This window comes from Lepidochelys kempii, chromosome 5, assembly GCF_965140285.1.
Source record: "Lepidochelys kempii isolate rLepKem1 chromosome 5, rLepKem1.hap1, whole genome shotgun sequence".
NCBI classification, from domain to species: domain Eukaryota; kingdom Metazoa; phylum Chordata; order Testudines; family Cheloniidae; genus Lepidochelys; species Lepidochelys kempii.
The window spans coordinates 33,758,574-33,902,752 of NC_136384.1; the positions used below are offsets into that span (position 1 = coordinate 33,758,574).

A 144,179-nucleotide genomic window follows, 5' to 3' on the forward strand; every position below is an offset into this window, starting at 1 on the left:
TTAAGTGAAATTATGAGTTCACATCTCTCCGAACTATTGTTTCAGGCTGTCTACAGACTGAAGAAGAGACTATTGTTTATAAGGGATAGAAATGTGTGTTTGTGTTTGTGGATAGATGTAAACCACATACAGAGACGTACGTGAAAGCTTAGCTTTTAGAGCACAACTCTGTTACAAGGGATGTTTTTGGTAGCAAATCCCATGGTGGAAGAATCACAGTCCACAGAACACATGCAGCCCTGATGTAGGGTTGACAGTGCACAAAGTCAAATACTCAGCAGCAGTCCTAGGGTAGCCTTTCTCAGGGGAAGACCCCTTGGCCATACAACTTCCAATGATGTTGGGAGGCTGAGCCCAGCTCCTGCTACATTCAGAACACGCAGCTGAACTCAGATCTTTATGCAGGCTCCGATATATGGCGTCAGCTTAGTGAAAGGAGCTGTGTATGCTGGTGGAGGTGAATAGATCTTAGGTCAGGTTAATGAAGGGCAGTGTGTGGTGAGGGGCTATGTCCGGAGAGCTGGTGTGTGTTGGATTGTTTGTTTGCAGATGCACATTAAATGGGGTGGGGTGTGTTTGGAGCGACAAGCTAATGTGTGATTTTGGGGCAGGTTAGTGGTGTGGGGTGTTTGGAGGGGCAGGTTACTGTGTGGTTGGGGACAGGTTGGTGGGGTTGGTTGGGGTGTGTTTGGAGGGGCAGGTCAGTGTGTGGTGAGGGGGCAGGTTAGTGGGGTGGGGTGTGTTTGGAGGGACAGGGTAGTGTGTGGTTTGGAGGCAAGTTGGAGGAGTGGGGTGTGTTTGGAGGGACAGGTTAGTGTGAGATTGTGGGGCAGGTTAGTGGGGTGAGGAGTTTGGAGGGACACAGTGTGTGGTGGGGAGACAGGTCAGTGGGGTGGCATGCATTTGGAGGGGCAGGTTAGTGTGGTGGGGGACAGGTAGGTGAGTTGGGCTGAGTTTAGAGGGGCAGGTTAATTTGTGGTTGGGGCAAGTTAGTGGGGTGGGTTGTTTGGAGGGGCATATGAGTGTGTAGTTGGGGACAGGTTGGTGGGGTTTGGAGGGGCTGGTTATTGTGTGGTTGAGGGGCAAGTTAGTGGGGTGGTTTGTTTGGAGGGACAGGTTAGTGTGAGGTGGGGGGAGAGGTTGGTGGGGCAGGTTGGAGTGTGTTTGGAGGGGCAGGTTAGTGGGGTGGAATGTTTGGAAGGAAAGGTTAGTGTGTGGGAGACATGTTAGTGGGGTGGGGAGTGTTTGGAGGGGCAGGTTAGTGGGGTAGGGTATTTGGAAGGGCAGGTTAGTGTGTGGTGGGGGGCAGGTTAGTGGGTTTGGGTGTGTTTAGAGGGGCAGGTTAGTGGTGAGGGAGACAGATTAGTGGGACTTGGAGGGACAGATTAGAGGGGTGGGGTATTTGGTGAGGGGGACAGATTAGTGAGACTTGGATGGACAGATTAGAGGGGTGGGGTGGGTGTGTTTAGAGGGGCAGATTAGTGTGTGATGAGGGGGATAGGTTAGTGGTGAGGGGGACAGGTTAGTGGGACTTGCAGGGACAGATTAGAGGGGTGGGGTAGGTGTGTTTAGAGGGGCAGATTAGTGTGTGATGAGGGGGACAGGTTAGTGGTGAGGGGGACAGGTTAGTGGATTTGCAGGGACAGATTAGAGGGGTGGGGTAGGTGTGTTTAGAGGGGCAGATTAGTGTGTGATGAGGGGGACAGGTTAGTGGTGAGGGGGACAGGTTAGTGGATTTGCAGGGACAGATTAGAGGGGTGGGGTAGGTGTGTTTAGAGGGGCAGATTAGTGTGTGATGAGGGGGACAGGTTAGTGGTGAGGGGGACAGGTTAGTGGATTTGCAGGGACAGATTAGAGGGGTGGGGTATTTGGAAGGGCGAGTTTGAGGGGCAGGTTGGTGTGTGGTTGGGGACAGGTTAGTGGGGTGGGGTGTGCTTGGAACGACAGGTTAGAGAGGTGGAGTATCTGGAAGGGCAGGTTAGTGTGTGAGAGTGTTTGGAGAGGTAGGTAAGTGTGTGGTTGGGGGACAGGTTAGTGGGGTGGGGTGTTTGGAGGGCTGGTTAGTGTGTGGCTGGGGGACAGGCTAGTGGGGTGGGGTGTGCTTGGAAGGACAGGTTAGAGAGGTGGGGAATCTGGAAGGGCAGTTAGTGTGTGAGGGTGTTTGGAGGGTGGGGGCAGGTTAGTGGGGTGGGGTGTTTGGAGGGCCAGGTTTGTGTGTGGGGTGGGACAGGTTAGTGGGGTGGGGTGTTTGGAGGGCTGGTTAGTGTGCAGTGGTGGGCAGGTTAGTGGGTCGAGGTGTCTGGTGAGGGGACAGGTTACAGGGGGTGTGTTTTGGGGGGACAGGTTAGTGGGTCGGGGCGTTGAAAGGGCAGGTTGGTGAGGGGCGGACTGTACTGGGCAGGGGATGGTGCCCACTTCCCGATGGCGGGTGTTTGCCCCGGGCCTGGCTACTGACGGGCCGCAGGTGCTGCCTCTCAGGCCGAGCATTACTAGACTCCCGGTTCGCAGCCCCGGAGCTAGGAGAACAGGCGGGGTTGGGCGGGGGCGGAGCAGCTGCGCAATGTGACCCAGATCCGCTCCCAGCAGCCGCTCAACCTTTCTCTCTTCCTCCAGCCGCTGTGGAGCAGCGGTCACGGTGCAGCGCTTGGAGCCGGCACTGCCCCGGGTCTGAGTCCTTGGCCCTTCCCTGAGCGCAGCTCCCCGGCAGGACCTCGCTGTGCAGGAATCATGGAGCCCGGCGGCGTGTGGCTCTCTCTGCTCCTCCTCAGCCAAGGTAGGTTTCCCTGCGGGTTTGCTGGAGAACTTGGGGGGGGTCTCTGTTAACCTCATAAAGATCATTGCCTGCTGTTGAGAATGGACATTGCACCTTGCGGCGCCTGGAGCCCCGCGACCACCTCCAAAGGGGGTAGCCTGGCATGGGACATAATTGCTTCCTCTAGATGAACTTCCCAGAAACCCCAAGTGGCCATGCAGCCTGCTGCTGTGCCAGACTCTACTCAGTCCAGGCACAGAAGCTGCAGAGAAGGGTGAGGGGTGGGAAGGGATTTTAGACTAACTTCCACCTGCTGCACAAAACTAGCCACTGGGTGAGTAGAACCAGGAAAGGTGCTGAAATACTGACCCTCTGCAGCAGCAGCAGCTTTATTCCACCACTGAAATTATGGAATCTTCCCACTTCAAGGCTCCCTGCCCCCCCAAAGAAGCTCTAATGTACTCCGAGTTCCCTCTTAATCTCTTTCATTTGGCTGCCCTCTGAGAATAAAATGTTGTGGTGACTCTTTTTAGAGAAGGGACAACACAAGGAGACTCCTAATCAAGGCTGGAATGGTAAATATTTAAGAAGCAGGAACTGTCCATTCCTTCAGCATTTTCTTTATATACTATCCCAAGTGACTGAAAACTCATTTATAAACTACTGGTAAAATATATCCATGTTATTCTTGCCTTTCGCTAGTGACACGAATCTATATTTTTCAAGCTATCAGATGAAATCCTGGACAAGCTGACTAGCATCCAATTTAATTTGCACTACAGGAGGTCATGACTAATTTTCTGCATAAATTTACACATTTTAAATGGGAGCATGATGTTCTTTATTATGGATTCTGTTCTTAAAATCTTTAAATCCCTCTAACTTTGCCTCCACCCTCTGGGGTCTGTCCATAGGAAATTTTAACACCCTTCTTCTATTCTTGGATGACTGAGTGACCATTATGTATATTTTCATGGGAACTGTAAGCCATGACATTCACGTCTCATAAAATTCCTCCCAAACACTTTAAGTTTAAATATTACTGTATGCTTTCATGTATCTTAAATTGGCAAGTCTATTAAAGAAGAGCCACAGAAACTGAGTTTTTACCTGTGAGGTGTTCCAGCTTGTTCTTTCAGTAACTATGGGAAACATGGTGGAATGTGTGGCTGGAGGGTATGAAATCAGAAACAAAAATGTTAACCTGTGGTGAGATTTACGGTATACAACCAACCCTGTAATATTATAATGAGAGAACTTCTTAAAGCATCAAAGTGTGAAACGCCCACTCTGCATTTTTGTCTAATCCATCCTTTATCCTCCTGGTCACAGTGACTGCATACCAGGGGGATAAATATGTCCACTAATTCACAGTGTAAAAGATCTGGGACTAGGGATATTCTGAAGAATGGTGTTTAAGGGGGTGGATAGCAACTAATTATGCGAGCAGGTTTCCCCTGTATGTAAGAGGGTGCATCTATATGTATATTAACTAATTCATATTGCCTAAGCAAAGTATTAATTCTTATGGTTCATATCTGCTGTAATTTCAGTTTGAAATTTATTCTGAGAACTAAAAACTCATGTAACTGCTGAACTAATGCTTTCTAAGGGTCTCTTCCTGGTGCTATTGAACTCAGTAGCAGAACTCCCACTGACTGAGACAGCATTCTCCCTTGGCTTAAGTGATGTAAGACCAAAGACGCATATTCTTCTCTCAGTAAAACTGATGTGAATCCAGAATAATTTCATTGTCTTTAAGGGAGTTACTCTCAGTTTACACTGGTATAGTTGAGAGACAAGGTGGATGAGGTAATATTTTTTAGTAGACCAACTTTTGTTGGTTAAAGAGATTACACAGCTCTTCCTCCCCTACACAGCTGACAGAAGAGAAGGGCAGTTAAGCCCCTGTTTCTGCAAATATTAACTTCTCATATTTGAATAGTCCCATTGAAATCAATAACTTTACTTTTATGAGCAGTCCTAAGCCTTTATATAAATGCTTCTGGAATTGGGTCTAGCGGATTGGGGGGCAGGTTACTGAAGGGCTGTATGTTTGGGAGTAAATGGGAGGGGGGAAGACCCTGCAGTAGGGTGGGCTTATTTATTTGGAGGGAAGAATGGAGGAATCATTACAATCCCTGTTGTGTTCAATCAGATGTCTCCACTGGATCATACCATAAATAGGCTGGAAAACACTCCCAGTGAATGTGCAGTGTGTTTGGTTTGGGCTTGATTATGTATATATTTTTAATATCCACATTATCAGTGCCATCTCTTCTAGAACACAGGGGCTCTTGCTTGCTTTGTTGCAAGCTAAGCAGTAATATAAAGGTTGTGCTTATTGTGGGTTGTAGATTGTGCCTTCTTTTATGTTTGGAAACTGCTTAGCACATTTGGGTGCTGCAGACATAAATAATACTTATGTAAAGCCATCCCTTTTGATATTATATTCTTATATGCCAACCTACCACCTTCATTATATTTTACCAAAATAATCATATTTGGTTGACAGTAGCAGATTGTTTTTTAGCTTATTAGAAATGAATAATTTTTTATAGGCAGAACTGGTAGTATTGCATATTATTAAGGTTGCCTGACACTTTCGATTATAAGAGTCTGTTTTTGGTTACCTATAACTTTGCCAAACTTTAACTGTTTGGGCTGAAATTTTCCATGCTGGGTCTGCCTTAGGCTAAAGTTCTTGGAAAAGTTCAGGCTAAATAGTTCAGCTGTTTCTGAGAATAAGGCTAGTAAAATATGTTCTTTTGCCAATGTTAAAAATATTCTGGAGACCTTTTCTTTGGAAAAAGTATAGTGTGCCCAATACTTGGAAGCAGGGACTTGAAATTTGGCAAGGAGTGGCCTTTGTGTGAGTGCTTGGCTTTTTGCTGTACCTGTCAATATCTGCCCAAATGTGGCCAGGTTAGAAACCTCTGAAAAGTCATCATTCACTCATACTCAGGAGAGAGACTTAGATTTTAGCAGCCAAATTTCCTGAAGATTGTGTCATCACTGACCATATGCCAGCCCAGGGCCCAGCAGGATATACAGCTGCTGCAACTGCAGGGAGCTTTCCCTGGGTCACAGTAGCTGTGCTTGTGGCAAGTTAGTTCCCCTGCTCTCAGTTCAGGTGCCCAATCTCCCCCTCCTCAATGATTCTCTCCACCCTGCCGCCGCCAGCTGTGCCCAGGCAGCATGGAGGAGGAAGCTGCCTCATTTGAATGGATATGAGATGGACCAGAAGGGGGTTAAGAGGAGTAGATGACTTGAGGCCAGTGAGGGGGAGAGAGATCAGATGAGGATCTATCCAACAGGTGGAAACTGGGATTGACTGGGCAAGGAGACTGGTTACAAGGAATTGCAGGATTGGGAGGGAATTGGGAATGGCTAAGGAAGGAACTTGGGACTGGAAGTGGTGGTGGGGGAGAGTGGGACAGGAATGAGAGTAGGACTGGCTGGCCAGTGAGACTGGGACTAGGATGAGATGCCTGAAAAGTAGGTGAGAAAAATGGCACCAGGATGAGGGGCCAAAGGTGGTGAAGAGACCAGACTGGGAGAAGGCCTGGTTGGAAGAGAGAAGTCAGAAGAGTCTGCTCACTAGAGCACATGACTCTCCAGAGCCTGGAATGGAATCCAAGCTTTCTGGGTCTCACCGTTCTTCTGGTGTCAGCAAATATCTGTGAAACCCACTGGCAAAGTGTCCCATCCCCTTGTAGGGGGATTTTGTAGCAAAATAAACTGTTGTCAGGACCCCTGCCTCATTTGTTGCAAAAGTTGGAAGGTGTGTACCTATTTTGGTTGCCTAAGCCTGCCCATAGCTAAAAGGCCCTTCCCCTTATCTGAGTGCCTATATGATACAGGGCAAGTCAATTAAACAAAACTTTTCATGGTTGGCCAGTGTTCTTCATTTTATGGGTGCCTAACTTGAAACTATGTAGTCTAATTTGCAGAAGTGCTGAGCAATCACAGCAGCATCTGACCTCAATGGGAGCTATACTGTGAATATATAAAGTGCTATATAATACTACATTCTCTGAAAAATCAGGTTCCATACATCTCAAATTGGGCAACGAAAATTGGTGGATACTTTTGACCTTTATTTTGACCTTTAGTTCCCCATCTGTAGAATGGGGATAATAAAAGCCCCTCACCTCATAAGGATGTTGTGAAAATAAATTTTAGTATTTGTGAATCACCCAGTACTATTGTGCTGAGCGTCATAGTTTAACTCATGAAGAAATTAATGTATTTTTTGTTTTCAGAGTCTGGTTTGAATATTGTGCAGTAAACAAGGCACAGGGCTACACACTGAATAATGGAGAGAAACAAAAATATTTAGTGAACACTTTCCAGAGGCAGATTACACTTTTGTGAGGCCCTGGGCCAGAGGAAGTGAGGGCCTCTTTCCACCCTCCCTTTGGTCTGCAGTCCCCCGCTACCCTTCCTTCCCCCACTGCTCCTACTGGGGAAATGGGGTTAGGGTGCCGGGGCTTCCCCTGCCCCACCCCCCCACCTGGCACTCCTACCAGGGAGCAGGGTCGGGGAGCAGGAGCAGGGCAAACCCCCGCGCTCAGATCCCACTCCCCAGGAGGAACGTGAAGGAGGTTGGAGCTTGGGGGCACCCATTTTTTCTGGGTCCTGCCAGTTGGCTGCGACTCCTGGGCACAGGCCCTGTTGGCCCAGTGGCTAATCCGCCACTGACACTGACTGTTCTGTGCATGGAATGAGGCATGGAATGGGGTCCTGTGGGAAAATGTGATTGTGTAATTAAAGGCTGTATCATAATGCATATGCACAAAGTGGCTGAACTAAGGTTGCACAGACAACTTTAATTCAGGCATTTCTTAATTTTGGAATATGTGACTTTGCAAACCTAATAGGATTTTTTTTAGAATAGTTTTGTGTGTGTAATGTTAATTAGAATGGGCCAAAGGTAGAACTGTTCGTGTAAATGCCTCCCATTCCAAATGTTGAGTGTTGGATTATTAAAATGGGAGTCTGATCTGAACCTTTGAAACCAAAGTTGCTACTGATTTTACCTGTCTCTGATTCTTAAAATATTTTGTCTGTTTGTAAAAGCAATATTACAAATAGTTTCTTATGAGCTTTTATTTTTACAATATTCTACAATTAAGTAGGGTTTATTTCATAATGAGCTACAGAAAAACATTTTTATAAAGTACACAATGAATTATTCATAGTTCTAAACCAATTAACAATATTTATTTCTACATAACTTGGACACTAAATATAGGATGCATTGACTTACTCTTGAAGTATCTGGTTGTGGTACAGTTTTCAAACAATAATTTGCTTTTTAAGTATTGAGAAGTTTTGGTATTTAATAAAAGCAGTACACTAAATAGTCAGATATTCCTTATAGTCTTCCTGTGTTTGTTGGCTGCTACTCAATATCCATTATATTTTTTTCATTGTCAGTTGTTTTAAATGAAAGAAAATATTTTTTTCACATGAATAGGTGTTTGTGAGAGCTACGATGTAAACCTGCTCATGCATGTGATGAATGTGCAAACAAATGGGTATTAAATACTGAACTTTTTGGAATAGTGAAGATAGAAGGGGGCTTATATATTTTTAAAAGAGTAAACCAAGCTATGAGAGCTGGTAGAAGTTTTGAACATTCATAATCCAGTGTTGTCATTTTCATTTAAAGGTTTCCTTTGTTAGGCTTTGAACAGGTCCGTTCCCATTTCCATGGTTACCAACTCAAAATGCAGGCAGGACACAAGCTGGATTCTGATCAGAATGGTTCATGCAGTTGCATACCAACACATGCCGTCCAGTTGTTTTAGGACATTTTCACCAGCAGTTTTAAAGTTTCTTCACAAAGTGATCACTAGCCCCATGTTGCCTACTTGTTTTAGGATTTCAGGCCTGGTAAAGTGAGAGAAATAATGAGCAAGATAAACTTGTTTTAGTGTTAAATAAAAATAGCTGTGGGATTCCCATTCAAATGAGTCAAGGACACTGGAGAAGCTACTCAATCTTAAGTTTTCATTTCTACAAAAAGCATAACAGAGAAGGATCTTTGTTTACAAGCCTTAAAGGTAAGGAGTGGCACTTGGCTGTATTATATAATTGTTTGAACATGCCTCTTTGTGTAGCACACTTATTCATGACACTGGAGAAAAGGAATGAAGTGAAAATTAATGTGAACAAATAACATCATGCTACACTGGATGAATGTCAGTCTGTCTATATTTTCTGTATATGCACATCACTTTAAAGCTATTTGATGTAGCATTCTACCCACTCTTATTTTATGAGGTGATGATGAATTTTCACAACACCCAGTTAAGCCAGTGGAAGCTGTGTATGCTCAGTCTCTCTGAAAGATCAGGCCAGGAGTTCTGTCGATAAGTTTTAAAATTATTTAAGTATTATTAGAGTGAGCAATTGTTATCCTGGATAGAGGACTTAGTCTTCCCAGCAATCGAAAATATTATTCAGAAACTGGGTTTGTTTTCATTTTCCCCTGAAGAGCTATACTCTTTTAATAAGAATGCAGATTCTGGGTAAAAAGTAACCCTTAAAAGGGGAACTACTTAGGCAAAGAAATAAGATAATATTTAAACAGATGAACTTTGAGTGCTATAATGGAACACTCGGGGCATAACACAATGGCACCCGCATAGCTATATAGATTAATGTCCTATATTATTTTGTCCTATTCAAATCAATGGGCAACCACCGTAGTGGGATTCTCTTGCCACTTCTCTGCCTCATTTTGTCTTTTTACTCATCTTTCCCAGTTCAGCACTCTTTATTCCTTAAGAAAGAAATGTCCTGTATTAAATAAACCACCCCTCCTCCCTGGTTATGTGACTGATGTTTTCCAACTGACCATAGACAATAAAGAATTGTCCTTGATAACCACCAATTGCCCATGGAGGTTGTATTTCCTGATGGTGTGAGAAGGGCTGCACAGCCACTCCTGGAAGTTGGGACTCGGAAGGTGGTTAAATGCACTTGCTCATTTTCCCCAAGGGATTTCATCTTTGGGGATGGGGCTATGACAGGGTTCCACTGAACCCTCCTACTATCCACTATGTATGTGACACCAGCAAGAGATGTAATACAGCCATTTATGTTGGGATGTTCACTATCTTGATGACACAAAACTCTGGAAATGGAGACTGGACAGTTTTCACTAGTGGAGCATCTGGCCCCATGACTCTCTTTTTTGGCTAACCCATTATGGACTGTCTGGTTAGTCCAGTGTTTTAATTTGAATGAGAGAGAGTAAACAAAAACTCAACCCAAACAAGACTGAGGTAGTGCTCATGGATACATACAGGCAATCACAAACAAGGAACTTTTGGGTGACTTATGTGTGCTTCTGATTCAAGAAGTATGCTGGGACAGATGTCAGACTTTAATTGCAGAATCTATTAAGACTGTTATTCAGTAACGTACATGCCCAACTTTAAGCTCCTGAGTGGTCCTGTTGTAGGGTGACCAGATGTCCCGATTTTATAGGGACAGTCCCTATTTTTGGGTCTTTTCCTTTTATATACGCTCCTATTTACCCCACCCCCCCACCCCCATCTCAATTTTTCACACTTGCTGTCTGGTCACCCTATCATAGAATCATAGAATATCAGGGTTGGAAGGGACCCCAGAAGGTCATCTAGTCCAACCCCCTGCTCAAAGCAGGACCAATTCCCAGTTAAATCATCCCAGCCAGGGCTTTGTCAAGCCTGACTTTAAAAACCTCTAAGGAAGGAGATTCTACCACCTCCCTAGGTAACGCATTCCAGTGTTTCACCACCCTCTTAGTGAAAAAGTTTTTCCTAATATCCAATCTAAACCTCCCCCACTGCAACTTGAGACCATTACTCCTCGTTCTGTCATCTGCTACCATTGAGAACAGTCTAGAGCCATCCTCTTTGGAACCCCCTTTCAGGTAGTTGAAAGCAGCTATCAAATCCCCCCTCATTCTTTTCTTCTGCAGGCTAAACAATCCCAGCTCCCTCAGCCTCTCCTCATAACTCATGTGTTCCAGTCCCCTAATCATTTTTGTTGCCCTTCGCTGGACTCTCTCCAATTTATCCACATCCTTCTTGAAGTGTGGGGCCCAAAACTGGACACAGTACTCCAGATGAGGCCTCACCAATGTCGAATAGAGGGGAACGATCACGTCCCTCGATCTGCTCGCTATGCCCCTACTTATACATCCCAAAATGCCATTGGCCTTCTTGGCAACAAGGGCACACTGCTGACTCATATCCAGCTTCTCGTCCACTGTCGCCCCTAGGTCCTTGTCCGCAGAACTGCTGCCTAGCCATTCGGTCCCTAGTCTGTAGCTGTGCATTGGGTTCTTCCGTCCTAAGTGCAGGACCCTGCACTTATCCTTATTGAACCTCATCAGATTCCTTTTGGCCCAATCTTCCAATTGGTCTAGGTCCTTCTGTATCCTATCCCTCCCCTCCAGCGTATCTACCACTCCTCCCAGTTTAGTATCATCCGCAAATTTGCTGAGAGTGCAATCCACACCATCCTCCAGATCATTTATGAAGATATTGAATAAAACCGGCCCCAGGACCGACCCTTGGGGCACTCCACTTGATACCGGCTGCCAACTAGACATGGAGCCATTGATCACTACCCGTTGAGCCCGACAATCTAGCCAGCTTTCTACCCACCTTATAGTGCATTCATCCAGCCCATACTTCTTTAACTTGCTGACAAGAATTCTATGGGAGACCGTGTCAAAAGCTTTGCTAAAGTCAAGAAACAATACATCCACTGCTTTCCCTTCATCCACAGAACCAGTAATCTCATCATAAAAGGCAATTAGATTAGTCAGGCATGACCTTCCCTTGGTGAATCCATGCTGGCTGTTCCTGATCACTTTCCTCTCATGCAAGTGCTTCAGGATTGATTCTTTGAGGACCTGCTCCATGATTTTTCCAGGGACTGAGGTGAGGCTGACTGGCCTGTAGTTCCCAGGATCTTCCTTCTTCCCTTTTTTAAAGATTGGCACTACATTAGCCTTTTTCCAGTCATCCGGGACTTCCCCGGTTCGCCACGAGTTTTCAAAGATAATGGCCAGTGGCTCTGCAATCACAGCTGCCAATTCCTTCAGCACTCTCGGATGCAACTCGTCCGGCCCCATGGACTTGTGCACGTCCAGCTTTTCTAAATAGTCCCTAACCGCCTCTATCTCCACAGAGGGCTGGCCATCTCTTCCGCATTTTGTGATGCCCAGTGCAGCAGTCTGGGAGCTGACCTTGTTCGTGAAGACAGAGGCAAAAAAAGCATTGAGTACATTAGCTTTTTCCACATCCTCTGTCACTAGGTTGCCTCCCTCATTCAGTAAGGGGCCCACACATTCCTTGGCTTTCTTCTTGTTGCCAACATACCTGAAGAAACCCTTCTTGTTACTCTTGACATCTCTGGCTAGCTGCAGCTCCAGGTGCGATTTGGCCCTCCTGATAACATTCCTACATGCCCGAGCAATATTTTTATACTCTTCCCTGGTCATATGTCCAACCTTCCACTTCCTGTAAGCTTCTTTTTTATGTTCCGCTAGGATTTCACCATTAAGCCAAGCTGGTCGCCTGCCATATTTACTATTCTTTCGACTCATCAGGATTGTTTGTCCCTGTAACCTCAACAGGGATTCCTTGAAATACAGCCAGCTCTCCTGGACTCCTTTCCCCTTCAAGTTAGTCCCCCAGGGGATCCTGGCCATCCGTTCCCTGAGGGAGTCGAAGTCTGCTTTCCTGAAGTCCAGGGTCCGTATCCTGCTGCTTACCTTTCTTCCCTGCGTCAGGATCCTGAACTCAACCAACTCATGGTCACTGCCTCCCAGATTCCCATCCACTTTTGCTTCCCCCACTAATTCTACCCGGTTTGTGAGCAGCAGGTCAAGAAAAGCGCCCCCCCTAGTTGGCTCCTCTAGCACTTGCGCCAGGAAATTGTCCCCTACGCTTTCCAAAAACTTCCTGGATTGTCTATGCACCGCTGTATTGCTCTCCCAGCAGATATCAGGAAAATTAAAGTCACCCATGAGAATCAGGGCATGCGATCTAGTAGCTTCCGTGAGCTGCCGGAAGAAAGCCTCATCCACCTCATCCCCCTGGTCCGGTGGTCTATAGCAGACTCCCACCACTACATCACTCTTGTTGCACACACTTCTAAACTTAATCCAGAGACACTCAGGTTTTTCTGCAGTTTCGTACCGGAGCTCTGAGCAGTCATACTGCTCCCTTACATACAGTGCTACTCCCCCACCTTTTCTGCCCTGCCTGTCCTTCCTGAACAGTTTATAACCATCCATGACAGTACTCCAGTCATGTGAGTTATCCCACCAAGTCTCTGTTACTCCGATCACGTCATAGTTCCTTGACATCACCAGGACCTCCAGTTCTCCCTGCTTGTTTCCAAGGCTTTGTGCATTTGTATATAAGCACTTGAGATAACCTGTTGATCGCCCCTCATTCCCAGTATGAGGCAGGAGCCCTCCCCTCACAGACATTCCTGCCTGTGCTTCCTCCCGGTATCCCGCTTTCCCACTTACCTCAGGGCTTTGGTCTCCTTCCCCCGGTGAACCTAGTTTAAAGCCCTCCTCACTAGGTTAGCCAGCCTGCTGGCAAAGATGCTCTTCCCTCTCTTCGTAAGATGGAGCCCGTCTCTGCCCAGCACTCCTCCTTCATGGAACACCATCCCATGGTCAAAGAAACCAAAGCCTTCTCTCCGACACCACCTGTGTAGCCATTCGTTGACTTCCACGATTCGACGCTCCCTACCTAGGCCTTTTCCTTCCATGGGGAGGATGGACGAGAACACCACTTGCGCCTCCAACTCCTTTATCCTTCTTCCTAGAGCCACATAGTCTGCAGTGATCCGCTCAAGGTCATTCTTGGCAGTATCATTGGTGCCCACGTGGAGAAGGGCACCAATCATGTTGACTTCAGTGAGACTACTTGCATGATTAAAATTAGGCAAATACTTGAGTACCAGGCTGAATCAGGACCTAGTAGTATAGTGAACTGCTGTATCTTGTAACAGCCAAACCATCTTTTACAGTGATGTGCTACCATAAATGAAGAAAGATGGGGGGGGGGGAGGGAAGTTCCTTCGTAAAATTTTGTTGGAGCAGGCTTAAGCATAATATGTTATCATTCAGTGTGTAGTATTGTAATAAGAAGTTACAAAATAACATTGTAGTAGAAGATTTATATAAGTTACAGAGAAACTGGAAAATGTTCCCTTGCATGTATCAAGGTGTCTGCAGTTTCAATTTCAAGATCAGCAAAATAGTAAATATTTAACAAAGGAAGTTGCACAATATCCTCAACATTTTAGTGTTGGGTGTTTTTTGTAAAGCTAGCTGACATGCTCTTATCTGTAAATGGTTTTAAGGTACTATGAGCAATGTTTCAATTTAGTCAACAAAGGAGTGGCATAGTAAGGTACTCTGAACCGTTGTTGTTAAATTGCCACTTTGCGCAATGTTCCCAAGTACATATTAGAGGTGCTATGTAGAGCTGAGGTGAATTTTGGATAGTATATTCAAATTTGGTTGAAATTTGGAACACTAAAATTCAGATAACCATTCAAAATTTAAAATAAAATTGCTCAGTTAGTTAGGTTAGTTGTCTAAGTGTGCCCACTAAAAAGGGGTACAGTGTAGATATGTTTGATATTTAGATGAAATTGGTTTTTGCTAATCTGAATCAAAATATTGTAAAGTCTGTGACATTTTATCTAAACAAAATTCTGCCTCCTTGCCTAGCTTTATCGTTAAGAAATGTGATGGGGGAAAGGCCAGGTGGCTATAGAAAAGTAGTAAGAAACGGGTATGTTAGCCCCAGGCTAAACAAATCGCTGTTACCATGGTAACCAAATGGCAGTTGTTCCAGGTTAATCAAGACACCTGGAGCCAATTAAGATCCTTCCAGAAAGCAGTGGAGACAGCTAGGTTGATTGGGACACCTGAAGCCAATCAGGGGCTGGTTGAAACTAGTTAAAGACCTCCCTGTTAGTCAGGTGGGTGTGCATGTCAGGAGCTGTGGGAGGAAGTTATGCTGGTGGAGAGACTGAGCAGTGCACACCATATCAGGCACAAGGAAGGAGGCCCTGAGATAAGGGTGAAGTGGAGCTTGGGGAAGTGGGGGCTGCTGTGGGGAGGTAGCCAAGGGAATTGTACGCGTCCTGTTTCTAAAAGGTCAGCTACCATAGCTGATACTATTAGGGTCCCTGGGCTTGAGCCCGGAGTAGAGCCCCTTTGCCCCCCTGATTAATCACTGAGACTGGGAGACAACAGAGACTGTGGAAGGGAGGATAGCTTCTCCTCCCCTCCCTCACTGGCTTATGATGAAAATGGCTCAGTAGGCTGTCACCCTTTGCTCTAGAGAGAGAAGGGCTGTGTGGAGGGTCACAGGGAGCCTCTGAGGCTAGCAAAATCTGCCAGGAAGTGCAGGACCCACGGAGACAAGGACAGAGCTTTGTCACAGAAAGAATAAACAACAAATAGAGAGCAAAAACGGTAACATTGCTAATGATAGTGTCCTTTTGTATTCTTGCTAGTGATAGATACTCTTTCGAGGCTGTGTCTGACATTCCTTCTGTTTCACTCTCTCTACTGCTATCCATCTGTCACTGTGAGATGTGACAGTCTGCCAGATGGCAGCTCAAACCATACTGAAGTTGCCCACTAAAGCTTATATCCTGATAGTCATTGTGAAACTGTTTCTATCGGAAGTTGATTGTAGAAATGATTGCAATGGAGTTTGCGCTTCTAAAGACAAACAGAGGTTGATCTGGTATCTTGGCAGAAAATATGTACCCAGAAAACAGTTAAATGTCAGTGACCCAAAAAAAAGGTACAATGGCACTATTTTACAAACAGAACTTACAAAGATGTCACTGGAATTAGGGTGCCACCAGGTCACAGACATCTGGACATACCAGAATCGTATGTATACGTTTAACCGTACATTAAGTCTCTTTCAAATCTGATGCATATGAAATTTTCTAGAAACTGCCCTTTTCCAAATACAGTGTTACTCTGTGTTTTGTACAGCATTCTAGATTAAATGAACAGAGATGTTGTATTGACTTGAATTGGTGAGGAGGAAGGTAGAGAATTTGTTTTACTGATTTTTGTTATTACTTATAGAGTTGCCAACTTCCTACTTGCACAAAACCGAACACCCTTGCTCTGCCCCTTCTCCGAGGCCCCGCCCCTGCTCGCTCCATGCCCCCTCCCTCCATTGCTCAGTCTCCCCACCGTCACTCGCTCATTTTCACCAGGCTGGCTCACGGGGCTGGGATGTGGGAGGGGGTGAGGGCTCCAGCTGGGAGTGCGGGCTCTGGGGTGGGGCCAGGGATGAGGGGTTTAGGGTGCAGGCAGGGGCTCTGGGCTGGAACTGAGGGGTTCAGAGGGCCGGAAGGGGATCAGGGCTGGGGTAGGGGGTTGGGGTGCAGTGGGGGTGAGGGGTTTGAGGTGCAGGAGGGTGCTCCGGGCTGGGATTGAGAGGTTCAGAGGATGGGAGGAGGATCAGGGCTGGGGGTTGGGGCCTGGGCAGAGGTGCAGGCTCTGGGCAGCGCTTACTTCAAACAGCTCCTGGGAAACAGCAGCATGTCCCTTCTCCAGCTCCTATGCGGAGGTGCAGTCAGGTGGCTTTACACACTGCCCCGTCCGTAGGCGCCACCCCTGTAGCTCCCATTGACCACAGTTCCTGGCCAATGGGGTGGGGGGACAGCATGTGGAGACACCTGGCTGCCCCTATGCCTAGGAGCCGGAGAGGGGACATGCTGCTGCTTCCTGGGAGCCGCATGGCGTGGATGCTAGCAGGGACTCCATGCCGCCAACTGGACAGTCAACAGCCCAGTCAGCGCTGGGCTCCCTTTTCGACCGGCTGTTCCAGTCAAAAACCGGACCCCTGGTCACCGTAATTGCACACTGCCTTGTGTTGGAAACATTGTCAGTACTTATCCACTACTGTGCTCACTGGTTGAACTTTACAGTGCACTTCTTCACTGAAGTGTACTGGCACTTGCAGAATATATAGGAATAAAAGAGTCGTCTTAAAGGACACTTTTTATGAAGGATGTTTTAATTTTTAAGATCATTAGACAGGGACTGCTTCTTCTTAATATCTGGACAGTGCCTAGCAAATAGTTGTTACTACTGGAAACAAAAGGTTAAATAATAGCTCTGCCGACTATTGTGCTACACATGCTCATGGCTACTTGTCACGGAGTGTGTGGGAGTCAGGGCCCTGCAGCCCCCACTTCCTGCTATTCACTGTGACTCTCAGCCAGGCAGTAAAACAGAAGGTTTATTAGATGACAGGAACACAGTCCAAAACCAAGCTTGTAGGTACAGAAAACAGGACCCCTCAGTCAGGTCCATCTTGTGGGGTAGGGAGCCCAGACCCCAGTTCTGGGCCTCCCACCATTTCCCTGTCCAACTCCAAACTGAAGCCCCCTCCAGCCCCTCCTCTGGCCTTTGTCTGTTTCCCGGGCCAGCAGGTCACCTGATCTTTGTTCTCCAACACCTTCAGTTGGCACTTTGCAAGGGAGGAGCCCAGGCCATCCGTTGCCAGGAGACAGGGTGTCAGCCATTCTCTGTGCAACCAGCATCACACCTGCCTAGGGCTCTGCAACAATCACACAGCCTTATCCCACCACCTAGATGCTTAAGAAATGCAAAGGGGAAACTGAGGTGCACACACACCATATTCAGAGAAAACATTAAGAACATTCCCACTTGGTCACACTACTTAAGAGGTTTTCTCCTAACACTAAGTCTCAGGCTGCTGGTGACAAATCAGCCAATAATGCTGTTCTTGTCTCTCTGAGGACATAATCTTTCTATTTGTGTGCAGCCCAAATAGCCAAACTTCATGCTGGCTAGTTCTGTGGAAGCTGAAACAAGGGGTGGGGCAGGGAAAGGAATCCTTTCCAAACTCTGACTTTTGAGTGATAATGGAGCTGCTTTCCAGCCACTTTCTCACTGCACACCACTCTGCACAGTGTGAGGAATTGCTGGATTCATGTATACATCAGCTCTTTTTCTAATCCTAGGCCTGATCTACACTGCGAAGTTTTGCTGGCAGGTGTCGACTAGGAGTGTGAAAAAATTGCACCCCCTAAATGGCATAGCTATCCTGGCAGAACTGCTGGTGTAAATGCAACTAGGCTGGTAGCAGTGTGTTTCTGTTGGCATAGCTAATGTCGGTCAGGGAGGTGGTGTAGCTATGCCAGCAGAACTTCTGTCAGTGTATGCTGAGTCTCCACTAGGAAGGTCAGTTGGTATAACTATACCAGCCAAATCTCTGTAGTGTAGACAAGTTTCTAGACCTTTACTGTGCTTTTTGTCAAAGTAGATGAGCACCCTTAAACCCCAGTATAGCAGTATAGACAGAATCCCTTCAGAGGTACGTTCATGGATGTCAGACAGTTCCCACCTGCTGGGTGGGCTGCTGGTATCTTGCCAACTTGTGGTGCAGCAATACCCACAAAGGGACATCCTTGGCAGCAGAGGAGGGCACAGAACTTAATGAATGAAAAATCTGGAAAACATTCTACTTAAATTAGAAACAATTTTGTTGCTATACTACATTTTCTCTTTGTCTCTGCTCTTCTTGTTTGCTGAGGTTATTTTAAAAATATCATCACTTTTCCCCCTCAAGTTCTAATCTAGCCAAGTACAGAAATAAGTTGAAGGGAAGTAAGTCATGTTGGTTTTGGTATGATGATATGTTTCCCTTGTGTTGCCTTCATAAAAATCGTGCTGCTCTTCCTATAGGAGGAGATATTACTAGTTAAAGGAAGGTTAGTAGACAGTATTAATTATAGAGAATGTGTGCAGAATCCGCTGGAGTGAATGCCTCATGAGAAGTCAATTTTTTATCACAGGGAAACAGATGAAGTTGGGTTTTTTATTATTGTTTTTGGAGCTGGCAATTTAAATAATTGCATATTTTGAGGTTGTGGGGCTTGTTAATGCTGCAGTTCTCTTAATCTCTCTGTAGTTCCATTTGGGGGAAACTAGGGTCACCTAGACTGGACATTCCAGGCATTCTGTAGTTGTTCCGGGCTAAACGGAGAGGAGAGAGTTTCCAAGGCAGTTTAGTAAAATGCAATTTGTGTGGCATTCCAGAAGAGTAATTTATTCTTACTTGAATTAATAATAGACAGGATAGTGAAATCAAATGGATTTGAATGCTTGCACTTTTTGTTATCAAAAACATGCAGGAAGCTGTCAATCTTTCAGGAGCTACTGAAACATTGCAAGGGAATCTAGGGTGGCCAGGTGCCCGGACAAAGAGGGGACCTGACAGTGTTCAGTCACTGTGGGCAAGGGAGGTTGGGATAGGGTGGTCAGGTGCCCAGTTTTCGACTGGAAAGTCTGGTCAAAAAGGGGACCTGACAATGTCCGGTCAGATCTACTGATCAGACACTCAAAGTCCAGTTACTGTGGGAGGGGGAGACGTGGAGGCACTCGCACCAGCCCCTACTCAGCCAGGGCTGCCTTCTACCTGCGGCGGGGGGGAGGGGCGGATGGGGCTAACAGCTTGAGGCCTTGGTGGGGAAGGGGGCAAAAAGAGGTTGGGGAGGTTCCAGCACTTCTGCTGGAGTGTCCAGTTTTTAACTATTACAGAATTGGCAACCCTAAAATCAGCCCTTGTATGTTCAGTAAATTGTTGAGATTTCTTAATTTCATATCTGTTTCTGGGATTAGAGTAGGAAGCTTATTAAAATGTCAAAAGAAGGGCAAGTGATCTCTAGTAACTTAGAAAGTTGTGAATGAATTGAAATAAATCTTCTAACTCAGTCAGCAATAGTGAGCTGGAACAGTAAACTAGAAAGCATCTAGTAGGACTTTCCCAAGCCTTGCCAAAATTTGACTCACAATTTGTGCAGACTTGAGTATATTATATACTTGTATAAAGTAAACTGGTCACTGCCAAAACATTGGATACTGCTCTTTACTATGATAAACTGCTCTAACTCAGTTGTAGTTCCTCTGACTTGCTGAAACTGTGACTGCTTCTGAACGAGTATTTGGCCCTCTTCCAGCAGGAAGTCATAAAGTTACTCAGCTAAACCAAAAATACCTTATTTTGTAGAACCACTGCTAGATGAGTTGCAATTATTTTTGTTTTCACCTGTAGTATCAGCACTGAAGAAAATAACGTCTGTTAATTATTAAATGGCTCCAGACGTTTTAGCCTATGTGAAGGAAACCTGGGCCCCAGACAGAAGAAAGTAAATAGTCTTTATTAAATTATGTTAACCCCAGGGAATAAGAGCTACATATTTTCGGACTAGTATAGATGAAATATGAATAAAACTGAAATTGAAGATTACAAAATACTCTCTAATTTAGTGCCCTTTCTAAATATCTCTCCAAAATGTCTCTTGTCCAGTTAGTCTTCTCTCTTTCAGAATTGCTGTTGGAAGTATACATTGATTTAATTTAAAGGGATATTCTCAATTTAAAATCTAGTATATTCAAAATATGAGTTAAAAGTAGTGGTAAAAAGTAGAGGTTCTATACCTGCCTTGGAGTTCCCTGACAATACTGATAGGTATTCAGCCACATTTTTTTATTTTAAATTTTTTAAAATTCTTCTCTATCAAGTGCTGTTAAATATGCAAAGTAAACATACAGGGGAAAAAACAGAAATATTTTCTCTAATCTCTTTCAGTTATAGTAACCTTAAGTTATAGCAATGATAGGAAAAACATTTTCAATCAGAATGGTAATTATAAGCAAAGTCCTATTATCTCTCTGCAATAATACAGTCAACACAGTATTCTCTATATTCGTTAATTTGACATTAAATTAACTTTATGCTGCTATGTTTTTATTTTTCAATGTGCTAAAAATGTAATATGGAAAATGCAGAACTGTGTTGTACAAGTTGTGGAGAAACTGGAGGTTTTGGAAGATGGAGAGAGAACAATTCAGGTGTCTGATGTTTAAGAAGGGGAAGTGATTTGGAATTGTGTGGAAAAACACATTATCCAGATGTCACAGCTGATCAATTTAGTAAAAACATAGTTAAGAATGTTGACTTTTAAACTGCCATCATTAGTTTCAAACTTAACACCCTTTGTGTTTGGGGAAGTTCATACTTCTTTTAGAGCTACTGTTGCAGGCCGTTTAAGAATCATGCAGACATCGCTGCATTGATCTGTGCTTTTGTAAGGTCGTCTTCACAATCACAAGGGGTAAAAACATTTTTTTTTTTTTTTTTTAATGGAAGCTTAGATTCCGGAGCAGAGTTTTGAGGCTAGAGGTGGATTCTGTAGTTCCTTCTAGCCTGAGAATGAAGCCTAGTAGGCAGGGTGAAATACCTCTGCTGCCATGCACTTGATAAAATTTAAAGGTATGAAACACTTTTTGTATCCTGTCCTGTATTTAATCATAATATTATCAATAAACTTTCCATTAATTTAAAAAAAAAAGTATTACTAAGCTTGGTCAAAAACCAAAAATAAATAAATCAATGACTATATTTGACTAGTTCCACTGGAATTATTATTCTAGTAATAAATTTGCTGAATAGCATGTGACTAGCTATGGTCAGATATCATAAAAATATTAATCAGATAATTTAATTTTACGGGAATTAAATAATGTATGCACCAAGTATTAATTGACCAGCATCTCGCTTGCATTTATCTTCTTTCCCTTCCTGTTTTCTCTCCATCTTTTTCTTTACTGTTGTCACTGTGCCAAACAGTGGCAGATCTCAGGGCTTTGCAGTTCAGTTTCACATTGGAGGAGAAACAGTGCTGTGTAGTGTGGGTATTTTCTTAGAGTAACTTGTTTATTTACACTAATATATATTAGAGTCTTTGGACAGAAGTGGACACAAATGGCACATAAATAATACCCTCTTCCAGAAATATCAGCAGCCATTTTGAAAAACTCTAGTGAGAGTAATTTAAGGCAGACTAAACAGTACTGCTGCTTGCAACAGCTCCCCAAAATAAACATAATTATAAAATTAACAATAATATAGTATTTATTCAAAATTGTTTGCATGTTGAGGTCTGATATACACCTAAAATTAGGTTGACCGAGCTATGTCACTCACAGCTTTGAAAAATTTCACAAACCTGTGCAATATAATTATGTCAACCTAACCCCCACTGTACATGCAGCTAAGTCAATGGAAGAATACTTCTATTGTCCTAGCTATCCGCTCTTGAGGTAGTGGATTAACGACAGTGATAGAAACGTTGGATACTGCTCTTTACTATGCAGTCAGTTTTTGCACTGTAGTGTGTAGTGTCTCTATACCATTGGTGTAGCCGCTATGGCACTGTAGCGCTTCTAGTGTAGACATACCCTCAGGCTATGTCTACATTGTAATCATGTGGTGTGATTGTAATGTAGACAAACCCTTAAAAGAACTTGTAAAACTTCATGTAACAGCACCATCTGGTGACTCCTACTACAACTCTTGATGACTCCTTCCTATGACACTATAATGGGTCATACTGTATTGCTTCCTGAGTTGATTTCTTGTCTTTCCCTCTCATCTTTATCAGCCTTTCTCTACATTTGACCAGACTTCCAACTGAGATTTGGACCCTTTGTCCTGCTTGTATAGTGTAAAGGGGCTCCGATTTTTGGCCTGTGCAGTGGTAAAGTGCTCCTCCCTTGCCATGGGGAAAGGGGTGCCAGCTGCCCTGATCATAGGGGAGGCAGGAGGTAACAGGCTGGGGCACCCACATACCTGCCCAATGGAGAAGCCCCTGCCAGAGTCCTGGTGCTGCAGGCTGGGTTGCAGGGGACTAGAGGCCCTGGCACTTGCCTGAGCAGGGCAGCTGTGAAAACAGGGGCTGCAGCCCAGAGGTCGTGACTTTCGATGGGGAATGGGACATAGAGTGGGGGCTACACAACCACCCATCCCTCCCACCCCCGCACTCTCCAGGTTGGCCTAGTGCACATGTCCCAGTGCAGCTGAAAAATCTTTCAGGTGCTGGACAATACCAGATCATGTTCAGGCTTTAGACTTATACCCAGAGCGGATGCCGCTAAGCAGGATTGGGTGAGATGAGGCTGGTGCATTGACATTGATACGTATTTTCAAGGTCACTTCTTACCAGCTCTGATTTGCTGGCTTGGTGAAAGTAGGCAGGAGCAAAAGGCAGCCATGTGTAAGGGGTAATGGATAGTAGAAGGAGTGCTGTGGTGATTGCAGAAGGGGAATTATGAGTGGGGGTAGTGGGTAGGAGAAGAGGGGGCAGTTAGGGGTAGAGGAGGAGGCAAGTCAGAAGGCAGTGGAGCAGGCGGTGTGTAAGGTCAGAGTGGAGAAAGGCAGTTTTCTGCAGCTGGGCTTGGCTCAGCCCAGCAACTCAGAGGATGCCAGCTGGCTAAGGGATATCCCTGGCACATAGCTCCGTGCTACCTCCAGGACTGTCTGCATTGCCTCTGAGCTCACAGAGACAAGCTCCACTCCCCCTGGTCCCCCATCTTCACATTATGGATGAGCCACTCAGCATTACAGTGACCCTGAGCAGAGTTGACTGCAAATGCAGCACTTTCCAGGCTGGAGCTAACTTCATAGTAGCCCAAGTGAGCGCTGGTGCTGATGGCGTGGGATCCCCTGCCTTGCCGGAGTGTGCTGATCCTGCTCGCCATACCTAAGTAGGCCTGGACTCTGCTGTTGAGTGGAGTGAGGAGCAGGGGGGCTGCCTGCGCAACAGACTGAGCAGAGTGACCATGATTCTTTACTAAAATGATCTCAGCACTATGGGCATTGCCTGTCTGCCATAAGTTGAGGGCCCGTCCAGATTTCCACTCCTAGCTACACCACTGCTCTATCTTTTAGTTACATGGGGCAAAATAGAATACACAATAACGTTACAGGAGACTCTAGACAATTTCTTAGGATGGCCGTTCCAGATGTCGGCACCAAGAGTCTTAAGTGCGATGCTCCTACTGATGCACTGTTCAATTATGTATGATTTTTGACTGATGATAACATGAGAATAAATTAAGGTGCAATTTAAAGATGGTGTTGAAATAAAGTGCCAGGAATTTGGAACGCAACAGATATATTGGCAATAGCTGTACACTAACCAAATTTTTACTTATGAAATGCCTTTAAAAGATCCATTTAGCTGCCAGGTGTAGGTGGTTGTGATTACTGTAAGAAGTATTGTGAAATATACACAGTATTATGTCCACTCATATCCTCCCTTCTCCACCATACCAATCAGATGTTTAATGGCAAAGGAAGTTCTTTCATTTTTAACCATATTTCTTAAATGATTTAACTCTTAGCAAAAGATAAATACTTGAGAGTGGGTAATCAGTAGATAATGGTTGTTTGGTATGACTGATATATGATTTCCTGTCTTAAGTTCGTCACCAAATGTTAGTAAATATGCAAGCTATGTGTATTCTTCTATGAGGAACATTTTGCTTTCTCTTTATATATTTTGGGTTAACATATGGTTTTAGGAGAGTTTATTGAAATTTTGCTTATTTAAGTGGATTGTGCACCCTCAGGTTTCACTTTAGAACAGTGTTTCCCAAACTGGGGTCCACAGACACCTGTGGGTCCCTGAGGGTACTGCAGGGGGTCCGCGGGCCCAGCTGATCAACTCTGTCCTCTCCCTCCCAGTGCTTCCTGCACGCCGGGGAACAGTTGTTCCCTGGTGTGCATGAGGCGCTGGGAGGGAGGGGAAGGAGCGGGGACGGGGCACTTGCAGGAGGGGGCGGAATCCTGTCCTGGGCCAACAGCCCTGCTGATCAACTGGGGTTGCAAACCCTCCCAGTTTCACTAGAAGTCTCCTGGAATCGGGCTCTATGTCCCAGAGGCTACTGAAGCCAAACTGGGAGACTTTAGGTGTTAAAAGTCCAGTGGCACAGCGGGGCTAAGGCAGGCTCCATGACTGCATGCCACTACTGGAAGCAGCTGGCATGTCCATGCTGCCCTGTGCGCCGACTCTGCAGCTCCCATTGGCCAGGAACTGTGCCCAATGGGAGCTGCACGGGAAGCGCCACTGGGTGGGGCAGCATGCGGAGACCCCTTAGCCCTCCCAGCTAGGAGCCGCTGCCAGAGAGATGTGCTGGTCGCTTTTGGGAGCCTCCCGAAGTAAGTGCTGCCCAGCTGGAGCTTTCACCTCTTCTTGCACTCCACTCCCTTGCCCCAGCCCAGAGCCCCACACCTGGTACCCAAACTCCTTCCCAGAGCCCTCACCCTGCACCACCTCCTGCACCCCAACCCCCTGCCCCAGTCTGGTGAAAATGAGTGAGGATGGGGGAGAGTGAGAGACGGAGGAAGGGTGGATGGAGTGAGTGGGTGGTGGGAAAGGGGTGGGGTCTTGGGGGAAGGGGTGGAGTGGGGCAGGGCCTGGGGCTGAGCGAGAGTTATTGGGGGTTTCCCCTGAAAAATTTTAAATCAAAATGGGGGGTCCTCAGGTTGCTAAAGTTTGAGAACTGCTGATTTAGAACATCACATGCTCAATATAGTGTATAATATGATGGGCTGTATTCAGGTTGTCTGTGTCCATGACTGGTATCCCTCTTAAAATCTCTTCCAAATCTGGTCTTGGGACTGCCAAAAATGTCAGGTACAGTAACTACTGACATACCCATCAAGGCAGAAGGAATGCATTGATCTGTGACCCTAATTCTTAAACAGGGGCAGCATTTGTTAATGGTTGGAGGGGCAGTTCCTTCCCCTTGCGCCCCCCCCCCCCAGACTTTTCATAGGTCTGTATTCTCCATTATGTCTTCCACTTCCCCCCCACCCCCCTCCCCACCGCTGCCTCAACTTTGCAGGATACAATATAATCACATATAATGTTTTATATGCTGACCCAACTGTGTCCTCCCCCACTCCACCCCTGAATTTTTCTGAAATGATGCCCCTGTTCTTAAGCTAAGACTTTAAAATGTGTGTTAGATGGGAAGAAATCCTTAAAGATCTCTATTCTAAAGAACCTTAAACTCCTATCATTAGTATAAGAAATTCTAAAGTTCCTTAATATCTCATGTAAGATCACTGTTAGTACATAAATGTTATGTGTAAACAGAAATATAATTATCCTTTCTGGAATGTAGGGCTCGCTATGATTTTTCAGCTGTACTATTTTCTGATGAGCATACAAGTATAGTTTTTATGCATTGCACACTCAGTCAGAATTGATCTTTGAACTAACTTTTAGATGATTCCATATTAACCAGTTATAGAAGTACTATATGGATGGGGGCGGGGTGGGGAAGCATGGTCAGCTAAGCACAAGAGAGAAGCCAGGAGCTCTAAATGCTGATCCTGGCACTGTCACCAACTTGTATGGCCATGGACATGTCACTCCCTATGTGTGAGGGAAAAAATATACAAAACAGGAATGATACTTACCTGCCTCACAAGAGTTTTAGAGAGACAGGGTGGCTGAGGTTATATATATTTTAAAGTTCCAATTTCACAATAGTATTGTGAGGCTTAATGAGTTAATATCTGGTCAGTGCTTTGAAGATGCAAAGTGCTGTTTAAATGTTAAGTATAGTTTATTTATTAACTTAGCCCTATATTTCCCAGGCTTCCATTTATAAGCTTATCTTCTCAGTGGTTTGTTCAGAAGAAAACAAACAATATGTGAAAATAAAATGGCCTGAAACTGTAGACCTTCTGTGATAAAAGAGTAGGTCAATTTGATTGTGTTCTATTTCAAATGTAGCATTAGAATACACACAGAATAAAAGTACTTATTGTCATCCATTGTTCTTCACTATAGTGTACATTAATAGGTCTTTTGGAAATCCTATGCTAGAAGGCTACCATATGTCCAAAGATAATGGAGTTTTAAAGACTACAGTAAAATATATTAAAACATATTCATTGTGTCTCTTGGATTCACACACATTGGTAGCGCTACAAGATTTATTAAGCAATGTAGTTAATAGGTTATTAAACTCTGTCTACTGTACTGTCATGCCCATATAGTGCACTGACAAGCATTCAGATAATCATAGATGGCTATTGCTGTGTAGGGGTGGGAGAAACGTTGATTTTTATTGGGTGTGTCAAAGGCCACATTTTTAACTGCTATATTAAGGGGAATTGGCATAGACAGATGGGCTGTTTCAGTGGAATCAAGATTTTTTAATTGCTATTTACAGTAATATTAATCTTCCTGTTAACAGGCATTCTTCATAATTGCTGTGACGCATACAACGTTGGGCTCCCAGAAGCAAAATCGTTTTCTGGTCCTTCAAGTGAGCTGTTTGGATATGCAGTTCAACAGTTTATAAATCATCAAGGCAAATGGTAAGGGTTTTGAGTTCTTTGTCCTGTGAAAAGATTAAGAGCAATATGATGTAACTTTTTTCCTAAGTGCAAACAGTTACAAGGATCATTTGAAAATATTTCCATTATTTCATTTTCCTTTTAAAAAAAACAAAACAAACTTCTTGCTGGTAAAATACTAACTGACTTTATTTGACTAAAACTAAAAGGGGAAAACTTTCAAAGGACACATTTAAATGTTGAGTGTTTTTGAAAGAATGTAATCTGATATCATTTTATACCCAGTAATGTGACCAATAGGGAAAACTTTTACATTTATTCCTGTTGATATTCCTTTTGAGTAAGAGTTGTAATTTAGTAGAGGTCATGCCTGACAGTGCCATGACTGGAACAGGAGTTATTTAGAAACGATTGGTCAATACCAATTGAAACAATGTTTCTTCTTTGAGGGCTGGTCCCTATCTGCGTTGCACACATGAGTACGCATGAGCACCAGGCTCCTGAGACTGAAAAATCTTTCAAGAAGCATCTGTTGGTCTGCACCTATACCCTGGATCTCCTCATGCTCAGCCCTGAGGATATAAGGGGGGGTGTGGACCAACTGCCTCTTCAGGTCCTTCTTGCTGTTGCATGATCTCATTTGGACTCCTCTGTGTCTGGAATTATCCTCTCGTTGTCTTTATCTCTGTAAATATAATTATAGATAGTTTGTTAGTGTTTTACAATATTTTACATAGTGTAGTTTAGTTTTTTTCCCAGCCCTGGGGACCTTCTCTGTCCCCTCCTTTTCAGAAGTAGGACTGTACCCAGTATTCCAGGGTTCAAGAACTGTCTCCTGTCCTTGCTTCTTCTCAGTTATCAGTGACCACCAGCCTGCCTAAAGAGGCTCATATCTCCTCCCAGTGCAGTATGTGTTGCTCTTTCCAACTCCAGACCCAAGAGGGGCAAAAGCTCTGGCTGAGGAGGCACCTGGTAGATGAGCCTGGAACACATGTGCATTGGAGTTCTCTTCTTACCTCCCACCTGACCTGTCACCTGGCATGACAATAATCACTGAGGCATCCCTCATAGGCTGGGAAGCCCACATGTTTGGTCATCCAACACAAGATATATGGACACCTGGGGAGAAAGCAAGATGCATATCAATCTCCTAGAACTAAGAGCAGTCAGACAGACCCGCAGTGCATTCCTCCCATTCATATGATCTGCCATTGTCCAGATAATGTCAGACAACGTGACGACCGTATTCTATATAAACAAACAGGGAGGGGCAAAAATCCCTCTCACTGTGTGGGGAGGTGGTCAGCTTATGGAACTGGTGTATATAGAACTACATTACAATTTCACCACTAATGAGTGGCTGTTACACAATTCAGTGCTGAACATCTTCAGTCAGTGGGGAATACCATCTTGGGACCTGTTCACCTCCCAGGTGAACAAAAAGTGCCCTCCTACTGTCCTGGACAAGCTTCTTGAGATACTCTTTCCCTCGCATCCAACTACTACCCCAGGTTCTAAGAGAATGCATCATGACAAAGCATGAGTCATTCTCATCGCAACAAGTTGTCCCAGACAATTCTGGTTTCTGGTCCTCCTACGAATGGACCTGCTAACTCCAGAGAATAGCAGGATCAAGCACCCCAGCCCAGACCCTCTTCAACTCATGGCTTGGTATTTAGATGGCCATCAGACCTAGAGTGTTCATGTTTGGAGACTGTTCAAACTATTTCACTACCCACATGCCTTCCCCTCTGCTACGGATTGTGACTGGATTCATGGTACAGAAGGAATTGAAGAGGTGGTTGGTTTACATCTCCCCTTATACTGCAATGCCGAGCACAAGGAGATCCAGGGCGCAGCTGCGGACCAATCTACGCTACTTGCAGGATTTTTCCAGCCTCAGGCGCATGGTGTGCGTACGTACCCACGTATGGAATACAGATAGGGGACCACACATGTTAAAGAACTTCCGATTATAGGTAAGTGATCTCCTTTTACGGAAAATTTTACAGATGCATAGTATTGTATCCTGTGTGTGTACCTTTGTGGAAAGGAAAGTAAGATCCTTCATTCAGAAGGTGAATATTATATGAATTGCACAAAATTTGTTTGGCGACAGTAAAGGTTGCATCAGGACACACCCACCAACTCAAAATCTGAAAAAGTTGGAAATAACAAATTAAGGAAAAAGCCTCCTTGCCACTTTTATATTGCCTACATCATAGTAATAACACACTCCAACATACCATAATGCTTTCACACCTCCAACAGATACCAAAAGCAATACATACCACAACTTCATCACCCTGGCACTCAAGTGCAAAATCTTCACAGCAATCTCAGACACTTTGCATACATTTGGGAAATTTTTCTGTCTTAATGTTGCTGATATTAATGTTACCATTTCTGGGAGATGTTTTGGTTTTCCAGATGGAAAATCAAAAAAATTAATCAAAGTTGAAATTTTCCTATGATTTTGCAGATTCTGCATTTTGCCATCAAAAAGATATTTTTGACGACAAATTCCTGGCCAGTTTGAACAAGTCTTAGTTCCTTAATTTAATGCCCTTCTATCTGGTGGTACAACAAGCACTTCCATATTTGGAGGTATTTAAACATTGTCTAGAGGTGTAATGTCTAAATGATGCATATTTTCACGTAAACCATTTTTTTCTGATATATTCTCAGCTGTTCATTTGAAGCATGTAGTATGTCTAACTGTATTTCCTTATATCAAATCAGCCCTACTCAGGCCCCTGTGCATTCTGTGATTCTATAGCTATAAAAGTTCTGTGGAATCTACCCCAGCCACAGAATTGTGCTCCAGAAGCTTCCATTTTAAAAATTGTTTGTTTTTTAGTCTTCATGGTTGTGAAAAAACTTTAAAAACATGAACTGAGTGTGAACTAATTTATTGAATAATAAATTTTAAAACTGCTTAATCACAAACATTAAGGCATCTGCAGTAGCAGAGGGATCTACTATATATACATATAGTTAAGTCTAACTTATATACTATATATCAGGCTGCTATTAATAATATACCAGGGCTTTTTATCTAGTAAGTAAGAAACTATTAATGTATTTTAAGCGGAGCTCTAGTGGTTTTGGTAAATACTTCTCCATAAATTAGAATTAAGTTAACACTGAAGCAGTAATTAATATGTTTGCTTAACATTATCTGAAAGATACTAAGGTCTGTATTTCTTTGGTAAAAAGAAAATGTATAAAATCTGAAATCTTCGTAAAATTTAGAAATATCAATACTGAAACATGCCATATTTAGAATTAACATATATCATCTCCATAATTACATGCTAAATTGTTATATGAAAAGTGTTCAAAAGTCATTTATCTCTTGTAAAAATTAATTTAAAAACTCCTGCTTGGTCACCTGGTTCTTATAAAATGTATTGGAGCATGATAAATCTAATAAAACACTGGCTAAAATATGAATATTTTAGCGATAAAATAAGTAATAAAATATGTAATGATCTTTCTCATCCATAAACGTATCTGCCTTTTTATTTCTCTGACTTCAGCTTTACATGATCTTGAATGTAAAGATGATCTAGATCCTACCATTTCTCTGTTTTTATCCAATGTGTAGAGATGGTAGCTAGGAGTTTGAGAGAACTCCTCTGCTTTTAACAGAGAAAGTGGAGCTGTGAACTGAGCTCTTCTCCCTAGACTGGGTAAGCACTGCTCTCCGCATGGTTTGCCTTTCTCATTGGCTGGTGCAGAAAGTTCCCTATCCTGTTTTCTATTTATTTTATCCACTTACTGTAGCTAAGCAACATAGCTCCTTTAGTCCTCTATTTAAGCCTTTGTTCAAAACTACTGAAGGAAGCTAAGCACATTCACCTGAAATGAATTGATTCCTGTGCATGCTGCACTACACAGTATTTCCCAAGTGTATTAGGAGTTCAATCCTTTTGTAAATTTTCTTTAATCTTATTACTGAAGAACTAGATCAAAGCCTCAACCAATTTAATTTTATATTCTGCTTCCCTGTTGCACCATTGTTAATGCAGTGAAAACTGTTTTCCACCTGTACTCTGGTCAGTAACCACCAAGTACAGGTGGAAAATAGTTCAGGGACACAAATAATGCAGGGTCCTTGGCATATAACTTCCCCCATCTTTTCCATAAGTTCATAGAAACTTAACGTTATGAATCTGCAAATGCTTTTTGCAGGTATGCAGTTATTCGTCACTTATCTCATTACAGCATGACTGGCCATTGTCCCATATGGGTCAAGGGAAGTTTTAATAGCCCTCTCTCTGTTTATCAGGATCATCACAACCTATTCAAAGTGAAAAAGTTCCTTCTTTCAGTCTCTCTCAAGAAGTCATTAGAAATTGTAACTAGGGCACTCTCTCACTGTTTGCTTTGTTGTTTTTCACCTTTTCATTTCTAGATTATTTTCTTCCTCAGATGCAGGGAAAAGATTTATTGTTCCTTTGTTATAAAACAAAGGCTCTTTTTAGGAGATCTAGTCCTTTATTTTAAGCTATTTTAACAGGGCAGAACCCATCTCTCGTGAGTGCCCCCTGGTCAAGTGTGTGTGCCTGCAGTCTCTCAGTTTGTCGTGACCCCTGTTTGTGGTTTCTTAGGTGGCTTTTCAGTGACTCAGCCCTCTGTCTGACTCTCTCACACTGTCTGTATTTGAAACAGAACAAAATCCCTTCTGGGGTATACAGTCTTTAACTTGTTCTGGCCCTGGTCTGAGGCTGTACACCCAGGACTTCCTCCCTGGAGACAGTCTTCCTGTAGCCCTCCCTGAATTCAGTCCTTATTTAGTCCCAGCAGCCAGCTAGGAGCTCTCTCTTGCTCCCCCCGGTCCCTGTCAGCACTGAGCTGTCCGTGGTCCCAACTGAGCAGATACAGAATGCTGAAAATGTCACCCTAGAAAATTTTACTTGCCAAGCTGATACAAGGTTGGTGCAAGACTGATGTACAGTGCATTGCATAAGAACAGAAAGTATTTACTACTCTTGGAAAATCAGATACAGTCTCAAAACATTCATATTGCAGGAGCGCTGTTAAAATTTGGCTTGAAATAAACTAAAGAGAAACCTTCTATACATCCAAAATGTTATCAAATACTAATGTGAATTGCACTTGGAAATGTTAAGAAAGGCACTCTAATTCTCCTCACCATGAAAGATATTTTAAAGCAAGAAATCATATGAAGATATACCAATCCCACAACTCAGAGTAGACAAAATAATGGTGTGGTAGTCAAGAAGGGTTTATTGGAAACTGTTTACCTTTCTAAACTTCATATGGCAAGAGGAGTGGACCAGTAAAACAAGCATATAGAAAGCTTCTGGCAAAAATCCAAGTAGGCTGCCAGAGTTCGGTATTGAAGAATGAGAAATTAAAGAACTGAGTTTTGACTCTCTATGCCTCCTATTCTTTACTTACTTCCACTAGAGATTGGATTTGGATTTAGTGCCTTTCCCTTCCCTGTGTTCAAGGTGATTGGATATAACAGGGCTATACATGTCCTGACCCAAGTAAAAACACTCTGTTACCAAGAGAGATCTGTCCCTGTGATTAGATCATCTTTGTTAGAATTCTAACAGTGAAGTATGTTGTTCTGTTTTAGTTTTTCTTTTTCAAATTGTTGTATAGTTGTTAGGTAGGTATGAGGACAGAGCTTGGAAGGGATGACAATCTAGCTTTAAAATATAAGCCCCCTTCTTCCCTCCCCCCTCCCCCCCCCCAAAGCTACTAACAGTATATTTTGTGGGACAAAGAATTTACTGCATCATACTGTTGGGTTTTTTTTTCTGTCCCAAAATCAAGAAGTCCACTGTATGCATGAATATCAGTTATTAAAATGTCTTTTCTTTAATAAGTAGTTACGTCTGTATGCTTCTTCAAAACAATTCAGGAATATTACTAACACTAGAGCAAACATCTTACTCTGGCAATTGCTCTCTTTATTTCTTATGGCATTCCAAATAATTGCACATAGTGTCTGTGTGAGATTCCTGCTTTAGGAATAATGTATGGCATGTATTAGCTGTATTACTTTAATATTTTATTTTATCTCTTAAAGCCACCAAAGTATTTTAGACGCAGTAAATTGTCAGTAATGCCTTTAATATAAGTTCTGCAAGAGACAGTGCTCACTCAGCATATTACTTGATTAGGAAAGCAGCCGATAGATAGATAGATACACAGATAATAGTCTTTATGATACATGTCTGAGGTCAGCTACTGCAGAGGAGACACCTTTGCAGATGCTTTTATTGCTAGGTGAAATAAAAAACCCCTTTTTTATTAAATTATAACTCACTCCAGGGTAGTCAAATAGGGAAAACTGTAAACATTTGTCGCTGCTTTGAAATTTATGCTTAACACCACACATCTGTGCTCATTCGAGATTAAATAAAATCTCTTTGTTACAGTACGTCCAATGTGAGTTTAAACAATTGTGGACATCCGATGAAATGGGTTTTAGCCCGCGAAAGCTTATGCTCAAATACATTTGTTAGTCTCTAAGGTGCCAAAAGTACTAATTCTTTTAACTTTATTTTCTTCACCTGCAATCTTGATACTCCCCTTGCCAGCACTAATGGAGATTCATTATTATTTTCCAGGTTTTCATCTGTAATATGTTGTTACACTGGTAAATGCACTGTGATCCTAGAATAGGAACATATTTTTAAATGAAAATGAAGCCATCAAAACAAATTAATATGCTTGATCTTTGGACGTTTTTAAATTCTAGTTTATATTAGAGCATATAGTTGATTTAGTTGGTGCTGGTTCTGCTTTGAGCAGGGGTTTGGACTAGATGACCTCCTGAGGTCTCCCAACCTTAATCTTCTATGATTCTATGATATTGCTTGCACATCTAATAAAGGAAAATATCTCTCCTGATAAGTGTGCCAATGTGCTGTTTTGATGAATGTCCCCCTGAAGTGCATTGGGAAAATGCTGCAGCCTAGAATAAAGCTAGAAATTTTTTTTTCCCTTTGTCTCCACTAGAATGCTGATTTTTAAGACTCTTCAAAGTTATGGGAGCGTTGATGAGGATACATGAGTTTATCTTCTTTCGGTTGTCAGTACCTGTGATGTGAGTGCCGTTATTGGGGCTGGCCGTGAAAAATTTTGAGGTTTCAACATTTGTGTGATTTTTTTTTCCTAATATGGAATAAAAATGAGATCTTTAAAAAATTTTCATGAAAAACAAGAAAGCGAAACCTAGCCCAGAATGGCCCATAACTCTGTAATTAGGGCACTCACCTTGGATGTAAGAGACCCAGGTTGAAGTCCATAACCATTGGGTTATAAAATCAGTCTTTCTGTCTTAATGAATATTGAATTATTTATACAAAATGGAACAGCTCCACAGGAGAGCTTGAGACAGACTGTCGATGTGTGGTTAGGGCACTCACCTGGGTTGTGGAAGAACAAGGTTCAAATCCCTGGTCTGAATCAGGCAGAGTAGGGAACTGTGAACCTGGGTCTGCCATGTGACAGTCCTAATTATTGGCTATTCTGGAGTGGGTCTGTCTCTACCCCGAGAAATTCCCTTCCAGACTGTGAGTAAATTTCCCAACAAAAGTTTCAGGTCTGATTAAGGACGGGGGGAAGTTGACAAGAAGCTCTAGCCACAGACAGTTGTGGTGCTTCTTGCCTGTTGGCATCCTTTTTCCCCCTTTTTGCCAAGTATCATGGTTATGGGGCTAGATGGTTCTCTGTCCCTTTTCTGGTCTTTCAGATTGCCCCCACCTCAGGTCTTGAGTCTTGTTCAGTGTCGGCAGATTGACTGACTGTTGGGGCCGTTGTCATGCAGGAGTGTGATGATATACATACAATACTGTTGTACTGGGTTATAAAGCTTGGTGATGCTCAGGAGATTGACCACTTTATGTGCCCCAAACTGTAATGGGGCAGTTAATGGGATCCCTATCCTTATTTGCTCCCACACTCCACCAGGACTAAGAATTTCTAAACAGAAAGGGGTAGTTAGTTCTCCATGGTGCTAAAAGGGCTGGTTGACGACTGTGGTAGGTTTATGGGCATAAATAAAGAGTGGTCTGGAAGGGTCCATGGTGCTAGGGTCTTTTGGAACTCATTTCTGTTTACCTTAATGGGAAAAGGACAGTTTGTCTCCAGGGTCACTGTAGATATTAATGGTGTGGAGATTGTTCTGGGTATCCTGGGAGACCTCGCTTATCCCCTGCTTCCCTGATTAATGAAGCCATTCACAGGCCACTTGAACAGAAGGAAGAAACTCTTTAACTATCACTTCTGTAGTTGCAGAATGACTGGGGAGTGTGCATTTGGCTTTTTGAAAGGAAGAGGGCTCTGTTTGTAGAATAGGTTGGAAAATGCAGGGGGAAAAGTGCATAAAATTAAAGTTACATGTTGTATTTTGCACAATATTTGTGAAAGTAAGTGGGAAAGTCTTAGTTGATGGGTGGGAGGCTGAGTGCAGAGACTTGCTCAGGAATCTGGGAAGCCACCGAGTCATCCAATAGACCATGGAAACAGCCAGGGCAATACTACCAGGGGTGCCTATTGCTCTTACTTTGAATCTCAGACCGGAAAATGTGCAGCTGTACATGCAGCCATTAGCTCGTAAAGGGGGGCAGTGAGATGGATTGTGGGCATTGCAGTCTCCTTTATGTATGGTGGAGTTGGAACATTGTGGCAGTGCTTGTTTTACCTTGTGTCTGTGTCTAGATACTTTTGTAAAACCCTATGAATTATTTAAAATTAATGGATTTTCTGTGTAAACTGTATTGATGACTCTTTATGAATGAATTTGAATGGTTTTTATTCTTAAACAATCTGTAATATAGCAACTAGAAATAAACCTTTAATTAAAACAATAATGAAACCAAAATTCAAAGGACACGGTGCAGTGGAGGGCAGACAGCAACAAGGGGAGGAGGGATTCAAGTCACAGGTGAGTCTGTGCCTCACACCTGCCTTTTCTTGTTCTTGGGCCTTCAGTTTTTGGCACAGCTTGAAGTTATTAGGGACGCCAGCTGCTCAAAAGAGCTGGGCTCGCATGTGCAATTGTTCTCATTGCCCAGAGGTTCAGTCTGGGAAGGGAATGGCCTCTGGGAGTATGGCTGTGGTGGGTACAGAAGGAAGCAAATGCTTGTGTTCCCAGTACCCTATATAGTCCAAAGTCTGCAGAACATGGCTGGGTCTCTGTTTGGAGCCCAGCATGCACTGCAGCAGAGCATTCTGGCCCTGTATTGTCTCCAGGAGTTACCTCTGCATCTCCCTGTCTTTCTCAACTGTGTCTTTTGCCACAGCAGTGTAGTCTCCGGGCACTGTTACACTGTCTTTGTCCACTCCTCCTATTTCTTTGGAGAGCTCCACTTCTTTCCCCTTCTTTGACCTCTGAAACAACCTCCACCTCTCTGTTTTCAGTTATTAGGGGGGTGGGAGGAGGGTGTCGGCAATGAGGTCTCGGAACATTTCATCCCTAGTTTCTGGGTCCCCCCCCGCACTCTCCCTCAGATTAGACAGTCATTGATAAAGGCCCTGTCCTTGAGGGTTTGGCTCCTGCAGGTGACTGGCTGTGGGAGCAGGAAAAAAAACCCCAACCAGAAGTGGTTATTGTTCTGTATTCCAGAAAGGCTGTGATAGCATTATTTTTATATGCAGTTCTGACTTTCCCTCCCTCAGATTCTTCCCAGTATGGGACAGAACCTCCGAGATAGTAAGTGGTGAGGCCATGAGGAGGGCTGTATTGGGATTTTGTCTGGGTAGTACCCTGGCACTGGCCAGCTGCAGGTGTCTAACTGGAGTATAGATGTATCCCAAGGGTACATCTACACAGTCCACAACAGTGAGCCTCCAAAGCCAGGTTGGCAGGCTCAGGCTCATGGGGCTCACTCTACAGCACTAAAAATATCTGTGTAGATGATGTTGTAGCTCAAGCTTTGAAGCTTAGGGATGGGGGCGGCCTCCCTAGATTTCAGAGCCCAAGGTCCAGCCTGACTTGAAACTGAAAAGCACTGTCTACACTTCTAATTTTAGAGCGGTAGCATGAGCCTGAGTCTGTCAACCTGGGCTCAGAGGCTCACTGCCATGAGCTGATGCTGGCTGTGTAGATGTACCCTAAGGAGCAAATAATTATGCAAATTAACTTTTGTGGAAGAACAGAGACGGGGAACGGGCGCAGGATAGTAACCCTCCCACCCCAGGGAATTGCTGGCAACCCACAGATAAGGAGACACTGACTTTGTTAATCTAAATGTAGGCATTAAAATGACTGCAGTTCATCTATCTGAGTGGTGAAATCTTTACATAATTGTTTTCTTTTGCTTGTTTCGTATTTTCAGTTAGTTTCTATGTGAATAAAATATACTGCAAATATCTGACTTAAACATAACCCATCATTACAGGATGACTCCAACACAGTCCAGACATTTAATTATGATAAGTATGTGACAAACATAGAGTAATATATGGGGTATTTCCAAAATCTACTAAGGAAGGCCTTCTTGTTTTAATAAGTAGTTTCTCATGTGGATGCTTAAATGTATTTTGAGAAACTTAGAAAAAGCTTACAAATAGTTATGCATAATATACATATTTATAGAGAATGAAACATTTACAGATTATATGCAGAGTGGTGTTTTAAAATATTTAAATGAGCATCAACTTGAAACCTAATCAGTTCCAAAACATCAGTTTAGTTTCAGATACTACTCGTGCCCCTAAGTTTCGCAATCAATTTTTGTTTGGTTTGGTTTTACAATGACATTTTTCTATTTGTAAATATTTTTCTCTTATTTTGCTGTAGAGAGACACACACAAAGTGGAAACTGACCCTCAAACACACAAGAGGGACAGGGTGAAATGTAATTGATGTATATTAGAACTTCCTTGTATTTTAGGTTTTCTTTAAGTACAAAACAACAATTATTTCATAACTTCAGTCCCCCTTTTGTGAAGATACAGGTTTTTGGGTCCAGTCTTGCCTCTAGCAGGAATTTTATCATTGATTACAATGGGAACAGGATTGGATCTGAATTAAATTAAATTGCATTTTATTTTATTATCTTCTAGTTTGCCTTAAACAAAATATAGAATAATTGCACAATGTTCTGCACGCATTCAAGCACACACAAAACCCTTCCATCTCTGCATGTACTTAGTGGGTAGTAGAGAATGACAAAAGCACAGTAACTTGCTCAGAGGAAGCCAGTGAACATCCCAGTTATAGGCTTTATTGAACAGCCTGGTTATTGGTTTTGTACTGGAGTCACAAAGCTGATTTTTCTTCATGGTTCAACAGGACTTTGTCAGTAATCCAATATCCACCTATCTGGACTATACAGAGAGTCTGGCATTATCACATTTTATAAAGAGATATTTATAACACCATATGATAGGTTTGGAATTGCTGGAAGGACATAAAATCCTGTTTGTTTACAAAACAAAGTATTTCAGATTTTTTGGGTGGGTAAATTCGCTCTGTTTCTTTTGTTGCATAATCACTGTTTTCAGCAAGATAATTGAGATGCAGACATTTATTTTTAAAATACTCCTACACAGGAAAAAGGTTAGATACATTCTGAAGTTTTGTTATGTTTTTGCTGACTGGCTTGTGCTGCTAAAGTGAAATACGGTCACTCTTCATACTGTTGTGTTTAGTTGAAATTAAATACACTCTAAGGTGTGTGTGGAAATATTTTGTCTGAATAAACCTGGAACATCCCTTGTGTGTTAAGAAATGTAAAATTTTTATCAAACCCATTTTACCAAATTCCTATAGTATTGAATAGCAATTAAGTCATGTGGGTCCTATGGAAATGTAGTAAAGTTTTATATAGAAATTGCTTTGAAAATACATAATAGAAAATATCATTGCTATGATTTTTGTGTTTCCTTTGTTTTAACTATCCTATAGAATTCTATGGGAGGTGTGGGATACATTTCTCTTTGGAATTCTACTAACTCCAACCCTATTGAAAGGTTCTCATTTTCTATTAAACTCTGTAAAACTTTCTCAAAAGGGACCCTTTCCTTGTCGTATCTTTGGTTTTTTATTATCCTTTCATATAAACACTGATTTACTGACTGATAAATATTCTATAATCAGAGGGTCATAGATGGATATTAGAGTATAAAAGCAAGAGGTCTTTCCTTTTCTAATCAATTAAGCAGTTTCACCATCCAATGTTTGAGACATCACTGTTCATGCCCATGAAAATAGTTCTGCTTATCCATATTTCTCCTGCATTTTCTATGGTATATGAAATTCTCCTTCACTTCCTGTTCTAAATTACTGTTACATCGCTGCTGCCTTTCCATGGTAAGTGAAAGTTGAAATGTCTGTATTTATAGCCAGTGTCCCCAGGTATCGGTATTAATTGGCTAATGTTTAAAAACTGTTCTGCATTCCCCAGATGGAAGGTGCTCAGAATGTGTGAACACTGCAAAGGGAGTGTGTGGCAGTTGCTAGGAGTATAGAATTAGGGGAGAGTGAATCACTATAAGACTTTTGGCAACTTAACTAGAGGTTGTGCATCTTAAAATTCTTGTCCAGAGTGAAACAGACACGACACAATAGTCTGTTATCATAACCGACAGTATTTCCTTTCTGACTCAGTGTTTTCAAGGCGTAGTAGCAGAGTTCAAGTTCAGACTTGGGCAATATGCTGTCACTGTGTAGACGTCGAGTATAATATCTCCTATCAGTTAAAAGGATCAGTTAAAAGAAATCAGTGAACTTTTTACCTGACCTCTCTTTGGGGGCGGGTTTACTGTCAGGAAACTGCAGATCATAATTTCCCAATTCACTAGTTGTCTAGCTATATTTGTTAGAAATTAATTACTGTTTATATATTTGTGATTATTGATATCTTTCCTATGTTTCTTTTGATTTTGTGATATAACGATGATTTAGATAATGGCTTACAGAGTACACTCATAAAGTTTGCAGCTGATACCAAGCTGGGAGGGGTTTTGAGAGCTTTGGAGGATATGATTAAAATTCAAAATGATCTGGAGAAATGGTCTGAAGTAAATAGGATGAAATTCAGTAAGAACAAATGCAAAGTATTCCATTTAGGTAGGAACAATCAGTTGCACACTTACAAAATGGGAAATCACTGCCTAGGAAGGGGTACTGCGGAAAGGGATCTGGATGTAATAGTGGACTGCAAGCTAAATTTGAGTCAACAGTGTAACACTACTGCAAAAAAAAAAAAAAAAGTGAACATCATTCTGGGATGTGTTAGCAGGAGTGTTGTAAGTATGACATGAGAAAGTATTCTTCCGCTCTACTCCACACTGATTTGGCCTCATCCGGAGTATTGTGTCCAGTTCTGGGCACTACATTTCAGGAAGGATGTGGACAAATTGGAGAGAGTCTAGAGAAGAGTTACAAAAACGATTAAAGGTCCAGAAAACATGACCTCTGAGGGATTGAAAAAGATTGAAAAAACTGGGTTTGTTTAGTCTGGAAAAGAGAAGACTGAGAGGGGACATGATAACAGTTTTCAAGTTTGTAAAAGGTTGTTTCAAGGAGGAGGAAGAAAAATTGTTTTTCTTAACCTCTGTGGATAGGACAAGAAGCAATGGGCTTAAATTGCAGCAAGGGAGATTTAGGTTGGACATTAGGAAAAACTTCATAACTGTCAGGGTTGTTGAGCACTGGAATAAATTGCCTAGGGAGGTTGTGGAGTCTCCATCATTGAAGATTTTTAAGAGCAGGTTAGACGAACACCTGTCAGGAATGGTCTAGACAATACTTAGTCCTGCCATGAGTGCAGGAGGCTGGATTAGATGACCCCTTAGGTCCCCTTCCAGTTCTATGGTTCTATAATAATGTAATACTAATAACCACATAATGGATTAAAACATCCTCTGAATATTTGACTCTCTCTCATTCCCATACACTAACCCCATTCTCCATCAGCATTCTCTGATACAATGCTTGCATTGTCTTTTTGCGGTGCGCAATGGGAAGTCACAGCTGAGCAAAGCACAATTTTGATACCCTTGGAAAGGGAATTTTTTTCTTTTGTTTTTACGTGCTAAATCTTGTGAGCTCTTCTCTAACTTATCTAGGGGACCTCAGACTTTCACATTTGTTTTCAGTTTATCTTTAAATAAATATACTGCTCTTCATCAGAGTATAAGGAAAGAATCAGTTTCCCCTTGTTTTTTTAGGCTGCTTGTTGGCTCACCATGGAGTGGGTATCCAGCTAACAGAATGGGAGATATCTACACATGTCCTGTTGATTCACTTGAAACGACATGTCAAAAACTGAATTTACAAAGTAAGTTGTAACTAATGCTGACTTAATGCAATTGTCCATTTTGCCTCATTTCCATACCAGGCCAGATTATTTGATAAACTTGAATTAGGCAGTTCGCACAGACCTACTGACCCTGATGAAGTGAAAAAGGACACTATATTGTCCATGTTTTCTAAATAGTTTCTTTGTTGCGGAGCATTCTTTGGTGTGAGATAAGACTTGGAAAGAATTTGAAAAATATGGACAGTAGTATTAATAAGAAGATAGGGATGGCCATAATTTTTTTTTCTTCTCCTTCCAACGTAGCTTTTTATTTTTATTTTACTACTAAAATTAGCTGCATATGTCGGCATATGGTGGTTGTTGCTTCTCCCCATGTAATGTTGTATTGGTGTTTTTTTTTTTTTTTGGTTAGGCTTAGTAAAAAGAAGAGCTTTTTAGAGGGTTGCTCTGGTCTCCAGTTCATTTATTGCATATACCGCCAGGACAGCTTTAGCTTCTAGAGCCAGCTCAGTATATAATTTTCATGCTACTTGCTGCTGTTTTTTCTCTAACACTTTTTTACATCCACTCTGTATTAACTGTAGAATTAGTAGCAGTTGTAGAAGCGGTAGTATATATTATTTGGGGGTTCTGATCGGGGGTTCTCCATTTTGCTAGCACTTACCAAACACATAAAAAGACAGTTCCTACCCAGAACAGTTAACAATCTAAGTGTAAAATGAGAGCCAACAATTAGATGTCGCAAATAGGGCAACATAAGTCAATGATGAGATGTTTAAGAATATCATAGGTTCAGATCCGTGTTTTAATTTCTATTTTATGGTGCTATGGAATAAAGCATTTCTCTTCTCACACAAATATTCCCATCATTATATATTTTCTGTCTGAAATATCTAAGATTTGAGCTTGATCCAGTTGAGAGAGATCTGATATCTCAGGTAGTGCAAACAATTATTTTTTTTTTAATTATTTTTTTTAGTAGTCTCAACCTACTAAAAACATTTGTACTTTATAGAGTTAAACTGCCACTTGAGGAGTTTGGCGTCTTTGCCTATTTCCTGTAGCTCTTTAGAGCAGGCACTCTAATTATAAATGCTAATCTAGATATGTGACAAGGCCAGCTAATGTCTAGCAAATTTCTCTCACCAATTATCTTTCTTTTGTTTTGTCCCAGAAGCTTTTATGGGATTTGAAAAATTCCTCTTCCAAACTCTCTTGTTCCTTAAGCTTAAACTTTGAATTCTGTTACTGAGGAACATATGATAGGAATTTAGGGCTTTTTTGCTTTCCTTTAATCTCTTTATTTTTAGCTTTAACACACATCCCAAATGTTACTGAGATAAAGGAACAGATGAACCTTGGCTTGACACTAATAAGAAGCTCAAGAACTGGAGGATTTTTGGTAAGTGTCAAAGCTATACTCAGTAAGTAGTAAAAAATTACTTTCTACTGTTGACCATTGATGGAAAATGTAGCAGCTGGAACGTTCCACATTTGTAAATTAAATCTGAGCTGAAAATATTTCAGTATACAACATGGAATAATATGTATTTTATATTACATTTAAAACATACATTAAAATAATGCTATGTAAGTGGAAAAGTAAAGCACTCGAAAGTTAGGAATTGCTCCTTTTGTGCATTCATCTATAAATAAAATATGATCATGAAATTAAAGACTGTATCATAATGCACAGGCCCAGAGAGCAGAATTAATGTTGCACAGGAAAGAGGAGATGGCCCAGGCTATAGTCATTGAGTTTTTTTCTTCATTGTACTCTTTTGACAGAAGTCATTTCAAATATGAGTAGATTATAGTAACAGCAAACTAGATTTCTTTTGCAATAAGTCGATCTTGGTGGTGCTTGTTGCATTAATCTGAAGGGTTTTCTTTACTAATTTGCCAAGCAGTGCCTTTTACAAAAATCAGGTTTTTTTCCCCAAGGTAGAGCATCTGCTTTTGTGAATACAAGGTCTGCACCCTTTGTGTGTCCTCATGGCTTCGCTTTCACCAAGCCAGCTTGTGGAGGAAGACCAGCTGTACCCCATAAAGGGATGTAGTAGCACACATGCTGTATGCTGAGGAACTTGAGTGAGAGTGCCTCGTACAATTCCCCCTAACGTGGTGCAGCTCTGCTCCACCTTCAGCATGAGCTACTTCCTAACAGCCACAAGGGAGCCCAACAGAGGAATCAAGGCTATCCTAGTTGAGATTAAGTAGTAGAGCTAAAGCTCCAAATCTTGCCATGAGAATTAAGTATTTTTCTTTTAATTTTGGCTGCCTCTTTCTTTGTGTGGATTAGCCCATAACATCCCAGGGCCAACTTTAAAAAAAAAAAAGTTGTTGTCCTAAAGCACTCAGCAGCTTGGGAATTTTTCTCTAAAATATTCAGGCCAGTTTTGAGTTAGCAGTTTGAAATTGTTTCCATTGTCTTTTTACTTCTAATCTCCAATACGTAAGGATTCTTTAAAAAATAACACTTGAGAGAGAAAAAGCTGAATTAAATGTTCGCTTAAAATAATGTTGATAAATGCACTCTGCTGGCAGTTAAAACTGCATTGGAATGGAAAATTCATATATAAAAGTATATCCTACTCCACTTTTCTCACCTTCTGAAATATCCCCCCTGTTTTTGATAAATGAAGTATGAACTTATACCCTCAGGTACCTTTAAAAGCTTTCATTTTCCATTATCTCCAAATGCAGCTATCATATGCCAGCTTTGTATTCTGCAGATGCTGCAAAAACAATTTCTTATAGCTTACATTATGTACAACCTGTTTCTATACAGTGAACAGTTATGTTCAAAGATCCACCACAGCAATGGTAGAGCTTACGAAATGGTGAACGATCAACGTATTTATAGATCATATTGATTCACTGTTGTGATGCATGCATGCATATTCCAGTTTAAGATTTATATTATCATACACCAGTACAGTACCTAATGTAGTAAAACCATATATATAAAGCAGACACTTCACTATGCTTTCTTCCCAGTTTAAAGTAAGAATGAGTTCTTCTTCAAGTGGCTATGAATATTCCTGCTTATGGGTACTGCACCTTCATGATGCGCTGATAGGTGACTCTATAAAGGAGTGCCTCCTGATGCTGTGGGGAATGGCAGTGGGGCAGGAGTGCTCTAGCTGACATTGCTAGAAGACGTTTTACTGTAAGGCACCACAAGGCGGTGCAATACCCATAGGTGGGAATATTGAAGCCATGTTGAAGAACTCTGATTGCAGTTAAGTAACCTTCGTTATTCAGGCTGTCCCAGTTAACTTGAATCGTTTTAGAATTAATATTTTCTCTGTTGCCCCTTATGTTGTTGTATTAGTGTTCAAGAATTTATCATCACTGGCCTCTTTTAGCCAATATAAGCTCTGAATCATCAAAGTACTTAAAAACATACCAAATGTCAAACATATGAGTAACTCCACTGAAATCAATGGGACTACTTGTGCTTAAAAATTAGGCATTTCCTTAAGTACCTTAGTGAATTGGCACTGAAAGCTCTGTTCTCTGATTCTTTAGGGTGAGAAAATTGTGATCAAAACCTGAATGATTCTTTTGCCTTTTAGATGTGAGAGGCAACATTATTTATTAGCCATTACAAACTTTAATATATAAAAGTGTGTGTGTGTGTGTGTGTGTATATATATATATATAATGTAGAATAATTTAAATTATCTAAATACACAGACACACATGTACATATATGCCTGAGCCACTTTCTGTTCAAAGGCTTTCCTGATCCATGTAGAATTCACTAACACTGACGGGATATCACAAGTATGATTACAGTAGACTATTTAACAGGAAGGAAAAATAAGTTTTTAATTAGAATATATTTGTTTTGTACACTAATAAAATGTTTCTGGGGTGGCAAAAATGTGTGTTGTATCTGTAGCCCTCAATAAACATTTTGAGCTAGACCTGGCCAACACATGTCCCATTTCCACTGCTTTGTTTCAACGCCATACCCGGTGTAGAAGGTATGGAACAACTTCCGTATGAGGAGAGATTAATAAGACTGGGACTTTTCAGCTTGGAAAAGAGACGACTAATTGGGGATATGATAGAAGTCTATAAAATCATAACTCGTGTGGAGAAAGTAAATGAGGAAGTGTTACTTACTCATAACACAAGAACTCGGAATCACCAAATGAAATTAATAGACAGCAGGTTTAAAACAAACAAAAGGAAGTATTTTTTCACAAACGCACAGTCAACCTGTGGAACTCCATACCAGAGGATGTTGTGAAGGCCAAGACTATAACAGGGTTCAAAAAAGAACTAGATAAGTTCATGGAGGATAGGTCCATCAATGGCTATTAGCTGGGATGGGCTGGGATGGTGTCCCTAGCCTCTGTTTGCCAGAAGCTGGGAATGGGCAACAGGGGATGGATCACTTGATGATTACCTGTTCTGTTCATTCCCTCTGGGGCACCTGGCATTGGTCACTGTCTGAAGACAGGCACTGGGCTAGATGGAGCATTCATCTGACCCAGTATGGCCATTCTTAAGGTGTTCTGGGAGTAAGAGGAGTTTTGGCCATCCTCTGGCTGACTCCAAGATCATGGGGTGTGGGCAGAAAGGTAGCATAAAAGCCACTTTTGTCCCCCATTCTGCCGTTCTGGTGCACAGAGGGAGATCCCAGCATACTGGAGCTTCAAGGCCTATATCTTATTTTCTTTTTAGTTTACATTGGCCTTAGTAAAAAACTCTGAGCCTGCCCCTGCCTATGATTCATCTGTTAGAACAAAATGAATACTAGAGTAGCAGCAGCCAGCCTGATCTATCCTACACAAATGGTTCATTTTGTTCTCGCTGTCATATTTAAAATAGAAACAATTTTATATTTCAGTGCGTCTTGCATTGCAATCTACTGGTCCCAAATATTCCAGCAAAGCATTGTAGGTATAGATTTGTAAATCATATAGCACGTGCAATTAATCCAGCTGCCATGCACCTTAACATAATGCTGTTTTTTACTTTTAGTTTGTTAAAACACAAAATAACTGAAGTAGCCTGTCAATAACAATTGAATCCATTCACTGTGTAAGAGAGGGAGCAAGTAGGAAACTGTTGACAGGAGCTAACAAAGTACAAGGGGAAGAGAGAACCTGTTGAAGTGTAGAACATTCCTTCTCTTCCTTGATTCACATTTCTGTAAAAGTGTTTAGGTGGGGCTCTGAAAGGTGCTGTACTGTCTTACTAGAAAGTATTATATTCTGATCAACAATAGTATAGATACAATATAAGCAGTGGCATTGGAAGCTTCCTTGTGCCTCCACCAATGTGTCCTAAGCCTGTCTGGAAAAGACTAACTCTAGGAGAGTTCAGTTTTTCTTGTTAATCAACTCTTGACCCTATTGCTGAATTGGTTCTTGTATTGTGGTTGCCTGTGCAGAAGAACTTGACTGACACCAGCTCGTATCAAATAGGCCACTGAACAACGCTCATGTAAAAGCAACTTTATGGGTCTTCTCTTTCCAGTTTGGTCAAATTCAGACCAAGATAGGCTTAATACCCCATTCTTGTGCATCATACAGTCCCATTTATATATTTAATAACTTATATTCAGTTTTGTTTTTCAAATCAATTTTTTTTTAAATTGGTGCTTCAACTTTTAAACTCTTGCCATGCATGGAAGGAACAGAAAAAACTTTTAAGACCCTAAATGACAAAAAAACATAGCCTTATGCAGTGTTGTTATGGACCCAGGATATTGGAGAGACAAAGTTGGTAAGGTAATATCTTTTATTGGACCAGCTGATAATTACCTGTTCTGTTCATTCCCTTTGGGGCACCTGGCATTGGCCACTGTCAGAAGATAGGATACTGGGTTAGATGGACCTTTGGTCTGACTTAGTATGGCTGTTAACATAAGTTAAGTGATCTCTCTCTCCTGCCATCCATCTCCACCCTCTGACAAACAGAGGCTAGGGACACCATTCCTTACCCATCCTGGCTAATAGCCATTAATGGACTTAACCTCCATGAATCTATCTAGTTCTCTTTTAAACCCTGTTATAGTCCTAGCCTTCACAACCTCCTCACGCAAGGAGTTCCACAGGTTGGCTGTGCGCTGTGAAGAAGAACTTCCTTTTATTTGTTTTAAACCTGCTGCCCATTAATTTCAGTTGGTGGCCCCTAGTTCTTATATTATGGGAACAAGTAAATAACTTTTCCTTATTCACTTTCTCCACACCACTCATGATTTTATATATCTCTATCAGCTTCTGTCCTATAAAAGATATTACCTCACCTACCTTGGGTCTCTCAAAAAGTATAGTCTTCACAAGTCTTTCTTTCTCTACTTATTTTTTCAAAAATCATCTTACGATCAAGACTGAAGTTAGTACAGACAAAAGTTATAAATGTCTTATCCACAGTTTTGAAATATATTTTCTTGTGGAACAAAGAATTCTCAAATTAGTAAATCCATTATTTTTTAAACTTTATTTTTATCCATGGTGTGGAGACACACACAAAACACCTCATGAGCTAACAGAAAACGTTTTGGCCATGCAGTACCATGTGTAGTTACCAGGTAATAAGTATTCTGCAGCAAATACCAAAGGCAAACTGCTACACTGTGTGTGTGTGTGTGTGTGTGTGTGTGTGTGTGTGTGTACTCATAAGAACCAACTCATGGTAACAGTGCCACCTCGTGGTTAGTCTCAGTCAATATTGTGTCTTCCTGGGAGGGAGCTATTCCACTGATCTCCTGTGCTGTATTTGATTGTGACACTCTCATGAAGGTATGTAAAGGAGTGAAATGACAGGATACATGTTGTTTTATATTTTCCTCATTTTATTTTTTAAAGACTTGTGGTCCCTTGTGGGCCCAGCAGTGTGGAAGTCAGTACTATGCAACAGGAGTCTGTTCTGAAATCAGTCCCAGTTTCCAGATCTTAAGAAGCTTTTCACCTGCTCTTCAAAGTAAGGCAATGCATGTAAAATAGATTCAGTAATAAATAAATCCATTGAAATGAAGAGAGATGTCATGTAATGGAATCCAAAAGTAATTACCTTTTGAATTTTAAAAAATTCAGTTTAAAAAGAGCCTAATCCTGAGGTTCACACTCAGGGCTTGATTCTGATCTCACTTACTGGTGAAAATCAGTAGTAACTTCGCTGATTTTGGTGCATTTACATCTGTGTATCAGGCTGGGATTTTATTCTATTCTCATTCAGGCAAACCTCCTGTGACATCAACAGAAGTTTGCTTACATGTGGACTAGGTATGGACATCTGGATTTGGCTCATGAGTTGTAAGTAAATTTTGTGCATTCAGTGTCCTTTTATCAGTCATCTTTTCTCTTTTAGACTGTTCCTCCTTCATAGATGTTGTTGTTGTGTGTGATGAGTCAAACAGCATTTATCCCTGGAATGCAGTGAGTGCGTTTTTGACAAAATTTGTCCAAGGCTTAGATATAGGCCCCACAAAAACTCAGGTAAGTCAAAAAACATTATTTTGAAACAGAAGGAAGGTAGCAATGAATTTTATTAAAGGAAATTAAGTTTGCTAAGGTAAAGCTAACCCCTGGTTTGATCCTGAGAGATCCTGAATATCTACAGCTCCCATCAAAGTCACTGGGATTTGCAGTTGTTCAGCATCTCTCAGGATCAGGGCTTTTGTCATAAAGCTAACTCATGTTTCAAAAGGGAATATTCCATTTTGATTAATTTATTCCAGTACATAGTTTATGTCACGAGAGAGCTAGATTATTTCCAGGTTTCAGAGTAGCAGCCGTGTTAGTCTGTATTCGCAAAAAGAAAAGGAGGGCTTGGGGCACCTTAGAGACTAACGAAACTAAACTCACAAAAGCTTATGCTCAAATAAATTGGTTAGTCTCTAAGGTGCCACAAGTACTCCTTTAGATTATTTCCAGTATACTTAAAGGTCTAATCTCCATTTTAATGATAATGTGTAACAATCATCAAAATTTGAGCTCTTTGCATATATTGAGAGCAGAACACATCTTTTCCTCCCCCCCAGAGTTTTGTACCTCATTACTCTCAGTATGACTAAAGTTGTAAAACCTTTTCCATTTTAAGCCCACTTTTCATACAATCATAGCTTTCCAAAATCTACAACATTGATGCAGAATTTTCTGTGCTTGTTTCTCTCTGAAAGTGATGATTTTGAGAAAAATTATATTTTTAAATTTGAGGAGGAAGATTTTTCCCCATTTTTTTGAAAAAACTAATCACCTACTTTTAGACAGTGTTCTAGCAAACATTGCTGGTGTCTGAAACATAGCTCTCAATGTGGGCTAGCATTTTTCTTGTTTTGAGATACCTTGACTACATCAAAATCACTTTATGACCAGCAGTGGAAATTTTCCTGAAGACTAAAGTATGCACTTAAATAGAGGTGTATCTAATTTGGTCCAGCAGCTATACACCTAAGAACTTCACTTGAAGTTTGAGTTGTACAAAACACATCATTGTGTAGAATGGAACTTAAGAGTCTAATAGGAGCAAGTAACTTTTAAAATCCGTTTTCAAGGTTGCTCAAGCTAATATTCCCAGGGGTTTTTTTCTCTCAATTTTTTTCCTTAAAACCTGAAAACTAAATGCAAAATACTAGTATTGAAACAATATTAAGATTGCAGGCTCAATCACTCCAAGTTTAGAAAATTCAAAAACCTTGGCAGTAATTATTCAGCCATGTAACAGATACTTAGTGTCTTCATTTCTTCTTCACCATGTTAAATGTATGTCTTAATACACTTCTCTATTAATTTATACTATAAAATAAAAGGAATGTACAATGTTATCAAGTAATTTCCTATGGAATTTCTATAGAGCAGGTCTAGATGATAGTGATAAAAATATTGACTGCTGACAATTCTGTATCTATGCTAGAGCACCCACCAGTAGAAATGCAGTGGTAGAAGCTATGTAGGGAACTTTTAGGAGGCAAAAAAGTCTAGTGCAAACAATTAGATCATGTCTTCATTTATTGTTGAGTAGGGTAGATTAAAGAAACAAGATGTAAATTACTGTAAGAGTTTGTGACATTGTTTTACTTTGCAAACATGGGCAATAATATTAATTGGGGGTTGTATGTGATGAAGGAAAAATATACCACCTTCTATACAGAATTATAGAAATGTAGGACTGGAAGGGACTTTGATAGGTCATTGAGTCTGGTTCCCTGCACTGAGGCAGGACTAAGTATTCTCTAGACCAGTGGTTCTCAAACTATGGGGTATGCCCTTTGGAGGCATGGGAATGTGTCAAGGGAGGTTGAGCTGTATCCCCCCCCTCCGGTTTAAAAAAAAAAAGCTCCAGCTGTCAACCCCTGGTAGCTGGGGCTCAGGCAGAAGGGCCGTGCACATCCGGGAGGTCGGGGGAAGGGATAAAGGGGACAGCCAGAACCTGCCACCCAGGCTTGGACTCTCCTTCCCCTCTCCCCCTCCTCAGTAGCAGCGCAGAAGTAAGGGTGGCAATGGGGCACTAAGTCTGCTGTGAAAAGTGATATTGATAAATATCACTTTTTACATTGCCACGCTTACTTGTCCACTGCTGCTGGCACAGAGTTGCTTTAGGCGCTGGGTGGCTGGCCAGCAGCTGCTGCTCTCTGCTCTACCTTCAGAGGTGGGTGGCAGTCTCTGCACTTGTGTGGCATGGGAGGGCATAAACAATTACAGACACGAAGTGGGGGCGTGATCAAATAAGTTTGAGAACCACTGCTGTAGACCATCCCTGACCGTTTTTTGTCTAACCTGTTCTTAAATGATCTTTAAGACCTTTAATGACTGGAGATTCCATAACCTCCCTAGGCAATTTGTTCCGGTGCTTAATTACCCTCACAGTTGTGAAATTTTTCCTAACGTCTAACCTAAATCTCCCTTGCTGCAATTTAAACCCATTTCTCTTGTCCTCTCCAATGGTTAAGAACAACATTTTATCACCCTCCTCTTTATAATGACCTTTTACATATTTGAAGATTGTTATCATGTTGCGTCTCAGTTTCTCTTCTCCAGACTAAACAAGCCCAATTTTCATTCTTTCCTTGTAGGTCATGCTTCCTCGACCTTTAGTAGTTGTTGCTCTCCTGTGGGCTGCCTCCCATTTGTCCACAACTTTCCCAAAGTGTGGTGCCCAGAACTTGGACACACTACTCCAGTTGAGGCCTTATCAGTGCCAAGTAGAGTGCAAGAATTACTTCTCCTGTCTTGCTTTACAACACTCTTGCTAATACATCCCAGAATGATATTCGCTATTTTGCAACAGTATTACATTGTTGACTCACATTTAGTTTGTGATCCACTCTAACCCTCAGATCTTTTTCTTCAGAATTCCTTCATAGGCAGTCATTTCCCATTTTGTATCTGTGAAATTGATTATTCCTTCCTAAGTACAGCACTTTGTATTTGTCCCTATTGAATTTCACCATATTTTAGACCATATCTCCAGTCTGTCAAAATCATTTTGAACTTTAATCCTGTGCATCAGTTTGACAAATAATTTTGGTATTTTAATTCTGTGTAATTGATTTGAATGCACGACAATCTAATTTTTTTTGTGTGATGATGTTTAGGTGGGTTTAATTCAATATGGTAATGATCCAAGGATAGTGTTCAACCTGAATACCTACAAAACAAAAGAAGATGTTGTGAAAGCAATGTCGCAGACTTTTCAAAAAGGAGGAGACTTGACTAATACTTTCAAAGCAATTGACTATGCAAGGTAAAGTGCACCAATAATTGTTATGCTACTTTTGTAACTAGAGATCTGATCCTGGAAGGTGCTGAGCACTTCGTGAGAGGTTAGTACTGCCTCTGGGGCCCCTGGGAATCAAAGAACCTCTCTGAAGGTTCTCGCTACCTTGCACGATGAGTTTCTAAGAGAGATGCAAAATGACTTACCAGGCAAATTTTACTCATTGACTCAATGTGACTGCACGTTTAAATGTTTACAGGATAAGATCTTGGTTGATTGTGTGAAAACTATCACAGAATCAGACCCTTTCTCCAATAGGACTTTTGACTTTGTCGTGTTTAGCAGCAGTAAAAACTTACTTTGGGCAGTAAAGTAACTCTGATTACACTCACAGGCAATGATCTGTTAAGTAAGCAGGCACTATTTTTACACAATCATTTTTCAGCATAGAACTGCACTTTTAATAGGGGTCGAACACTAACTGACTCAGTGACCTTGGGCTACTTGTTTAGAGAGAGATTCTGAATACAGTGAGTTCCAAATCTATAGGGATCTTCCTTGTTTTCGTTTCCCTCTGTGTCTGCAAAATGGAGCTAATGCCTGATTTTATTTATTTATTTTGCCTCTCGAGAGTATTGAGAGTAGAGCTGGTCAAAACTCTTTTGGACTTTTTTTTTAATCGAACATAAATTTGCACAGGAAACCCAGATTAAAGATTATTCAGATAACATGTTTCCAAAATTTTGCTTTGACCAAAACATTTTCCGGTTTTGATGTTTGAACAGTGCTTTGAAGGCAAAAAGTGCAATAAGTGCTAAACTATTATTAATGAAGGACTTTGGCCAAGATTTTTAAACCTATTGAGGCCGTGTTGTGCCACACCTAACTGATATAGGAGCCTAAATATGATTTTCAAAAGTGATTTAGGCATTTAGGAACCAAAATCCCATTAACAGTCAATTTAGGGATTTAGACTCCTAAATACCTAGATCCCTTTTAAAAATGAGAGCTAAAATCAGGTAGGCGTAGCACAGCTCAGGTGTAGTACAGCAGTGCCTAAATAGGTTTAAAAATCTGGGCCTATGTGTTCCAATAAAGAAACACTCCAGATGCACTTTGTTCTAAGTCAATGATGGAAGCATTCATTAAAATATGCATGTAATGAGTCTAGTGCTTTCTTTATCACAGACGTCATGCTTTTTCCACTGAATCTGGTGGACGGCCCACAGCTACAAAAGTAATGGTCGTTGTGACAGACGGTGAATCACACGATGGCTCAAGTTTGCAAGAAGTGATAACTAAATGCAATGAGGACAAAATAACCAGATTTGGCATAGCTGTAAGTAATACTATAATTAATGCTGTAATTTTGGTGGGACTGATTTAATTAACAGTATGTATTCATGCATCATATCAGCGAGACTGGGACGGGGAGGGAGTTCATCTTTAGGAGCCACTGTAATATCAGCAGGCTTTAGTTCATTAGAATTATTATTGTCATCCATTTATGTTAGCCGAAAATAGTGGGATTAGTCTACCCTCCATAATATTCTTTTTCGTTCCTGTTGTATATGATATACAAAATATTTCAAAGTTGATGTTTTTCAATAAAAGGGATTCAGAATACAGGGCTTGATCCTCTGCTGTCCTACATCTTGGATAGTCATTTATCATGTGTGAAGGAACTGGAAAATTCTACCATTCTGCTTTTGTAGCATTACACACCCACTGTGTGCTCCTTCAGCCTGGGTGGAAATGACTGCACCAGTTGCAAAGTGGGGGAATTCAGATCCACTTTATAGACCTTAATATTTATTATAAATGGCAGAAATGTTGCATTTTTCTTATGCATTCCCATCAGTTCACCTTACCCACAGATGTCAGGAGGCTGATGTAGAATCCATGATGGGAAGGGTGTGAAGGATCAGGGGAAACTACAGGCATTGTCTGGAGTGTGCACATTAATTTCATTTTCCTGTCATGTATAAAATATCTCTGTGTGTGTGATACTGAGGGAAATGGAGCCACACTGAAGTTTCTTTTTCTCTTTTCAAGGTTTTGGGTTATTTAATCAGAAATGAACTTGATACTAAAAATTTAATTAAAGAAATCAAAGGAATTGCGAGTCTTCCAACAGAAAAGTATTTTTTTAACGTGTCATCTGAGACTGCACTATTGGAAGAAGCAGGAACACTGGGAGAACGCATATTTAGCATAGAAGGTAATATACCCATTGGGGCTGAGGAGCTGTTGACAGTTTACACCAGCTGAGGATCTACTCCCTGTTTCTATTAAGGGGTTACAGGCTGTCTTTGCATGAATGTATGATAAATGCTGATGTGACCCAGTCATTATTAAAATCTTGATAAACATTATTACCTTTTTATCAATTATATTTCCATACTCTACAACTGTTGTGTATATTTTGGGTGAACTTTTGGGAGCAAATTATTTATTTGACAAATTGTTCCAGTCATGCTTCAGCTGACTTCAATGGCAGAAAGATAGGGCCCAATATGTAGCAACAATAATGTTCAACAGACTTAATGATACATGAATAACTTTCAAAATAATGGTTATTGCACCAGGTACAGATCAAGGTGATACATTCCAAATGGAAATGTCCCAAGTGGGCTTCAGTGCTTATTACTCACAAAAAAAGGTACGTATATTTAATCATTTAGTGTATAATGCTGGTATGATATAAAAACTGTCTCAAATGAAGTATGTAGATATAATTACATATACATAAGTTCATGTATAAATTTAACAAAATAAGAATAATAAGCAACAATGCAATATACAGATCAAATTTCATTTAGATTTTCTTCTAATATAAACCAGGAAAGTGGAACAGAGGTAGTTTATCTGTAGTACCACAAAACTAATTTACATCCTGGTTGGAAGGAGAAAGAGAGAAAATATACCACGGTGAAAAGTGAAATAATACTTTTTATTATAGCGTTAATGTTGAGTAATGGCTTCTATTCTAAGCCGTCCTCCTTTTTATTTTTTATTTTTTTCAGCTGCTTATAATTTTCTCAAACAAATTATGCAAATTGGGTTGGATTTTTTTTAATAGTTATTATTTTAAGTTTGGTCAAAATCAGTTCAGCCATTTCTGAGTTCACCAAGCATGAACAATTCTCCTGTTCTAATTTGATGTCTTGTGCTTGAATAACTCAGAAAATTGAAACTAAATATTTCAAAACTGGCTTGTTTGTTAACATTCATGGAGATGTAAGTAATAAATCAAGTGTGAAGAAAGTTTTTGTGTAGTATTTTCAAAGTTAAGAATGTTTTTGGCACCTTTCACATACACACATTTTTCAACTATTTTTTCGTATTAAACATGTTTAAGGATACCTCAGCCAAATAAAGAATTCCTAGTCTAAATATGCAAAGTCCAGCTGCAGTTCAAGCAGTTTTCAAGCACTTCAAACCTAATAAATATATCTATTTTTAATTTCTTCCCTAAAAACAAAAAAATTAGGGAAGTTTACATGAATAAAAAGAACTTCAATATTAATGCAACATTAAGCTTGTGAGACAGTTAGTCAGGATATATCAAAAATTAAGCAGTCTCCCTCTGCTTAGTCAGGCAAGTTGCATATGTGCAAATATTTTCTATTCCCAATTTCCTTTTTAAGCCATCAGTTCAACAGGGTTCTTAAGCACATGAGTAACTTTAAGAATTTGAATACAGTAGGGCCTCAGAGTTACACACACCAGAGTTATGAACTAACCAGTCTACCACACAGCTCATTTGGAACTGGAAGTATGCAATCAGGCAGCAGCAGAGATTTTTTTTAAAAAGCAAATATAGTCCAGTACTGTGTTAAATGTAAACTACTAAAAAGGGGTGGGGGGCATTTTTCTTCTGCATAGTAAAGTTTCAAAGCTATATAAAGTCAGTGTTCAGTTGTAAACTTTTGAAGGAACAACCATAACATTTTGCTCAGAGTTAGAGAACATTTCAGAGTTACAAACAACGTCCATTGCCCGGGTGTTCGTAACTCTGTGGTTCTACTGTAGTCCAACTGATGAGGTTTTTTGCAAGTAATTACCATATATAAACTGTTTATATATAAGCTATCTTAATTGGGTATTACATTTTAAAAGACCTTTAGGAAGAAGAGGGGGTCCATCTGCAAGGGCAAAATTTTTGTAAATGTTTTTCTGTCTCCACTGTTGTTTCCAGTTATTTAAGCTATTGTGTATAGAGGAGTCAGGACTGGGGTTACAGGGAGATTATTACTATGTCATTTTACTCATCTCTGAGGGTTCAGAGTATCTAAACATAATTAATGTAAATGGATTACACCATACATATACTGTAACTTCTGCTTCCCTTGTACTTATGGAAGAGTAGGTAGCTCTAAAATTCTGATTGTATTGTTTAAAGGATGTTCTGATGTTGGGTGCTGTTGGGGCTTATGACTGGAGTGGGACTGTAGTCCAGGAGACCTCAAACTACGTGACTACGTTCCCTAATCAAGCATTTGAAAAAATTCTACAAGACAGAAACCATAGCTCTTATTTAGGTAAGGGGCGGTAACATTTATTATGTAGTATATCTAAAGTTAATCAAAGACAGGCAAAAATGTCAAATTACTTTCTAGCAGTCTCCTGTTTAAGTACTGATTTGAGAGGAAAGGGAAATTCTGTACATAAATGGATTTCGTTTACTGGTCAATTGATTCACTGAAACTGAATGAAACATTTATTGTTTTAATTATTTTTAAAACTCTGAATGAATGTTAACTGAAATATTAAAGACATAAGATGAAAAATTCTTGAGACACATACATTACAAGAATGTAAGAAATGACAGGGATTGAAAAAGGCTACTTAGTTTATAATCAGGGGGTCTTTTTATATCCCTGATTTTTGTTTGCCTATATATTCCCTATTTGATGTTAGGTCAGAAGCTTATTTAGTTGTCAGCGACTCATCCATGCTTATTCCTTCAGTGGCCTTTTCCAGTTTGATTTATGTCCTTAGTAACATCACTGCAGTTTAATAGACATTTTATTTATATCTGCTATTAGTTTTCTGACAAACATTTCTGTTCTCAGCCAAAACCAGCAAACTTTACAGCTTGGTGACCTGCTATATCCCCACACTGATGCAATATGTACTTCGGAACACTAAGAGCCAGGAGAGTTAGATATCTTGTAATATACAGGAAGCCACCGTTTTTGTTTAGGCTTTCACCATTCATTTTTGATAGACTTTTTTTTCCATCCTAATGAGGGATTTCTGTACGGCAATCTCTGGTTGATCCCTTGACACTTTATCAGTGCCATTAAACACCGAAATGACTCTTCATAGAATAAAAGTTTATATTTGCCTGGCAAAACTTCTCCAAGTTTTACTGTTAAATTGCTCTTCAGTGTAAGCCTAAACCTTACAGCTAAATGTTTTTGTAGTAATACAAAATATGTAGTAAAACTGGTTTACAGAGATAATACGTACTAAAAATGTTTCCCAGTATTAAGATATTTCCTGCAGAGCAGTTTAAGTTATAATAGTGGTGGAGAGGATTAGCAATTTTTAGAAAAAGTCCATCAATCTGAAATCTGATTGATGGACTGTTAACATGTCCTACCATGTACAGTCAAGCACTGTAGTGTGTTCATTAACCGGGATTAGTGGTTTTGTGTCTTGTGGGAGAATGCATTGAGCCCATCATCAACCAGTGGGTTTCTTTCACAAACATGGCCCAGTTTGAAGAATGGCTGTGATGGTGGCCCCTAGTTTCTTCTACCTCCTTCATTTCAGGGCCATTTCCACCTTTTTTCCCCCTAACTCTCATTTGCATGCAGCTGACATTTTTGTTGTCTGTTTCGTGCTCTATAAGCCAGTGTTGCCCTACAAATCGGTCACGAGGAGTTGCATTTCACTCTCCTCCACTGAAAACCATATCTCCTTAACAAATAAATGCAAGTGTAAGTGAGCTAGGTGATGAGTGACAACGTAGCTTCCAAACTTGAATGTCTGACCTGGCTGTACAATGTTCTGTAGCTAGGACACCATGTCATATCTTCTGTTTTTCTAGTGGGTAACTAAGGACTTGTGTACACAAGGAAATAGTCCAGAATAGCTATTCTGCACTAGCTCCACATATAGACACTCTTAGGGAAGGTCTACACTTAAAATGCTGCAGTGCAGCTGTGCCTCTGTAGTGCTTCAGTGAAGACGGTACTATGCCGACGACAGAGGTTCTCCCATCAGCATAGTTAATCCACCTCCACTAGACACAGTAGCTATGTCAACAGGAGAAGTCCTTCTGTCACCACAGTACTGTCTACCCCGAGGGCTAGCACAGTATAACTGTGTTGCTCAAGGCTGTGGATTTTTCACATCCCTGAGCAACATAGTGATATCGATGTAAGTCTGTAGCGTAAACCTGGCCTTATTTTACACAGAGGGCCTTTCTGCATTTTAACTTAATCCACTTTGGGAGTGAAGAATGAGAATGTTTGCACAGAAGGCTTGTTCAGGATAGCTATTGAGCTTTAAATTCATGCCCTAACTTATAACCTTAGTAGGCAACCCCTAACTCTGCCTACTTCGCTAGATAATATCTCACAATTGTCATGTTGACTTCTTTTCTAGGTTATTCTGTTGCTGTTATCTCAACCCAGAACACTGTCTATTTTGTTGCTGGTGCACCAAGATCAAACTACACTGGCAGAGTTGTGGTTTATGACATCGACAGCCATGGCAGAGTCACAGTTGTTCAGTCCCAGAGAGGGGATCAGGCAAGTACGATCATTTTGTTCATGGACAAAAAATTTGTAGATATCTATTTTTACTGATGCAGCACTGAAACTGGTTATTCATGATTGGCAGCGGTAATGTATGTAATGTCTCTTTGAAATTAATTTTGTCTTGCAAAACGTTTAGCAGCATATCTGTCCGTTCCCCTGTAGCTACACTCTAGCAGTGAATTTGAGATTTTCTGTGACTTTCACACAGTCTCTTGTAGAATCATGGCAATTAGGTATGGGAAAAACATTATCTGGCCCTCTATGTAAATACCTCTAGTTGTGGGAGACGCCATGGATATCCATCCTCTCTTCATGAGAGGTCTTCTGGAGGAGAGATGGTACCGCAAGACTGATTTGCAAGTTCACGATATTCCTTTCTCCACTGTGAAAGCCTTGTCATGATGCTGAAAGTTTGAATTTTTATGTTATGAAAGCAGGTAAATATAAAAGTAAATCACAGGTTGGGCTATTTCATGTGCATATTTTAACATAAAAAAGAAATACATTGCACAGCACTCTCTTCTCCATTTATAGTCTTATTACACTATGTTAGTGCCATAGCAGCAACAGTATGATGGTGTCCAAAAAAATAATGAAGAGAAATAAGGTGGGTAAAGTAATAATGAATACTCAGTAAGTGGCTGAATCTTCTAACATGTAGGAAAGTTACACAAGTAGCTTTTCTTGTGAGCAGTCCCATTTAATTCAGTTGAACTGTTCGCACACACACACGTGCAAGTGTTTGCAGGATGAGGTGCAAAAACAGTGTAATTTTAGAGACATAAATAAATTACTCTTGTGTTATCAATTCCAGATTGGCTCCTACTTTGGCAGTGTGGTGTGTGCAGTGGATGTTAACAGAGATTCAGTTACAGATGTGCTGCTAGTAGGTGCACCAATGTTCATGAATGAGCTAAAGAAAGAAGAGGGAAGAGTTTATATGTTTTCCATCACAAAGGTAAAAAAAAAAGGGGGGGGGCAGGAGAGGAGGAGGAGGGCTAAGGACCTAGGTTCATGTTCTGGACATGTTGCTAGCACTGAGATCTGACATCCACATTCATGACAGACCCATGATGATGATCTCAGTTCTAGCACCAAGTTCTTGCTGTGGTTTCCTGGGACAGAAGTACTGCTGAAAAGAAGCAGACTCCATTGTTGTCCGATTTGTCACCTAAGCTACATCATTTTGTTTCTGCCTCCTGATTGACTGAAGTTTTTAAAAAAGGAGATTAACAAACATCTGGTAGATATTTTCAGATGAATACGTGTTTGTCATAAAATTCCTGAAATGCTTGGTGTTTGTGGACAGTCTTATGACTGAATGGTGGATACCTGAATATTCATGGTGGACATTCAGTATGGCTCCAGGCATCACAGAAAAAAACGAGAAGGGTGGGGTGTGTTACTATTCTATCAGTTCTAGTTAGAACTACTGATATAAAACTAGGGCATTTGATACTTTTGGGCCATAGTCAGCATCCCTTACATCAAAGTCTTTGAGTAGCAATTAAGGATTGCAAAGCTCTTTCCTGTATTACTAGGTGAAGGAATCAATCTCTATCTGCTCTGAAACTTTTCTGCATTTGATTTTTTTTTTTTTAAATCAGGTGCTGGCCCGTGGTAGGGAGCCTGAGAAACAAATGCCATTTCAAGAACATGGGAGGTGCTGGGGAGTGGGAACTCGCATATACTGAGCCAATGTGAGAGTACTGGGAGCGGCAGAAAAGAACTCAACCTGTTCAGAGTTCTAATTCTGCTTTTGTCAATAGCATTTTCTCCCAGCCCGTTAAACGGGATGAAGGTGCTACTGAGGAGAGCTGATACAATAGGTCACTTTGATAATAGGCAAACAAAAAACCCCAAACATTTGGTGGATGGATTTTTCACTTTTGCAAATAGAAACCAATTGAGAAACTGATTAATATTTTTAGTCTTTGTTAAATGATTAACTTAAAATTATTTATATTATTATTTTTCAGAATGATGTGAAAGTGATTTTAAAATAGCACGGAATTATGTAATTTGCCTGTGCTACAGGAATTAAGTGCTAGCCATTTTGGATAAACTGTCTGACTAGCATTGCTAGCATATTTCTGTACAAAACAATGAGAATAAATGGCAAACATAAAGATTTTTGTTTTGAAGTTGCTTTTTAAGATAGATAATGCAATATTACCACGTAGACAGTTTTTTCAACACTTTTTTTCTTCAGTTGGCAATAGGAAGGTCAGGAATACAAGTGTTTCCACAAATGAGTTTTGCATTAGCTAGTAGGAAATTCCATTTCTGTTTCAAAGAATTATGTCCAGTTACAAGAATTTCCATTCTCTGTGCGTAAAAATTGGAATCCAAAGCTGGACAATTCATTTATGGATTCCAAGGCCAGAAGGACCGTGTTGTGATCATCTAGTCTGACATTCCAGCATAACATGGGCCATAGAATTTCCCCAAAATAATTTCTAGAGCGTATCCAAGAGAAAAATCCAATCTTGATTTAAAAATAGCCAGTGATGGAGAATCCATCATGACCCTTGGTAAATTGTTCCAATGGTTAATTACTCTCACCATTAAAAATTCATCAATGGATATTTGAAAAATTGTGGAACATTTAGAACAATCAGATGAGGAAACTGAGGATTGTAAAGTCTCAGAAATGCATTTATATGTGCAATTAATACCTCTTTTTGCATGCGTTAATTTTTCTGCTGTAACATTTGCTGTGACTGAGGATCTAACAAAGCTAAGTGAATAGGTAACATGATGGCACATACAGTTCAATGCTGGTAAGTCTAAGGAAATGCACACTGGAAAAGAATAATGCAGGTATTTTTTCCTTTAATCTACTGACACAGTAGTTTTGTTCTTTCTTGTATTCTTAAAAGGGAATTTTGGATCAACAAGAACTCTTAGAAGGTCCACAAGGGTTAGAAAATGCTCGGTTTGGATCTGCTATGGCGACCCTTTCAGATATTGATTTGGATGGTTTTAATGATGTGATAATAGGTGCACCCTTAGAAAATCAGAACTCTGGAGCAGTTTACATTTACAATGGCAATCTAAGGACTATACGTACCAAATATTCACAGGTAAATAACTTTGTTACATAATACTGCATTCAAAGGCTTGTGATGAGATACAAAAATTCAGCTAGGTTCAAAATGAAGGATTTGATATAATGAGGGTTTTTTGTTAGCTGGTATTCTATCCTCTTTAAATACTGTCCTATTCTGTAGGCTTTTATTGGCTGTTTTCAGCATCACTTCCTTTTCCTTCATCATATGCCAACCCTAAACACTCCCAGGATAACACTTGTGCAGCTGATAGCTAGGGGTGCTGAGATAGGTGACATGAACATTTGTTGGGAGGAAGCCTAGCCCGCTGTATCTATATTTACATTTTTACTCCTGTACACCAAGTTGACTCATTTCCAGAAAAAGTTTTAGGCAGCCCATTATTTTAGCCTTACCGGCTTGGTGCACACCAGAAAATACTGGGTTAATTCCAAATGTACAGGCTTTAAAAGTATAGTATTTAAGGAGGAGACATTCAAAGGGGAATTAGATCCCCAAATCCCATAGAGTGAAATAATAATATTGTAACATGTTTCTCTCATGAGAATTCTCCTGATGCAAAAAGGGTTTGTTAGAAGATTTGTTAAATTTTCCAATCCTTGAGAATTGCTTCATGTGAGATGGAAATAAAGCTTTTCAATAATGACTAGTTGGCATGCAGCAATCTGTCTGCTTGGTCAATTTACTTCCAAGATTTAAAAAAAAAAAAAAATTATTTGCTGTCTCAGAAAAAAGGAACCCTTACAAATAATAGAGACCATCTACAAAAGAGTTTTTTTGTCTAAACAAATATGTTGCATCCTAATAGAATAACTGTGAAAATCAAATGCTTATGCTGCTGTTTGTCAGTAATCAAGCTCTCTTTTTCTAGAAAATTTTAGGATCAAATTCTGCTTTTGGACAGCAACTCCAGTACTTTGGAAGATCAGTAGACGGCCATAGAGACTTAAATGGTGATGGCATTACTGATGTATCTGTTGGTGCCGATGGAAATGTGGTTCAGCTCTGGTTAGTCAATTATTTTGGCCAGACAGTGTTTTAATATTTTGGATATAAGTAGTGCATTTGTTTAATGAAATGGCAAAAAATCCTCCAACCTCCAACCCACCTCCACTCATGGCATGTGTATGGCACGAACACAGTTGTTTTCTCATGATTATGCTAACAGAGTATCTATTTGAAAAATAGTGTCGGACTACACTACTTTCAATTGCCAGTAACAAATAATGGACTGACCTGTTTGGAAGAGCTGTTCTGTAAAGTAAGCAAATAGAGCAGTGAAATAAAAGTGGCCCCTACTTCTGACAAAATTTCTTTTCTGTCCTGCCAAGACAGCTTACAAGTTTCATCACATAAAAACAAGAACAGTTTCACAAGCACTTCCCAAAGTGATGCTGGGTATGTCTACGCAGCAACTGTCAGCCAACTCGGATTTGGGCTGCGGGGCTGTTTCATTGCTGTGTACGTTTCTGGGCTCAGGCTGGACCCCAAGCTCTGGGACCTTCCCACCATGTGGTGTCCTAAAAGTTCATGCTCCAGCCCACATCCGGAAGTCTACACAGCAACAAAACAGCCCCACAGCCCAAGTCCTGTGAGCCTCAGTTGGCTCTGGGGTTTTCTTTGCTGTGTAGACATACCCATTGTGTGCAGTACATTGCATGGTGCTAAGTTGAAAACACAGCTTGATAAATAGCTTCACTCCTCGGTTTACTATGTCCTCACAAGGTTATTATAGAGATACTTTATGAAGTATGAGTTTGCACTGGTAACAGAATTAAAAATATAAATAAATTGCCACTTCTTGCATCATAAAACTCAGATTAAAAACTAATGGCGATCTAGTACCTTTTATCCACAGTGGAACTTGGGTTGATGTCAGCAGATATTCCATATGTACATTAGAAAGCTATTTGACACTTACATTTGTTTTAGTTTGATCAATAAAAGGTATTCATATCTCTGCTTTACTCTAGAATTTGATCTAACTTGACAAAAAGTGAAGCTCATTAAAGTTTTTTGTAAATTGTAAAATGCAAACAGGAAAATCAGTTGTTAACAAAACATCATCTTGGATTTGCTTGGCAATATTATTTTAGTACTTTAAAATAATTCTTTGGAATCTTGCCCACCTAATGACAATTACATTTCTTCTTAATTAGCTTTTGTGAAAAAAAATGTAACTGCTCTGCTCAACCATTAAGGTCAGTGACTTTCCTAAAAGAACACTAGCAGTTTTCCTGAAGAAAAAATACAAGGACTTGATTCTGTCTTATGAAAAATTATTTAAAATATTAAGAGTATTAATATTGACTTAGCATAAATCTCCCATTGTACTGTATCAGTTAATGTGACAACATAAGAGAGATTTGAAAAAGAATATTAGCTATTGAAAAGAACCATTTCATCAAAGAAAGATAACCATACCAGGCTGGCATGATATGAAATCTTACAATGGGGACCATTATAAAAAAACATTTATAGTCACAGATAGGCCTATCCCAGAACTAAGTTTCCGATTTACTGTGGGTTCTTGAAATCACATGTAGCCATCTTTTTGTTTCAGGTCACAAAGCATTGCAAATATGTCCATAAGAGCCTCATTTGTACCTGAGAAAATCAGTCTGCTGAATAAGAACACTGAGATAGCCGTCAAAATATGTTTCAGTGCCAAGTTTAGACCTGCTAATAGAAATAACCAAGTGGGTAAGAATACCTAGTTGATTGCTTATGTGAATTATGTTGAAAGTGTTGCAATTCTAATATACTGGGGAAAATTAAAACAAATATTGGATTACAATCCTGTAAAAGGAAATCACTATACATTTTAATAGTGGCTGAAGAATTGCTGCTTTGTTTTATTTTAAAGCACTGCTGTCATCACTTACCTACTGTCTTTGGAAAGTGAGAGACAAGTTATATTGAAAAGAGTGCAGACGTCTCACCTATCCTGTTAGCACTATGAAGTGTCATCAGGGAGAGAGGAGTAAAGGCAGGGGAATTCAGAGGCTAGTTTTATTGCATTGAGGTCTCTAGTTGTCCTTCAGCTGCACTCCAATCCTGTCATCAGCTTTGATCACTTTGGAGGAGTAAAGGAGTAACTTAAGAAGATGGCAGGGGTACAGTGCTTGTTTCCAGGCTGCTATTTGAAGCTGCAGCAGTGACCACATCTTCTCTCTCCAACAAAAAAAAAATGTCTCCCGTTGCTAAATCACTCATGCTGAACATGCTGCTACCTCTGATGTGAGCAGACAGGAGTTCTTTTGGGATAATAGAAGAGAATTAGCCCAAACTATATGATTTTTTAAAGAAAAAAATTAAAGCCCAATCTTGGATCTTTCACCATTGTCTTCACTTGTTCATCACCGTTTGTAGGAAGTCAGGGAAATAGAAAAATATTACAAGTGTCCTTTAAGGACTTATGATACAATATTGTCAGACTTCACCTGCTCAATTATCTTTACACCAAATAATTGGCAAAATAAGTTTGACCACTTCTCTATGGAATATGGTACCTTTTCAGTGCTTACAATTTGTGAGCAACAAATAACGATGAATTTCCATAGTAAGCACTCGTAGTAAAATTTGGGAAAAAAAATTAAAGCTGAAAATGCAGCTTGATGGATGACTAGATGCAGAGTGCTTTATAGACTGTTATAGAGTTCTGTGATGTGATTGCAAGGTATCTGTATTTGGCATATTCCTGGCTTTGCAGAATGACCTTTTGCCCAGGACTCTCACATCCTCAGTAAATATTGGATTGTTTATCATTTTTGAAGTTTCATGTTTAGCAAGCTACAGAAGCCATAAAATATTACTGGGTTTTATGGCAAAACCAGTCATTCTATAATATTGAAGCCTGATTCTGATGGGAGTTGCATTGAAATTCGGACTTCACAAAAATTTGTTCCATTTCTTTTGTAGATATCAGGTACAATGCAACACTGGATGCTGATCTCCAGTCATCTAGAGTGACTTCTAGAGGATTATTCAAAGAAAACAATGAGAGATGTATGCAGAAAAATATTGTTGTAAATTCTGCAGAGACCTGTGTTGAGCACATCTTTAATGTACAGGTAAACAGTCTCAAACACCCTCATGTGTCTTAAGTCATCTAAGAGAGAAATGGGTGACTTTTACATCCAAAGATCAGAATTTTATTTGATATGGTCAATAACTTACTAAATATCTAACTAAATCTGTTTCACTTCTCAGACACCTCAGACATCTTAAAAATATAGACCCTGTTCAAATCAATGGCAAAACTCACGTTCATAGATATTAAGGCAGAAAGAGACAATTCTTCTTCGAGTGATTGCTCATGTGTATTCCACAGTAGGTGTGTGTACTTGCCACGTGCACCGGTGCCAAAAGTTTTTCCCCTAGCAGTACCCATGGGGGGAGCACCCCAGCAACCCCTGGAGTGGCACCTCCATGGCGCAGTATAAGGGGAGCTGCGTGCTCTCAACCCCCCCCCACCCCCAGTTCCGTCTTGCCACCGGTGAAGGTGCATTGGAACTGTGCTGCTCTAGCTTTGCTGTAGCTCGTCCCCAGAACTTTTCGTTCGTTCAGTGCTAGTACCTGTAGTTAGTTAGCTGTTACAGTTGGTTCATTTAGTTAGAGTACCCGGGCCGGGGCATGCCCCACACCCCGGGTTTTAAGGCGTGCGACACTTGTAGGTGTCTATTTACAGGTAGTTAACTTTGGGGATTTCTTTCTTTCCTCATACACCTAGTCTCCACTAGGGCAAATGTTTTGGGCCAATGGGTCACATCCATCAACTCCTCTTGGTTCAGCCTCATTTCAGAGCTGTCGGCCATAGAGAGGGATTGGGACAAGAGTGTTTTAATCAGTTTGTCACTGATCTGGGAAGAACCCATTCACTACTAGGAAATCAGAAGGGAGTGATGATGGGGAGACATACTCCACACAGTTAGTGCTTCTCCTGATGTCATTCATAAGGGCCCATTTGCCATATATGGTAGTCAGGCAAAGTGGGGTTGAGTCAGTGAATCCATGCTTAGGAAAGGGCCAGACTTACACAGCCAGGAAAGAATAAAACCGGTTTCATGTGGCTGCTTCTAAGGAGTAACTTCGTTCTCTGAATAGCAAGCAGCCTCTGCAGCAGCAGGGACTTTCCAGATACCAAAGTCACAGAAACAATTACAGCCTCTATGAATCCTTGGGTATTATAATGGAAATGCTGACACTGGTAGGTTCTGCTGCAATACTGCTTAGCAGACAAGCACAAAAAGAAACAAAAGGTTAAAAAGAGGCAGTGCTGCAATATTAGAAGATGAGAAGAAACACTTTGTTAGTCTCCGTTTACAGCATGTTAACATATTTTCCATTAATTATATTTATACTGTTTTAAATGATCTGCTGTACAGCCAATTGCCAGTGAATATATATGTGTATTATAGGAACCTTCTGATGCTGTAAACTCCCTTAGTCTGCGCATTGATATTAGCCTCAAGAATCCTGGCTCCAGTCCTGTCCTCGATATATATTCACCTGCCACTGTGGCCTACAGCGTAAGTATAGAACGTTACTGTATGAAAGCACACAGTGCTCCCCCAACACTGCTCCTGTTGTCACCAACAGAGTATGTAGAGATGAAAGATAGTCTTATGGTTAAGGCATTGTACTGACAACAGAAGGCATGGGTTCGTTTCCCAGTTTTAAGTTGTATGACTTTACAAAAGCTGCTTAGTGTCTATAGGTCTCGCTGAGGCATCTATAAAATGGGGATAATAAAACTAAGCTATTTCTTGGGTGTTGAAGTTAAATTAGATATAGTCGGTCTGGTCCTCAAATTGTAATTTGAAACTAAAGAAATACAGGAAAATATTTGTTCCCTTTCCTGTAGATCCCTTTTATTAAAGACTGTGGTGACGATGAACTCTGCATTTCTGATCTTGTTCTTGAGGTTCAACAGAAAACAGATGATGGGTAAGTGTTAAAGTGAGTTTTTCGGGACATTTTTGCCAACTGCATTCTGAATAAAAACTTAAGTTTCTTTGCAATGCAGCAAATATTTGTAGAAAAATATACAAAGAGTCTTTCAGTTTCTACTACTAATAGAGGATGAGAAACCATCTGTTGTACACAGATGTGTGACTGTGCTGGAAGGCAACTGAATTCTTACAGTTACTTTGCTTTTAAAGAGGATTACAGCATTTCTACTGTTAAAACTTAATGTCATATTGACATAATAATGTCAATAATGTCCTAGTCAAGATTATGCAGCTTTACAGAAAGTGTTCATTCAGGTCAGTTTTAAGAGATGAATTCACATCATTTATAACCATTGTAAAAAGTTATTGTAAAGCTACAGCTGTAAGTATGTAGAACTTTGAAATTGATGGTGCTATGCATGTGAGTTGCTGCTGCTGCTGCTGCTTAATGGAAATCTAATGCCTTTTAGTGATCTGCAATTGCAGTAGTTACTATATTTATAATACCAAACAATTTTTTCAACAGCAAACGGCCCTTTATTGTCAGCAGCAAGAAAAGAAGGCTAACATTCAGTGTGAAGCTGAGAAACAAAAAGGAAAATGCCTACAACACCAGAATCCAGGCTACATTTTCAGAAAACTTGTTTTTTGCTTCATCTTCTTTACCAGTATGTAAAATATTCACCTCCTCTCAACTTTTCCTATTATTACTGCTGTTTTTCTTGTTTCCCAGAGAAATGTTTTTCTGTCTAGTATCATTTTCCCAGCAAAGGCTGATGTGCAAACTACCCCTCCGACCCAGCTTATTCCCTAGGATACCAAAATCATCTTCCAGCTTTGTCTTACCATCAGTCAGAACTAAATGTAGCATATCACTTTATCTAGATCAAGGATAGTGACAGCCAGCTCAACAAAAAAGCTGGCAATCTATCTAGTTTGATGCTGCCTCACTATTACCATCATTTTTTCCTTGCCCTGGGACTTGGCATCCCGTAGCTACTGCTTGACCCCTCCCCTCCCCCCAGCAACACGTCTGAATACTGTTGCCATGCCACATAGAGTTTATACTTGACAAATCAAGTATGCAACATGGATAGCACTTTAAAACGCAGATTTTTGGAGCTAGAAATAGCATTACTGCCAAGGTCATGTATTTCAACGAGACAGTTAGTCAGATCAAGATGATCACTCTACCAGAAACCTAATGGATTTTTTTCCTTGCAGAGAAGAAAGGAATGTTACATATTTTGGGGACTGGAATAAATCATTTATCTGAACTCTTGCTCCCAGCCACTTAATACAGGATAAAATCCAGACCCCAGTGCCTGGCCCAGGTTACAAGGCTGCTCCTGGAAAGGTGCATGGTGAGGGTTAGAATTCAGTGGTTGAAATATCTTATGCAGGATGCTTCCATGGCTGCCTGTTGTGGGAAGGGAAGGAATGGGAGCATTCATGAAGAAGCAAATGCCTAGGCCCAACCAAGACCTATGCTCTCCTGCATGCAAATAGACGGGCTCCATGTCACTCACGTGGTATGCACCTTACATCCAGTCCCCATGGCACAGCACAACCACAACAATTCCATTGCATAAAGAACAACAACAAAAATCAGATTTTTTTAAAATCCATTGGCTTAGAGAAAGTTCAGTCTTCAAGGGCACCCATTTTCCCCAAAAAGGGCTTCTGCTTCAGAGCAGAAAGGAGCCTAGAACCAGAACTATGTGGAACTAGACAATGGAATGTGAGCGAAGTGAACTCCATCATTCAAGGAGGATTCTCTGTTTAACTTTGTATTTCGATTAATTTTCTGGAACCGCCAAATCTGGTCCCGTGCACAAAACCCATTTACACTGACTTTGTGTGAGGGCTTGGGGATGGAGTCTCCACTCTGTGCTTGAAAGCACAATAAGAGTTGATGCTGTAGGTGTCACTACGACCAGAAGAACAGGTGACTCCTCTGTCACTTTGGGGCTGTTAGTAATATAAAGCATGTACTGCTGTGGCCTCCAATCTGTATTCCTTGTTTCTAAGTACAACCCTCTTGTAGGGGTATTAGACAATAAGCAGTTGCACAGAAGCAATTCGCCAGTGGATCTATGTAGTCACAGACCCACTGTCATCTTCCCACTCCTCACCTGACCCAGTCCAAATCTCCCCTGCACATCCTCTCAACAGCTTGCCCATAGTGGAACTGCAGCTGAATTCAGGGGTGGATTTGGCCCTACATGGTAGATGTCACATTGAAAAATGTAGTGTAGGGTATTCTCTGGTTTTGTAGCAGAAGCTAATATCTGGGTTGGTTGTTTTTTTTTCCTCCAGGCTGATGGGACTGAAGTCTCATGTCAGATGGGCACTGGCCATAAATCAGTCATTTGCCAAGTCAGCTATCCTGTTTTTAAAGTGGGACAACAGGTACTGCTCAGATTTTGTATTTAAGTAAGTTTGTTATTCCTACCACAATGCTTATAAAAGGATGCCCCTTCACAAATAACAAGCACTGTTTTCTTATTAATGATTTGGTTAGATTCAAACCTCACTTTGGGTTACATGTTGCCTGTTCTGATGATGATAAACAATGGACCAAAGATCCCCCAAATCCACAGGGCTGGGGAAAGAAATGGCTCTGCAGCATGCATCTCCCTACCATGCTACTGTAATGCTTTATCTCTGTGAGGGTGGGGGGGCTGGGGACAGAAGGTGGGAGGTAGCCATTCTCTGTGATATTCTTCCCTGGGCACTGAAGAGATTTCCAGGCAAGATGATGGTGATATTCATAATGATTGGGAAAGAAGGGAGTGGGGGAAGGATTAAGAGCTCTGTTTTAGCCATGTTTACTTCAGCTGACAGCTAGACACCCCCGAGGAGATTTCAGAAAGACAGACTGAGATGTTAGTTTGGACAGAAGAAGACAGGACTGGAGTACAGAGAAAGATCTGAGAGTCATCAGCACAGAGATAGTAGTTGAAGTTGTGTTTGTGAATGAGATTACCCAGAGATAAAATGTAAAATGGGGGAGAGAAGGCAGAGTCTGTGAAATCCCCACAGAAAGTTGGATGATGGATGAGGAGGATTCAGTTAGAGAGGAGGAGTTGGAGGAGAACCAGGAGAGGACAAAGTCATGGAAGCCGCGGAATGTCAAGAATTCAAGAGCAGGAGCACGGTCAACTGGGTTGAAGGCAGCTGACCAGTCAAGGATGATGAAGATGGAGTAATGGTTCTGAGATTTGGCTAGGAAGAAGACACCAGAGACTTTGTCCAGAGCAGTTTGTTGAGCTGGGAATTCCTGCTTGGTTCCATCAACAGTAACTCCCTCTCCAGGGCTGCAAACATAACCAATTTGTGGGAGCTGCGCTGCCATGGAAGGAGCGGGTAGCCCAGCACCTAAAAGGAGGTGTGTAAATCTCAGAACACCAAAGTTTTAGGAAGCCCATCCTCTTCTCTGTTCCTCTGGGGCAGGAGGGAAACAGTCCTCCCATTCCATGACAGGGTAATTTGGAACAATAAGAAGCTTGCCGGTTAGAACAGAAACATGTTCCCTGTGCACAAACAATTCACTGGATTGAATGTGACGCCATTTTAACAGCTTTGGTCAAATTGGACCTGTTATGGATTATAGACAGCAGAATGAATACAGGGAGTTGTGTGACTTTTCATTCACCTGTGTTAATGCTTAGGGATGTATATAATCCAAATAACTTCATATTTTATTAATGACCTTGGCACCAAGTGGGAGTGTGCTAATGAAACAAAGTTGGGAGGCACCATCAATACAGAGGAGTGAATATTATACAGGAAGAACTGGAGGATCCTGAGGACTGGAGTAATAGAAGTGGGTTAAAATTTCATAGTATGAAATGCCAGGGACTAATCAGAAATTCTGTAATACATGGGGGGCTCATCAGTTGGAAACAGCAGAGAAAGACCTGGGTATCTTAGTTGATCATAAGATGACTGAGACACTAGCGTGAAGCAGTCATGAAAAAGGCAAATATGATTTTAAGACCTCTCAAGTAAGGTACTTCCAGTAGAGATAGGGAAGAATTAATGCCATTGTACAGGGCACTGGTGAGACTTCATCTTGATTACTGTATACAGTTCTGGTCACCCATGATCAAGAAAGATTAATTTAAATTGGAACAGGTGCAGAGAAGAGCTATTAAGAAGATCAGGGGAATAGAGATCCCTAAGTTTCAAGAGGATGGTTTATTTTGCCTATAAAAATGAAGGCTGAGAGCTATGCTTAAATTTCAGGGAGTCGCAGTCCTGGGAAGAAAAAAATTAAAGCTCAAAGGCAGGTCACTGAGAAGGGCAGAGCTGCTGCCTCAGACAGTGCCCCAGGCTCCTGCTGCTGCCTCACACAGTGCTCTGCCTCTGTCCTACTCCCCCATAGGCAGACACCACCCAGGCATTGGTGTGTCCATCACACTCGATGTTTATGTGCAGATAAATAATTACTATAATTATATTTGCTTGTAAGCAATTTTAAATTTGCTTATTGTATAATCTGTTTATTTGTTTGTCTGTTTATCTTTTGTGTAGGTATATTTCGATATTAATTTTGACTTTAATCTCAAAAATCTTCAGGATATGGCAAATATAAGTTTTCATGCTTTGAGGTAAAGTACATTCTTATATAATAATTTCATTTAAAAAGCATCCCCTGCCAGTGCTGCACAGTTAAAATATAATTTAACTATCATTGCCAGTGTAATTTATTTTAAATGTAATTGTGAGTTATAATACATGAGTGAACAAACTGTTTTTGATAAATAGTGAAAGTAATGAAGAGCAAGAAGCAGACAACCAGGTCTACCTGTCAGTTCCTCTGCGGTATGATGCAGAAATTCACTTAACAAGGTACGTTGAATAAAGAAAAGAATCTGTCATTTTTGTCAAAGGTATTAGAACATAGAGGTGCCTCTGAGAGACCTTAGATTCACTCTTTATTTGGCTGCTGTTAGAAATTCCTGCTTTATCAAGTACAGGAAATGTCGTCATCTTCTCTTTGTATAATATTGCATGGCTTTTAAAAAGAAAAATAATAAAAAGATCATATATGACCCTAAATACATACATAGCCAGGTACAGATATTATAAGTGCTCAGATACTGCAGTGGTGGCAACCATATAATTACCTAGATAGGTAGTGCTGGCTGTAACATCTGTATTCTAGCTAGGTCAGCACAAAAACCACCAACAAAAGTGCTGTGTTTTTAATGATCTAATTAATGTACAGTATATACGGTAGTGGGATTGCTGGCTCAAATGTATTGAAAGCCCTTTTCAAAATGGATAGTTTGCTTGGGGTCAAGGAAAAGCCTCATTATCTAGGATAAACTATTTATGGTGATATATGATGTACTCATGCAGCGAACTGCAGGTGAAGGAATAAATATAATATCTTACTTTCTGTAGTGCTTTTTTCATGCCAAACGATCCCAATGAAATGTATAAACTTAAACTGATAGAAAAAAACAGCAATCACTCCAAACTCAACTTTTGAGGTGAAAGGTGGCATCTGCTTAAAAGTGCACAGCAACAATGAATTTGAGGGTAGTTCTACATGTATGGTGGCATGTAGAATACAGATAGTGCATTCCCAGCTAGCACAGATATAAGTAGCAGTGTAAACACTGAGGCACTGTTTAAGTGAGTAGAGTGCCCGACGCACCTGAACCCTCACGTAATACTTTACACAGCTCTCTCTGCACCCAAGCCGTGCCTCCCATGTCTACGCTGATTTGTTCCACAGTTGGAGCGTTTCCCTGCCTCAGTAAAAGAATCTGACAGCAGGGAACGACTGGCAGAGGGGAGGCAGCAGGAAAAGTCTCCAGTCTTCTACTGCAGTAGGAAAAGACTTCAGTAGGTCTCCCTTGCCAGAGCCTTCTCCTGCCGCAGTGAAAGGCTCCAGCAATGGGAAGATGCCAGAGCCTTTCACTGGTGCGTGTAGCTACATGCTGCAGGGAGTGTGGACGCAGCCTGCCTTTCACTATAGCGTGTAACCACATGTACCTTACATACTATTGCAAGTATAGGCCAGTTTAGACAAGGTCTGAGATATTATTTTTAGAATAATTTGTCCCATAAATACAGTGTTTAACAGCCCCAATTTTGCAAAAACTATTACAATATCTTGAAAGACCCAGATGTGACACCTCACCAAGTGTGCCAATTCCTACGTCCCAACAGCAAGATGAATCCAGGAGTTTTTTCCCAAAATGCTGACCAGCTGTCGTCTTTGTACCATTCCATGACAGATATTTTCTTCTAAAACACCTCTATTCTGTAGAGCAATTAGTGTTAAAATGTATGCAACTTTTCATCTGTTATCTTTTCAATAATCATAATTTCCAAAAATCTCTGGATAAAAACATTTATTTTTTGTTTACAGCAGCAATAATATACTCCTTGTTTAATGTGTATATTTTAACATCAGTGGCAAATTTTTACCACTTCATGGTATTGCTGTGCTGCGCTATATTTCAAATCCTCTTCGAGATTTGGGCTCCAATAAGAAGTTTCCTGTTTCTTAAACAACTTTTTAAATTAAACTAAAAACAAGGGTACAAATAATTTGAATCTCTTCTTATTACACTTCTGAACTCTGATTCACTGATTTATAATGAACCAAAAAGCATCCAATTACAGAGCTGCCAAATAAAAATCTGTTGTTTTATGGTTGATTACCAGGCTTACCAGCATAAATTTCTATGAAGTATATTCTGATCGTAATATTCCTTCCACTGTGAATAATTTTGAAGAGATTGGTCCTGCATTCAATTTTTCAGTGAAGGTTAGTAAACATTTCTGGGGATGAGACAAGATCTTGCCTTTCCATCTATAGTCTGTACCCAAAGAGCAGACAAAAAGATGGTCCTTGGTATGTTTCACTTTGCTGCTTTATGAATTTGGTTGATGAGGAAAATGATTCTAAATAGCTGAAGGATGAATGCTTCACCACCATAATGCACAGCCTTCACTTGCTTAAAGATAAGATTCCCATTTAATGATGGGCAGTCTTATGTACGTTTGGTTCTCCAGTTGCTCACATTAGCCCAGATCTTGCAAAGACTTACATATGTGTTAACAGTGAAGTCAGTCTATCAGTTCCTCTGCAGACAGAAATCAATGGGACTACTCAGAGTACATAAAGTTAAGCACATTCATAAGTCTTTGCAGGATTTGGGCCGTTGAAAGAAGACACACTGATTTCTTTAGTTTGGCTAAGGGCTAAGTATTCAGTGTTCAAGGAAGTACATGACCAAGTCTGATTATTGATAACTGTATTGGTTATGTAACTCTGGAAAAAGTTTAGCTGCAAATATGCAACATGGCAGAAACCTAAATTTAATGGTAACAACTGTGGGAATGTAAATGTAACCTATCTTGTAGGTCATTGGCTGCAACAAAATATTTGCTTTTCCAGAAGCGTTTTATGCAACTAATGAGAGTGGTTTTATTTTGTTTTGAAAGCAGCCAGGTATTCAAAATTATATGGTATAAATTATTTTACATGAATGCTGGTATAATACAATTACTGCCCAGTTAGAGATAAGTATAGGTATAGGCAAAAATATTGAAGTGAAACCAGTTCCGAGTTTTAATCGGTCTTAGAGCATTTTGATGTTCTTGGTATAGCTCAATAATTTGTTTGTATCCAGTTATAGCTAAATAAATTAATAACTAGCTATTTTCTATTTAGATTACAACGGGAAGCATTCCAGTAAAGGTGGCTTCTGTAAAAATCCATTGTCCACAGTTGACTAAAGGAAACAATCCTCTGATGTATCTAACTGCACTGGATACAGATCAGGTGAAGAACTAAACTACATCAATTACAAACTGTAACTTGTGTAATAAATGTAACGTAGACTCATTAGAATAATGGTATAAGAGCTGAGACCTAGGATCAGACAGTCAACAAGCAGTCATGGTGTGATGTCCTGAGACTGCATTTTAATGTTTGTATTGATGTTGTCTCCATTCACTGGTAAAGTGGCTCCCACATCCTGACAACAGGGAATCTCCACCCTTTCTTTCTTTTCAGTCCTAGTTGATAGGAGGAAGAGGTAGGATGCTTCAATGGTTGGGGCACTAACCTAGGATGTAGGAGCCTGAATTCATGTCCCTGCTCTGCCACAGGCTTCCAACATGGTCTTGGGCAAGTCACTTAGTCACTCTGTTGATCAATTTCCTATCTGTAAAAATGGGGATAATAGTATTGCCTAGTGTACCTGTCAAGGACTGGTGGAAAAAACGACATGTGATCACATAATTAAAATCTGTAACATAAAGAATTAAGTGATTTCCAAATGGGAGTTATTCCACTGATTTTAATGGGACCAGGATCTCAACTTAAATGTTTAACCAACAGTTAGCTCCATGTCTGGGACTAGTTTTAAGCATGTGGTGGTGTTAAGATTGCCAGGAATGGAACAGGCTCCTTCATTATTCTCCATTCAGAACTTACTCAGAATATTGCCCTCAGGGAAACTCACCTTATCTGAATGCACTTCCTTTATGTATGTTGAGAAAAACCAGGGTCCAATATTAGTGCAGACAATGTTTTCAAAGTATTTCACACCTTACACATAAGTCAAAGGTCATGTACTTCTCAGTTTGTAAAATTTGATAAACATAAGCTGTTCTTTTAGAATTACCAAAACATTTTAAATCAATTTAATTCTGAATTGTAAAGGAAATTAATACATTATCAGTATTTTCCAAAAAGCATGATCTTTTACACACACACACACAAAATCACCGTTATGCTTCCACCAAGCATAATTCTGCATTTTCTTTTTAGGCTCAAGGTGTCAGTTGTGATGCAAAGATTAATCCTTTGCAAATAGGAAAAACATCTTATTCTGCATCTTTCAAGGAAGAAAACTTCAGAGCTGCAAAAGAACTAGTAAGGAAAAGCTGTGACTATAATATTGGTGGTCCCAATCCTGCACTGTAATCCACTTAGCCAGACCTCTCTGTGCCATGCAGGGCCCTGTTGGCATCAGTGGTGCTCCACACTGGCTCAGCAGTCCACCATCACAATGCAGCATAGGGGCCTATCATTGTATTGTGTTGCTGTTTCCTCCTCTTCTGTATGTATTTTTTTCTTTCTACAGCTAAAATTTCTGCACAATAACCACAGCCCATTTTCCACTACATATTACCCTGTGTCCATGCATGTATTGTGTGTGTGCAAATGGTTCTCTTTTTCACAGAACAGTCCCTAATATTACTCCTTGCAGCTCACTTAAACTCTGGTCTTTCTGCTGCTCGTGTCTGTCTAGTTCAGTTTATTTTAGGTTTTCCTACAGCGACCATCTGACTATTAATATTGCTGCAGTGCTTGGACAATTGAGATCACTAATGCTGACTAAATTAATCTAAACCTCATAAATAACTATTAAAATATGCTTACAACATTAAGAATCTGTGTGAAATGAGACCTCTTGCTGGAGGAGATCCCTCTGGGTTAGGGCTGAGGTATGTTGGTGGTGAAGTATGAGTAAGCTTTCACTTACACTGTTCATACTGTATCTGCCCTATAGATAAGGAGGGGGCTTTAGCATGAGTAACAAGCATTTAATTAATACATACAGAATACCTAAGTTAAGAAACTTGTTCAGCAAGGACCAAGAAGTTTAGAATTAAAAGTGTGGTATTTGTTAAAGTGAATTATGCTTTTTAAAATCACGCTAATACCTCTTTCCCCCCCCACCCCACCTTCTCTGAAAGAACTGTAAGAACACGCACTGTAATACAGTTACATGCATGCTGAAAGACCTCACACTGAAAGGAGAGTATTTTGTCAATGTGTCTACCAGAATCTGGAATGGGACCTTTGCAGGTGTAAGTATCGGGTACCTTTTTGATGGGAGATGTTATACCCATGTACATCATGTTCGCTGATATTTTTGAAACTTAACACTGAAAGCGCCCCTTCCATAGCAATCCCTTCCTCTTCTTGTTGACATTGTTTTGTCTATTATCCTAAATCAAAAATTTGCAACTGAAGCTGAAACAGACGCTAAGTCTGTGTAACAAACCATTTAAAATATTAAATAGAGAGACCCCACTGAGGCATTGCAGCTACAATGGTGACACAAACCTTCCTCGATGCTGGCACATGGTGTTTGCTTTTGCAGACTGTCCTATAAACTCAAGTAACCAGAAACTAGAGTTTCTGTAGAGCTGAAAAAGACAACACATCAGAAAAAAAAAAAAAGAAGCTTATACAGAGCTCTTCTTCAAGTGTGGGCCAACATGGCTACAGCAATGCAATAAATTATTGTGCAGTCATATTATATTCTGAAAAAAAAATGATCTTCACTTTTGAACTGCAGCAAACCTTTATTCAGGCTTGTCAGGATTTTTTTATTATTTTTTTGCAATTTTGAGGATTAATATTTATTTTACATTTTTTTTCAATGTGTATCTATTTTTATTTTTAAGATTTTTATTATGTTATTTTAACCTATTCAGCAGTGGGGTGGCCTTCCCTGTGGCCAGGGGCTTGTCGTCCTCCTCGCAGCCCTGGCCAGAGGGGTCTCTTATCTACCTCACCAGCACCGCAGCCTTCCCCACACCTTGTTCCTACGGCGACTGGATATCACTGGACCTGCAGCAGTGCAAGGAACCCACTGCAGCCTTGCTGTCATGGCCCCTCTCACTAATTCCTATGTCAGCAAGGCAGCAGAGGGCTCCCTGAGCTGGTGCATGGCCTGAGACACCCATTCCCTGAAGGTGCAAAGTGCAGGGGGAAGGCTGCATCCATCCATTACCGATGGATATTTTATTCATCCATTTCAGTGCATCAGCTGACATCAACATTTACTGATATCTATGGATTTTAATCAAATCCTGCCACGCTTGCCTGTATTGCATTCATTCTAATAATTTCAAAGTACCAAAAGCCCAGAACTTAATGCTATTGTTAGTGTTGCCAATTTTTTTCTTCAGAAAAGGTGTGTACATTTCAGTACAAAGATATATAAAAACCTTTTGTTTGTTTGTTTTTTAAAGAATCACTTGTCAAAGAAAAACAGATCCCAGATTGAATTTTACAGTATGCTTACAGTATCGTTTAAATAATAACCCTGACTGTCACATCTTAAACTCCCACATGTCGTCCAAGACATAACACTAATCGTGAAGAAATGATCAGCCCTCTGAAATGAAACAATGTCTGCTTCTCAGCTAGCCAACCAACCAAAACGCTCCTAACACTCTGGGTTTGTTTGCTGTGTCAGGCACATGACGTACTGTCTGTGTTCTGTCTGCCAAGTCTTGTGACGGGGTATTGAAATTTACAAGCAGGATTCTTGTAAACGTCAATACTGAAACCATTTAAAAAAAAAAAAAAAAAGCCCTCAGGTCAGACTGATAGTGTAATAGGCTTATGAGAGTGTGTGAATCAAGAATCTGCCTGCCTTGATAGTGTCCTTTTTACGACTGTGTTTATTTTTTTGATGAGCTGAACCAAGAATATTTGGATGTTGTTTTAGATATACGGAAGGTCAGAATAAAAGCGGGTAAATGGCTGTGCCTTGATAGAGCAGGAGAGGTAGCAGGTAATGCTGGCTTCTCTCTAGTAGAAAAAAATCTGTTACAATTTTCCCTATCATCTCATGGCCACATATCCTCCATTTGATTGTCAGTACTCCACCATGAACAGCCTTTTATAGATGGCAATGCACCCCCATAATCCTTGTCATTTAGAATGACAGGCATTTGGTGCGAAAAGGATGAAGGGTATGCATGCATCTGTAAAGCAGGGAAGAGAAAGGAGTGTGCTGAGGAGTCGACAAGAGAACGATGATTCAGGAGATAAAAGGACCAAATATTTATCCCGTCTGGGATAGCTTCTCCAGTTCTGCGTGCAGTGGTTGGAGTTCTGACCACATTCCTCTAACAACACCCATTCCTACAGCACTCTTTTTAGACTGATATCCCTGTACTGTTGGTCGCATGTGGAAAATGTCACATGGAACACAGTCATACTGAACTGGTAATGTTTGAACTCCTGCGCAGGCTCTGCTGAGATTAGAAATAGTAATGGAAGGAGATGGAATCTCTAGGTCAGGCACAAGAATACTTTTAAAAAGTATTCCATTTTGTACCTTTTTCAATCCTGAAAGAGTGAGGAGGATCAGATGCTGAGGGGTGGGGAAGAATAGATAGTGCTAGCAAAAAGTAAAGGGAAGAAAAGCAGAGAGAAGTTGGATAGAGAGACAGAGGAAAAGGAAGGGAAAAGCACACTCTCATTTTATACTTCTTTTAAAGGCCAGAGCTATGTCCCTGTCCTGTGCTATATTGCCTTTCCATTTCTCCCATTCCCTCTGATTCTCTAGCCACCTTCACAGCTAAACAGCAGCAAAAGTTTTCAAACAATGACAGATATTTCAATATAATCTTTTCTTTGAACTGTATGATGAAAATAGGGGTTTTTTTAGATAAAGTCTTAATTATTAACAGTAAGCATAGCAAGGTTGAAGTCTGCATTACTGGCATATTTATGCATTATTTTCCAGTTTTCGTAATACTATAATATTCTTCAGCTGTAGAGTATCATTCACTTAAGGAGAATTATTTTAAAACATCTTCATTATAGGAATGCTTGATTAGACGTTTACAAGTTTATTTTTCTATTGCAGTCAACTTTCCAGATGTTACAGCTGACAGCAGATGCAGAACTTGATACACATAACCCAGAATTATTTGTAATTGGAGAGAATACCCTAACTGTGAGTGTTGTTCAATGGAAGTGTTTCCTTTCTTTATATTTTACTATGTCTAAAGGCTAATATTTGATTTTTAATATCCCTGAGAGGTGTGTGAGAGGCCGCAGAAAATCTGCTCATTTGCTTGAATATGTTAAGTTGGTTTTATTCATTTGTCTGGTTTTAGAGTTGTTGAAAATGTGTCCGTTTCAGCTGGCTGGTGTTTCTACAAACGCTGTTTGTTTAATTTATTTGAGCTTGCACACCTGAGTTTTGTTGTGAATGAACTCCGAAACTACCAGCAAAACTCGGTAGAAACCTCTGAGTTTCAACTGGTTTCATGTAAACAATGTCAAATTTTGCATAGATTTTACCATAAAACAATAAATTAACCTGGATTCATGAACTTTAGGAAATCTTTCATCAAAACTCAGATGAGTTTTAAGTTCTATTTGCAAAGGCGCATTTTGGTATAATTGTGAATATTTGCACAGTTCTGATGATGACCAAAATCATGTCTACATTGTAACATGTTGCACAGTATGCTCCAATTTAGAATGGATGTAATATGGACATATTTAATAATCTTGATGTTCTAGTGACTTTTATCTTAAATACTCTCTGTTGTACACACTGCAATGGTTTAGAATGTTTCCTCCCAAGGATTTCATTCACTAAAATGTAAATTTAAATAGTGTTGGGGAAAATGCTTTGTTACAATACCCTTGCAGTAGAAACAATAACCTCTCCTTCCCTTGGTCTGGGTATGGGTTGACATTACTTCACCTGCAATACTGGTTTTGTATTTCTTTTAGAGAACTTCCTAGCCCATCAGATCCAAAAAGTAGATCTATTTCAAGGCCTTTGGGGATTGGAATGCAACTCGAGAAACAAGCTAATAAGGGCGTCAACTTGGTGATGATGATGTGCATCAGCACCCAATTTCAGCTAATGGAAAATCCAATTAAATACGTACTAGGGCAGTTATTGACTGACCTATCTCCAAGTGGAAATAAGGCCAAAGCACGGTACTACTTTTTGTCATCAATGTTCCCATGAAACATTGCACTTTGTAAAGAGATTCTAAATTGGTCCATTTGTACTCAACATATATTCAGTTCAGGGCAAGCTGCTGAAAAGGAGAGAGAGTATATTTGTAGGTTTGAAGAATTTCACAGTATCCCCAAAACAGTAGATGCCAGTGTTTGGACTAGCTCGGGGGTGGCCAACCTGTGGCTCCAGATCCGCATGCGGCTCTTTAGAGGTTAATATGTGGCTCCTTGCATCGGCGCTGACTCCAGGGCTGGAGCTACAGATGTTAACTTTCCCAGTATGCCAGATGTTAACTTTTCCAGTATCCACTGCTCAACCCCCTGCTCTGCCTGAGGCCCTGCCCCCACTCCACCCCTTCCCCTGAGCCTGCCATGCCCTTGCACCTCCCCCTCCCCCACAGACCCTTCTGCGCATGCAAAACAGCTGATTGCAGCAGGCAGGAGGTGCTGACTGTCAGCGACCAGGCAGGAAGCACTGGGGGCTGGAGGGTGGGAGCTGATGTGGGGGCTGCTGATGTATTACTGTGGCTCTTTCGCAATGTACGTCGGTAAATTCTGGCTCCTTCTCTGGCTCAGGTTGGCCACCCCTGGACTAGCATGATACTTGGAGTGTCCTAGATTTTATATATATATATAATCTATCAAATGTCTTTCTCTTTTGTTGTTACCCTAATTTAATTCTTATACATTAATTACACCAGCAAAACAAGGTCAGGAAACTGATTGTAGAAAATGTTATTTGTGATTTAAGAAATTTATCCTACATGAATGTAAGTTTCTTGTGTATCTATAGTAGGACTGTCAGTTAATCACAGTTAACTCACGTGATTAACTCAAAAAAAATTAATCACAATTAAAAATAATCATGATTAATCACAATTTTAATCACACTGTTAAACAATAGAATACCAATTGAAATATATTAAATATTTTGGATGTTTTTCTACATTTTCATATGTATTGTATTCTGTGTTGTAATTGAAATCATAGTATATATTCTTCTTGATTACAAACATTTGCACTGTAAAAGATAAAAGAAATAGTATTTTTCAATTAACCTCATACAAGTACTGTAGTGCAATCTCTGTGGCGAAAATGCAACTTACAAATGTAAATTTTTTTTATTTATTTTTTTTTGGTTACATATGCACTCAAAACCAAAACAATGTAAAACTTCAGAGCCTACAAGTCCACTCGGTCCTACTTCTTGTTCAGCCAATCTCTGTAAATTTGTTTACATTTACAGGGGATAGTGCTGCCCTCTTCTTATTTACAGTGTCACCAGAAAGCGAGAACAGGCATTTGCATGGCACTTTGTATCCAGCATTGCAAGGGATTTACAAGCCAGATATGCTAAAGATTCGTATGCTCCTTCATGCTTCAGCCACCATTCCAGAGGACATGCTTCCATGCTGATGACGCTCATTTAAAAAAAATGCATTAATTAAATTTGTGACTGAACTCCTTCGGGGAGAATTTTATGTCCCCTGTTGTTTTAACCACATTCTGCCATATATTTCATGGTATAGCAGTCTCGGATGATGATCCAGCATGTTGTTCATTTTAAGAACACTTTCACTGCAGATTTGACAAAAAGCAAAGAAGGTATCAATGTGAGATTTTGAAAGATAGCTACAGCACTCGAGCCAAGGTTTAAGAATCTAAAGTGCCGTCCAAAATCTGAGAGGGATGAGGTATGGAGCATGCTTTTAAAAATCTTAAGAGCAACCCTGCGATGAGGAAACTACAGAACCCAAAGTACCAAAAAAGAAAATCAACCTTCTGCTGGTGGCATCTGACGCAGATGATGAAAATGAACATGCATTGGCCCGTGCTGCTTTGGATTGTTATCGAGCAGAACCTGTTATCAGCATGGATGCATCTCCCCTGGAATGGTGGTTGAAGCATGAAGGGACATATGAATCTTTAGCACATCTGGCATGTAAATATCTTGTGATGCCGGCTACAACAGTGCCATGAGAAGGCCTGTTCTCATTTTCAGGTGACATTGTAAACAGGAAGTGGGCAGCATTATCTCCTGCAAAAATGTAAACAAACTTGATTGGCTGAACAAGAAGTAGGACTGAGTGGACTTGCAGGCTCTAAAGCTTTACAGTGTTTTATTTTTGAATGCAGTTATTTTTTGTTCATAATTCTACATTTGTAAGTTCAACTTTCATGATAAAGAGATTGCACTACAATACTTGTATTAGGTGAACTGAAAAATACTATTTTGTTTTTTACAGAGCAAGTACTTGTAATAAATATAAAGTGAGTACTGTACACTGTAAAAATGTAAAGTGAGTACTGTGTGTGTAATTGAAATTAATATATTTTAAAATGTAGAAAACATCCAAAAATATTTAAATAAATGGTATTCTGTTATTAAGAGTGCAATTAATTGTTTTAATCATGCGATTAATCACGATTAATTTCTTTAATTGCTTCACAGCCCTAATCTACAGTAATCCTTTATGTATCCTGCACTATAAAACTTTGATCCACAATTGAGTTATAAGAGGTTCAGTTACAGCAGCGTGTGTTCAATAGAGAATTAGAAAAATATATATGGTGTGCAGAATGAATATTTGGAAGAGTGTATGTGTACACTCCACTTTTTAGTGATTCCACATCATTTGAAAAAAAAACAAAAACAAAAACCCATTTCTAGCCCTTTTAGGGTGAAATCCTGGTCACACTGATTTTCAGTGGAAGTTTTGACACTTATTTGAACGGTTCATATTGCAGGTGTGATTTGGGCCATATTGTAGTGGTTGGTGGGGGGAGATATTAGTTTGCAGTATTTTTATTTCAAAGAACATTTCCTCCAAATAAACTGGACCCTCAAGTCTCCCTGCCACCAGAGGTTTGTATGTAAATTCAGGTTTTCTCCATCTCTTTCCCTCACTTCTCAAATTTTCCCCTTTCCACATCAGATGGTAGCATGCCTGGCTGCAAATCCCTTACCAAATAATTTAAAAATCTTTGGATTTTTTTGATGAGATAGTTTGTTGAGATATTTAAGGTATCTTATGGCCCCTTACTCCCTTGTGCCACAATGCAAGCTGGGCCACAGTTTGTCCCTTAGAGAATGCCATTTGCATGTAGTGACTTTTCAAAGTGTAGATCTGCCTTTTCAAAGGAGGCAGCTTCAGCGTTATTTTAATATCTGTAATCGTACCAGCCAGCCATCACATACAAGCAGCTTTTCCCCATTGCAAATTAGAGAAGCTTGTTTTCAGCATAAATGAATTGAACGTTGTCCCTGAATAATTGGGTGGAGAAGCTTTTCAGACGTACTTGTATGAGAAATCTTCAGATTTTTTCCAGTTAGAAAGCACTGCCAGTTGAGAACAAAGTACAGAAAGTTTACCTGCTAAAATCATTATTGTGGCTGTTCAGTTATAAAATGCATGAAGATTGTTGCAGTGAAATGGATACACGTAGCCACACCTAACACAATAACAGGGTTCCAATGGTAACGTCTTAAATCATTGACGTGTCCGCGTGGCTTTCCCAGAAAGCTTGAGACTAAATTCCACCAGGCAAAGCTGAGAGCAAGCAACCCTGAAAAAATGCAATGCTGTAGTTTATCAGGTTTCACAGCAAGCAAAACCTGTTCCCGTTATAACTCTTTATAAACATTAACTACTCGCACATGAAAATTAAAATGTGCCTCCAAAAAGTTTAAAGTTCCTGACACTTGCAAGTAGTATTAACCAGATGTGAAGTTTATAAACCTTAGACTAATAGGTCTATAATAGCAATTGTAAATATCCATCCAAATTTATAATCAGACTTAATCCATGCACAACTAACTAGTTCCTTGGTAGCTGTAACTTGGAAACGAGTTAATTTCCAGCTATTTTGGGGGCTCTGTATTCAGATAGTAGGAGATCGTCTGACCAGTGAGAAACATGGCAGTGTCTGGGAACTCAAGGGAAGAACAGATCCTAGCACAATTCCACCTTTTCTGTCCTTCCAACTTGACCCATCTCCTCTTGCTGCTGCTTCCTCAGGCTAAGAACTGGTAGTGGAAACCTGGCTAACATTAAGGGCAGGGAAGAACTGTACAGATCTTAGAGTAGTTCCAAGTAGGCTGTTAAGACCTGAAGGCAAAGAGCAGGAAGCCATCTGCCTGCTGGGATGGGAGGATAATGTGTGGACTTTCGTGTGTATGAATCATAGAATATCAGGGTTGGACGGGACCTCAGGAGGTCATCTAGTCCAACCCCCTGCTCAATCCCCAACTAAATCGTCCCAGCCAGGGCTTTGTCAAGCCTGACCTTAAAAACTTCTGAGGAAGGAGATTCCACCACCTCCCTAGGTAACACATTCCAGTGTTTCACCACCCTCCTAGTGAAAATTTTTTTCATAACATCCATCCTAAACCTCCCACACTGCAACTTGAGACCATTACTCCTCATTCTGTCATCTGCTACCACTGAGAACAGTCTAGATCCATCCTCTTCGGAACCTCCGTTCAGGTAGTTGAAAGCAGCTATCAAATCCCCCCTCATTCTTCTCTTCTGCAGACTAAATAATCCCAGTTCCCTCAGCCTCTCCTCATAAGTCATGTGTTCCAGTCCCCTAATCATTTTTGTTGCCCTCCGCTGGACATTTTCCATTTTTAACACATCCTTCTTGTAGTGTGGGGCCCAAAACTGGACACAATACTCCAGATGTGGCCTCACCAATGTCGAATAGAGGGGAAGGATCACGTCCCTCGATCTGCTGGCAGTGCCCCTACCTATACATCCCAAAATGCCATTGGCCTTCTTGGCAACAACAGCACACTGAGCAAATAATGTTGCCGCCTTGTGTACTACTGGCTACTATTGTCAGTTTGGACTAGTTCTCTTTTAGCTGAAGTAGCAGAGGGCTTTGTTTTGTGAAGATGGAGGACCAGCACCATCCCAGTCCTAGTCCCAGCCCCAAGTCTTTGTGAGTATGTGATTTATCTAGCAGTGGTCTCTGTCTGCAGTGTGTAGATTCACTGCAGAAGGATTCTCGTTAAAGGAAGGAGAAGGAGGTGATGAAGACGAGATTACTCTTCGTCTTTGGTCTGTGGGCTCTGCATAGACCATCTTATGTGTTCGTATGGCACCTAGAATAATGGTGCCGTCATCTGTAGCTGGGGTGCCTATCTACCACAATGCAAATATCTATTTATAACAATCGGAAATCACTATTAACACCAGCAAATCAGACAATAATTCTGGTGCAGCCCTCCAGCCTTTTGCCAGGGGATTAGAAAAACTTCTTTAATATTAATATTGATACACAACAAATAAAACTGTCTGTTTTCAGATCCCAGTGACAATAATGAAGCCTGAGGAGAAAGCGGAGGTACCAGTCGGAGTTGTGATAGGAAGTATACTGGCAGGACTCCTATTGCTGTTAGCATTGGTTGCTGTTTTATGGAAGGTGAGTAGATATTTCTATCTGTAAAAGCAACCAACGGAAGTTCCTGCCTGAATACACCAAGGCTATAAACTTAGGAATTACTGTGTAATCATGTCAACAATCATTTATCTGCAACCTGGGGAGGAAAATATTTTTATTAGTATTGTACCTTCTGTGTGAGGATCTCAAAGTACTTAACAAGGGATCCTTACAGCAGCCCTGGGAATTATGGAAAATTATAATAATACATTTAATAGACAAGGAAACTGGTGCAGAGAACGGTTAAGCATTGACTTGACTTCCTATGTAACCATAGCACCTCGGTTTCTGATATGCTGTCAGCCTGCCTCCATGACTCTCAAGCTGTGCTCTGCACATACCTCCGATGTTCCAAGTGGGCAGGCTGGGCAGCAGGAGGGATAGGGGTGGACTTTGAGGAAAGATGGGAAAATGATCAAGGATATGCAAGAGGCAGGCAGGGTGAGTGGAAGATGGACAAAGGAAGAGGCTTGTGGGGGTAGGGAATGGCAGGACTAAGGAGAAGCAGGGTGTCTGGTTTTGGGAAAGGCAACAGATTGTCTCTGCGCCAAAGCATTGGTGTTTAAAGGGCTCCCTGGCGCATCAAGGCAACTGCTCCCTGGGGAGCTCTTCTAGATCCTATGCTTCGGCATAAAGACACTTGGCTGCATAGCTCTGCTGCTTTGGCACTTGATTGCACCAAGCAGCAGCTCTTTTTTTAAATATGATTTGTGTTTGGGGCTACACAGCATCGCAACTTGAACCTGAAGGTTGGGGGGAGGTGAGTGGAGACATGTCGCCTGCCTTAGAGAATTTCCTTCCGTTCTTCTTTTTTTGAAGAAGCTACTGTGCGAGTCAACAATCAGGTTTAAATTAACAGCTTGCTAATGAGAGCTGGTAGGGAAATGAGTTTTCTTCCACCAAAAAGTATTGATGAAAGTGGGAAAAAAATGCTTTCATAAAAACATTTTTTTTTTTTTGAGGAGGAAGATTGCCAAAAAAAAACCCAGTTTACAACCTGAAAATTTTAGATAACTTCCGTTTTTCTCAAAAATTAGTTTTTCATCCAAAAGAAGTTCTGACAGAAAAATTTATCAGCTGAGAAATGTACTTTTAAATGGCATGTGGCAATCTTCTAATCCTAGTACCTTTCGTTACCAGGCAGCACAAAATAGACTATATGCATAGCTGACAAACTATTTTCAAAACTTCTTTCAGCTTGGCTTCTTCAAGAGAAAATATGAAAAAATGACAAAGGATGTAGAAGATATTGATGAAATTACAGAACTCACAAAGGACAAAGATTGAAGACAATAGTGATGGGAATACAGAACTAACCCTCTGAGCCACAAACAATGGCTGTGGTCCAATCAGATCTTCAGCTGGAGTGCCTTAAAGTTCAATTACTCTTAAACTTGTTTTTTAATGAATGAATGAAAATGCTTTTTTATGGATGAAAATATTTTACAGATTCTTCTGTATTGCAAGAGTAACTGCAGGTCAGTTTTTTTTTTTCCACAAATGATTTATAGTATATTTTCTTGTATATTTTTTTCCTTGCAAGCAAATTAGCCCTTGGATCAGGAAGGTCTGGCGTATACAGTAACACCTTTTGGCAGAAATCCCACTCCTGTTCCACAAAGAACAAAATAAGAGTAACTTTTTTCAGATTGTTTTGGAACAATATCAATCCAAGTTAATAGGCTCCTGGTAAAAATGACTTTTTCTACTAAGTGATCTAGATGAAATCATTGCAGGATGAATATTGATACAGGACATGGAAAGGAAAAACTCAATTTACTGCTTATTAGCTTAATTTGATTGCCTTGGAGAACTGACTCACATTTCCCATCAAATCTGAGTCTTAACTAATCCATAACATTACAGGTTGTATATGTTATAAAATGGGCAATGCATCCTGATTTGGGAATGAAGATTCCAGACTATGCCCTAATATAGGATGTCTGATGGGTATACCATACCGAAGTAAACCACCATATTCCTTTCACTAAGGTGACAAAAATTAAATTTTTATGGTGTATGGCATTTGGAAAGTACTTCTGAATGAGACGTGTTCCTGCCTTAGTGCTGCCTTGAATGTTTTGTCTCTTTTTTAAAGGCAGAAGATCTGAATTTGAAAACTCATTGTGACTTGCTGTCATTACTAGGTGCTACTCTGACAGTTTTCAAATTCTCAGCACTACTCTGATGGATTTAAATTTTACTTCTCTGAATGCTTGTCTTGTGGTGTTCACTATCTAACAAGGGAGAAAACAGGCCTATATTTATTATTAATAAAAATACCTTTAAATTTACGTGGCATTTTTCTGTAGCCCAAAGAGCAAAACTGAACTGAAAACTTTTATTTGGATTCATAATCCCTATTCATGGCAGTAATCCCACAGATTATGGGCATGAGTAAGAAGATGCAAGATTTTGCCTTAGTTCACTAACTGGCAATAAGGCAGGAATGAAAGAAAGTGTCTGGTGTATTATAGGGGCACAGGAAAAGCTAAGTAATGTGGAGCTAGTGTGACAAAAGAACAGTGGAAGATCTGTTCTATATTGGTGCTTGTACCACTCTCGTCGTCATAGTATCTGAGTGAGTGCCTTTTAGTGGTGCATTAAGCAGCATGACTGTCACATGCTGTTTGTTCTTATATAGCTAAAGAACTTTTATAAGTAACTTATGTTTTGTACAATTTAAAATACTGTAGACTTTCGAAAGAAAAATTTTAAGAGTTAAAAAGGAACTCTTATTCAGGTGGCCTTATGTTATGCTTTTTAATTTACATAACATTTTTCTATTTAAGTGACCTTATGTGATATACCCTTTGCTTTAAAACAAAATCTTCAAATTTTAGGTTTGAAAAGCCAAGAATCTCCATATTAAAGGAAGAGCCCACACCAGGCTTGTGAGCTGAGATAATTGAACTTCGGGTTGCCTCACTCTCATGACAGGCAGTTAACCTCACAACAAGCACATCACCTGTTGTGATAGGCTTTTCTTTACATATTTTGGATGAGAAATAAGGTGGTGTCTGAAAATTTTACACCCTTCAGATAATTGTCTAAGGGACCTAAATCCCATTTTCAAAAGAGACTTAGGAGTCTAAATCCTGTTGATATTCAGTTAGCCTTTAGGCAAAGATTTTTAAAAGTACCACTCTCTTCTATGAATGTGAAAATCAATGTGACTGAGGCTCCTACATCACTTAGAGCCTTTAGAAATTTTTACCCGTAGCCTCCTAAGGGCCCAAGTCACTTTCAAAAATTGGACTTAGGCTCCTAAATCACTTAACACTTTTGAAAGTTTTTACCCAAAGTCGTCTTAGTCAGTAAACAATAGCCAGCCAAGCCACCAACTTCCCTGGCTGTCAGAGGTGCCATTTGGAATAACAGACTGAAAACAATTCAGCTATCGTGTGTGTGTGTTTTCTATAAGATTTTTATATTTTCATATTATATTTTTTCTGGTGACATGTTAAAAAACAATCTGGATCCCCAAACTCAACTGTCTGACAGATAAAGACAGTTGCTGCCAGTTGTTTGTGGCCAAATTGAGTTTTTAAAAATTAGTGTTCTAAACAATTCCTTAAAGAACAAACTTCTGACTTGCAGTTATAAACCCTGGATGCATCGACTAGCATATGTGACCTAAGGTTGAAGATAAAAATTGGTCTCCTGCCTCAATTCTTTTTTTAACAACTTGAAAAAAACAATTGCATCCATACTGTACTTGCAAAAATCTCATACATAATTAATCATGCGCATTCAAAGCCAGAGGAGGAATTTAACAATACAGTGGATGGTAAAATCTTTCATTTCTTGTACCTTTTGGTGGTGCATGTAATGGAACCCAGGCAGGCAGCCAGTTTTCATTGTCAGTCACAAGCTGAATGTGCAGAGGAGTGTATCCAGGGTTTTAGGTGAGTTAACTCATTGAGTAGGCAGAGAGTGATTTACATTCACTTGCCTTGACTGGGTTTTTCATTGTCCCAGGTGTTAGGATTTTTTACCTAGTCTAGAAGTAGTACTCTTCTCAAACTACAAGGAAAGGAGAGCATAACTAGGGTTTTGCATCTCTCACTTAGCCATTTAATGTTACTAGTTTGGTGGGTTGGTTTGTTTGTGTTTAGTTGTTTTTGTTATGTGTATTTTTTATTACATAAATAGTTCAATTTTGTAAAGAGTCATTTTATTGCACTTTTGGGTGGGCATAGCCTCAGAAATAATGCTGGAAATGTGATGTATATTTTGTACTGTGTATAACAGTTTGGGGTTAAGTTTTTAAAACCTTATAAAGATAAGTTTTATCTCTAATGTGTTGTTTTGTGGTGCTGGGCTTTGATTCCAATCTTGCTTGCAACAGCAGAAGTCAGGAGTAACTCCAGTGAAATCAAAAGAGTTACACAGTGTGAAACTGGTGCAAGATCCGCATTAGAGTGGCTGAGGTTTAGATGATATGAGTAAAGTCCTTTGTAAATCTCAAAAATTAGACTCGTAGGAGACTGGACACTGCCAGTGGGGAATGTGAGATAGAGATTTAATACAAGAGATCAGATTGAGGACTCGGAATGAGATTGTAAACTCTTCGGGGCAGAGACCATCTGTTATGTGCTTGTGCAGTGATGGGCATAATGAGCCCCTAGAGCCCCAGGCACTACTGTAGTACAAATGATAAATACTAATGCTTTGATGTTACAAATCTGAATACAGAATAAGTAATAAAAGCAGGGCCTTGAAGAGTGAAAAGCTCTACTAAATGCCACTATACAAAAGGCAGCAACATTTTTCTTTGCTACAGTAGCAGAATCCTAGGGTTATGATATTGCAAGGTGCTGACAACCAGGAGTTGAGGATACTAAGAGGCTGCGCCTTGGGCCTTACAGGTTTTAGCCACTGGTGCAGCAACACAGCTAAGCTCAGTTGTGCTGGTGTAAGTCACAGTTCACGCTGATGCAGCACATCTACACTAGGGGGTTGCACCACTGCAGCTATATCAACGTTGCTAGTTCCCCCATGTTCTCTCCCTTCTAAAATTACAACAGGTTTGCCCTCCCATCTTGGAGCAGTTTGTGGTCTTCCCCCTCCAAGTTGACAGTGACTTTTGAGTGATCCTCAGACCCTCCACTCACCTACTTTGTATTACAGCCCACTTTTGCACTTGAAAGAGCAACATATGAAAATAAAGGTAAATAAGATCAAACATCACCAAATATTACATATGTTGGTTACTTTTTATCAGGCTAACAATTTCCCCGTTTCATTACCTTTTAAACATAATGAACTGTAAAATGATGTGCTCACTGAGAAATGCAGTTAAGATTTAAAATCTTCTCTGGTGACATTTCTGCCCTCTACTGTCTGTATATTTTGTACTTTGGTACAGAATGCCATAGCACCTAATGTACTGGAGTGAGTTTAATACCAAAAATAAAGGCAGCACTGTTTGTGTACATTCAAATCAAAACTTCTGACGATCTTTACAAAACTGGGTTCAAAATATTTAAAGGGACATGAGTACATTTAAAAATCATTTATGTAAGTTTTTAAACCTATCATTGGGATAAGCAACTCCGTAAGATTACTATTACTAAAAGGGTTTAGAATAAAGCCTCAATTTTCAGATTTTTTTTAATATATGCATTTGATAACTATTTGTGTTCTTTCACACAACAAGAGAAATTGGGGGCAGATTCAAAAGGTAGGTAAATGTGTATGTAACACCACAAACTGGTACGATAGCTACCGGAAAGAGGTGGTACTTTTAAACTCTCTAAAATAATTTAATCTGTATTCTATTTCACAACACACATTGACTGCAGGGAAGGTGAATGTAGAACTGACTTTTAAAAATTCCTTCTAAAAAGATCATTTTGATCCTATAACACTACCACCTGCAGCTGTCTCTACTGACATCTACTGGATAGATCTTGATCCATATTACTGCACCATCCATTACTTTGTAAATCTCCCAGCATGCAATTGATGATTAAAAATCAACCTAAACCACTTTCGAAAACATAATGAAATACTATGAGGGACAGAGCAACACTAAAAAGTTGCTCAAATATTAAGCTACAAGTGATCAACCAGTCACAGCACAGGTTACTCTCAAATATTGCAAGCCAAGAAGTGAGAATTTTCTCTAAGGGGTTCTGCCATCAAATCCATTCTTTACTTCCATGCTGTGATAGTTTCCTGCGTTCTACAAGTTGTTCTCTCTGCCCTTGCACTTTCCTGTAGAAAAGCCATCTCACCAGCATACTATCACAGGCAAACAAAAAAAGTATGTTAGGTACAATGCCCGGGTTAAAGATTTTTCTTAATGACTGCCAGGGGTTGTTACATATTGCAACAGGAGATCTGATTATCTTAATGAGCACTAACAGTTGCAGCTACTTCCATTGTTCAGGCCCAGTATTTGTCTTGCTGATCTCCTGCAGCAGTGAAGTGCTCTGGTTTCTAGCACATCTTTAAAGCACATCACCCTAATGTCCAATGCTGTTGATTTGCTGCATAGAACAGTATTTCCGCTATTTAATGCTAGTTGTGCTGGTTTAGCTGGGTGTACCTTTCCTATATTATAGGATAGAGGTGAAGGAAGGATCGAGCAGTTCTCAATGGTCTTCAGATGTTGTTTGAATGGGTCAAGTATCTTAACATTCTATCTCTACTATAACTTCCAGTAACTCCCATAACCTTTTAAATACATGTGTGTAAGCTTTCTTGGAACTTTTTCATTTCTATTTTCTAGTCCAGCTGAAGAAACCCAAATTACACATTTCCAAATTAGCAAGTCTCTAAAAGAGTGCTTAGATTAAGTGATGCTTGTGCTGTGAAGGACAGACACAAAAAGATGGTGTGATCTTAGCAGTTTAACACAACATGCCTCCACTTTCTTATGCCTGGTTACTGGGGGGAAAGGTAGTATTCCCCTTAATCTGCAGTCTTCTCTCCAGCTGCTTATATGATGGGGATATGTGAGTGATTACTCTGTTCTCCTTCCATCAGATCAGGTAAGAAGCACCAGTGAAATCCATAGATTCCATAAGTTGCCTCTGGCCCAGAGAAGGTATAACTTTGCAATGTCATTTTCTGTTTTAATGCTAGCATATAAGCACTACACTGGTTCACAGACTACCAATGAGATGGCACATTAGTCCAAAACCTCTTTGTAAGTAATACCCATTTTTTGCTTGATCCCAGAATCGGGGCCTCTCCCTGGAAACAGATTCAGGTGGAGCCACTACTGCCAAGAATTTGAAACACTGGGTATAATAATTGCATTTAAAAAACTCCCAACAAATACTGATCTCTGTAGAAGTGATCTTTATTCATGGATCTGATAGCACTGAACAATCGATACAGCAAAGCATAGTTCTTCACTTGCACATGCCAAACAAGGAAAATTCAGTCCATAACTTATTCTGCCTTACCTAAATAGAGGGACCAAAGTGATACACATTAGACACCCATAATAGATGCATACATGCAAAGAGTGGCTTCTCTTCTTCCCAGGGATGTCCCACTGCCATCAGTAGGAAGTACACCAAAAAGCAGTACAAGGACCCAGTTTAATCACACTTCTGTTTGAAGTTTTGGGTTTTGATTTTGTTTTAAAACTTACTCTAGTTGAAATTAACACCAAAGATTACTGTGAGTGAAAGATTAGAGAGAAAATTGTCTTTGTTTTTGCTTTGTGCAGTTGCCAGGGCTACTGAGGAAACAGTGAAACAAGTAGGGCCTAAGTGTTATGTAATGGCCTGTTGTATAATCTTGGGCAAGTCACTCCACCCCTGTGCTTCTTTTCCTTTCCACCCCTTCTCTGCTCTATTTAAGATTATAAATTCTCTGGGGCAGAAGCTATCACTCACTAGGTTTGTAAGGGCTGAGCACACTGGAGCTCTGATCTCAGTTGAGACCTCTACTGTACAATACTACAATACATAAACAAATATCAAGTTGTACGTGTGAGTAACCTTACTTATGTGAGTAGTCCCATTAACTAATTAGTTCCTCCTGTTAAATCTACTGAACTATTTTCTTAAAAATTGACTGTTTCAAGATGACAATGCCCTCTTAACAACTAGTTAAGATGAGAAGTTTTATTCCTAACTAATAAATATTTTTGCATTTGTAAGTTCAAGTTAGAGACTTAACACTGTTTTAATCTGTAACTACTATTGGGTTTTTTTAACCCATAGAATAAGACAGCTGCAAAAGCTGCTTCAAAACTAGTCACCTCGATACATCTATTAAGGTTCAGTTAAGTTTGTTTTATTGCTAATGCAAATTAGTTGTGTATGATCATGTCCAATAAAGAGCTTTAAATTTCCTTAATGTGATGAACCTGTAGTATCAGCTACACAGTAAAAATATTTCTATGAAACAAAGCTACTGGCAAGTCACATTAGTAACTCTGGGTATAATTTATATTTTTCTCTGCTTGTACCAAAAATGTTTAATCAACTTAAGTGTCAAATATCTTAAAGCCGCTATGTTGACTTTGCAGTCATAATGCCAACTAAGGATATTTTTAAGATTAAAAACCATAAAGCTGATTGTCACATTGTGATCTCCAGTGCTGGCAGTGAACCCACAAGGTGAGAATAAAGGTATTAAAGCAGCATATAGTATATAAAACTAGACTCCTTTCAATTAAGAATTTTTGGGGAAATGGTTTTAAACAGTCTAGCTAGTTACACAGCTGGGTGATTTTACAAAAAATGAAAGTTATTTGGGAACTTAATCTATTACCTTCTGTCTTAGACAGAAGTGTTTGTTATAATGCATATGCTTTTACTAGTTAGATTTACTGCAGAGCAGCAGTGGGCAACCTGCAGCTTGTCAGGGTAATCCGCTGGCAGGCTGAGATGGTGTTTACATTGAATGTCCGCAGGCACAGCTGCCCACGGCTCTTAATGGCCGTAGTTTGCTGTTCCTGGCCAATGGGAGCTATGGGAAACGGCATGGGCCCCAGGGCCATGCTGGCCACAGCTCCCAGTGGCTAGAAACAGCAAACTGCGGCCACTGGGAGATGAGGGCAGCCATGCCTGTGGAAAGTCAATGTAAACACTGTCTCACAGCACACCAGCTGATTACCCTGATGGGCTGCAGGTTGCCCACTGTAGAGTGAAGGGGTTAGTTTTAATAGTGACTTTGGAGATGGAGTTATTGTTCCACATCTGCCCAAAAGCATTCCTTGTTTTCTTTCCAAGAATATTCCTGCTCATAAATCTCCTGCAAACAAAAAAAAAAAAAATGGGAAGTGCTTCAGGAGTCTGCTACATAGAAATATAACCAGTACACAAAAAGTCAGCTAATCTGCAGTACAGTTTCCATAGTGTTTGGTAGACACAGAAAAAGAGGACACTGTCTTGAGATGCACACAGTGTCAGGCCCTGATTCTGCAATGAGGTCCATGAAGGCAAACACCTACGCCTAGGCAGATTCCCCACTCAGATTAGTAGGGTTCTGTGCAGTGTCCACCTGCACAGAGCTCATGAAAGAAAGTGTAAGCTGCAGCAAATATACTGCTCGTGATGATCAAGTTTTAATGCATTTGCCTTCTACATTATTCCATATTAAACTATTGAACCTTCATTTTAGAAAGGAGGATATTTCAATTGTTCATAACATCCAAAATACTGGAAGCTGATACTCAAGGCCAAGTCCTCAGAACTGAACATTTGGAACCCAGAACCTGTCCTGTCTCAAACCATAACCCCAGTCCCTTACATCCCTCTGCAATACAAATCACAGAAGTGGATAGCTGACAATTTTAAGTGCTTATACAACTATCAGACCCCAGAGACAGAGAGGTGGCACTTTTTGTAAGCTACAATACTTAAATTCACCTTTTTCCAAATTGGAACAGTTGCTTTCAAAGTATTGATGCAGTACTGCACAGCCTCAAGAGATGCCACTCGGTGTGGAGAGGAGACTGCTACAATCACACTTGCTTCTGTTACTGGAACTAAACTAGGAAAAGACAAATAAGACATTAGATGGTAAGGCAATGTAAATCTTAAGTCCAAAGTCCTCAACAATGGCTAGGCCCCATTCTACCAAGACACTGTACACAACATAGAGTAAATGAGCATCCTTGTCTCAAACAGCTTATACTCTGAACAAACAAAACCCACTCAACTTGAATCAGCAACAGATGTTTAAATCCTACACTTTTACAAACATATTTCCTCATGAACCTGGCAGAAAGTTTGGCCCGCTAATAGGACAGTTCTGCATCCAAACTGAATTTGTAAAGATTGTTTCAAATTATGAGGATATTTTTCATCTAGTGTAATACACTTTGTAAAAATAAGTGAAGTTTGACATAACCTAGCACTACTGAACAGTGGTAATCTTTGCTGAGAGGTGGGGAGGCATCCATTTGTGATATGCTCAAAATTAGATTCTGATCCTGAATCAGACTCCACTAGCACCAAAATCTGCATCTACCCACTCATTCCAGGAGATCCCAGTACAGGACTGACCTGGTAAGATTCATATGTCATTACTTTCCAATGGATCTGCATTTTAAACTCAACAAAAGGGTAATCTGCAAGTCTTGGCAAAGGCCCTTGATCTCCCAGTGAGCATGCCTGGCAACTCCTATTTCAAAGATGTTCCAGGTATTCTAGACCTTGTATACTTGACTTAAGTTCTGTAGTGAAGGGCTTGGATTCTGTGGTACCCCAGGGCAAGAGACTGGAAACACTGTGGCAGCTTCAGATAAATCTTAGTTTTATTTTCAGTGTGTTTCAGGCTACGTGCAGACTCAGGCAGCCATCACCACCCTGGTTTGTACTTGGTTCATGTTTTGAAAGTTTCTTTGGAAGCGGATTTTTTAAAGTGACCGGGCCCTGCAACACGATTTTTCAGTAAGGGGTGGAGTCAGGGGCAGGTTTCGCAGCAGAGAATATGCAGGTTCCTGCCCACACCATATGCAAGTACAAACATACTGACCTTTAGACAGACACATCTTGGCCATACATACCCAAGTCTATGGTGCACTGCTATATGTTTGATGGAAGGCCATTTCTGTCTAACATCTCTACAGATTTTCTTTATTTCAGCTTCTGCCATTGATGAGTATGCTTCATATTCTAAGTGAATCACCTTTTTCCCTTCAAAGTTATTCCTTGTAGTACCTAAAAATAAATGAATTACTAAAAACAAATGTTATTTATTTCTATTGCAAGAGTACCTGGGAGCTCCAGTCCTGGGTCAGGACCCCATTGTGCTAGAACAAAAATATACTCCCTGTCCCAAAGAGCATATGATCTAAGAATGTCCAAATTACTTATTTCTCATTCTAGAAAAGGTTTAACCAGCTCACTGCAATGAGCTGGAAGTGACCGTTTTGTTAGTACTTTAGCAATTCTTCATGTATAAAAGGACAGAATTTAACCCACAGATTTTACATGCTAGAGTTACCAAGATGGCAACATCTTCACTAGCACAGATCTGGCCCTATATGTTTAGAAAGTTGTGCCTGTTCTCACTGCAATTGCTCATACAACACGAATAACTGTATGGAATTTAGGTACACAATGGTACTCACCTCTGAGCACAAAGGGTTCTGAAAATGTAGGTCCTGATATATTAACCACAAGGCTAGAATTAAGTCTCATCTCTTCAGATACTATTTTATGAAGAGGTAAGTTGCATATAAGCTACACTGTGGCATTTAACCCCAGCCCTACTCTGGAGTGTGGTGAAGGGACAGCCCTGGTGATCAGCACATGGAGTTTACAGAACCATAGTTCTATCTATTCCCCATCTCCTTTTGGGTAAGTTGCTCCAGGGGAGCAACTAGCAGTCCCTGTGCTCCCCCAAATATAGGGGCTACAATTCTAGGCTGACCACACCAGTAAGGAGGCTCCTTAGGACCTCATTCCTTATTGCATGAGGACTGGCCATGATCTTGCTCGAAATGTTTAATACATAATTTGCTAAACATTATTGGTTTGTCCCAGAGACTTATTTTTTAAGTAGCCTCAGAAGCATGAGGTTGAACTTATGAGGTGACCTGTGCTCTACTTACTGATAGATATACACATCCATGGATTTATTTTAGGAGCCTTAAACTCACCTATGAACAGAGAGACAGCCCCGCAGCATGGAGAAATCACCAGCTCTGACACTTCATCTGCAGAGAGTTTTTCACAGTTCAGTTTGATGAAATCTTTGGGCTCATCTTCACTTTCATTCATGGCTTCTCTGGAAGGAAACAGAAAGCTACAAAAGTCAAAGATTTAATGAGTTACTTTTCTAGTTACATTGGCCATTTGGAAGCTGCTTTTTAAACACCTGTGGGGCCAGAATTTATCCAGCAATTGTATGGCACCCACTAACATGCTTCAGCTGTACGGCTCACCAGTAGAGATGAAAAAGTAGGTCAGTCTCTATGCCGAATCAGTTCTTAGCCCCTTTGCTGGGAGAACACTAATTGCACTTCTTGTTGGCAATTTCTAGAGGTACAGGGGCTCTCCTTGTTTTAATATACCAATTCTAGAGCCCTGTCTGCAGTGGGATCAGCTAGCAGAGCCCCTTGTGCTAGCATGTCCTATTGTATGACTGGCTACAGTAAGAATGTCAAATTATAAACTGTCTGGAGTTAGAAGAAGGCAAAGAATCTTATTACAATAAAAACTAGGGCACTGATCCAAATGATTGATTTGCTCCAGGGGAGCACCATCAGATTAGGCCTGAATAAAGACTGGGAGTGGCTGGGTCATTACAAAACCTAAACCTAATTTCCCCAATACTAATTTCCCCCTACTGTTACTCACACCTTCTTGTCAACTGTCTGAAATGGGACATGCATTTCCACTTCAAAAGTTATTTTTCCTCCCTTGGCATCCTGCTGTCAATTGAATTGTCTCATTAGACTGACCTCACACTTGGCAAGGCAACTCACATTTTTCATGTATTTTATACCTGCTCCTGTATTTTCCACTCCATGCATCTGATGAAGTGGGTTGTAGCCCACAAAAGCTTATGCCCAAATACATTTGTTAGTCTGAAAGGAGAGAGGTTCTTTTAGCAGAAAAAGAGGAAAATGATAATTTTATATTTCAAAATTGCTTTAAATCATCTCTCTAGCATCTTAATTTTAAAAAGTCAAAGTAAAAAAGGTTTCTTTTCAGTGTGATATTAGCCAACCACGAGGATTGGCACCTCTACTGAAAGCCAACAACTATAAAAGCATGAAAAGATCTTTAAAAATACAACAATTAAAGGGCCACATTAGCAAAGGGACTTAGGCACCACTAGTCTTCACAAAACTCCTGCTTAGCTGCTGCCAAACCCCAAAGGTACCCAACCTTCCGTAGCACCTAAGTGTTTGCATTTAAAGTTTCCAGGGAGCCTATTTTTTGGCTTCTGAGCATGTACACTATTGCCTCACTCTAGGTAGCTGGACACCTAAGCCCCAGTATGATGCACAAAGCAATGGAAGATAGGCATTCCTCCTCCTAACTCATTTGTGGGGATAATCCCGTAGGTATGCTCTGACCATGGTTAACGCCACACAAAGCAGGGGGTGGTGTGGTGGACCTCCCTCCTAACTTGTGGCCAGTGATTAGGGTACTCAACTGGGATGTAGAGCACCGTCTACCTGAGGGAAGAAGGGATTTGAAGAGGAATCGGTCACCTCTCCAGTGAGTGCTGTAGCTACTAGGCTATGGGATAGTCTGATATGGGCCTCTCTTAGTCTCTCCCATTAAAGCTGTTCCATTGTGGATAAATAATGAGTTAGTCAGTGGGCCAGAGAGAGAGTGAATGACTCTATAGCCTGGTGGTTAGAGCACTCATCTGTGATGTAGGGGACACAGGATCCAGTCCTCCTGCTCCAATACTAACACAAAAGACTGAGGGAGACCTATATCAAAAACATCCCATAGTTCAATGGTTAGGGCCCTCACCTGAGAGGTGGCAGATCCCTGTTCAAATCCTTTCTCCCCTCTCAGGCAGAGTGGCAACTTGAACCAGGGGTCTTCCACATCCCAGGGATGTACCCTCACTACTGGGCCAAAAGTTATGGGGGAGATGGTCCTTCACCACCACCTTTGGTGCCTAACTCAGAGAGGGTTCACAGCTGAGAATCCCAAGCAGAAGGAGGCACCCAACTCCTTAAGAGGGGTCGGGCTTAGGACACATTCTTTTCCTTGGCATCGCCTATTGGCTAGTTCATGCCACTCCCTGCCTAGTGTGCTGGCTTTTGTGAATCCCACTTTTAGCTGCCTATTTCCTGTCACTCATTGTCCGGGAAGCCTGAATGCCAAACTCAGGTTTTGCAAATCCCAGTGATTTGTCTAGGCAACCAACTCCCTGTGTGAATCTAGCCCAAAGTATTTTGAAAGCTTTTTCCAATCCATTGCAAATACATTAATCATTTATTCCTGCACCAACTTACATCTCAGTGTCAACATCACAGCTGTCTACTGCAGGGGATGCACGTTACACCCACTCACAGAGTTCCAGTAGAAGGGGAAAGTCATCCACAAATCACTAGACCCTAAACAGAGGGGAAAACTAAAAAGAGAATTCCAGCAATGTTTCAATGCATGATCAACCCCCAGAGGCCATTTACAAAAAGAAGCTATACATACCCAAGCGTCTTTGCCTGGAGTTAGCCCCCGCTGATAGGTGGGATAATAGCAACCTCGTCACCTGACTGCAGGACCAGAAGCTGATCACCAAGAAGCACGTATTCCTGGCGAACAGCAAAGACCACTTGATCCTGAATGGCAGCAAGTCTGAGGAGGATTAGCAGTAGTATAAATACATTTAAGTAAAGTGTTTGCATGAATTCTCAGTTAAATGTGAACAACTGACTGGTGCATAGCACAAGGAAGCTGAAGTCAGTAAGATTACAACTTATGCATCTGCATTTGTACTGTTTTCTTTAAAAAAAAAAAAAATCACAACAAACAACTGTATACCCTTGGACTTGATGATTATCTTTTCATGGGCAAGGGCCAGTGGTGAACCAAACCAATACAATTTCTAAAGATAGGAATTGAGCTGGTTATTTCAAGCAAAATAAAAAAAGAGATTATATACAGTGGATAGGGAAGATAACATGCATGCAGTAGAAGAGAGTGCTGAAGCTTTGTTTAGAAAAGGTAAAAACAATCATAAGAAAGGAATTATACATTGCATAAGCGTATAGCACAGATGGAGGGAAAACACTATTGCCCAGAAACAAGTAGATGTACCAACGGGGCAAGTAAGACTATCAAGGTGTTAGTGACCTGGTTAGAAGCCAGTGGTGACTGCTGACAGAAAGGCAAAACACAATTTCATTTTCCACCCAAGTCAGGGTAGGTTATGTAACATCTTCAAGAGCTTTGCACAATTTGCGACTGTAAAACATAATTTGATTTGCTTTTCATAAAGAGAATAAAACTTGCAAACTACTGATCATTTTGTGGCCTAAGTCCGTAGGTTTTAGTAACCAATCCAGTAATAGGCTATATGGTAAGATACATTCCAGTTTGATTACTTGCTACTGCTACCGCAAAAACCCAATTTTGTTTCATTTTAGGCAAGATCCTCTCTAATATTTAATTATAGCCTTTCAGTTGCAAGCTTAGGGGCTGCTACTAATGCCAGCCAGTTTAATGCAAAAATCAGTGAAATGCTCTTTTGAACATATTTGTAGAACAAATAAGATCACAAGTAGCAAAATGTAGAACAGATTTCACTATTTTTATTATACTGAAAAACTGACACACACATGTTAATTCCACTATATTACATTTGTAACTCTGTTAACAGTTTAAAACCCCCCAGACTTGAGGAGCACCAGAAGCATGCTCTAAAACTACCTTGGATGCCTTTTAACAATTTCTTCCCACAGCTGTAGAGAGGTTAATTGTTGCGGTACAGAAATAATCTCAGAGCGAACACCTGCCAATTCAGCGCTCCTGGCAAAGTACAGCGCAACAACCTGTTAAAAAACAAATCACCATTCCGATTACACACCCTTCAGCTCCTGTCTCCTCAGTGGGTATTTCTAGCGCAGGAAATGGGCCCCCAAACGCATCAACATCATCCGAGGAAGCATACTGCAGATTAAGCGTTACGATTTATTAATTATTATTATTATTATTATTTTTAATCGCATGCAAGGCCGGGGATCTCGTTTCAGGCACGATAACCGGGAGAGCTCATTACAGTGACTGCGGCCCAGGCTCCCCAAGCCCTTCCATGATGAATTAGGCCCGGCTGCAACTGGTTACTGCACTGGGGGGCCCTTAAGGAGGAGGCCCGTGTTCTTGTGACTCCAGCAACAGACTGAACGGTGCGCGTGGGGGGGTGCCCAGGTTACCAAGTGTCCCGTGGTCCCCCTGCCGCCACCCGACCGCCGAGCCCGGCGCACGCCCTGAGCGAAGGGGCTGCCCCGCGGCACGGAGCGGGCACGGCAGAGCGGCTCTCCCGAGGGGGCGGGAAGCGAGCCCCGCCGCGGCTCGTTTCCGGCCGACTGCCTTGCCCCGGAGCGGGGCTGCTGCGCACGCAGGCCGCTGTCCCTGCCCCGTTCCCATGGCGGTGCCGTGTAAACACCCGCCGGCCGGCCGGCCCGGGTGCAGGCTACGCACCTCGCAGCTCATGGACGGAGCGTCGCGGGTCGGAGCCCGCTTCCCGAAGGGGAACAGGCCGCAGCGCCTGCGCCCGGCCCGAGCAGCTGCCGCTGGCCCTGCCTCACGCTCCCGGCCCGCCCACTGGGCTGGGGCTCCGCAGGCTGGCCGGGGCCCTGCGCCCTGCCTGGGGCCCTCGCCCTGCTGCCGAGCAAGGAGGGACCAGCCCGGGGAGACAAAAGGGTCCGGCCCAAGGGCAGACAAATGCGGCTCCAGCCAGCCCCAAAGTGGGGACGGAGCTGGAGTCCCAGCGCTGAGCCCACCCCAAACCGGGGGGGGGGGCGCACTGGGCGGCTCAGCCCCGCCTCGGTACTAACAGGGCTAGAGCTCGGGTGACCCCGGGGAGGGGGTGGACGTGGATCCCCAAGGGCCCGGCTCCGTCGCAGCTCGGCTTCCGGGGCAGTTCCTGCTCCGGGGTCTCTGGCGGTGGGGCTGCTCCGCTGCTGGAACTGAGAGCTGCGGGGGAGCTAGGACTGGCCGCTGCGGGAGGGTCCTGGGATCGAGCCCGAGCATCAAATGAGCCAGCAGGTACCGTTCTCCCCAGTAACAGACAAGCTCTCCTGGACATTCGTTACAAGTTAATGAGGCTGAAAGGTCCTCAGGGCAGCGACCCTGGCTTTGAATGTGCTCTGTGGCGTCCAGCACTGTCTTTTGGACAGTGTATCAATAACCAGTTTGCAAACAAGGGATCCAGACACTCAGTTTCAAGTTATAAACATGCAATGCAATTAAACACCAAAATATCCATCGTGCCTCATATTTTAATACAGAGATTGTCTTGTGGGTCACCTGCCTTCCTATTTATAATCATTCACATCCTCTCTGATAACTACAGCAATTGGTTACATGGAACAGTAACAGTGGGACAATATTTAATGGAGTGTTAGCTGACTCAGTACAATTAACAGCTGGAAATGAGTAGCATCCTGCATTATATGACAAGTAAATGCTTCAAAGACCAATAACAAATGTTCCATATACCACAACTTGAGAAACTTTGATGTAATAAACCTCTGGCCAGGTAGGGCAACAGAGTTGTCGCTGTGCTGCTCACCTGCATCTTCACAGCAGCAGAATAGTTTTCAAATCTTCCTCCAAAGGCAAAGGCCCTATCACTTGAGCAAGAGGAGAATTTCTGATACCTGATAGTGCTATGGGTTTATGATGCACATTTGACCATTTCTGATTTCATCTAGGTAACCCAGTAGTACACATCCACCCTAGGCAGATTGTTACAACATAATATAACAACAAATACTATGCCAGTGGTTCTCAAACTTTTGTACTGGTGACCCCTTTCCCATAGCAAGCCTCTGTGTGCGACCTTCCCCCGCCCCCCAGCCCCCTTATAAATTAATAACACATTTTTATATATTTAACACCATTATAAATGTTGTAGGAAAAGCAGGGTTTGGGGTGGAGGCTGACAGCTCACAACCCCACCTCCCCCCATGTAATAATAACCTCATGACTCCCAGTTTGAGAACCCCTGTACTATACACTTACAGTAGCAGCTTCCATCCAAGGATCCCAAAGCACTCTATGAATAAGAAAGAAGTATATCTTTGTACTTAGTAAGACTGACCTATGAACTACAAAGGGAAAAGATTAAATTGTCTGCCAGTGAGGAATGAATATCAAAGTCATAAACACATTTTCTAAGAAACACCCGTGAAAGTTGCTGTTGCACACAACAGGACCATTTTCACTATGTTAGGGGATGTATTGATAAATCCTTGTCCACTGCATTAAACGCTTACCCCAAACGGGTTTAGAAATTTCTGAAGACCCAATAAGTGAATGTTAATGGAAATTACACCACTTAACCCTTCCATTCAACACTCTGAAAATTCACCTTGTAGTCACTATCTTGCCTGGGCATTCAAAAGTTCTGTGCTATAACTTCAGACAATTTACTGAAATCTTTCTACTATACATTGTTAAAGGAATTTGCTTAATTGGAGACTTTGCTTAATGGACCTGTTTTTTCTCATGCATTAAGATATTTTGCATCTATTTAGTTCAAGTATGCCCAATTGATATCACTTGACATTAACTTATTTCATGATTAATGATTTCACCAACATGTATGTGACAGGACCCCCGGGGTACAACCTGGAATTCTGAGACCACTGTGTCCCTTTTCTCTCCAGCCTGGGCTGTCTCTTACAACCCTTTGCCAGTGACAAGCATCTAACCCTCTTAGCAGCTGTTATCACTCAGCTACCAGCATGCAGAGGCACACCCAGTTAAATTGCATGAATACTCTCATGAACTATACACAGGGAAACACCAGCAAACCCCCCAGGACCTCAGCCTTCCACCCCAGGAATATACTGTGTTGCACAGCTCAAGCCCTTCTCTTGACCAGTGCAAGCTTATTAACTATTTCACCACTTCATCAAAGGAAAGTGGACGTGCACCAGCCTTTGTAACCTGAGCAGATTCCCCAAGCACTTCAGACAAACTTACTGATTAAGATAACTACAGAAAGATAGATTTTAAGTGATTATAAGTGGTAGGCATAAAAGTCAGAGATAGTTACTAAAGGAAATAAAAGGCAAACATACAGTCTAAATTCTAAACCTTTTTTAGGCTAGCAATATTTGGATCAAACAGTTTTTCTCACCCCACTGGATGTTGCAGGTAAGTTACAGTCCTTAATACACAGGCTTTTCTTTCCAGCCTGGGACCAGTCTCCTCAGTTCAAGTCTGTCTTCCCAGTGTTCTTCTTGCCTTCAGCATAGGTGGGGGAAGGAAAGCTAATTGCATGATGCCACTGTCCCTTATTTTATACTCTCAGTCCATGTGCCTGGAAAATGGAAAATACTAGCCCAGACATGGCCTGGTGGGCTTTGCTGAGTCCCAGGGTTGGGTAATTCCATTGTGTGGTGGTGAATCAATGAGTTTCAGCAGATCATAACCTTTCATATGATATCTTACATGGCAAGTTTAAGTTTCACAACCATATATGAATGATGAATATGGGAGTTACAGGGTGCTACCTTGGGTTACAGTGTGTCACAATGTATTGTATATATTTGAAACTTCAAAAAAGGACAATTTTCCAAAGCTGAAAGCAATTGTTGTCATAATTGAGTGGAAACATAATTTAAAGTGGAAAGTGTTCGAGGATCTCTTACAAAAAGCCACACTTCCACAGACACACACAAACCCCCTCCCCATCTCCACTTTTGCTGGGCAAAAAGACATTCTGGTTAAAAAGAGGTGTGGAAGCAACGATAAAGTATAAAAAAAATCAACCTATAAAGACTGGAAAAATGGGGAAGTAAATGGCATTGAATATAAGTAACAAGTTAAAAAGGTAGGCAACTGAAAAGAGAAGCCAAAGAAATCAATGAACAAGCAATATCCAATAAGTCAAAAGACAATAAGAAGGCAATTTTTATACATATTGGGAATAAAAAAACAACCACCCTAGGTTCATTGCTAGATGAAAATGCTAAAATTATAAATAGCTGTGTTCAAAAAGCAGAAATGTTCAATAGCTATATCTGTTCTGTATTTGGGATGAAACAGAGGTATCTATGCATCCCAGCTGTTGTGGATAGAGCACAAGATATACTATCTGTAACAAAGGAGGACTGAGGCAACATCTGGTAAAATTAAATATTTTCAAATCCACAGGCCTGGATAACTTATACACATAACTCTACAGATAGTTTCTTTAAGACTTTGCTGAACCATAAATGTTAATTTTTAACAAATCTTGGAAAAATGATGAAATTCCAAAGGATTGAAGGACTGCCAACATAGCTCCAATATTTAAAAAGAGTAAAAGAGATGACCTAGGGAATTACAGACCTGTTAGCTTCATGTCAGTTCTAGGTAAAAATAATGGAATGGTTAATTCAGGACTATCAACAAGGAGTTAGAAGCCAAAAATATAATAAAAGCCAGTCAATGTGGTTTCATGGAACTTAGGTTTTCTGACAAACCTGTTGCCTTTTTTTTAAAAAAACAGGATTACAAGACTGCTTGATAAAGGTAACTATTTTGATATGGTATACTTGTATTTCTGTAAAACATTTGCGTTAAAACGATATGGTATTTTGATTTAAAAACTTGCATTATGTGAAATTAATGGAGCACATGTCAGATGGATTAAAAACTGGTTTACAAATAGATCTCATAATGTAGCTGTTAATAGGGAGAGATCAATGTGCGGGGCTTGTTCCAACAGGGGCTCCAGGAATTGGTTCTTGGTCTTACTATTTAATATATTTATCAGCACTCTAGACAATGATATAAAATCTTTGCTGGTAAAGTTTGCAAATGACACAAAGACTGGTGGGGTAGTAAAGAATGAGGAAGGCAGGTTATTGTTACAGTATGATCTGAATTAGCTGCGTAAATAGTGACAGTCAAACAAAATGCATTTTAATACAACCAAATGCAAGGTAATACATTCGGGAACGAAAACCACAGGTTATACCTACAGGATTTGAGACTCTGTCTTGAAAGCAGTGACTCAGAAAAGGACTTAAAGGTCATTGTAGATCATATCTTCAATGTGAGCTCTGTGCAATGGTGTGGCAAAGGGGATAATGAAATCCTTGGATGTATAAAAAGGGGAATATTATGTAGAAGTAGTAAAGTGATCTTGCCTCTGTACACAGCATTGGTAAGACCACTGCTAGAATACTGTGTCCCCTTCTAGTGTCTGCACTTCGAGAAGGATGTGGACATACTTGAGAGAGTTCAAAGGAGGATCACAAAAATGATCCAGTTGCCAGAAAACAAGTTTTAATGTGGTGATGCTAAATTAGATCAATTTATTCATTTTATTGAAGCGAAGGAGCCTTGATCACTGTGCATAGGTACATACACATGGAAAAGAGATTTGATAGTGAGGGGCATTTCAACCTGTCTGATAAAGGCACAACAAAATTAAAAGGCTGGAAGTTGAAGTTGGATAAATTCAACCTTAAAATAAGATGCAGATTCCTAGTAGTGAAGGTGATTAAACACTTCGACAGCTTACCAGGGAGGAGACTCACTGTCACTTGGCGTTTCTAAAATAAGATTAGATATTTTTCTGAAAGATGTCCTTTAATCCAGCTTCTTGGAGAATTTCTGCAGCCTGTGTATGGGAGGATCAGGCTGGATAGTTGTGGTGATCCCATCCAGCCTTGAAGTCTGTGAATCCCCCCATTCATCCCCTTCCTTTAAGGGTCTTGGGAAGAATGTCATTACCCAACATGTTCATAACACGTGTGGCTCTGTATTATGATAATGATTATAATCTAATCTCATGCTTCACGGCTTCAGTTGGTCACTTGCAAGAGGTCAGGAAGGAATTTTTTTCCCCCTGAAGCACAATTGTAATCTAAAAAGAAAAGGAGTACTTGTGGCACCTTAGAGACTAACCAATTTATTTGAGCATGAGCTTTCGTGAGCTACAGCTCACTTCATCGGATGCATACTGTGGAAAGTGTAGAAGATCTTTTTATATACACACAAAGCATGAAAAATACCTCCTCCCACCCCACTCTCCTGCTGGTAATAGCTTATCTAAAGGAGAGTGGGGTAGGAGGAGGTATTTTTTCATGCTTTGTGTGTATATAAAAAGATCTTCTACACTTTCCACAGTATGCATCCGATGAAGTGAGCTGTAGCTCACGAAAGCTCATGCTCAAATAAATTGGTTAGTCTCTAAGGTGCCACAAGTACTCCTTTTCTTTTTGCGAATACAGACTAACACGGCTGTTACTCTGAAATTGTAATCTAGTGGTTATTTTCACTTTCCTCTGAAGAATCAGGGATCAGCCACAGCTAGAGACAGGATACCAGTTGGAATGGACTGGTGCTCTAGGTGAGGTGGTAGAGAAAATCTTCTGTCTTAGATACCAGGCTGATGTGTCTTGTTTACGTGCTCGGGATCTGATTGCTAGTTTTGAGGTGTCAGTAAGGAATTTTCTCCCAGTTCAGACCTTGGTTGGGTTTTGTTTGTTGGTTAGGTTTATTTATTTATTTGGCCTTCCTCTGCAGCATAGGTATGGATTTCTTCTACAATTATCTGGGTCTTTCACCTAATCAATTCCCTGCCATCACAGGGGCCTGCGTGGAGCCGTGGTCTCTTCTGTTCTCTGCCTGTGGCACAGAACAATTTAGTCTCCTGAGAGCTAAAATGCTTTGGTTTAACTGCAGTCGTTGGACTCAACATAGGCATATTTGAGTGGAATTTAATGGCCCGTGATATGCAGGAGGTCAGACTAGGTGATCTAATGATTCCTTCTGATCTTAAACGCTATGAAACTATGAATCTATGTTTACTGTCAATTGAAAAATCAATGATTTCCTGCACTAAATAGCTCTGAATGCCAAATATGAAATGGGAGGCAGGGCTGAGTAAAGACAGGTGTTTGCAATGGAGTTGAAGAGTTTTGTATAAAATATTGACATTGATAATCTGGAATATTGGCTTTATATTTTTAGCATTCGAGAATTGAAAAACAAATCCTTCTGCTCGTCATGATTTCCTTCTCATCTTGAGGAGGGTCGGGTAGCTTATTGGAAAATTCTATTAATCAGAAAAAGTTTTGGCAAAGTGATGTTAACATTAAGCAGATAGATTTTTTATTTTCTGTGTTGTGTTCTGGAAACTGCTCACGCTCTGAAACTAATTCTACCCATTTCAACTGGTGTAAACCTCAACTACCTGGAGGTGACGCTGGATTTACATTGCTGTAACTGAGATTATAATGTGCCCCTTTATGTCTCAATCCACTGCTGCCAGGAAACAAATAAGTTAAATTTTTCAAAGAAATAAATGCTATCTTCCGTTTGTGAATGAAGTGAATGATTAACTACTGCTACAAATTGAACTCTGCTCAAGACATCATGTGCCAGACGAATAGCATGGCCAGTTGTAACTGTGAATAACCTGATCATTTTCTTTTCTTTTCTTCTGGATTGTGTATTCTTGGAATGGTGCATCTGAAATGAAATATGTCACTTTGACAGGGTCTATATAACCCAGCCAGTAGCTGGCAAGGGGGTTAGCACACACTCCCTGAGAGTGATAACATAGGTCCCACAGGTGCATGCCCTGCAAGTAAAGATTGCCATTTGGGGAACTGAGCCATGAGGGAAATGTGGGTGGTTGAGCTCATCTGGAGAAAATTAATCATTGAGGAGAACCACAAAAGCAATGAACTCTGAAGGGTTTGCGTCTGGATTTTGGGTTGAGCTGGGAATCAAATTCACCCTGGGGTGAGGGGAAATTAGCTGCAGGCAGCAACTCTTTGGATATTCTTTATTTGAACCTCCACTAAGAGCTCATCCAGCCCTTCACTTGACTGACCCAGCCCTTGACAGTTGCCATCTTCAGCCATTATTGCTGACAGAGGTGGGCAGCTGTCCTATGTTGTGTGACTCTGGTTGAAGTCAGAATTTGGCCCATAAAATATGAAACAAGGAAGCATGGGATTATTTACTCACGTTATCTATTAACACACCATGGCCTTCAGACAGAAAACTGCTCTTTTAACAAAAAGGTTTGTACACATACTCCCACATACACACTTACTTTTATCCCTTTCAATAATATTTCTTGGGAACTTTAAGAGTTAACTGAAGCTCTCTAGAGTGGAAATTTTCTATTCTGTTTGTTTTAAATTTTAAAATGCAATGGATGCAAAATACCCCAGAAAGGATCCCCTCCCAAAATGACACAAACAATGACAAATTAAGTTATAGTAATACCAAGGAGAGGAAGTGGCAAGGAGTTGTGCTATTATCATTTTTATATTGTTTCTTAAAGTGCCAGTGATTCACTTGGAACTGTGAAGATACAGAATGAAGATAAACCATCTCCTAAATAGGGGGCAATCTAAGGCCCTTATCTTGCAATGAGCTCTAGAGGGAGAGGATCCACAGTAAAGTAAATGGGGACTATACAAGTGAAGCAATCCGCTTGCACAGAGCTCATTGCAGGATTGAGGCCTGAGAGAGAGAGAGAAGAAGACAGGATGCATTGGGCAGACTAGCAGAAGAATGAACTGGAGTGATTTTATTATTTCTCTTAATTTATTTTTGCTGACTCACTTGCTGTGGACAGTGCAGAAAAAGTGAATCCTTAAGGCCACACTGACAATTATTCCCTTGGAATTGATGTTTCTGACACAAAGCATCGAGTAGCTTTCCCATGTTTTTCAGTTCATTTTGGACAAAATTATTCTCTCAACTATTGGTGTAAATCTTGAGCTACTGCACTGAAATCGACATTTACATTCATGAAACTGACCACAGAACTTGACCCATTCCTGCTTCACAATCATCTTCAATTTTGTTATGTTGATGGCTGATTCTGCAACTGTGCTTTAGCAAGTTTGTTTTAACCTGAAAAGGGGATATAGTGCTCTGTTCTTGGCTGGGTGCCCATGAAAATTCCTGGCTTTGGCCAAAACTCATAACAGAGCCAAAAGTTTGACTTTGCATTAGCATTGGGAGATCACTAAACATCTAATACTCATTTCAAAACCTTTTTTTTTTTTTGCCATCACTTTGTATAGCATTTCACAGGTAAATTAAAAGACATGGTCCCTGGCCTGAGAAGACCAGTTAAATCAAAACATAATAAAACTAACAATTGATCATAGTGTAATAGAATCCTTATTTAGGGGCACATACATTGGCAGTAAGTAGACACAAACTTATCTATGACCACTTTTATTGTGTCTGAAATAAGCAACGTGCAATAAAGTTTAGCAGTTATCAAGATTCTGATTCACCCCGGTTAGTATCTTAGATATACAAGCACAGACCATACTGAACCTGGATATTGATATGTAATATACATAGAAAGACTGACTCACTCCTCTTATTTCATGCATACTGAGATCAAACTCCCATTTTGACGATCTGTAACAACCCCATATTGCATGTTGAAAAAAAGCTCAGTTTATGCGTCAGCTCCTTCATTTGTTATGGTCAACCAGCCAGTTTAAGCAAGTTTAGCTTTAACCTCCTTCAGAGATTCCACTAAAAAGGAAACAAAATGGTTTTCAATACATACCATGAAACATTCACACCAGATGTAAGAGGGTCTGTTTCCATTGATTTCTAATCACTCCACTGAATTCAGCCCAATATATTAACAATAGTCATATTCTGGGACACATTTTCAGAGCCTTATTCTGGAAGGACAGAGAATTTTTCCTTGTAGCTCACGAAAGCTTATGCTCAAATAAATTGGTTAGTCTCTGAGGTGCCACAAGTACTCCTTTTCTTTTTGCGAATACAGACTAACATGACTGCTATTCTTAAACCTAGTTCCCATGGTGGCAGAGTGATTGAAAAGTGAAAATATGAATTTGTCTGAGGCACTATGACCTCGACAGTGTGTGTGTGTGAGAGAGGAGTCTTTGGTCATTTGACCAATGTCTTTAACATCCCCTTGACACTCTTTGAAATTGTCCATTACAAAACAGATGGTGCAGTAGTTACTTTTGAAGGACTAGAAGAGCATGACCACATCTGGAACTAATCTTTTGCTCCCTGGACCAAAGATCACCCTGCTTTAAGAGGGACCTTTCAATCTAAAATGCCTGGTACACGTACATACAAATAGACCCATTTGAAGGAAAGCAGAACAATCTTGAACTGTACTTCATAGGCCCACACTTCTTTTCTGTGCAACTGCCTCATTTATAGGCAGTGCTGGCTTACATGTAATTATATTTTGCTTGCCGTCAACAGTAACAGTAAACTAAGTAGGTGGAATCACAATGGACATGCTGTCTGGGCACATATTGTCACGTGCTTGTGTAAAGTGTTCTCTTTTCTATTCACGGTTCTGGTGTAGTTCCCCCCCAAGAGAAATATTTTACATTTTTATAGTGCCCAGCATCCCAAAGGATACCCAAATATTTCATAAACTATAATGTACACACAACACCATTCAAGCAGTGCTACTCCTGAGGTTTGGGGGTGCAACTAACCAGTATAACCCATGCTTGTATAGCATTGTGAGAAATAGAAAAAAAATTGTCTGAAGGTGCTGGGGCAAGCCCCTAGTCTTATGATGGTCAGTGTCTATGCAGTGCAAACATTTGATCCCAAAGAGCCTCATATTTCAAAGCGCATAGTACTCAATTTATCTACAGTTGGAAGAAAAAATGGATTGTGTCTACCTGACTGGGATTTGAACCTGTACTTCAGGTAGTCTAAGTATTTTAAACAAGCTGCTTAATCTTAACTCAAATTTCTTATCCTTCCATTAGGAAACAAATATTACATTATTTTGCATTAATGTCCAAAAATGCTATAACATAGCAGTTATGTAAGGACAATGAATGTTAATACCATTTTTATAATTCAGGTCTTGTGTCTCATGTTTGAACTAGTAAAACTTCTTTGCCTCTTGTCGTATACTTACATAGTTAGCTCTTTGGGGGCAGGGAACATCTTTGTGTTCTGTTTGTACAGCACCTGACACAAACAGGTCCTGGTCCCTGAGTAGGGCTCATAGGCTACAGTAATACAAATAATAATTCAGTGAGGCCTGGATTTCACCCCTGGTATTTCCATCTGCCAAGTCAGTAGCTCTTTGGAGAACTTTCTTAGGTTATATTTTCAATACCAAAAGGGAAAAAAAAAGGGGGGGGGGAGAAATCAGTTTTTCTACACTGCATGTTCATCTTAATAGACTGAGTCCATGTTTGCAGACTCCTTCCCTGAACCTGTTCAGCTGACTAGTGTTTATACTGGCTCCGTTGCAGGATGTCCCCTATTCCTTTTGACATGTGACCAACCTCATCAGTGAAAAACCCCGCTGAAGGCAATGACACTTCCGTAGCTTTTCATTTTACAAAAGTCACCTGGGAGAAAACTCTACAGTGAAGCCATAATGAGAAGGGGAGTAAACTGAATTCACAAAAAGATTTTCTATATATTTATATATTTTTAAAAAAGATATAGGGTGGTCCTACTGAAGACAATGTCAAAACTCTCATTGAGTACAAAACTTTTCAGTACAGCCAGGATTTTACCCAGTGTGGTAGACCAGATAAGATTCTGGGCAACTTAGAATAAATTATAGGAGGGTTTTTTCAGTTATGTAATTTTGAAGAACTGGATAATTCTGTACACTTGTAACGAAATGCAGAGCTTTTCACCTCTAACTCAGTGAATCCAGCCCAGGTCAATGATGATCAAAAGAAGTTTCTAACTAGCTGATAACTATTCAGTTATTGTACCTATCCTATAGACCAATGCAGGGCTTCAGTTTCAATAGATGCCATTTTTCAAGATGCATCTTTCAGTAGGACTAAATTCATTTATCATAATTTTAATAAAATGAACAAGAAATACTTAATATTGCCAAGTACTGTCCTGAATGATTTCACTATAATTTTAAAGCAATTTGGTCTACACACAACCCATTAGATTAATGAAATGCCTAATTATGCTTTGTAAAGCATGATGTCTCGGATCTGGACTGCACTTTAAGGATAAGACCCAACGTTCTTCGTTTCTAATTTTAAAGACACATAAGCGCATAGAACTCCCTACAGAACAAAAAAATTCCAGAGGCTCTGGACAGTTTAAGTCATAAAAAAGAAGACAGCGCTAAGACATTCAGCTGTATTCACTTGCTGAAGCCAGTGGAATTACATTTGGGGCTAAACCGATCTATAGATGGCTCATAAAAATAAGAACTTACTCAGATTCCTTGTCCAGCTTTTCAAAATTTGCGTTTTGAGGTCTGACCTGTCATTTCTGATTGCAGGATTGGCCTTCCTGAGCCTATTTGGTCTATTCCTGCTCTCTGCACCAAATATAGCTGCTTTGCACAGTTCAGGAATAGCAATTTTCCCCAAGTTCTCATGGTATTTCGCATCAGCACTTCTCTACTTTTACGTCTTCTAGAAGCCCCTGCAAGCACAACACATGATCTTCTCTTTTTACCTGCCCAAAACAGATGGTGATCTGGTTAAATTATTTAATGTTCTCATTGTGCCAAATTATTAATTTTTTGCATTTCAATTAGAACAACAACAAAGTGGAAAATATTGTGTTATGTTTTAGTTGTAGGACTATTTAGCTGATACTGTAAAGTGTTTGGTTTAGATTGAAACATACTCATTGATACAACACTTAAAGCTTAGCCTTTTGAAGTAGCAAGATTGAAAGTATGTAAACTTTTGAATGAATTCAAAATAAGTATTTTATAAGTATCCGAAGGCTGGATGGTAAGGGGGATTGGGCATCTACAATTCCTAATGAAGCCATTAGGACACTCAGAATGTCTGAGGAGAGGGACATTTATATTTTAAATGTGGTGGGGCAGATGTACAAACAATAATATAATACCAGTGGTTTGTAGCTTTTTGCCCCATTTGCTGTCACCAAGCCATCCATGTTTTTTTCCAATGACTCCCATCTCCCAAAACCCTTTGCTGGACATCTCCCAGAATCCTTTGTGCTATTTCAGCAAAGAAAAGTGAGAACCTAAAATGCTGTAATATTTAATTTAATGGTTCCTTAAAATTTATTGTACTACATATAACCAAAGTGGGTTTTTACAAGCACTGCATATGTTTGTCCTTGTTTAGCAGTTACTGAAGTCAACAGAGCTAACAGTTTACACCAGCTAAGGATCTGGTCCACAGTCTATATTCAATTTATTTGAGCATAAGCTTTCGTGAGCTACAGCTCACTTCATTGGAGTGATGAAAAGCTCACGAAAGCTTATGCTCAAATAAATTGGTTAGTCTCTAAGGTGCCACAAGTACTCCTTTTCTTTTTGCGAATACAGACTAACACGGCTGTTACTCTGAAACCAGTCTATATTCAGTAGGCTTTATTTCTACACTGGAACTCTATCTTTGAAACCTTAAAGAGCAATAGACTATTTCTTTAAGGAAAGATTGCCAAATTTTCTACAGAGAGTAAATCACTAACAAGCTTTGTGAATGACTTTGGAGTTGCAACTGCAAGGCTTAGAGCCACTGATCTTACTATCCTCCTACAAATTAAGAGTTTTTATTATGGAAACTCTAGTTGTGGCTCTGCAGTTAAGGGTGAGTGAGTTTTGCACTTAAGTTTTAAATTTGGAGCTATGCTGTACTGTGTCATCAGTTATGTGGAACTCATTAGGAAATTCCACTTAAAACTCAGTGACATGATATTGCCTAGACACAAATAAATAATAAAAGAAGGTGTATTAAATGAAGCATCACAATTCTGTGGGTCATATTAAACACCTTAAGTTCATAGATTTCAGCTCTGATTAAAAGATTTTCCTCTCCAACACGTAACAGCAATCATATCCACAGGAGGGCACTAATTGACATCTTATTCTCAGGTCTAATGTACAATCGGTTTCTGATATAAATGTATCAAACAATTACTCCAATTTTACTTTTACGTAGCCAGACCAAAGATTCAACTCGCAAAATGTTGCATATCAAAAGGGTCACTATTTTTATTGATCCCCAGAGAGCAATAATACACTTTGCATGCATATGCAACTCTAAAATCCACAGGAAGCTTTAAAAATTGATAATATTTAAAGCACACAAAATTGATCATTTTTATTTTTTTTAAAAATACTTTACTTTAATCCATCTGCATAATAATAGTTTAATTAAAATTGATCATTTTTTAGCTTTGAAAGAAACAAAAATTCCAAGTTTTTCCCTCACTTATTAAATCCATAGAAGTATGTGGCAGCACCCACTTCATTTTTAGATTTGGCATAATGTTGTACAAACCAAATCACTGTTATAGCTATATTTTTAATTGGGTGGGATACATTGGGTCTGACTAGCCTCCTGTTTTCACCACTCTACATGAGGAGCAACTCCACTGAAGTCAATAGACTTAGAAAAGTTAATGTATATATGCACACACATTTCTGTCAGCACCCAAAAGAGTAGACTCCTTCAAAACAGAAGAGGGACATTGTCCTTGCTGCAAAGAGCTCACAAATTAGACATGATTTAAGGAGGATGTAACAAGACATTGGAGTTAACAATGGAGGTAACATCGATTAGATCTTGTGGTTAGCTATCAGTGAGGGCTATTGCGCAGCATGATGTAATAAAGAGGGTGTTTTTCTTCTCTAAAAATATCATCAACTGGATTGTACTATTGGATACTAAAAAGCTTGAGAGCCTCCAAAAACCCTTCCTTTCCCAGCCATGTAGGAATAAGGAACTGTGAGAGGCCATTTTGTGTGTTGGGGGGAATTGTGGAGACTTCCTTTATCCCCATCTACACATGAAGTCAGAGAGTTGGAGGAAATACTGATGAGGTAGCAAATAACCAAATGGTTCTTAAGCTGAGGAAAATATAAGGTTTGTACTGCAAGGCAGATAAACAGAAACAAACATGTTCCTTTGCATTAGCACAAATCCAAGCAATGGACCAGATCTGTGAAATGTTCCAGAAGACTTGACTCTACTAGACATTGTCAAAGCTGATGGCAAATGGTTAGTTTAATAGTCATCCCTGAGAAAAACTGATTTGATTTGGAAGAGATCAAGTCCCACACAATTTGACAGATGGAATCTAGGTTCCATATTTCAGTTGCCCTCAGAGAACTTGTTGGTGGAAAGGGAAGAACATGAGATAATTTTCCCCAAGTATCCAGAAAAACTCTTTTGCAGACAAGTGTTAATAATGATCGGATTCCATTTTTATGGGTACAGAGTTGAATTCTTGTTTGTGTCAAGCATATACCATGTAAGTAAGTACCTTTGGTCTTTCTCCCAGGGATTTTGAAAAAAATCCCTGTAGCATTCTTCCTCCTCAGCTCCTTCCCCCACCCCCAAAAAAGGCCATCAATAAAAATATACAGTTTCACAGATTGACTCAGATTGTCTTCATATAAAATATATTTTAATGTCATATGTTCTGTCCCTACCACCAAGTACAGTTCCCCAACACACACATACGCACTTCTCAAATGCTGTATTGGAGGAATAATATTCAGTCATTCAAAGGGCATCAGGAGACAGAGACTCCACCACGTCCCATGGTAGTTTGTTCCAATGGTTAATCACCCTGACTGTTTATTCAGAGAGATTAACTGATCTGCATAAGCAGAACTAGAATGTTCTCAAAGCAGATTAGTTCAGCCCACTTTTCACAGGCCTTCATACCAACAATTCTTCAGTGAAGATACTGTGGTGAAAGTGGGGCTGATCAATTAATTTCAGTGGAGCTAGAGCAATGTACACCAGCGGAGGATCTTCCCAGTGAAATGCAGATTTATTAGTATAAATGATATTTGAGATAGGGAGGAGATTACACTGCAGAATGATTGGAGTGTGTGTTAAACACTGTGCCTGTAAGTAGCTACAGAGATGTACAGTGTGGCTGGATACTGACACACAAAGACTTTGTGTAGCCCCAGAAATTGTAAACTGTGCTCCCCTTTTTCCATCTGATATCTCTTATTCTGCAGGATTAACACACAAGGATAGTAAATGCTGACTAGGATAATAAAATATGTCTGTCTCCATAAATTTCCCAAACAAGGAAATAATCTCTCCAAGCCTCCCTGTCTACTCAAAACTTCATGACATCAGAACAAATTTTGATTGACTAATTTGTGGTCATGAGGGCAGGATGTTACTGTAATAACTGCTGGGGAACTTTTTTTTTGTTTTTACAAATTTACCCTTTATTAGGAGTCATGTACACCATAGTCTTTCCCAATATTGTAGGTTTTTAAGTTTCAGTAGATAAAAAACAATGCAGTGAAGAGTAAAGCTAGTTGGAGGATTTGTGGCACATTGTGGCCTTGTTAACACATAGGCTCAGAACCTGCAGATAATATAGCTTATCTCATGGGTTTTATTCAATTACAACACTTCAGATCTTTTCAGCAATGACAGTTTAACATGAATAATGACCAACCAAATCTTGTCACTTCAGATTTGCAGGCAGATCCTTCACAGTCTTTCAGATAACTAGCCAGTGAAAATCACTTAGTAAAGATGCACAAGAATCATGTATACGATTCACCACATTAACAGTCATGTTTACTGGATCATGTGTTAGAAGGATAAGTGCACTTGTTACCTAAAAACCCAGGTGTCTAGGAGTTTCCTGTAAAATGACACATACATTCTGGTAGAACTGATCAATCAATCTTTAGATTATATAGATGAACTCAAATTCCATATCAATTTTACATGCTTTATGCAGTATCAGAAATGGAATTGCACTTTTAATACCAAATTAAAAAAGAAAAGTTTCTAGGTCAGGGCTCAAAAGTGCACTTGTATTTACCACAAACCAATTGTGGAAACTGTGGTGCAGATGCCTAGATAGATACAAAACTTGTTGTTAGTACACAGTTACAGTTAATACACACAGTCACCTGACTTGCACATGCAGTTAGGATAACTGTGCATTCAAATACATGCCATGATTCTGTGCAGCCCTCAGGCTTCCATTTAAATAAAATCTAAGCTCTAAGTTCAGTTTACAGCATTAACAACTCAAAGATGATTAGATGGGGGGCTAAAGAAATGTCCTAGATAATGACACTTAAAACTGAGCTGAAATCCCAATAACTTGAAATAATCTCCCAGTGTCAAGTACAAGGGATGGATTATTCAACTAATCTAGAAGAAGCCATAATTCATTGTAAAGATTAAACTCTCAGAACTGGAAAGCTGTGTGGAATTCTTTTTCTTTGGATTCAGGTCTCAAATCCTACAGTGCTCTCATTCTGGGAAATGAATGTGATCCACCCAGAGACTAGTAAAATATAACAAACACAAATGACACACTCTCCAAACCCTCCTTCCTCCAAGGCTCCTCTAGCTGCCGTTCCCTTGACAACAACCTCCTGGCAGGGCTTCTCCGGCAGCACTGGCTCCAAACCTCCTCTTCAGACCCATCCTCCTGAGCTCCAGTTTTATGTAGGACTGGCACTAGTCCAGTTGAAAACTGGTTAACCCCATTCTTGGCCTCTCTGTTTCTAAGGCTGGGTTCCATATATATGTAAAAACATGGTATGTGGCTGGCAGGCAGCAGTTCCTGCACCACAAATCTACACTAAACCCGAGAGCACCGATTTGATCTTGCACTCATTCCCCAGTGGCTGGACCAAGCCAAAGGAGCACTCTCAGTTCGTGCAGAAAGTTGTTGCTCAACATAGTCATGCCCTCTCTCCCAACGACTATGTGGAGGAGAGTAGGAGATGCTTAATCCAATCACCCACCCAGCAACAAAATAAATGTTGGCTACCAACCAATTTTTGGAAAAAGAGATGTGATTTAAGAAAAGATGTGTGGCCTAGTTTCAGTTTTATCTTAGTCAAAATGTGGCAATCCTTTGCAAACTTTGGGCACATGAAGCTGTTTGTCCTTAATGACAGGCCCAATATTAATGTTAAGCAGTAATTGAGGGAACATACTCAGTACCATTTCATAGTAGCAGCTGTGTTAGTCTGTATTTGCAAAAAGAAAGGAGTACTTGTGGCACCTTAGAGACTAACATTTATTTGAGCATAAGCTTTCGTGAGCTACAGCTCACTTCATCGGATGCATTCAGTGGATTCGTCGGATACATTCAGTTTTTCCACTGAATGTATCCGACGAATCCACTGAATGCATCTGATGAAGTGAGCTGTAGCTCACGAAAGCTTATGCTCAAATAAATGTTAGTCTCTAAGGTGCCACAAGTACTCCTTTTCTTTTTGTCAGTACCATTTATGCTTCCTGGATACGCTGGCCTAGATTCTTACAAGAGAGAATCCCTTCTTCACCCCTTGTTGCAGGTGGAGAAAGTGTATAGGCTCCATGAACAAGGTATTTCACACTTACATTGTGCATATATCTATAGCTGATCTGTGAGTTTTTATTTACTTCCTATTTACTTTGACTAAGTACATTTAGTTGACAAAGGGTGGTCTTTCCTGTCCCTTGCAAGCAAGTTCCTCTAGCTCTTTCTTCCCTTTCACTTTAAGGAGCAAGGCATGCTTGGAAAGGCAAGACACTCCCTGTATCTGAGTATACTCAGGTACCCACATTGATTTTAAAAACCACTGGAAAAAAGTCTTCATTCCTATGTCCAAAGAGGTTTTATGATGAGTATCATACTGATGTGCCAAGATTATGCCGCCATTGCTGCAATTTTTCAAATACTAGAAAAGATATCACAATTTAGAGTACAAAGATATTAAGTATGGGATTGTCTGTTATCAAGATCAGTTTTCCACTCTATGCCATGAGTATTCATGGTATTTCAGTATTCCAAACACAGTAACCACCAGTTAGAAACTGGATATTTCCTTTCTGCAGTGAAGTGTCTGACAATTTTTGCAGTACTTCCCCTGCTGAATGTAGAGAATACCAAACTAATCATAGTAAAGGCAAATAAGTGGTGTCATAAACATCCATTTTAAAACTGGCATGCATAAGAACATATTGACTGAAAACAGACTAAAAGACCACACCAAAGGATACTGAAACACACAACATATCAAGATGAAGGAGGTGTGGCAATCCAAGGTTCAGAGTGTAAACAGCTTGTTAACATTCACAAAGGATACTAAATTGAGAGGAGTTGTAGGAGGGTTAGTAGGGTCACCAATTTTGGTCAGACCTATTCTTGGAGGGTTAACCACATGACAATCTTTAATTAAAGATTAATCTTTAATTCTTGGAGACTCCAGAACAATCCTAGAGCATTGGCAATCTAAGTTGTAAACACCAGTAAGAAAAAATAAATTAAAGCAATGGTCTTGGAGAGATTAAAAACACAGCCAAACAACAACAAAATTCAGTTCAACATGGAACAATGCCGGCTAGTTATCAAAGGGAAAATAATTTATCTCACACATATGCAACAAAGGACAAAAGCTGGGAAGCTGTAATGCTGAAAGAGATCCACAAGGCAATAGTAGATAGAAAATCAGACTGGACTTTGCAATGCTACACAGCTGCAAAAAAGGCCAAACCCATTTTAGGCTGCATACATGAAAGGAGCAGTCCTCTGAACAGCTGTTGAGCAGTCACAGCTGGAATATTGCACAGAGTTCTGCTCATCATGTTGACAGTTTGGAGAGAGTAAAGATTGAAATCCTTTTTAAGAAGGAAAAAAACCCCAAACTTGCCAGTTCCACACGAAACAAGAGTTCCTTTTCAGTGCATATTTAGTTTGCATTTGATGTCAGCATCATTTGTGAAGCAGTGCCATCAAATAATTGTGGACGTTTCTATAGGAAGACAAACAGCACAGTTCTGTCACTAGTAGGGGAGTACTACTGAATTTACTTACATCTGCTGCATATTCTCTGACTTTCTCCCAGCAGAGAAAGTTTCCTATAGAAAATGGTCAGAAATGTGTCAGAAATCTATGAGCCCTCCCCATAACTGGAGATGATGGACAAACTTCCCCTCTCAATTATACTGCTGCAACCCCAGATCAAAAGAAGAAATCTGCCCAATATGAAAAACGGAACTAGTTATTGATGATTTAACGTAACATATTTTGCAGGTATTGAAAGTTCAATACAAACATACTTTGATTTGTGAAACTTTTAGCTCAATGTGCACTGTATTATTTGCCTGTTAAAATTAGCCATTAGCATGCAAACAGAATCAGCTACTATTGTAATATTTACTGTTAGCCACAGCATAAGAACTGGATGCAGAGTCTAGGAAAATAGGAATCAATGGCAGGATCAATTCAAACTGACGTTGACAATGAAGTTGTCTCATTGCAAATGTCCGCAGCCAGAATAGTCTTTTTTCTTTGTTTGTTGTTGAGAAAGTGAAATATTTTTAACCTTGCAGCAGAGTGAATTATGAGAATTGTACCTGTTGTGAATAAAAGTTCCAAGAATTTCAACACACCAAACAGGGCAATGACGTCTCTTTTAATGTTTGTTGTCCTATCTCCAATGCTAAGAACTGGGTGAAAACAACTGCAGGTTCCTCTGTAACAAAAACAAATGGGTTTAAATAATCTTGAGAGCTCAGTCACCCTCCCTTCAGATTTTTCTTCTTCCCAGATAGAAGCAGCTCCAGAATTTCTATCTCTGCAAATTTCTGAAGAGACTGGACTTCTGAAAAAGAGTATTTTCCTTGTAGGAGCTGAGGGAGGGAATCTCTAACATTTTTAAGGTTTACAAAGAAAGTATCATATTATGTTCCTTTCTGCTCTTCTAGAAAAGGATCCTTGATATTACATAGGTGCCAGTCCCTTAAAACACAGAAGACCTCAGGAGAGGAGATGAATGCCCTTATAAACTTGAATTTCCAAATTCAGTAAAATTGATGGTGCAGGATTGAGCCCTTATTGCTGCATCTAAGCAGTAGCCCAAAACACGGGCATGAAGGAGAAAATTGGGAGACATGGGGATTTTGCCTAGGTACATGGGTGCCTATAAAACAGGACTCTGTCCAGAAACCAATATAAATGTGAATAATCTCAGTCAATAATGGAGGCTGAATTTGATTTCACTTAGGTTGCTTTTATAATTTCATTGTCCCAAGTGGAATCAATCCTGATTTATGTTGCCTTAAGATCACAATCTGGCCTCAGTTCCTGAGCAGTCTGGAAGCACTAACATTCACAACGCCTGATGTTTGCTCGTACAGTAAGTTTTCACTGTGGGTAATTCTATGAAATATTTACATGCAGTCGTGAGAGAGAGAAAAAATCAACTTCATGTTTTCTTTCCGATGAGGAATGGCCTGGATTTTTTGGTCTTTGTTCTAGGGATGGCACCAAATGCAGATCCATACCTGGAACTGATTTCAGATCTCAAAATTCTGGGCTATTCCAATCAAGGGGTTTGTTCAGCTGATTACTTTAGATTGTAAGGTCTTGGGGGGGCAGATGACTGTCATTATTTATAGGTCTGCAACAGTGCTGAGCATATTCTTGTGTGGTCTAGTAGGAATTAGGAAACCTTGGTGCTAGTCCTGGCTCTGCCTTTCACTTGCTGCATGATCCTGGGCAAGTCACCTCACTCCTGTGGTTCTCTCTTCTCTCCCACCTGCACTGGCTATTTAGGTTTACGCTCTCTAGGGCTAGTTGTCTGATACTATGTTTTAGTTTTATTCAAAAATAAATTAACATGAAACTTATGTACTAAGATAGTGTAACCAGGCTGTCTTGTCCTTCCATTCCCTGATCTCTCACCTCTCCTCCCTTCATTCAGCTATGCTGAGTTTGTAAGCTTTCAGGGACAAGAGCTGTGTCCTTTACTTACTCTATAAATCAGCTAGCATGCTCTTGGGTGCTGTACAATAAACAGTAATATTAATAGAGAGAAGGGCTGTTTGTGAGATTCTGATCCTGATTTGGTTTTTGGAAATCCCAAAGCCTTGTGGATAGCCACATTCTGGATTTTGGTTCTTGAATTTGTTGTTGTGTTTGGCATCTGCTATGTTGCCAGTCTGATACGGATCATAGGAGCGGTAAATTAAGAACAAGAAACTAAGCCTACATCTACGCTCTGAGCGAGGGGTGCGATTCCGCTGCTCGTGTGCACGTACTCATGCTAGCTCTCCTACCAGCGTAGCAAGGGTAGGACAGTTTGTGGCAGCAGAGGCACAACACACATGCGGAGTACATAACCCTCACCCCCCACCCTCGCAATGGCTATGCTGCTATTTATACTCCTGCTGGCTTGGTGAGAGCCAGCACAAACACGTGTACATGAACAGGGGACTCGCACCCCTAGCTCCGAGTGTAGACATAGCCTAAAAAGGAAGAAAAAAAAAGACTAGAACTATAAAGTTAGGTAAAAGAAGAGGGTAAATACAGTATCTTACTGGCACTTGAGTACTCATCTAGATTATGCTGACACAGGGGGAGTTCGCTTTCTCACAGTCAGACACGTATTTCAAGATCATGTAGTCAGCTGTCATTCTGTCATTATTGAACAGTGAGTAATACATCTCAGTCTGTAACACTTACATCTCAGCAGCATTTCCATTGTCTAGGAAGAAGGGAGCTCACACAGTTCCTGCCAGCTTTATCAGCCTCTGCCCACATGTCTGCTTTGAAGATATTTCGACCTTTTCCAAACTGTATGCTTGGGGCAATTATAATGTGAGTAGTATTGTAGACACATTTGGGGGCCATCTGATATTTTAGTGAGGTCAGAGGGGGCTTCTTTTTATGATTTTAAGTGGTTGTGTCTCCTGAAGGTGCTTTGCCACTAATATTCTGTGACTTCACTCTACTGTACACATACTGGGGAGTGGAGGAGGGCACAGCCATCAAGTGATAGTATTTAAGTTTGTATCTGAAAGCTTTTCTAAACTATTCCCTGGCACTCTATATTTACCTATAACTATTCTACTAATAGCTATAAAACCTGTTTTTGATACTTTCTTAATTTTATAGTTATGCATTTAATATCATAAACTAGGGATGGGCCCAGACAACTGCAGAAACCAGAATTTCTCCAACCTGTGTATATGTGAGAGTTTGTATATTTTTGCATATATAGTATTATTATTGTGAAAACCAAAACAGGATCCAGATCTGATTTTATCAAATGGACTCTATGTTTATAAGAGACTGAACAAAGACACCAGATGAAAGCATCCCTGAATTTGGAGATGTACAAATTCTGGATCTGGATGCAAATTATGAGGCTTGAATCTCTTTCAAATCAATGTTATTAATAAAATCTAGTAGAAAAAAGAAAAGCAGAAGAATTTGAAGAGTTGATAATAATTGGCCTCTTTCACCTCCTGCAGAGTTCTCAAAACATTTGGAGAATACCACATAAGTACCAACATTAATAAGCCAAAAGCAAAGAAGAATAAAACTAGTAATTCCAGCAAAGATTAAATATCACAGCTGTCATATAATACAGACAAAAAAAAACAAAACAAAATACAAGCATGCTAAGGAATATAAGCAAAATCAGAGAACTGTCCTTAACACCGTGGAGGCCACATGAATTAAGTAACTAATGTCTTTCCAAGAAGAAAACATAATTAAAAGCCTGGAAGAACTGACGTCTGAAGTAATTCTTCATTAGAATTCAAAGGACTTCCCAGGCATCTTATCATTTTTTATAAGGCCTCCTATTTGACATAAAAATATGTAATTGTCATAAACAAAAAAATAAACTTCTGACTGTTAACAACTGTGACAAAGCAAGACTCATTACTGCAGCACCTCCTGCTGGCCACCTTGGGAATTATCTCTCAGCCCTTCCAGTCCACTTTCAGCTAGTGATGTCATGCCTGCCATTACTGCTGTCTCCACTCTTTGGATCCACATCACTCCCCAGACCATAGCATCCTCTTCTGGGCATGGTCCTCTGGCTATGCCCCCACTCTGGTATCTTCCCCCTTCCGGGGGACCAGCCATCCTTAGTCCTGCCACTTGCCTCAGCAGCCAACTGCAGTCCAAGGTCCAGCCCCTCACCTCAGGGGCAAACTGCAGCCTGGATAGCAGCCACTCTCCTCATTGGCAAGTAGGGTGCAAAAGGCAGGGGACCTAGGCTCACCCACTACTCTGGATCCCAACCCAGGGACCCTACAGCTGGCAGCCACCACTGCCCTCCTCCAGCCTGCTGCCTATTTTCCCTGGACCACTTCCCCCATAGCCCTAGCACCCGCTCAGACCTTGTAGCGGGGCCCCAGCTTGGCAGTGGTCAGCCAGCAGCTCACCCTCGCACTCTGCTGCCCCTGCCCAGCACAGCTCTATCTATGGCACTTCTTCCAACAGCCAGTCCTCTTCCCTTGCCTTCCAGGGAGAGACTCCCTTCTGCTCTGCTGAGCAGCCCTTTATATATGCCCTCGCTGGCCCTGATTGGCTGTTCCAGAAAGCCTTCCCCCTGTTTGTGGGCTCAATAAGCCCTTTCCTCATTCGTAGGTTCTACGCAGCCTTCCTGGTGCTGCTTTTAACCCCTTCTTCTCCCTGTGTGAGGTAGCTGCCCCACCACACAACCGACTGAAACTTAGCGAAGAGTAGCATCATATTATCAAACCCCAACCCAAGAGCATGGTTCTAAGTCTGAAAGGGAGATTTGGGGAAATGGCTTAATGGTGTTCCCTGTTTTTATTATTTACATTGTTGCTATTATTTAGTATTTTTACTAATAAATTTAATGTATGGTATCTCAGTGGCTTCCGCGTCAAATTTGCTCAGCTTACAAGTAAAGAGTTCTTTTTTCTCACTGGCAGGGCTGCAAACCCAAAATCCCACCAAATAAACCCAGCCAGACTCCATCTCAGAACCTGATGACTAGTTAGTGAACTGATAGGAAAATAAAATGAGTCATAGATGAATCTGTGGGACAGGTTCTTCAGTACTCTTTTTCCTGTGCTGGGCATGAATGGACAGTATGGGGGCATAGATGGCTTTAAGCCACTTTTATGCCTCCCTAATTCTGGCCCAGGTCAGGATCTTTCTCAGCTTCCCCGTCCAGTTTACCTTTCTCTCTTCTCCTAGTGCCTTCACATCCAATGACTCCATAAACACAGGCCATTCCTTCACTGACCCATAAGAAAGAAATCTGCTCCCTCTCTTTCACCCAGTCAATAGAAGTTAATGGTGTAAATCAGTGGGGTTTTCATCTGCTTTATCACTTTGGGCAACCATTTTGCCCTGTCAGATGTCAAACTTCATTCCTTTATGAGAAGATGTATCTTCGCCAAGTTCTGCAACCCAGAGGGCTGGAGGCATTTCCAAGGAGATGAAGGATATGTCACAATTCAGTGACAATTTCCCATGCAGTTCTTCAGTGAGAGATTGTTTTATATTTTTTTCTTTAAAAAACCAAAAACAAAACTAAGGAAATTAGCCTAGGGAAAAAAAACACAGAAATATATTTGAGTCTGACTAAAACCCCCAAGAGGCATATACAGAGTTGACTCTCATTCCACCTATTGTACTTACAACTGCAGGGGTCTGAGAATAATATAATGTGTGATCTTACAAATCTGTACTGTAACAATATTTTGGCATGACTGCCTGAGTTTAGGTTGAAATGGGAAGCTGTAGCTTTCAATTTGGCTTTAAATCAGACTCTTTGTATTATTTTAACATAGGATTTGATTTATACTTTAACTTTTAATTTACACTTTTAAAAGGGGCTGTAAAGGGAGTGTAGACTGCCCCCTCACAATACCTCTGTTGCAGATGCATTCTTCACCTGGCATACAGCCACTTTAACTATGCCAGACCCTTCTCTGACCTCAGTGTAGGGAATAGACTGGGGGCAGGGAGTTAGGGGGCACAGAGGGGTGTGGCCAGAGTGCAGGGCTATCCAGCTATTCTGTACTTAGTGTAATTGCCAATAGAGGGTTATTTCAATCTGGTGTAATTTAGAGCATCCCTTTTCCTGTCACTTAAAATGCGAATAGTAATTTAGACCCGTATTGTGGTCCAGCTAGCATGCCAGTGCAGGAGGCACAAGGTGACTCTGGCCAGTGTGCTGGTGAATGTATATGGCGAAAGGCATAAACCTGGTGCTCTAAGTCACAGCCTCCTTCCTGGACTGCCGTACAACAACACACTGGCCCTTGCCTGGGGCTTGGGACAAATCCATGATTCAGCCCCTAGGAAGGAAAAGCTTGTTAGCTGGAATATTAAGCACAACCTTCAAAACCAAAATTGTTTATAATTTTTTTCACAGAGTGACTGCAGAATTACAGAGGTCTCTGGAATACAATAAATTCATTGCAGTTATGCTCTTTTGTTTGTATGAAGATTTCCAGAACCAGCAATACAGATGCCAAAAATTAACCATTTGGGAATCCAATAGGTATTGTGCTGGATCTAGTTTCATTCTTTTCTAACCAGCTTTTCTAGAATAAGGATATAAAGACAGCATGGTAATTGATTAAAAATCTAAGACATATCAAAAGGCAGCCAAAATCCCAGCTTCAGTCTTCGCCAGGTTTATTCTTTAACCGAAACATTCTTCCTTAAATTGCATAAAGTCTGCCTTGCTAAAATATACAATGCCACAAAGAACTGAGAAACTAGCAGAATGTGGTTATTAAAGCTAATAAGGGAGACTCTCCAGTAAAATAAATGGAAATAACAAATGGTTATAATTCATCTCTTAAAATAATGACTATCTAAGAGTAGAAACTTTCCATTTAAAAAGAGTCTGATGTTTTCTATCAAGGCTGCTAAAAAGCTTAATAACTGTTTAATAATTTGCCAAATAACATCCATCTGCATAAGCTAATAAACCATAAATGATCATTTACAGTAGTTTTGAAGACCTCTATCAGTTCCAAAGTTGACATATGTCATAACCTAGTCACTGTTCTTACCTGTCATTGCAATGCACATTAATAAATATATTGTTTTACATGTGGTATATTGAGATGATAGATATGCCTACATTATATGAAAATACCAACTTGTAACCATAGTTAGTGTCAAAATATCTGCATGCTAATACTACATTGCGTCTCAAAAGTCTGTTTTCTGAATTGATCATATTGCATTGCTTTTATTTTTGACAAGTTGTCTTCTGTAGAGTGACATTGTGAAATGGAATAAACTGATGAAATACAATACAGTTAATAATAGCTTTATACATAAAGCACCTTTCATCATGAAGAATCCCAAAGCATTTTACAGACTATACATAAAAGAATCACTCCTCGCCCACCACTGAACTGCAGTCACCATTGGGAAAAATATGGCAGCCAGTCTGCGTCAGCAACAACACCTTTGAAGAGGGGAAGTGAAGAATAATTTCTCAATTTGAAACTATATAGGGAATATTTTGGGAGGCAGATTCTAATTACCAATGTTTGCATTTGATCAGAACATTTAACTTCTTATTTCTTATAACCACACACAAGTATATGTGTATTCTTTGCCACAAGCTGTCAGGACTTCAAATGTCTTTGAAGCAAAATATGGCACTTGAAGCAGCATAAAAACTTTTGCCATCATGCTGGGGATTGGTTTAGAACTGACTCAGAGGGGAAAATGCTTCTTACTGAATGTCCAAGACCTCTTCCTGAAATATAACTGTGTTTTCCTGGAAAGGTTTCTATCCAAATATCAGTAAGGTCCAACCCTGATTTGCTGATGCAGTCACAACCCTGGGTGGTATTTTACTTATGTATACACATTTCAGTAGAGCTCATTGCCATAGAATCTTTGCATGGAAGTTGTCAGTGGCAGTACTTGTTCTTAGTGGGATAGGATACATTTGCCTACTTCTCTCCAGATGCCCATAGTTCATTATTCTGAACATTAAGCATAATGGAACCTTGAGCAATAAACATCATGGCATTATAAAAAGGAAATTGTACTACACACAACTGATCACTTAAAAATCAAGCTTCAACATAATTGCATGAGGACAATTTAGGAGAAAATTGACTGGAAGACCTTTCTCTGTCTATGTATAGGTTTCAGAGTAACAGCCGTGTTAGTCTGTATTCGCAAAAAGAAAAGGAGTACTTGTGGCACCTTAGAGACTAACCAATTTATTAGAGCATAAGCTTTCGTGAGCTACAGCTCACTTCATCAGATGCATATCGTGGAAACTGCAGCAGACTTTATATATACACAGAGAATATGAAACAATACCTCCTCCCACCCCACTGTCCTTACCAGCAGGACAGTGGGGTGGGAGGAGGTATTGTTTCATATTCTCTGTGTATATATAAAGTCTGCTGCAGTTTCCACGATATGCATCTGATGAAGTGAGCTGTAGCTCACGAAAGCTTATGCTCTAATAAATTGGTTAGTCTCTAAGGTGCCACAAGTACTCCTTTTCTTTTTGTCTATGTATAGAGTGCTAATTACTGTAGTATCTAAGTCTTCACCATATCTGACTTCTGTGATTCTGTATATGCAGTATATATATAGTTTATCCAGACATCAGTAAAGAATTTGTTATATTGCTTCATGAAATCTTACTGGAGAATCTTACTTGGATATGAAGAGTCATATTAGAACACTACCTGAAGGATCATAAAGAGTACTGGTAAATGTCAATGGATCAAGCTGGTGGGGAGTTGTTCATAGGGTGCCACAGGGATTAGTGTTAAGACCAGTCTTATTTAATATCATTATTGGATCAATGGAAGTGGATGTTAACAATACAGTAATTAAATTTGCAGATGATACAAAACTGGGAGGGCTAGCAAACACAAATAGGGACCGAGAAATAATAAAAGAGACCTCAAGAGGTAAGGAATATGAGTTGGAAATACAAAATGTGATTCAGCCTGGAAAAATGCAAAATAATACAACTGGGGAATAATAATCTCAGACAGAAGTATTTACTGTGAAATATCTAGAAAGTAGTAAAACTGAAAGAAATGGGGAGGTAGTAGTGAATAGCAAGTTAGATATGTGCTTATTATGTGATACATTGACCAAATAAAAAGTGTGATTTGGGGTTACATACTCAGAGGAGAGCAACAAAAGTGAGTAAGGGGCAAAAGGAAGTGAGTTATGAGGTAAGAATGAAAGCACAAACTCTATCTGTAACTTAGTCAGATGATGTCTAAGTGATGTGTAATAACCATCTACAAGTGATTGAAGAGTATAAACTCTAAAAAGTGAAAGGGATTATTTAAGGAGGTCCAAAAGTTTGTTGCTTCTTAACCCTCCTCCTTTCAATCTTTTCAAATTACCACTGCTAAAGTTCTCTGTTTCTCTGCCACTCCATTCAAGTCACTAGAGGTGTTCAAGAAGCAGACATTTTTTGAACAAAAATGTCTTTAGAAAAATTGTTTTAGTTTTAAGTTTTAGTTGTGAGGATAAATTCATTAAAGACTGTGAGACACTTTTATCACTTGTGCCAATTTAAAATTGGATGGACAAAGCTCTCAGGGATGCACTTAGAGATGATTGAATAAATTGTAGCAAATAGATTATTCAATGACTATAGCTTCTATTATGTTTATGAATGGTCCATGATTAAGTTAGGGACCTAGGAATTTCCATATTGGATTAGACTGTTGCGCTATCCAGCCCACTACTTGTTTCCAATGGAACCAGACACTTCCCTCCCTCCTGGCTTCAGATGAAGGTAGAAGAAAACCTATTCATTATTCAAAATTTGTCACTGAATAATTTGTGCAAATGATTTTTGACTGGTAGATTCTTTGTAAGCAGTTAACTGTGAGTAATTCAAAATCCAAAATTTGAGCTGGGTTGGTAAGTTTTAATTATACATAAGTGACATATTCCCTTGGTGGATGAGAGTAACTCTGAGATTCAGGTTTCTGGTATTAATACTTGTGATGTCAAATTCAAAATTTATTTTCCATGAATATCTTTATTATATCATTAAAAATGACTGTTTCTGTGAACATTTTTTCTGCAAATTCATTTGCTACAATATTATTTATTTATTTACTTACTTATTTGTATTATCGTAGCATCTAGAAACCTCAGTCATAAACTAGGACCACACTGTGCTAGGTCCCCTACAAACAGGGAACAAAAAGACTGCCCTGCTCCCAAAGAGTTTACAGTCTAAGCACAATACTTGTGAACAAGAGGAATTAAAGCACTGACAAAAAATAAGACAATGTTTTATTCATGTGATCCTTTGTGCGCATTTGTTCAGGTGTTTGCTCACATCTACATTTACTGTAGGAAAAGAAGCTATGTGAGGAGTCAGTACCCTACTAGGTCTGTTCTGTCTCTATGTGGTTTCTCAAAATCTGCGATTACAGTAAGGACTGGATTTATCACTACTGATAGGCAAAGCCTGAGGACATTCACGTAGGAAGGAAATATCAAATGCATTGCTACAAAAGCGGGAATAACTGGCTAGGCAGTAGTACTGCTGAAAAGGTTCTGAGGATTACAGTGGGTCACAAATTGAATGTGAGTCAACAGTGTGATGGAGGAGTGAAAAAGGCTAATATTCTGGGGTGTATTAAGAGGAGTATCATATGTCAGACATAGGTGGCAATTGTCCCACTCTACTTGGCACTAGTGAGGCTTCATTTGGAGTACTGTGTCCCATTCTGCGTGTTACACTTTAGGAAAGATGTGGATACATTGGAGAAAGTCCAGAGGAGAGCAACAAAAATGATAAAAGGCTTAGAAAACCTGACCTATGAGGAAAGATTAAAAAAAACTGGACATGTTCAGATTTGAGAAAAGAAGACTGAGGGGGAACCTGATGATGGTCTTCAAATATGTTAAAGGCTGTTAGAAAGAAGACAGTGATCAATTGTTCTCTATGTTCACTGAAGGTCAGACAAGAAGTAATTGGTTTAATCTGCAGAAAGGGAGAGTTAGATTAGATATTTAGGAAAAACTTTCTAACAGTAGAGCCAGTTAAGCTCTAGAACAGGCTTCCAAGGGAGGTTGTGAAATCCCTTGTTATTGGAGGTTTTTAAAAACAGGTTAGACAAACACCTGTCTAGGACCTAGATATACTTGGTCCTAGCTCAGCACAGGGGGCTGGACTACATGACCTCTCGAGGTCTCTTCCAGCCCTACATTTCTATGATTCTCTGAATAAGCTTAGGTGAGCCTAAGTCTAGTTTACAGTTAATTTAAATTCTTCTCCCTTCACTATTGTGAAATCCTAACCCACATTCTCCTACTGCACTTAGACTTTGTCTACACAACTAGTATCAATGTAGCTGCACTAAAGCAAACCCCTTCTGTTATTGTGCACCAGTGCAGCTTACTCTGGTTTCACATCAAGTGTGAACAAAATTCCAGTGTAGGCAAGACCTTGGGTAAAGCATGTGGTCTCTATCTTCCTTGGTTGTTTCTGAGGAACAGAAAGTAGGTAAAGTTTGTCATCTTTCAGAACTCCAGCTACGACTTGCACATTGTAACTCTGCCAGAGTCTTTCTGGTGTGTCTGTGTGAATCTTGCAGGGTTTGGTTTATGGAACTGAATGTTGCAGTTTGCCCTTGACCTCCCCCTCCTTCTTTTCTCCCACATCTGCATAGTGGGAACATCCTAACTAGCTACATGATCTTCTGTAGGTGTTTTCAGAAGCGTCTTGTAGTTTGTTGGAGAGTTGAGGGGGGCCATTTTGGTGGGGGTGTGGTCACCAGTTTCTCAGCACAAAACTCAACCTATGGTCACTAAACTTTTTCAAGCATAGGCTAGGGTTTAATGAATGTATCAAACTTCAAGCCAAGGTCTAAGGCTATATCTATATTAGTGTGGGGTGCCTAGGGTCAACCATGTCCAGCTAACACATTTTAAAAAGTATTCAGCCCTGTCTGCATTAATGTATATAAATATGTTAGCTAACACACTTATGAACAGGGCCTATTTTCCTAGTCTACACAGGGCCTAAATTTGAGTGGATTTGGGACTCAAGGCAAATATTTGCTTTCTACCAGAGAATACCATGTCTACATTTCTCACATTGGAGACTCTTTCAGTAGTATGCTTTCTATTTTTTCAATAATCTGGCATTTTTCTCACGTTTGTTGTGCTAACGAGGCCAATGCAATCAAGGTGGTCTATTTCCAACAGTTCCACTCATCCAATTCTTCAACAAAAAAACTTCAAAAATAGACTTTAAGAAGAAACTGCAGAACTTGAATTAATTTGCAAACTGGACACCATCAAATTAGGCCTGAATAAAGACTGGGAGTGGATGGGTCACTACAAAAAGTAATTTTCCCTCCTCTGATACTCACACCTTCTTGTCAACTGTTGGAAATGGGGCACCTTGATTACTTTGGCCTTGTTAGCACTACAAAAGTAATTTTCCCTCCCTTGGTATTCACCCCTTCTTATCAACTGTTGAGAATAGGCCACTTCCACCTTAATTGAATTGGCTCGTTAGCACTGACCCCCCCAGTTGGTAAGGCAACTCCCATCTTTTCATGTGCTAGAATATATATTCTACTTACTGTATTTTTCACTCCACGCAGCTGATGAAGTGGGTTTTAGCCCACAAAAGCTTATGCCCAAATAAATTTGTTTGTCTCTAAGGTGCCACAAGGACTCGTTGTTTTTGCTGATACAGGCTAACACGGCTACCACTCTGAAACCTTTATTGGTAATGGTTCCCTTTGCTTCCAGGTAGAGGAGGCCAAGAGAGAAAGAGCAGTACAGTGCATCCCTCTTATGTGTTCCAGTAATCTCTATAAAAGTGATGCTACCCTGTCCTATTGCTGTATAATAGTTTGAGTTTTCATTTCAAGGATTATTGCACAACAGACTATAACAGCCCTTTCAGAACAATTATAAATCTGTGTTGTTTTATAATTCCTGAATAAATGGATCATTGACATGACAGACTGTATATACTATGAATGTTTTCCTATTAGATATTGTGGTTTACTCTGTTGATGAAGGTCTGAAGAATAATCCAGTATAGTGCATAATCCTGCATGCTCAGTTAACATGCACACTGAAACTCCTTATGAAGAAAGAAATAGATTATGCACATTAGCAATTTTTCAGACTTTTATGTCTTGGCTACCTTTTTCTTGTTAAATAGCCTTGGCACTAGTCTAGATCAGGGGTGGCCAACCTGAGCCTCAGAAGTAGCCAGAATTTACCAATGTACATTGCCAAAGAGCCACAGTAATATGTCAGCAGCCCACCATCAGCTCCCCCGCCCTGCTCCCAGCACCTTCCGCCCACTGGCAGCACTGCCGATCAGTGCCTCCCCTTCCTCTCCCCGCACCTCCTGATCAGCTGTTTCGTAGCATGCAGGAGGCTCTGGGGGGGGGAGGGGGAGGAGCGAGGGCATGGCAGGCTCAAGGGAGGAGGTGGGAAGGGGTGAAGTGGGGTCAGGGCCTGTGGCAGAACCAGGGGTTGAGCAGTGTGCACCACCCCCGACACATTGGAAAGTTGGCGTCTGTAGCTCCAGACCTGGAGTTGGTGCCTATACAAGGAGCTGCATATTAACTTCTGAAGAGCTGCATGTGGCTCTGGAACCACAGGTTGGCCACCCTGATCTAGATTATGGAGTAATAGCTTGTACAACATCAAACTTTAAATAAGGAAACCAAAACTCCAAATCCGAATGCATTCAAATTTTATGCTTAGAGCTCAATCTGAATTTTACAGTTGGTTCCTATCTCTCTAAAGGTCTGAATCAAAACAATGGATCCAAACACCGCAAACTGGAGTACTGCGAGTCCAGATTCAAATTTTCTGGCACAATTCTTTCATTTTTGAAGCCAAGTCATTTTCTGATATAAAGCAAAATCATTCAGTCATTGTACCAGCTCCAAAACTGAATAGTGCACAGGATGGATGGTATGCATATCTTAAAAAATGTGGACTGATGAATTCCTGAGGATTCTGGAGTGAAATTGACAGGAAACAGTAAAAGCACAAGTACAGAAACCTGCATTTTATAAAGAAAACCTATTGCCCTGCCATAGAAGGCCCGCTATTCCCATGATTTTGGGCAATGTCTCTCTTGCCCATCCATTAATATGTGTGAGATTCTGGTGCTAAAATCTGTGCTAATAGCTGTGGTTGCAGAATGGAATTATTACTGTAATAGTAGAATAATTGCAGTTGGCCAGACAGGCCTCAGTCAGGGATCAGGTCCATTTGTGATAGGTTCTGTACAAATGTATAATCATAGAATCATAGAAATGTAGAGCTGGAAGGAACTTCAAGAGATCATCTAGTCTACCCTCCCCCTCTTCCCCCCCCCCCCATGCTGAGCTAGGACCAAGAAAGAATACCTGCCTCATCCCTGACAGGTATTTGTCCAACCTGGTTTTAAAAACCACCAGTGATAGGGATTCCACAGTCTCCTTTGGGAGCCTATTCCAGAGCTTTTTAGTTAGAAAGTTTTTCCTGATATTTAATCTAAGTTTCCCTTGCTGCAGATTTAGCTGATTATTCCTTGTCCTACTCTCAGTGGATGTGGAGAACAAGTGATCACCAACCTCTTTATAACAGCCCTTAACATATTTGAAGAGTGTTAGCAGGTCCCCCTCTGTCTTCTTTTCTCAAGATGAACATGCCCGGTTTTTTGTTTTGCTTTGTTCCATTGGCCAGGTTGTCCAAGGCTTTTATTGTTTTTGTTGCTCTCCTCTAGACTCTCTCCAGTTTGTCCACATCTTTCCTAAAGTGTGGCCCCCAGAACTGGACACAGTACTCAAGTTTAGGCCTCACCAGTGCTTAATACACTGGACAATTACCTCCCTTGTCTGACATATGACACTCCCATTAATACACTGCAGAATTATATTAGCCCTTTTTTGCAACGGCATCACACTGTTGACTCATTTTCAATTTGTGACCCACTATAATTCACAGATCCTTTTCAGCTGTACTGACATCTAGCCAGTTATTCCCCATTTTGTATTTGTACATTTGATTTTTCATTCCAACATGTAGTACTTTACAACTGTACTGTGCTGGACCATGTGCAGACACATACAAACATACAGTCCTTGATCTGAAGAGTTTAAAATGTAATTTAAGAGAAGATGCAACCAAGTGAGTATAACAGTTGGAGGGAAGTTGGGGGAAAGACAGGGACAACAGTAATAAGATGCTTCTGATACATATAAAAGTGTTCTTAATGTAAGTAAATATCAGCAACCCTCAGTGGGTTTCAGCTTAACCATTATCAGATGGTGATTTCTTGCAGGCCTCATGGTAGAAGAGGGTATTGAAGAATTAGCTGAAGGGTGACAAGAGGGTGGATTTGGTTCACATGGGTGGAGGAGGGGCAGCAAAGGGCTGGTGAGTTAATGTTAATAGGCTTGGCAGAAGTGTGCTTTAAGAAAGTAACTGAAGTAGCAAAAGGAAAAGATACTTGATGAACCAGTGAAGGGGAACAATTCCATTTCAGGGGCAACATATGCTCAGCTGCCACAGTGAGGAGCACAACACAACATAGATCAGATAAGCTTGGATAGCAAGGAAGAAGGAAAGGAGAGAAGGCTGGAAAGGGAGAGGTTAGGCATGTTTATCTGATGCAATAATAAATTCGTCACCATTTCCACAACAACTAAAATCCACTTTTCTGCCAGTCAGATGCTAAATATACTACCAGCCTTATTATTTCACAAATGAGAGACATATTCTAGCATGGACTCACCTAAACATTGGTTATTGAATCTGTATTACCCTAATGACAGGTTTCAGAGGAACAGCCGTGTTAGTCTGTATTCGCAAAAAGAAAAGGAGTACTTGTGGCACCTTAGAGACTAACCAATTTATTTGAGCATGAGCTTTCGTGAGCTACAGCTCACTTCATCAGATGTTTACCGTGGAAACTGCAGCAGACTTTATATACACACAGAAATCATGAAACAATACCTCCTCCCACCCCACTGTCCTGCTGGTAATAGCTTATCTAAAGTGATCAACAGGTGGGCCATTTCCAGCACAAATCCAGGTTTTCTCACCCTCCACCCCCCCACACAAATTCACTCTCCTGCTGGTGCTAGCCCATCCAAAGTGACAACTCTTTACATAATCAAGTCGGGCTATTTCCTGCATAGATCAAGGTTTTCTCACATCCCCCCCACCCCCATACACACACAAACTCACTCTCCTGCTGGTAATAGCTGATCTAAACTGACCATTCTCCAGGTTTGAATCCAAGTTAAACCAGAACATCTGGGGGGGGGGGGGGGGGGTAGGAAAAAACAAGAGGAAACAGGCTACCTTGCATAATGACTTAGCCACTCCCAGTCTCTATTTAAGCCTAAATTAATAGTATCCAATTTGCAAATGAATTCCAATTCAGCAGTTTCTCGCTGGAGTCTGGATTTGAAGTTTTTTTGTTTTAAGATAGCGACCTTCATGTCTGTGATTGCGTGACCAGAGAGATTGAAGTGTTCTCCGACTGGTTTATGAATGTTATAATTCTTGACATCTGATTTGTGTCCATTTATTCTTTTACGTAGAGAAGTTTGACCAATGTACATGGCAGAGGGGCATTGCTGGCACATGATGGCATAGATCACATTGGTGGATGTGCAGGTGAACGAGCCTCTGATAGTGTGGCTGATGTTATTAGGCCCTGTGATGGTGTCCCCTGAATAGATATGTGGGCACAATTGGCAACGGGCTTTGTTGCAAGGATAAGTTCCTGGGTTAGTGGTTCTGTTGTGTGGTATGTGGTTGTTGGTGAGTATTTGCTTCAGGTTGCGGGGCTGTCTGTAGGCAAGGACTGGCCTGTCTCCCAAGACTTGTGAGAGTGTTGGGTCATCCTTTAGGATAGGTTGTAGATCCTTAATAATGCGTTGGAGGGGTTTTAGTTGGGGGCTGAAGGTGACGGCTAGTGGCGTTCTGTTATTTTCTTTGTTAGGCCTGTCCTGTAGTAGGTAACTTCTGGGAACTCTTCTGGCTCTATCAATCTGTTTCTTTACTTCTGCAGGTGGGTATTGTAGTTGTAAGAAAGCTTGACAGAGATCTTGTAGGTGTTTGTCTCTGTCTGAGGGGTTGGAGCAAATGCGGTTGTATCGCAGAGCTTGGCTGTAGACGATGGATCGTGTGGTGTGGTCAGGGTGAAAGCTGGAGGCATGCAGGTAGGAATAGCGGTCAGTAGGTTTACGGTATAGGGTGGTGTTTATGTGGCCATTGTTTATTAGCACTGTAGTGTCCAGGAAGTGGATCTCTTGTGTGGACTGGACCAGGCTGAGGTTGGTGGTGGGATGGAAATTGTTGAAATCATGGTGGAATTCCTCAAGGGCTTCTTTTCCATGGGTCCAGATGATGAAGATGTCATCAATATAGCGCAAGTAGAGTAGGGGCTTTAGGGGACGAGAGCTGAGGAAGCGTTGTTCTAAATCAGCCATAAAAATGTTGGCATACTGTGGGGCCATGCGGGTACCCATAGCAGTGCCGCTGATCTGAAGGTATACATTGTCCCCAAATGTGAAATAGTTATGGGTAAGGACAAAGTCACAAAGTTCAGCCACCAGGTTAGCCGTGACATTATCGGGGATAGTGTTCTTGACGGCTTGTAGTCCATCTTTGTGTGGAATGTTGGTGTAGAGGGCTTCTACATCCATAGTAGCCAGGATGGTGTTATCAGGAAGATCACCGATGGATTGAAGTTTCCTCAGGAAGTCAGTGGTGTCTCGAAGGTAGCTGGGAGTGCTGGTAGCGTAGGGCCTGAGGAGGGAGTCTACATAGCCAGACAATCCTGCTGTCAGGGTGCCAATCAGGGTGCCCCCCCCCCCAGATGTTCTGGTTTAACTTGGATTTAAACCTGGAGAATGGTCAGTTTAGATCAGCTATTACCAGCAGGAGAGTGAGTTTGTGTGTGTATGGGGGTGGGGGGGATGTGAGAAAACCTTGATCTATGCAGGAAATAGCCCGACTTGATTATGTAAAGAGTTGTCACTTTGGATGGGCTAGCACCAGCAGGAGAGTGAATTTGTGTGGGGGGGTGGAGGGTGAGAAAACCTGGATTTGTGCTGGAAATGGCCCACCTGTTGATCACTTTAGATAAGCTATTACCAGCAGGACAGTGGGGTGGGAGGAGGTATTGTTTCATGATTTCTGTGTGTATATAAAGTCTGCTGCAGTTTCCACGGTAAACATCTGATGAAGTGAGCTGTAGCTCACGAAAGCTCATGCTCAAATAAATTGGTTAGTCTCTAAGGTGCCACAAGTACTCCTTTTCTTATTACCCTAATATAACTCACTTCTTGTGCTATTCCCTCCAATTTCCGTTTGGTGGCAGTACATGTTAAGAACAGTCCCTCTTTATCACAAGGAACCATTATTATTCATTACATTTTAAACTAAACTTTGTTCCTCTCAAATGTTTCTGAGGCAGGAGCCAATTATTGATATAAACTCATAAACCTGAAAGGATAAAAGCCTAATTTTAAAACACTCTAATATGTAAAGATAAATGGAACCTTCTTAGGGAGAAAAAAAAGTCTGTGATAATCTGTTCATTAACATTTCTTTTCACTTGTATTTCTTTCAGATTTAATAAAAACAATCCTGTTCGGTTTTCTTCCAGTGTTCCTTCTAACAGGTTGTGACATTTTGACAGGAATTATGGTTATCATGAAATAATCAACAATATGTTGCTATTGTTGTTTCCTTTTTATGCAAAAAATAAAATAGTTTTCAACAATCTGTACCCCAGAGAGAAATTGCACCTGTATGGGAAAAAATGTTTGACAGGCGTCCCCAAGGGACTCACCACTGTCTTTGGTAACAGGCATATGTAACTCACTCTTACTGAGCAAGCTGTACTACATACTAAATGAACATTTTATCTGGTTCAGTTTAGAGAGACGCACAATATCCTGTTTTTAATGCAGCACAGGTGGTAGCAGATCAAGTTACCAAGTCTCATTAAATCATATATATATAGTCATGACATCAATTTTCTATTTTGTCTGCGTTTGTATACTAGGTTAAATTGTTAAAACTAAGACAAGGGTAGTGAAAGGGAATCAGTTATGGTGCTCATAGGGGTTTTGATCCTCCCTAATCTCTGTTTTGATCCAAGCAATATTTCATTTGACTGTTTATTTTCATTAAGATGCTTTTTGAACTAGTTTATTGAGCTATGGTACATTTTGGAAAGTGTTTCTGGCTATGGACAAATACCATCTGTATTAAAGTAAACTTGGAATTATTTGTATATAAAAAAGATCATTAGTACAAACTAAAAACAGAAAAGGACCTTAAATGTGTCTAGGGAGGGAGCCAATAACCCTAACTGCAGGGTGGAAGGGAAGAAAGGTACAGAGTTTTTGTATGAGACATATACAGCAAGCAAGCAAGCTTAAACAATATACAGTTAGATTGTATTAAATGTTAGCTATTGCGTTTTAAAACATGCTTCGGTCACCTGTAAATAGTTCCTGGAAGCAATAAAACATGTTTCATACATACACACACATATGCTTGGGAATAGAAAAAATAGTGTATATCCTATATATATATATGTGTATGTGTGTGTGTATCCTATATATATATGTGTGTGCGTGTATATATATATATGTGTGTGCGTGTGTGTGTGTATACACACACACACATTATCTTTTTTTATATATATATAATTGGAATATTAGATTGATATTTCCAACCTCATTCCTTACATTATAGGAACTTACATCCATATTTAAGCAACTAACTAAGCAACTTGACTATAAGATTGCCCACAACTGCCATTGAGCTCAGTGGGAGCTGCAGGTGGTCGGCACATCTGAATATCAGGCTGCTTATTTAGGTGCCTAAACATGGACTGTGGTGCCTAACTTGAGACACCCAGATTTGACAAGCTGGCCTTATTAGATATGTGCTATGGTGCTTTATATTTTCAAAGTGTTGAACATTAATTAGTCCTCAGAACACATCTGCACAGTGCGTTTTATTTTCTTTATTTTATGGATGCAGGAAACTGAGACCCAGAAATGTGAAGTAACTTGCTATGTCACACAATGAGTCAGCAGTGTGGAAAAATATATACTTTTGGGGCTGATCCTACATTCACTGGAGTTATGCCTGCTATGTGGTTTTTGCTTTTCATTGTGTCTTGTTGATTATATTGGACTGGACATTGGTCAGCCCTACTCTACTGGTCATATGGTTTCAGAATGGTTTCAGGTCATAATTCTCTCCAGTTTTGTCCCTATTCAAAGTAAAATGCATTGGCTACCCTTGGAAGAATATTTGTATTTTCTTAAATAGCTATGTTACCGCTGTATTACAGCATTATCTAAATATCCCTGTTCCCTAGGATTCTGCAAATTAGAGCTGTCTGCAAATTTCTAATGAAAACTTCAACAAAAAAGGGAGGAGAGGGAAGGCTATTTCCCCACTCCATCCCCATCTTCCAGGCAGCTCTGCTACAAATCCAAGTTACATTAGCTATGGCAAGTTTTTTAAGGATGACTCGTGTACATAGTTAAAAGGAAGCTAAACAATAAAGCATGCACGGAGTTAGTGAGCTGTTATTTCCAAATTATTATGTTTTATTTATAAAAGACTTTAGTTCTGTCCTAAAGTCAAAAGACCTACCTGTTATTATATAGATAGAGAATTCATTCAGACGCGTTTAACTACTGTTGAACAAGAGACCAGTGGGCCTAATTCTTATTTACACGAATGCCTGTGTGTTCTTAACTCAAGTTAGCTAACCTGTGGTCACTAACACAAGGTAAAGCCCTAGCGAAGATAAGGCAGTGCTTAGTTTTAACATGAGTTAGCAAATTGAGATAAATCCAAGGCTCCCCCACAGACTTTCATTTGACCTGCTAACTCATGTGAAAACTACTGACTTTGTTGTCTTCCCTAGGATTTTACCTTGTGTTTGTTATCAGGTGTCAATTAACATGAGTTAAGAACATGCCTTTTTCCTTTTGAAGACACACATCTGTACCAGGGCAGCCCTGTAAAGGGTTCTTAAGGTAATTTACACTCTTTGTGACCCTTTCAAACTGCCAAGAATCAGGGTAAATGAGAATCAGGCCAAAGGCCCCAATCCTGTGAATGAATGGGACTACACATGGCAATAAAGTTGAACATGTACATGAGTGTTTGCATCATTGGGGCCCAAGTGTCTTTAGGTAATGTATTTCTTCATCAGGTGCTACAGGGCATGTCTACACTGCGTCTGGGAGTCCTAGGTCCACAGACTTGTGTTAGCAGGGCTCTCACTAGTGCTCTGAAAATAGCTGTGTGGATGATGTGGCTCGGGCTGGAGCT

The 144,179-nt window shown here is 40.5% G+C and overlaps 3 protein-coding genes across 7 annotated transcripts; 1 reads left to right on the forward strand and 2 right to left on the reverse strand.

Moving 5' to 3' along the window:
- Window positions 1-2,611: 2,611 nt before the first annotated feature.
- ITGA2 (integrin subunit alpha 2) lies at window positions 2,612-89,276 on the forward strand. Its single transcript, XM_073343916.2, has 30 exons — window positions 2,612-2,773; window positions 26,916-27,039; window positions 41,188-41,297; window positions 42,590-42,681; window positions 48,113-48,227; window positions 48,615-48,742; window positions 51,841-51,989; window positions 53,151-53,301; window positions 54,018-54,183; window positions 54,551-54,624; window positions 56,368-56,506; window positions 58,584-58,729; window positions 59,553-59,696; window positions 61,621-61,824; window positions 62,681-62,817; window positions 64,373-64,512; window positions 65,731-65,882; window positions 67,230-67,340; window positions 67,676-67,758; window positions 68,290-68,431; window positions 70,083-70,175; window positions 72,303-72,379; window positions 72,537-72,620; window positions 74,454-74,556; window positions 75,466-75,576; window positions 76,570-76,674; window positions 77,502-77,615; window positions 80,420-80,509; window positions 86,848-86,964; window positions 88,180-89,276. The coding sequence occupies exons 1-30, from the start codon at window positions 2,728-2,730 to the stop codon at window positions 88,267-88,269; spliced, it is 3,537 nt and encodes a 1,178-aa protein (XP_073200017.1). The 5' UTR covers window positions 2,612-2,727; the 3' UTR covers window positions 88,270-89,276.
- A 5,003-nt stretch (window positions 89,277-94,279) lies between these two features.
- LOC140911264 (molybdopterin synthase catalytic subunit) lies at window positions 94,280-101,479 on the reverse strand. Of its 4 annotated transcripts, XM_073343917.2 has the most exons (6): window positions 101,390-101,474; window positions 99,913-99,994; window positions 99,065-99,192; window positions 97,967-98,120; window positions 96,825-96,948; window positions 94,280-96,207 (listed from the first exon to the last, which is right to left on the reverse strand). In XM_073343917.2, the coding sequence occupies exons 2-6, from the start codon at window positions 99,984-99,986 to the stop codon at window positions 96,139-96,141; spliced, it is 549 nt and encodes a 182-aa protein (XP_073200018.1). In that variant the 5' UTR covers window positions 99,987-99,994; window positions 101,390-101,474; the 3' UTR covers window positions 94,280-96,138. The 4 variants fall into 4 exon arrangements, with proteins under 4 accessions (XP_073200018.1, XP_073200019.1, XP_073200020.1 ...); XM_073343918.2 differs by lacking the exon at window positions 99,913-99,994 and having other exon boundaries at window positions 101,390-101,479; XM_073343919.2 differs by lacking the exon at window positions 99,913-99,994 and having other exon boundaries at window positions 99,065-99,210; window positions 101,390-101,472.
- On the reverse strand, window positions 101,390-103,885 carry LOC140911265 (molybdopterin synthase sulfur carrier subunit). Of its 2 annotated transcripts, none has more exons than XM_073343922.2 (4): window positions 103,578-103,885; window positions 102,807-102,928; window positions 101,586-101,732; window positions 101,390-101,491 (listed from the first exon to the last, which is right to left on the reverse strand). In XM_073343922.2, exons 1-3 carry the CDS (start codon window positions 103,587-103,589, stop codon window positions 101,606-101,608), a joined length of 261 nt encoding a protein of 86 aa, XP_073200023.1. In that variant the 5' UTR covers window positions 103,590-103,885; the 3' UTR covers window positions 101,390-101,491; window positions 101,586-101,605. The 2 variants fall into 2 exon arrangements, with proteins under 2 accessions (XP_073200023.1, XP_073200022.1); XM_073343921.2 differs by having other exon boundaries at window positions 101,390-101,508; window positions 103,578-103,881.
- Between the last annotated feature and the right edge of the window lie 40,294 nt (window positions 103,886-144,179).

Bases quoted from the DNA above. Each gene is read 5' to 3' on its own strand.
- ITGA2 (XM_073343916.2), top strand. From the start codon at position 2,728: ATGGAGCCCGGCGGCGTGTGGCTCTCTCTGCTCCTCCTCAGCCAAG. The intron at 54,184-54,550 runs GTAATATACCCA...TTATTGCACCAG, and splicing joins ACGCATATTTAGCATAGAAG to GTACAGATCAAGGTGATACA. The intron at 64,513-65,730 runs GTAAGAATACCT...TTTCTTTTGTAG, and splicing joins TAATAGAAATAACCAAGTGG to ATATCAGGTACAATGCAACA.
- LOC140911264 (XM_073343917.2), bottom strand. From the start codon at position 99,986: ATGTATTTGGGCATAAGCTTTTGTGGGCTACAACCCACTTCATCAGAT. The intron at 96,949-97,966 runs GTATGTATGGCC...GTCTTTTCCTAG, and splicing joins GCAGTGCACCATAGACTTGG to TTTAGTTCCAGTAACAGAAG. The intron at 96,208-96,824 runs GTGAATTTAAGT...TTTTGTTTGCAG, and splicing joins CTGTTCCAATTTGGAAAAAG to GAGATTTATGAGCAGGAATA.
- LOC140911265 (XM_073343922.2), bottom strand. The intron at 101,733-102,806 runs GTAGTTTTAGAG...AATCCTCCTCAG, and splicing joins ATTGTTAAAAGGCATCCAAG to ACTTGCTGCCATTCAGGATC.